Below are 121,370 nucleotides of genomic sequence, written 5' to 3' on the forward strand. Positions count from 1 at the left end.
GGGATCCAGGACAGGTGGCAGGCTGACCTCGCCTCGGGAAGAGGTGTGCTGAAGTTCGGGAGCGGGACAAGTGGAGTTCAGCGTGGCAGTCAGCCACCACAGGACCTGCCTGCCCAACTGGCCACGTGAGACCCATCAAGCTCAGGGACGCCTTCCTGGTTGGGCCACAAGCCAAGCTCACACTTCCAGCCTGGAGTGTGGGGAACCCAGTTCCCTTTCTGCCCCGACTTGTCCGGAAGCGAGGAAAGAGCCCTTTGGAGCATTGCCTCTTCCGCACTTTCCCCAGTTCCTCTCTCCGTTCTGGCCCCTGGAGCAGCCAGCAACGTGGAGGTCCAGCAGCCAGCTCCTTCCCGGCTCTGACTGTCATGAGCGTCCCCACAAGGACGTGTCTGATGACTTGGGGACTCCCTTACCCCCACCCTGGGCTGCCAGGTGCACAGAGAGGCCATGACTAGACAGAGACTGTGATGGATATATTTACGTAGTTGCTGCTGGTGCTAAAGGTTAACGTCTTCAGTGACCAACCGGGAGGTTGGAGGTTCAAGACCACCCAGAGGTGCCTTGGGGAAAGAGGCCTAGGGCTTTGCTTCTGAGAGAGCAGCCTCTGCGAGCCGTGTGGCTGCCATGCCTCCGAGCCAGCTCATCAGTGGCTGGCTGGGCTGCTGGGGCTTTGCTTTGGTTTTCGGTGGCCCTCTCTGAGCCTGCCAGTTGAATGGATGACTAAGTCAAAGGAGGCCCAGGTGTGATATCGGAATGGAGAGCCCCACGCCGCCAGGCAGCAGAGCTGACTCTCTGGCCACAGGCTGGGGTGATGGCCGTGTGGCTGGGGGCAGAAGTATTGATTCAAGCAGGATGGGTGAGGGGAGGGGACAAAATCCAAAAACACACCTTTACCCAGGGCTTCCCCCCTCCTCTCTGCTGGCTTTCTTCTGCGGGGCTGAGGGCAGCGCCCTGAGGCTTAGCAGGTAGGGGCCTTCTGAGACTTTCGAAGCTACAGAAGTGGGAGCTAATGACCACAGTCACGAGGACCAGTCTGGGGCACCAGGGACTCTGCAAAGGCACCCACCCCAATCTATGCCCTAAGCGGGAGGGGGCTTTGGGTGGCCCCGGAGCAGGGCGTCTGGACCTCTCCAGATGGGAGGAGACCTCTTGGACAGCTACCTAATATGCCATGGAGAGACCGGAATGGGGAGACTCCTGACATCAAGAGGATGAGGTTATATATGTTCTGTTGTAAAAAAAAAATCAATGGGGTGCCCCACCGGGCCCCATCACCTGCTGCGAGATCTGGGGCGGGGGGCTGGCAATCCAACTGTGGCCCCACGCAGCCCTGCGTGTGCTCTGAGGAGGCCAAGAAAAGTCGCTTCTCTGCTCTGTCCTTTTGTGGGGGTCCCAGGTCTTCCTTCCAAGCTTTCGAAGGGAGCCCCGGCGCGCTCAGCACTGCTCGGCCTCCACGAAGCCCTCCCTCTCGTGGCCCGAGGGCTCCACTTCCGTGTAGGTGGAGTGGCCAGGGTGCTTGCGGAACTTCATGGCTGGCCAGTGGTGAGGTCTCCGCTGTGGGGGGCACAGGCACCAGGTCAGCAGTGTGACCCCGCCCACCAGAGACCCTCGCCCCCTGGAGGAAAGCATCCAGCACTGTCCCCCCACCCCCCTAGACTCATTGTCACCAGGCCCTTGGAGCACTGGGAACCTACTGGGAGCCCCGGGAAGGTCAGGGCCCCTCTCCCCACAGGCCACCTGTGATCCCTCCACCACCAAGACAGCTGCTGGGAGGCGGATGGGGACAGAGAGGGCCGGGCGGCTTGAAGGAGGACATCTCTAGCCCTCACACAGCAGTAGCATGCTGAGTAGAGCCCCAAGACCGTGGCCAGTGTGTGTGTGTGGGGGGGGGGCGGCGAATGACTGGGGAGGGCATGGTTATGCCAAGACAATGCTCCAGACAGTATAGGGCAGCGTTTCTCAACCTGTGGGTCATGACCCCTTTGGGGGGGTCCAACAACCCTTTCACAGGGGTCGCCCGATGCATGAGAGTAGCTAAGCGACAATGATGAAGTAGCAACGAAAATCATGTTCTGGTTGGGGGTCCCCACCACATGAGGAACTGTATGAAAGGGTCGTGGCGTGAGGAAGGCTGGAACCACTGGTCTAGGGCCTGCATCAGAGTCAGCTGGGGGACTTATTATAATGCAGATTCCTGGGCCTCCCTCTGACTCCACGTCAGAATCTGTGTAACCCGGGACTGTGCACCTCCTCGGGTGATTTCCAGGCCAGCTAAAACTGAAGAATGATCGGCTCAGACTCACAATAAATGGGGTCACTGCACAGTGGTGGGGGGCATGTTTAATCATTGTTTTACATGCTACTTCGGCGGTAGTGATTGGGGTTTTAAAGACCTGTGAGTGGCTAACTAAGGTACAGCTATTGTTGAAGGAAGCAAGTAGTCCCATGGGCTAATGGACCATGTGAACGTCAGGCTCCAAGTGCCCGAGACCAGGAGAATCCAAGCATGCCTGACTACCAACTGCTCTGGAAAGGATCCTACTAGAAGGCCCTGGATAGAGTAGAATAAAAATGTGGAACAAAATTCAAAATCATAAAATAGCCCAGATGTACTGGCCAGAAAGAGACTGGCGGTACCCCCCAAGAGTATGGCTCTTCAGGTCTAGAAACGAACTCACCCCCGTGACTCAGTTGTCAGCCAAATAATAGATAGGTCTATGAGGGGAACCAGTAAGCCTGGGGAGGTACTACGCACACCTGAGACAAACGGGCAGGATTTACCCAAGAACGCAATTCAGAAGGCAGAACGGAAACAGGCAACACAGGGAGGGCGTGGGGTATGTGATGCTACTCTGGGGGGCTGATCATCAAGGAGATGAAGCACAATGGGTTTGAATCGTTGAAAACGGACCTGTGCTTTAGCCCTTTACAACTCACCATAAACCAGGTAAAGAAAAGAAAAGGGGGACCACTTCAGCAAAGCAGAAGAAAAGGCCTAAGCTTCTGAGTGACAAGGTCACGGGGGCTCTGGACCTGCACCCTGGAGGGGGTTTGTGGTGGGGGTGGGGGGCCACGGCTGTGCATGTGGAGAGTTGGGTTGGGGGCTGTTGAGCACGGTGGCCAGAGGGAGGGAGGTGGCACCCCTTCCCATGCTGCACCTCGGGCTGTTTCTTGGGAGACATTCAAAACCCGTATTCGCCACGTAAGCTTCCTGAGAGCCCACCTCTCACCACAACGGCAGCTGGTTGAGGCTACTCTCGAAGAGGCACGCAGCCACCCAGCAGGCGGGAAGGCCGAGGCCGAGATTCCATCATGGCTTTGAGTGAGCCCTGAGCCTGGGAGGTGGGCACAGGAGGCTAGAAATGGCTAGGACCAAATAGGGGCACTGGGTGGCACTTCTGGTCCTCTTTCCTCCCTCAGTGGGCTTTTCTGCCTGCACAAAGGTGGGAGAAAGCAGCTGGACTGTTCAGGAGTTCCCATGAGAAAAACCTTGAGGTTCAGCTGAATAACCTGAGGTTCAGCTGACTGGCTTGAGGTGAGCCTGTCTAAAAGGGCACTCGCTGGTCAGTGCGAGCTGTGCCAGGGGAAGCAGGTACAGGTTTCTCAGGTAGGAAGATGGGGGGGGTACTAGGGGAAGAAGCCCGCAGTGGCCCTGGGCATGCTGATGCCAAAGCAGAGGGCAGAGCTGTGGCCAAGTTCCCAACTGACCTCGATGAAGAAGAGCGCAGCGTTGGAGGTGGGGTGGCCCTTGATATAAATCCCAGCCAGGATCACGGCCGCTACGAGGAGGACTGCCAGCACAGTGCCCACGATGGTGCCCAGGTGCACTGGGGGGCCCTTGGTCTTGGGGGCCAGGTTGTTCTGCAGACCTGCAAAGAGACCGTTAGAGCAGGGAGGGAATACAGGGGCCAAGGGTGCTTGGGACATGCCTGGGCGAGGGTTCCCCGTTCTGATCAAGTCCCAGAGATGAAAGCCGACCGGATCTTCGGGCCGAGTTTTCCAGGACATGAAAAGGGGAGGCAGGGAGCTGGTGGCATCCCTGAGCCTTGACGCCACGTTGCAGTTGGCACTACTCGGGTGGTCTTCTATAATAAGAGTGTACTGAGGGTTGTGAGACCCATGCCACCTAGTGCTTTCAAGGAACTCACAAAGGGACCGTAGCATGGTGGTTAAGAGCTCTGGCTCTGGAGTCTGGCTGCTTGCATTCAAATCCAGGCTTGGCCAGTTTGCAGCTGCGTGGCCTCTCTGTTCTGTTATCACTCTGTCAAGCTAGGTAACTAAGAGTAACTACTACCTCCAAGGGGTCAAGATGGGATCACTCATGTCAAGGACAGGGCTTGGTATCGAGGAAGACCTTCAGAAGTGTCAGCCTGATATCAAAATGATCTCTAAATGATTGTATGTATATACTTGTCACTAGCTGTCCATCACCGGATCATGACAGTGTCCCATCCACCTCTGTATTCCTGGCCCTCAGGAAAGTCCATGTAATGAAAACGTTTCAAAAAGCAAGTCCATGGAATGAACTCGGTTCTCTGGACATGAAGAATCCAGAGGGGACTCTCTGAGAACACCACTCACAGTCTGAAACCCACCCCAAAGGGGAGGCCTGGATAGAAACCTGGAAGCTCAGGGTCGAGGTGATGGAAAAGCAGAGAGGCGAAGCGACTTGCCCAAGGGCACACGGATAGAGTGCCCACTTGGTTCCTGACCACCTGGGGGGGTTGTTACTGTCCTCTTCACTAGGGGGGCATCGAGAGGGAGACTCCAGAGTAGAACGCATGCCACAGAAACGCTGAATCCGTTTCCGGGGGAGGTGGAAGCGAACAGCGGGAAGGGGGGTTAACAGGAGGTCACATGCGTGTCCTCGCACCCCTTCATGCTGCTCCGCACTCTAAGCAGAGCAAACCGAGGAAAGGATCCAGCCCCAGGCACTGGGCCGTATCCTCTGAGCCTCCATCGGCCAACAAGGGGGAGGGTGGGGGTGGCCCAGCCAAGCTAGCCTTCTCTAACCCAGGTGTCAGGCAGGCAGCAGCCTACACTGACCTCGATGACTTGATGGCCAGCGCTGCCTCCGAGGTGACTGACTCAGCTCCTCTCCTCCCCCGCATACGTTCTGTCCACCACCAGCCACGGCTCTGTCTCGGTCAGGAGACCCAACCCAAGTGCCCTACTGGACCCTGGTAGGACAGTTCCCAGTGTGCGGAAATGAAAGGTATTTCCACGTCCATTCTAGGCCCCCTGTAGGCCAGTGTTGCCCAACGTGGACAATACCACCCCCTGGCGGCCCTGCATCGGTCCAGGAAGGACCTGCACTTTATCTTGGATTATAGTACAAATGGTCTTCATTGCCAGGGGTTGCGGAATCACTTTTTCCTGAAGAGGGGCCGGTGGGCGAAGGAAGTTTGGGAATCTGTGCCCTCATCCACCTCAAGCTCTACTCCATGTCCTCAGCTCAGCTCAGCTCAGTGGTGGCAGCCAGGGCCTGGCAGGAGAGGTGGGCTGCCTCAGGTCAGCAGCACGGAGATCATGCTCCCAGGTTATTCTGGGCTGGGTATGTGTGTGTGTGTGTGGGGGGGGATCCCACCGGGGGGGGATCCCACCGGGGGGGATCCCACCCCTGGGTGCCCTGCAAACCCTGTGGTGGACACCTTTTGTCGGCCAAGCCGGGTAAGAAATCAAAGCAAGGTGAGCAGGAGAGACGCTGTCCTTCCCGCTCGTTGACCGTCAGGTCCAGGGTGAGATGTGGCAGCCACGTGCCCCAGCTGCTCGGCCCTCCCTCCTCCCCCCGCTTATTGCAGGTGGTGAATGCTCAAGGACAGGTGGGAGAAGCAGCACAGGCTCTTGGCTGAGAGGGGAAATAATCTAGGTGTAAAATGTTCCTTCCGTCTAGGGACCGGAAACCTGCCCGCCCTCCCATGCAGCCCGAGGTCTGGGACACACGGGCTGGTGCTGCTCCCTTCCCCCTCCGCTCTGGGGCGGCAGGCGGTGGGTACTCACCATCATCTCCTCCTCCGTTGGGGTTCACCTTGGTGTCATCTCAGAGAGAGAGGAGAGAAGATTAGGGGAGACCTTGGCCTTTGGCACTTTCGGTCTGGATGGGACTGTGGGGAGGTTTAGTGGAACCTTTCATTTCAAAGGCAAGGAAACGGAAGCACAGAGAAGGGACGTGATTTGCTCCAAGGCCTAACAGGGGAGTGGAGCTGGCCATTGAGAAACCACCTTTCCTCCGTCTCGGGTTTAGCCCCTTCACAGGTGTAGGAAGCATTTATGATGGGCTGGGTGCTGGGGTGGGTCCTGGGCATACAGTCCGTAACAGACAGACATCACCTGGGGCCTCAGGAAGCTAACAGGTGTGGGGTGGGTTTTTTTGGTTGGGTAGGGTGCAATTAAAACCCAGCATTGATGAGGTTCTGCCTGGGATGCCTTGCCCAGACACAGGAGGTCCAGGCTTCTCTGGGGGTGGAGGGTGGGGATCGGGGGGAGGTCCAGGCTTCCCAGGGGAGGCGATAGGAGGGAGCCAATCTTAAACTAAGGAGGAGGAGGAAGCAGGGTCTGGGCAAAGGCTTGAGCCAGAGGGGAGAGTCTGGACCAAGTCCTGAAGTCAAGACAGAATATGATCTAGTCTGTGGATCTGGAGGGCGGAGTCTGTGAGTGAGAGCCGGGGAGGTTGGCAGGGAAGCAGAGCGGCGGACGCCTGGCAATCCCAGCTGAGGCCCTTGCCCGTTCTCCTGAGGGCAGCAGCAGTTCAGGAAAGGTTTGAGGAGGGCTGTGTGAGGGACCAGGCCACATTTGCAGGACAGGCTGCCGTGTGGAGGACAGACTTCTACGTCACTAGGCGCTCTGTCTCTCAATCCGGCAGCTTGCTTGCTTTCATTTTTCAAGGTCACACGCTAATATCTATTTATCGATGTATTTTAATACACCATTTTATTGAGGGGCTCTTGTGAATCTTATAACACACCAGCATTCAACGGTATTAGGCACACTTGTACATAGGTTCCCATCCACATTTCCAAAACAGCGTCTTTCTCCTCGAGGAGCCTTTGGTATCTGCTCCTCTTCCCTCCCCCCACCTGACCCCCTGCAGCTTTCTAAGTAAGGTCCCATGGCTGACCCTGTCAGGAGAATGCTCTAAATGACTGAAGGTCATTGCTTCAAGCACCGAAAGTTGAAAGGCGTCTAGCTACCCCACCATCTGTGGTCTGCCACGTGCATCTTGTTCCGCTTCCCCGCCTGGTGGCCCCAGCGTCGTGTGCTTGACAAGACTTTCCCACGTTCATGAACTTCACAGGTATCTGGGGCCCTGCACAACTCCCCTCCCATCCTCTGTCCTCTGTCCCCTGCCACCACCTCACTGGCTCTGAGTGACAACAGACCGTTTGGAGGCTCTGTGGACCCGCTGAGCCATGGCATAGGCTGTCCCTCCTGCAGGGTCGCCCTCCTCCCTGTCACCATCCCTCTTTCCAAAGCTCCACGGCATCAAAGTCCCTGAAGGGCTGAGGTGAGGGTGAGTGTATGTGTGGGGAGGGTGGGGTGGACATGCAAGGCTGGGTCCCATTTCGTTATAAAATTCTGACATTTTGTTCACTATGTTTTGAGACATTTGTTTTGATTGTTTTAAGCTGCATGGAAAGCATAAAGGAGAAGGTGGAGGGACAGAGAGCCTAAATCAGCGGTTCTCCACCTTCCTCATGCCGCCACCCTTTCACGCAGCTCCTCATGTGGTGGTGATTCCCCCAACCATAACATGATTTTCATTGCTACTTCATCACTGTCATTTTGCTACTGTGATGAATCGTCATGTAAATATCTGATAGGCAGGATGTATTTTCATGGTTACAAATGGAACCTCATGAAAACATAGTGATCAATCACAAAAACAATATGTCATTATAGATTGTGACATATTTATTTCTAATGACATATAAATGAAATTTTGCCTTGAAGCATGGTGTCGCATGGGTAACAGTCTTCATGCTGGGTACTCATAGGTGGGCATATCTGCATGAGTGGACCCGCCTGGAGACCATAGAGGCGTGCTGTCTCAGTTCCTAAGACCATGGGAAATTTGTTTTCAAATGGTCTTAGGCGAGCCCTGTGAAAGGGTTGTTCGACCCCAAAAGGGTCTGGACCCACAGGTTGAGAACCGCTGTTCTGAATGGATGATAAGGAGGCAGGATGGGTGGAGTAGAACGGTGACAGAGGCGCCATATTGAACTGTTATTGAACTGCTCGTGTCGAAACTGGAGTGGGTGGATCATTGGTTGGGTATATTTACCACCAAAAAATAAATTTAAAAGAATTTTTTTAAAGGAAAAAATTTCCCTCTGTCTGTCTCTCTGCCATTGAGCCAATACTGCCTCATAGCGACCCTATTTGACAGGGAAGAACTGCCCCTGTGAGTTTCTAAGACTGTAACTCTTTATGGGAACAGAGAGGCCCGTCTCTCCCGTGGAGTGGCTGGTGGTTTCAAACTGCTAACCTTGCAGTTAGCCGTCCAACACCACCAGGGCTCCCTGGAAGAAAAGAGGTTTTGTACGGAAGTGGTGCTCATCTGGATTGTCGTGTGCTGGGCTCTTCGAGGGGCAGGTCCTTACAGTCTGTGCCCGAGGGGGTGCCTTGCTCACCTCACCCCAGCCCTGGCGGTGGCCTTGTCAATTCCAGGAGGAGATGTAGCTGCGTCCCCTTCTGTGCCCCTTTGCAACTGGTACCTGTGACTTCTGCAGCGTCTGGGCTGCGTGGTTTCCCTAGAAACCGTGAGCTCCTCCATGCCCACCCTCTCGGCGCTCAGGGGGCTTGCCCTGCTGTGTTTCTCCAGTCAGTGCAATAGCTGTTTTCAAACGCACATGAGATCATGGAAATGTAACGCATACCTTCTGTTTAAATGACTCCTATGAGGAAGGAGACAACGGAATGGAGGAAAGAACTAGAAACGAATGAAACTTCTCTAAATACAATTGATTTTGTAGATCTACCTTTAGAACCATGTAAGCAAATTGAGAATGGATATATATATTCTATATATACAATTGAAAGTAATTCCCCAAATTGAACATAAAACAAAACAAATAGAGGTGTGTCGACTTATCACAGAAAGGTTCATTTCTGTCAGGAATGTCAATAAACTACATATTTACTTACGCAGAACTCAGTCTATTTTGTTACTGCAAGTTGAAAATAACTGACTTGAGAAATAAGAACTGACCCAAGTCATTCTTAATCTCATGGGCAAGTCAGCGTGATTTGAATCCCCTTATCTAGACTCTAAGCCACTGAAATCTGTGGCAGCCTCGTCTTCACCTGCCAGTGGCCAACAAAGGACTGGGACCACGCCGGAGGCAGTCCCTTCCACAGAGCCAGAGAGGCGACCTCGGTGTCCTCCACAGCTTTTCTCCTACTCACCGGGGACCAGTCCCCCGCTGCTGTTCTATTAGGGGGACCCATGGACTGCAGACGGGCTCTTGCATCACGGGATTGTGACCTGGCTGCATGGAAACTTGTACCCGGTGCAAGAAACGTGTGCAAGGCTTATTCAATGAGCGATGGTTTCCCTGTTGTCGGCTGTCACATTTTGCTGTTATCAGCATGTTCTGTGCTGCTGATAAGGAGGCGCACAGTTATTCTGTGTGAGCACCTGGCTCTCCCTGTCATAAAATGTGCAGGCTTTGTGACAGCTCTTGCCACTCAGAGGTCATTCTGGCTCACTTCAGGGAGCAGCGGTTGATTAGAAGGAAACAAATCTTAAAAGCCAACAAGGGAACAAGTCTTAAAAGCCAGCTGCGTGCTTCCAGCGCCCTGAACGTCTGTTCTATGTAGCACACGCTGCTGTAACAGACATGCCACCAAGGATGCCTTTGACCAAGAGAAATGTAGCCTCACAGGAGGCTAGAAGTCTGAGCTCAGGGTGCCAGGTCTAGGGAGAGGCTTTCTAGCTCTACCTTCCTGGGGGGTGAGGGTGGGGGTCCTTGTCTGCTTTCAACACCTGTGGGCCTGACATTCTTTGGAGAGCTCCATGTGTCTTGGCGTCCATCTTCCACGGGAACCTGGGTCCAGAGGACGAGCGCCCGTCCTGGCTCTTCTTCCTTGGTAATCGTCATGTCCCTCTTCTCCGCTCACTTCCCGCTCCGTTTATCTCCCGCACCGTAAAACATGATGTGGGCCACATCCGCTTACACTGGATCAGGGCTGTGGCCCGAATGAAGGTTCGCCTCCTACCTGGTCCCCTTGTAACTGACTGGCCGCTCATATCATGGGCGTGATTGCATCGTTACATAACTGCCAAATGACACTGTATCACAGCCAAATCACCGAGAACCCTAACTCAGTCGATCGGACACACATTTTGGGGGACACCACTCATGACAGTCTCTGACAAACCTCTCTGCTTCTCTGCCCGGCTGGTGCCAGAAGGGGTCTGAGCACCCTCTAGGAACCTGTTGCTGGGGCCTGATGCCTTCTGCCGCTGCCCTCCTCTGGCCGGGGTGGCTGCATCCCCTTCGTCCCCAACACCCCCCTGCGGTGTGGACTGTGCTCCCTGGCTGCCGCTATGGGATGGGCGGGTGGCTGCAACCTGCCCTGCCAACCAACGTGATTTGCCAGTTGGACGTCTGTGTGGAAAACCACAACGGGATGGTCCTTGCCGCCTCCTCCGGGCCTGGCAGGCTACGCCGCCGCAGCTGTCCTCGCTGACTCGGGTGGATGTTCTCACTGGGAACTATTACACAGCAAAACGAGCCAGGCCCAGCGCCGCTCGGCAGGAGGTGGCACTGCGAGCGAAGCAGACAGGCGGGACATGCGCCTCTGTGGAAGGACACACCACCCAGCAGGGACACGAGAGAGACATGGAGTCCTGAGCAGGTTGAGACACTGGCCACGGTCACACTGCCTCCAGGAAACACGTCAGGATTAGCACCCGGTCCCTAGATGCTACACCCTGAGCTCTGCACCCCCACTGCGGCTGCCCTCTGCCCTCTGGTCACGGAGGATTCCTTCGTTTCACAGGGACTCTCTCCCCCTGGAAGGCCCTGCTGGACTCTGCTGCGGTCTCCCAGCTTCTTCCCCCGGCCTCCCCGCAGCCCCCGCACAGTCCTCAGACCTTCACCTTAGCCTGCAGTGTCCCCGTCAGCCTGTGCCGCAGCCCCTCTCTGTTTTCCTGCTCCAGAACCCACCTGCACCCTGTTCCCTTCCTTTCAGAAAGGCAGCGGGTTAAGGAGAAAGGTCCAGAAGGTCTTTAGGACCAGATGAGACTGGGCTGGCTGTGTGACCCTGGACTAGTTGTCTACCTCTCTGAGCCTTGGTGTCTCCGCTGTAACAGGGCGATGAAGCAGGCCGTGGGGAGCATTACCCCAAGCTCAGCATCAGCACCCACGTGGCCCGGAGCTTCTCTGGCACTGGTTCGCCTCCTTTACGGCCGTTCCCGCTCCCGTTCCTTTGGAAAGCAGGAGGTGCCGTGGGAAGACCAGGAAGAACATTCCACCGCACATCCCTCCCGTGAGCCCGAGTCACGTGGCCTTTGGTAAGGCTGCTGCTTGGGCATCCGAGGGGACCGGGGCTGAATCGGGTTTTAAATACCCCCCCACCCCCCGTTACTTCTATCCGGCCCTCTGCCATTTGCCCCTTCCACTCAAGCTTCGCGCTCATGGCCTCACGAGACCGTCAGACTCTCAGTCTCGGCAGAAAGAACAGCAAGCCCCCGGGCACTGCCCGTGGGCTATGACACGTGCCACGTGTGCCACGTGGGGTTTCCAAGACCACGAGCCTTCAGGGGAGCAGACAGCCTCCACTTTCTCCCACAGAAGGGGACTCGGCTTTAAATCTATTAGAAAAGTGTAAGAAAGAGGAATCTGCCAGAGAGTCCAAGGATCCTGGGGTGAGGGGAAGGAAGAGCGGGGGGCTCTGAGGCTCCCAGGACTGCAGGGGCTCCCCCAGTCAGGAGGGGGCACGGAGACACCTGGGGCTATCCAGGCCGCAGATGGAGGACAGCACCAAATTAGGATGGGAGGACCGAGTGGTCCCGTGCTGGCCTTCTGTCCATGCGAGGCCACAAGACCGGGGGCAGTCCCAGAGGAATGGCTGAGGTGGAATCTCCCACCATTGAAGCTGAGGAGGGGCCGAGAGACAGGCCGCAGTGAGGTTAAGTTCGAGAAGAAACGGGCAACCCTCCTCTCTCGTGTCTGAGTGGGCGGGGTGAATTCAAACGTGCTGGAGGATGGCCAGCGCTCACAGGGGTCTGGGAAGCAGACGGCTAAAGTGAACCACAGTCAAGGCCGTTCAGTACTGGGCACTGAGCGGAGACATCACTTATTCCATTCACTCACTCACTCACTCGCTGCCATCAAGTTCAACTCACAGCAACCCTATAGAACTGCCCCCATAGAGCTGCCCCTATAGAACTGCCCCTGTGGGGTTTGGAGGCTGCAAACCTTTACAGAAACAGAAAGCCCCATCTTTCCGCCTCGGAGCAACTCATGGTCTCAAACTGCTGACTTGGTGGGCTAGTCGTCCAGCTGGTCACCTTCCAGGCCCCTAAGGGTTCTTGTGCCCCCACGGAAATTCTGTCCCAGGGCCCTGATGAAAGCCACACAGTCAGGGCCAGGGCGCAGTGTCCACCTGCTCTACACCTGCCGCTGCTGCTTGGTGGACTAGGTCCAGTGGCCTACGCTCGCTGAGCAGCAAGCCCCTTGTCTGTACAAGGATGGGGCAGTGCCTGGCTCACGAGCGAATTCCTCCGCTTCCCCCAGCCCCCGGGGCTGGCCTTACCTTCTGTGGTGAGGCTGTCGATGGGGAGGGAGGAGGTGGCGGTGGCGGTGGTGGTGGTAGTGGCAGCGGTGGGGGGGAGGTCTCCATCCGAGGGGGTGACTGAGCTGGCGGGGGGCGAGGAGGATGCATAGAGGTCCTCATCCTGGAAGCCCTCACATGTCCTGCCCTCTGCCTGCAAGAGAGACCCTCAAAGCTGGAGATTCCAGTGCCTGGACCACGCATGGTAATCCAAACACGGCAGGGACTGAGTCACCCGGAAACTGCCTTCTCTTAGAGGGCAGTTTATCTGTCCGGCTGGGTGTTGTTCCTCTAAGAAGGCCCTGAGACGCTCATCGGACATACAGGGGGAAAATCACCCCATCCCCCACCCCGACAGCCAGCAGCAGACGATGGCCGGGGAAAGCCAGCTCTGACCACAGACGGGGTGAGGCGCAGGCGTGGGCCCAGAGGTTTATATCCAAAGGCTGGGCCCAGCACCCAGTCACTAAACCTCTCTGAGCCTCAGTTGTCCCCTGGGGCCAGCTTTGGGGGCTGTGGGCAAAGGGAGAGCAGCACACAGGGCAGAGGTTGGCACATGCCGTGTGCTTGATAAATAAATATGCAAGCAAGACGAGAAGGGACGGAGAGAGGGGGGGGGGGAGAAAGACCGCGTGCAAGGGGGGTGGGGGGACGGATCTGCCTGTGTTAGGAGGAGGAGGCTCTCTGCCCAGAATCAAAGTGGTGGAAACTTCTGGAGCATTCCAGCCGTGAGAAGGAACCTATGGGATTCCTGGATCAACCCGGCACACTGGCAGAGGGCTGGGGCTGCAGCCAGCACTTCATTAAGTCATTGGGTGCGTCCTCTCCCCCAGGGGACCCAGCTGTGCCCAGGCCACATTTTGTGTCCTCGCCACAGCTGTAAAGAGTTCCTGGAGCACTGCCCACTTAAGGCGAAGTCACCAGGAGACGGGGTGGCCCCTGGCAGGGGGTTCACCCAAAAGAAAAAGGAACAAAATCAGCCTAGTTGCAATGAGTTGGTGGGTGCTGACTCCCGGTGACCCCGGGTGTTGGAGTAAAACCATGCCCCACGCGACTTTGGTGACTATAACCTTTTGGAAAGAAGCAGGCCTCTGGGGGTGGGTTTGAACCAGCAACCTTGGGGTCAGCAAGTGAATGCTGAACCATTTCTACTATCAGGCACACCTCTGGGACCCACCAAACCCACACCCTCTGTTGCCTCTCACTGCCGTGGAGTCAGTGCCAACTCAGAGTGACCCGATGGACAGGTAGGACTGCCCCTGTGAGTTTCCGAGACCGTAACTGCTTACGGGAGTAAAAAGCCCCATCTTTCTCCCTCGGAGCTGGCCGGTGGGCTCAAACTGCGGACCTTGCCGATTGCGTCCCAAAGCGCCACCACTACGCCACTGGGCTCTGCCACCTCATCAATCCCAACCCACTGCCACCCCACAGGACAGAGTAAAACTGCCCCAGATGGTTCCCAAGGCTGTCTCGTCAGGGAAGTGGACGGCCAAGCTTTTCTCCCACAGAGCAGCTGGTGGGCTCAAACCGCTGACCTCTGATTAGCAGCTAAACCCTTAACCACCTCGTCCCAGCGCTCCTTTCAGAGACCCAGAGTCCCCTCGTCCCCCTCCCCACCCAAAGGGGCCTAACTGGGTTTGAAATGATTTGGAAAACAAGTCCCAGGGACAGGGGCGGGTGTCTCTGAAGAGCCAGATGGCTTGAGCTCTCTGGGGCGGGGCCTGATGGGGCCACTGTGCCCCACAGCTGGACACAGGGGCCATGGAAGATGACCACTGCCTCTCACCTCCTGGGCACATCCGTAGGCCAGCCACTCCTGGCGGTAGCGGTCAAAGCCACTGGAACATCTGCAGGGGGACCAAAAGGTCAGAGAGGTGATGGAGCATGACAGAGATGCACCCTCTTCATTTCACCGGGCTCAGACTCACATCCAGATTACAACTTCCGGATGCTGGAGACCGTTAACCTCCCAGCCAAGCTCCCCAAAGTCACGAGACATGTGCCCCGGGTGCACCCCAACTCCTTCTGTTCACCCCCCACCCCAGAGGAGATGTTTTTGTTTTCACATGTCCACCTTCCCTTGGCCCCAGCTCCCCAGGGTGGGAGAGGGGACAGTAGGTGGACACCATGACCTCCAAGTCCCCTTTGACTCGGCGATGCCGTGACGGTGTGGAGAGCCCGAGGAATTGATACAAGTTTTCATTAGGATAGAACGTGCCCCTTCACTCCAGCAGCCCACCCCTCAAGGGTCCAAGTGCGGGGGGCGGGGGGAGGTGGGATTGGCCAGCCTCGCGAGGTCATTTGAAGATGTGGCCAGTGTGCTCCTGGGCTCACTCAACACCAACCCCCCTGCCACTGAGTGGGTTCCTCACAGGGACCCGCCTGCCCCTGTGGGTTTCTAAGACAGTACATCTTTCCCGGAGCCGAGCGTCTCTTCGTTCTCCCTGGGAGAGGCTGGTGGATTTGAACTCTTAACCCTAGTTACCAGTCCAGTGCATAGCCCACTGCACCACTGGGGCTCTTAGGCCAGAAATAAGGTTCCGGCCAGAGGCTAGAGGGGTTACACATGGACCGACCTGGGACCCTGGGAGGAGACTGGCTGAGCTGGGCTGGGGACAGCAGGCACTTCCCAGGGAGGGGGGGGGCAGGGTGTGAGCATGAACCAGCGTTTTCTCCATGGTCTCATGCTCAAATGTCCACTTGTTGGTGCCAGGGGAGTCCACTGAGTCCTAGGTCAGTGATATCTAGTGCTGAGCCTCCAGTGCTGGGAAAAACCACGTGACAAGTCAGCTCCCTGCGCTAGCAGCTGCCCGCCTGTCTGTGGAGATCAGGAAGTGTCAACGACCGAGGCTTCCCAAGAACCACCAACCTCTCCTTCCAAAGAGGGCTGTGCCTCTCACTCATGCCCTCGGGCCTAAGAGAACTAAAGGGTCTTAAAGGCTTGCCTTAAAACAAGCAGCCATCTCAGCGAGAGGTCAGCTAAGCCCTTATGGAAGAAGCACACCAGCCTGTGTGAGCCCAGGATTGTAAATGATAAAATTCAGATCCCAAGGAGGGGCTGGCATCAGAGCTTAAATTGTGAACACCTGATTTGTAGAAGGCTATGGAGGACAGTGGAAGCCCAAAGTCCATTTGCAGGCTCCCCACACTGGTGAAGCCTCGATGAATCGCCTTGCTATCCGGCTGAGAGCACTTTAAAGTCGCTTATGGCGGATGCAATTCCGCGAACGTGTCACACCATATCCTTTGATCTCCCTTTTGACCATTTTTTTTTTGAGTTTAAATGCATTTTATTTTAGACAACCTACACATTTTTTTTTCCTTAAAAAAAAAAAAACCCTCCGCTCCAAATAAATCAGGGTCAAAAGTAAATGAAGAGCTCACGATGATATCAGTTCCGTTTGTCTAAGTCCTGGTGTCGTGTGGATGAACAGCAGCCAGTCGGGATGAGGCATCGGTCGTGAGTTGCCCACGGTGTTAACATTTCTCCATCTCTAAGCCATCCTTAAAGAAGATCATATATGGGGTGACACCATCTTCACGGTAGTCCAGCAGAGCAACCATGCCATCTGGATTCATGTTCTCACCAATAAAGAACTGGTAGTTTTTGAAATTTGCAAGGATGTTCTTGATTTGTTCTGCAGCACCTGTCATAAAAGGCTTTACTCTTTCTGGTTTCTGTTCTTCAAGTTTGCCTTTGATTGATTTCATGTAGTCTTTGATGTACTTCTTGTAGGCTTCTTTTGTGAAGCTGTTTTCCTGCAAGTGATGGTTCATGACAATATCAACACCAGTGACCACGGTGCTTTCTGCTGCATCACCATCGGGGCCTTCAGCTGAGGCATTACCCCCAATGAGGGCGTCATCGATGGCACCTTCGGTCCTACTGACCATCTTCCCCTCCACTTCCAGACACAGCCCGTCTGCGATCTCCCGGATCTTGTAGATGTCGGAGAACATCTCATCATGGCTGATGAGGTCCCGGTAGATGATCATGATGGCGGCTGAAGGGAGACAGCAGCGGCGCTAGCTTAGCAGGAGCCCGGAGCTCTGAGCGAGTGCGGTGCGGCCGGAGCGGCGCTCTGGGGGAGGGGGGAGCGGGCGGAAAGGGCTTGACCATTTTAAAGTTGTCTGAGGTTTTAATATTTTCTGCTCTCTTTTTGATGGAGGTTTCTCCGTGTTTTGTTTAGCGATTGTTGTTGGGTTTGTGGATCTCTTTGCTTCCTGTTGGTGTTCTGTATGATTTTCTGTCTATGAAATCCAGGAGAGATAGATCCATAGAGACAGTTGATTGGGTGGATGATTGCCTAGGGGCCTGGCAGGGAGGAGGGCAGGCTGTGGGGAGCGAGACTGCCCAAATCCTCATATGACTGGACGCTTAAGGTGTGATATGTGAGGTGGGTGCCAATACAGTGATTAACAAAGAAAAACCCAAACCAAAAGAAAGTGTCTTTTAGAAAAAGCTGACTTCACTGTAGGTCTCAGCCCTGCACTGATTCCAAGGGGGAAGGGCGTGGAAATGACCCTCCACTGAGCCCCTCCTGAGAGCCAGTGCTCTGGCTCCATCTCACGGGGGCCTCCTGGTGAGGCTGGACTGTGAGAATCATGAATCTCACTTTCTGAGCCAAATCCCAGGACGAAGCCTGCCCTTAGACTCAAGGTGGGCCACTGGGGAAAACTGAGACGAGAAGGAAGGCACCTTCCATGGGAAGGGAAATTGTTTGAATCCAGCGTGGTCCTAGAGCAGGGCTGGGCAGCCTGGGAGGCTGCGGGCGTGGGTAGAGAGAATGGGGAGCTCATCCAGCCTGCGGTCCAAAAGCGGCCTCTAGTGAGACTTACCGTGTTGTGGGGCCCCAAAGCCCTGCCCTTGGGGCTTTTTGGGGACCTGCTCTCAGTGGCACCTAAGGCTCTAGAGAGCTAGCAGGGAGGGACCGCTGGCTGGAGTGAGGCCAGGCGCGTGGGGGCGGGATGGCTCCAGCAGCCCCCCTCAGATGGGAGAGCCTCTGACCTGTGCTGACAAGCTGAGCCAAGGGCACCCCACAGCAGAGCCCTGCCCTTCTCGCAGCCTCTTCGAGTTGAGTTAGACCCAAGGCGGCTGCCCCCCTTTCCCTTTGGTTCCTCCTGACATTGGGTGGAAATCTTAAGTGGGGGTTATGCCAGTTCGAGGGTTTGTTCTCATCTGACCCATTTGAGGTTCTTGTGGCCCGGCACTGTGTGGGTGCTGAGTCACGGGGTGGCAGCCAGCCCCAGAGTCCCAGCACTGGCTCGTCAGAGGTCTCCTGGCAGAGGCATGCATCCTCGAGCTTGGACAGGCATGCGGGACCACTTTATAAAGAAGCCAGGGCTTCATATACAGGGGGGCTGAGGTGGGGCCCAGGGATCCCAGGATGCTGGCACCTCCGTGGGCATGCTAGAACAATCCTGCTCCAGGTATAGCCCCGATGCCCCACGTATTTCTTCCGAAGCTGGAAGCTTTGTCGCTTTCACGCAAAGGGTCCCGAGGGCTTTGCCCAAACGCTGCTCCGTGTGGTGAGGGAGGAGCTTCACTGGGGACAGATCTAACAGGGAACAGCCTCACCCACCTTTCCCAGGACCCCAGGACCTCCACCTACTTCACCCCTTAGAGAGGTTGTGGATAAAAGCGCAGCTGGGGGTGGTGGGGAAGAACTTGACTTGGGCCCCTCCCTCCAGCCCAGTGCTGTGCCCGGGGGCTGGGCAGGCAGCTGGGAGAAGCAGGGTTTCCTTGGATCTCTGCACCAGGAGCTTGGGAAGGAGCGGAGGCACCGTTGACAGCATACAGGCTGCAGGAGGCTGCAGGAGAGCGCAGAGACGCTGTCACGTGGCAGTTTGCAAGGCTGTCTGCAAAGCTCCTGGCGGTCAGCAGGCTCCCCACTCTCACGAGGACCCTGGTCCCCAAATGAAACCTTTTCCTTTTTCCCCTCCTGCCATTTATTTGTCTTGGCCGAGAGAACAGAGCAGGAAATCTGCATCGCATCTGTGAGGACTGAGGACGTGCTTGCAGACAAGGCGGGGCAGATGGGTCGGATTTCAGAAAGTTATCCCTGAACTTGAATCTCACCCAGGGTTGTCTCTGCCCCACACCCAGCGAGGGAGTTTCCCACAACTTTCCATGGATGCCTGCAATTTCCACGGTCTTGGCTTTCAGGAAACCCGGATGGAAGCCTGGGAACGGTGGGGTTTGGTAGCCTGGGACTCTCGCCCGTGGCATGGCAGGGGGTCTTTGAGTCACATGCTGTCGCTAAGACCAGGTTCTCGTGCTTCCGTGCCCATGAGGCGCCATGGTCAAGGCGGAGAGCTAGGGCAAAGCTCCCAACGAGGTTTTGATGCACAGGGTTTGGAGGGGGACCCAGGAGCCCACAGCTCTGAGAAGCAATGCTCTGTGGAGGGACATTCCTCCCTCTTCCAGGATGCGAGCATTTTCCAGAAGCCTGGCACTGGCACACACGCTGCTGGGTTCATGCCTCAGGGAGAAGTGCAGTTCTGTGGCAGTCTGGTCTTGAGGGTCAGGGTGGCACTGACCAGAAATGCCCTCACATGGGCAAACTGCTGGCTCTGGGCCCAGCCAAGAGGCTGAGGCAGGGAGCAGGACTGTGGGAAGCAGAGGGAAAGCCAGGCACTAACCTCTGGAGGACATGGCACCAGCTGCAGTTGAAGGTCAAGTCCGAGGACATACAGGCGCCACAGCTCTGGTGCTGCAGGCAGGCTGCGAGAGAGAGAGAGCAGACCCTCACTGCCAGGACCCGGGCACCGCTCTCCCAACGCTGCGTGCACAGTCTCTCTGACAGTGGGGAATCTCAGAGGGCATTAAGGGCCACCTATGTGCGAGTCCAGCCCGACCCAGCCCTCTCTCCCTCCCATCCATCCACCCACTCAACTTTCCTCGGCCACCAGAGGGTCAGGCCCTGCGCTGATCCTGGGAATCCAGCAATCAGACCTAGTCCCTGCCTTCTTGGGTCTTGTCAGCATGTGGGGAGAGAAAGCACCCACCCGAATGATCAAATAAAGATCACTCGTTATCACAGTATCAATGAGGTCTGTCCCGGGATGGCCCTATCTGCCTCCCTGCCCACAATCCCAGGTGGAAAGGGATTTTTCAGCTGTTTGGTCAGACCCCCTCTGCTAACTGGGCACATGCTCCCAATGAGTCCGAAGGGAGACCCGTTGCGGGGGGGGGGTCGCCATCAGAAGGCCACTCCTGGTCTCACAGCCCTCCTTCCAGGTGTCGGTGCCCACCTGTCTGTGCGGAGCTCACCCAGCCCCATGCCTTCCTCTTCCCTGTTCTGGGGAGTGAGTAACTCACTGGGGGGCATGTGTCCTGATCCCTGCCCTAGGGGAACTGCCTGCTCTCTGTGCCTCTGTCTGTCCTGCCTAATCTTCTGTGAGGATGAAATAAAGGCCAGAGGGGATACCGGCACCAGATGCACACGGAGTACTCAGTGATGTCATGTGCTATCATGGATGCTCCTCTTCCTCATCCTCTCAATAAAGCCTAGGGGTCTCCTTCCCTTCACCGTTCGTTCGTTCGTTCATTCATTCATTCATTCATTCAGCACACACTCGCCCAGCACAGACGGCCAGTCAGGCACCTTGCAGGCTGCGGGGCTTCCTTGCTGAGCAGAAAAGATAGAAGCCCTGGCCAGGTGGAGCTGCAGTCTCATGGGGAAAGCCGTCCCCACGGACACAGAGAAAGCCACACAAGGGGGGACTCTGAGAAAAGCAGAGCCCCACAGGGAGTCTGAATGGCAAGGAGGGCTGCAGGGATGCAGGCAGATAAGGGTCTCTGGCCTCTTGGGGGAGGTGACTTTTGGGTGGGGTGGGGACGTGAAGCAAGCCAGCACTCTCCTCAGGGGGGAGAAGTCCAGACTGAAGGGACCCTTGTGCACAGGTTGGGGGAGGTGCGGGTCGGGGGTGTGTGTGTGGTTCAACCTGCAGAGTGGAGGCAGGGGGAGGGAGGGCATGGTAGGAAGGAAGAGGGAGTCCTCTGGGGCCCAGCCTGGGCAGCACCAGGTGGAAGGGCACCAGGGAGGGGGAGCAGGTTATCTGAGGGGGCATGAACCTCTGCTGCCCGCAGCCTGACAAGGGAAGAACAGAGAGGTTCGAAGGAGCAGGGAGTGGTGGGGGTGGGGAGCAGATGCTAAGAGCTGTTGACTTGTCATCAAATGCCGCTCATGGAGGTGAACCAGGAGGACCTCTGAATGGCCAGGGCTGTCCCACAGCCCATGCACGTTCCTGCAAGAGGAGCCAGGCGCTCGCCCAGGACGAACCGCAGGAAAGCGGTCACTCATTCAGGAAGCTTCACGCACATGGCTTCTACTGGGAGTGAATGTCCTTCCATGCAGCCAGGCCACAGTCCCTTAATTAGGGAGCCCAGCTCGCATGCCAGGGACCCCAGTGAGGGGGCAGTCCCTGGCTGTTGGTGGTGCTGCGTCCATTGGCTTGAGACCCTGGAAGGGTGGACAGGGAGCCGTGGGCAGCAAAGACACACAGGGCCTGTCTTGAATAGGAGCACCCTGACTGTGCCTGGTGGATCCTGGGACCTAGACTGGTGCCCAGTACATGGCAGGCAGTTGGCAAATGTTTACAGGAAGGGTGGACAGCTGTTCTTATTGGCCGCATTTTGCAGAGGAGGAAGCTGAGGCTGGGAGAGAGGAATGGAGCAAGAGGGCCTGGTCTCTTAAGAATGCAGGTTTCTCTGATCTCTTAGCCTGAAGGTCTTTCTGTAGGTTCTCCTCTGGGCCATATCCCACCCTCGGCCCAGGCCACCTTCTCACTGTACAGGAGGGGCCAAGAGGTGTGACGGCTTGGGGTCACACATCCGCACTGGAGGAGAAGCCACTGCAATATCCTGACTAACTCCTCCCTTCCGGACCCCAACCCTCTAGCCCCCAGGGGTAGAGCCTGGGGAACAGACAGAGGATTCCTCTAGACAAAACCAGCTGGCCTCCAGGGGTTCAGATTACCACCTTCACCACCAGCCAGCTGCACCCACAACCCATCTTTCCTGGTGACCCTGGGGCCCCCAGCTAAATTAGGCTTTAGAAAAAGCCCCCCGGGGCTAGCTTAAAGCCCATGACCTCTATTTCTCATCCGCATTTCAATGACTTTGATGCTTTCAAAATCCATAGCAAGGGCAGCAAGTGCCGAGTGGCCCGGGCAGAGCGACCCAGAAACACAGTCCCAGGATGTTTCAAATCCTTCCCGGGACGCCAGCCCAGCAGTTAGCCCTGCCCTTGGGTGCCCTTGCTCCTCAATTCGGTTGGAGCACTTCCTAAGACTCGAGCTTTGCTCTCGTCTGTCCTTGAAGAACCCCAGATTCTCAGGCCTCTTGTCTAATAGGAGGGGGGACTAGGTGGGTGGGGGAACTCTGACCTGCACAGCCGTCCCAGCCCTTCGACCCCATGGTATCTGCGATCATTTTCTTTCCCAGGGAAGAGACCAAGGACACGTCCACAGCCTGGGGGTCCTTGGCTGAGACGCGGTCTAACATTACAGAACGTCTTCTGCCTCGCTATCTACCCCCCAGAACCACCACCCCCCAGAGGCAGGGAGAAGGCCAAGGCTTCAAGGGAGGGGTGCCCATGGGCACATGGGGCCGGAGGTGAAATGAAAGTCTTCTTGAAAAGACCAGAATGGGGGTTCATCCTTCCTTCCTTCTCTCCCCAGCTTGTCCAACCACATCCCAAAGAGCCCCCACCTGGATGCTACAGGGTCCACACCAGCCAGAGGGAGGAAACAACCCAGGGACCGTGAATCTTCGAAGGCTGCTGGCAGCTAGCTCCTCTCACCTCCTCCTGCCTAAGGATTCCAGGGGCCCTCCCCTCCCCCACTTCCTAAAACCAAAACACCAAACCCACCGACATCAGGTCCATTCTGGCTCAGTGGGCAGAGTAGACCTGCTCTCTAGGGAATCTGAGACTGTAAATCTTTACGGCAGCAAATGCTGCCTCTTTCTCTGTCCTTAAGGAGAAAGGTCGGCCGTTCAAACCCACCAGCCATTCTGGGGGAGAAAGATGAGGCTTTTACACCCATCAAGATTGACAGCCGTGGAAACCTGGACGGGCCCTGCTTTCCAACCCCGGAGGGTCACGGTGAGTCAGAATCAACCTGACCCGGGGCTTGACAGCAGCGGGTTTGCAGAGATTTTCCGACCTCGCCGTGAGTTGCCCGGTGCTTAACCCACTGCACCACCAGACACGTCCCTTAGGCAACGGCAAGCTGAAGGAAAGGTTCGGTTCCTGGAGTACTGTTCTAGGGGGCCCAGAGCAATACCGAGCCTGGGCTTCAATGAAGTATCAATGAAAGAACGATATTCACTGCCACCGAGTGAATTCCGACTCTTCCCAGGAGCGGACGCCTCCTCTCTCTCTGGCAAAATAGCGGGCGGGTTCAAGCTGCCATTCCTGAGCATCCTAACTCTTCACCACTCGGCCCCAGGGCTCCAGCCACGGACCACGCACACCCCACCCCACCCCACCCCACCCCCAGGCCGGGGATGAGTCACAAAGCCGCTGCTGCCTCCCATAATGCTAACCTTTTCTTCCTCTGGGGGGCGGTGTTGGGGACCCATTGCACCGCCCAGAGCTGGCCGCCCAGAGACCCAGAGGCTGCGCCCACATGAGGAGGTGCAGGGGCAGGTCTGATGTCCCGGCTCCTCCCAGGACAGCAGAAGGCCCCTTCGGTGGAACAACTGTTACTCACTTGGCAACGGGGTGAACTCCACGGCCGATGTGCTGGTGACTTTGCGGGGGTCCAGCTCCACGCGGTGGTATTCGAAGATGGTCCTTCGCCGAGATTCTGAAACAGAGGCAAGGCCTGATACCAAGGCACCTCGTGCCCCGGGGGCTTTGAGGCTTGTCCCCGGAGCCTGACAGATGGGCCAAGAGATGATAGCAGCCACTGAGGACCAGAAGTGAAGCCATCACCCTGGGTCAATGGTGCTGAAGCTGCAGAGAAGCAGGAGGGCAGGCCAGCGGGGTAGAAGGGCACTGCTTGACGCAGGTTAGACTGTCCAACGCGGAGGCCTGGCTGCTCCTGGGTCGGGACACACGAGGCCCCAGCTCCCAAGTGTCTTCTCCCTCTTCTTCCCTTAGTCCATACTGTTCGAGCACCCCTCCCCCTTTGTCTAATGCCATCATTTCAGATTCAGCTCATGGTCAGCTCCTTTGGCCACCTCTCTCGTCCTGCCCACTGAGGCGAGAGGCCCTCACCCACCGTTCTCACCATGGAGTGCAGGCATTAGGGCCAGTCTGGAGGGTGGGCGATGCTGGACAAGGAGCGCCTAGACCAGCCCAAACCTGGTGCACAGTAAGCTCTCTGTGGATGGCCCCACTGACCCCAGAACACCTTGACCCTCCTGGGCAGAAGCCCAAGCAAGGTTCAGGACCTGGGTGAAGTCCTGCTTTGGTCCCTGTACCAGGAGCCCTGGTGGCATGGTGGGTGCACACTACAAGGTCAGCAGTTAGAAACCACCAGCCACTCCTCGGGAGAAAGACAGGGCTTTCTACTCCCACAGAAGCAGTTCCACCCTGTCCCGAAGGGCCGCTAGGAGTCGGCACCGACTCCATGGCAGGGAGTTTGGGGCTTTGGTGTTGGTTCGTACACGGACTTCCTACAGGACCGCCGAGTTAGGAGGCCCAAGGTCAGATTCCAGTTCTGCTCCCGACTTTCTGCATACCTGTAGGCAAGTTACTGGGCCTGGGTTTCTGGGAAACTCAGCCTGTGAGGTGGAGAGACAGGAGCACCTGTCGTGACATCCCGGGGAGGGAGAGCTGGCCTTGACGAAAGGCCTCTGTTTCAACAGCAATCCATGGACCCAGCACCGCTGCTGTCAGACCACCTGTGAGACCTTAGATGAGAGGCTTAAATTCTGTGCCCTTCATCCCCAAATGGTCGGATTCTACTCCATGACGTGTGTGTGTGTGTGTGTGTGTGTTGGTACAGGCTCAGGCGCCAATGCTCAGTGCGGCTCTGGAAAGCCAGTCCCTGAAGACTGCAGCCAGTGGTCTGCAGATGAATGTTTCACAGCGGGCTCAGGAGGGGAGACGGAGCGTCCCGATCTGCAGCATCTGCCGATTTCTGTGGGGTGAGCCGGGGAGAGTTACTGCACAGCAGCGGGGAGAGACGCGCTCCCTCGGCATGGCGTTGTGCTGTAGTTGTGCTTCAGACAAGGGTCCAAAGTCAACATTTGCATCTTTTCCCTTTAAAAGTAAGTCACTGCACCCACATCCCTGGGACGCAACAATGGCGCTTCTTATTCTCCCAGGCCCTACATCTGAGGGAGACGGTCACTGTCAGATGGCCAGGGAGAGGATCCTCAGTCACAGGCTGAGGCAGCGAGGCACACGGAGGACACACAACTCAGTGATTGGAGAGAAGCCCCCAGCAAAGGGGGCGTGGCAGGGGGAGGGGCTGACAGATTACAGTGAAGGAGGGCAAATGTTCACGGCTCGCCTGCCCGGAAAGGGCGCTGATGTCACAAGGCAGAAAGGCCGGCGTGTGCGGCCAGAGGCCTCCTTGTGGGACAGACACACCAAGGGTCTGAGGAGGTGGCCTGGGCCCTTAAGGAGCTGGTCAGCGTGGGAGGTCTGGGGGGGGGGCTGTCCCCCCTTCCCATTTCCCCTTCTAGAAAAAAAAATCAGCCCTTTTAGCAGCAAAACCGAATAAACCGAGAACCACACTCACTGGCATTGAGTCTGTCCGACTCCCACTGACCGTCCAGGATGGGGCAGACCTGCCCCTGCGGGGTTCCAAGACTGTAACTTTGGGGGGCCTCTTCTTTCTCCCTCAGAGCAGCTGGTGGTTTCAAAGTGCTAACCTAGCGGTCAGCCCAAAGCTAGCCCACTACACCGCCAAGGCAGAACAGGAGGAAAAGTAAGCGTGACACCCCAGGCCCCCCATTTCATGCTTTCCAAGGTGCCGGAGGTTATGGAGTCTAGACTCGAATGTAAATCCTTCTTCTTCCATCGGCTCAGCCTTGAAGGAAGTTTCTCAGCCAAATATCCGTAGATGTCTCCTTGAAGTCGTCTCGCACCCATCCACCCTTGGGAGCGTGGGCCCTGCCCCAGCACCCTGTGCAAGGCCTACAGCCCACTCTCCCTCTGCCATGCTGGTCACCCAGCGGTGAGTGCCCCAAGGGCAGAGTCTGCCCCTGGCGAGAACAGCTTCTCAGGAAATGACTGCAGGAACGGGCTACAAAAACTCCTGGAAACCTCAGCGACCTGTAACTTCCGTCCACCTGGCAATGGAAAAACGCCCTTCCCGTCCAGCCTACCACAGATGGGGGCCTTCTGCAAACAGGCAGTCCACAAACAGCCACAGAGAGCCAGGCTGGCCTGTCCTTCGTGAGCTAGAGGGAGCCCACCACAGCAGAACCGGTCTCCCTGCCAGAAGGCTTGGGGGAGATCGGGGATGGGACACCCACAGAGACAAAGACTTGTCAAGAGACCCCAGAAGCCTCACTCCAAAATGCTGGCCTTGGGGATGGGCCCCAAGTATGGGTGTAGCCAGAGATGACCAACCGTCCTTCAGAGCCAGAGTGCCACCAGCAGGCAGGAAGGCACGGAGGTGGGGGATATGGAAAGATGGGGCTAGTTGAAACCATGTGCTCACTGGAACTGACAACTGGCATTCGCTTTGTTGTGTGGCTTTTGCTATATTCTTGTTCTTTTATCCACAGAGTCCCTCGTGTTGGCTTTTGGGTTAATTCATCAATAACTAAGGAGTCCCTTCCCGCAGCCCCCCTCCCACCAAGAACCAAGACCTGGCCTCCCCGAAGCCACATTTCTGGAGGTGCGGGGTGTTTTGTCCTAGCTCTGCATCCAGTCCTCAGAAATACTGAGGTCCAGATCCAGAATATTCTGCCGCCCAACCAAGACAGGGGGCCGCCAGTTCCCAGAGGAGGACTACCCGTCTGCTTGTGCCTCAGTAGCAGATGTCAGGGGGAGGGGCAGGGGAGTTGGGCTGGTCAGAAAAAAGGAATCAGGAGTCTGGCAGGGCCCACCAAGGGCCTCCGAGAGAAGGGGTGGTGTGGAACTTGGAGTGGTGGTTTGGGGGACAGTTTTCATTCACTCACCCGTCCCTTTGCTCATGGACTTGACTATTCATTCACCAATACAGGGTGGGGTCCCAGCAGGGGGCCCAGAGGGAAACACAGGGAGAGTTCTGTTACTCAAAGAGCTTTCTGCCCGGGAGCATTTTCCACCCCCTACATGGAGACAAAATAGGGGAAAAAGGAAGGACAGGCCAAAAAAAAAAAAAAAGTAAGGAGCCAAGAACAAAACAAAACGTAATAAAATAACTCCTGGCCGACTCACAGTGACCCTACAGGACAGGGCAGGACTGCCCCCGGCGGTTTCTGAGACTGGAGCTCTTTACGGGATTAGAGAACCCCATCCTTCTCCCAAGGAGTGCCTGGTGGTTTAGAACTGCTGACCTTGAGGTTAGCAGCCCAACAGGTTCCCCACTACACCCCCAGAGCTCCTAGAAAGGAGTCAAGGTGAAAGAACAAGGGAAGAGGAAGGGGAAAGGAAGGGTCCCCAGATGGACAAAAAGCTCAAATGAAGAGCATTTGAAGGATGATGCTAGACCACGAGAGGCAGGAAGACCAAGTCAGCCACTTGGGGACTGTATGACCAGATCAATGCCAGGCCGGCTTCTAGCAGCAAGTGACCTTGAATCTTCCCCACCCTTGCGGAGCTGACCAGAGCTGGCTGACACAACTAGCAGCAAGTGGCCTTGAGTCTCCCACACACACCTGCGGAGCTGACCAGAGCTGGCGATGTAACCTGTCAGCAGCTCTGCAAGATTTTTTTCTTTCTTTCACTCATGGCCCGATTTGTTCATGGCCCGTTTGGCTCAGTGCCCGCTTTGTTCTTGGCCTGCCGCTCTGCACCCGGCACGAATACACCCGGGACCAGGAAGACACCTTACATTCCAGAAACCCAGACATACCTGTATCTCCCAATCTTTGACTACTTTACCTTATATGGACTCAAAACAGCCCAGTCACATGTTCTCTGGCCATATAAGCACCACCCCTGTAGCCTGGGGTGTGACTCCCCCGGCCCAGACACTGGACTGTGGGACTTCTCCCAGGCTGGGTTTTTCTCCCCAATAAAGCCTATTTGCTCTAATTCGACTGATTTGGTCTCTGGCGCCTCTCGACTACCTTACAGGGACCACATCTTGTCTGCTCCCTCAGCTGGTCCTCACATGTGGGCAGCCCATCTCACACACATACACACACACACACACACACCATGTAGGCTTTGTATACATAGCTCAGACTCCTTCCTAGAAAGGAAAGTTCTGGTAAGGAAGAAAGGTCAGAGTACTGGGGCCATCAGAGACCATTCTCAAGCCATCCAAGGGACAGGCTACAGTTTGCAGCTTCTTATCCGATAAATCCTTGTTGACAGATTCTACTAATTCAGCCTCTATTGGTTTTGCCCTTGGCTATGCAAAAGCTCCCCCTAGGCTGTCTGTGAAATAAAGGGTTTCTTCAACAAATGAGCAGGGAAATTTATAGTTGGCTTCTGGGGGGGACCCTGCAGCCCAATAAAGAAGCCCTGTAAAAAGAGGCCGCTGTTGTTGGCCCATGGATTCTTTCTCTCCATCAGAGCGCTGCTCAAAAGCACGCTCATCGGCTATCAGTAAGTGCAGTGAGGGGCCCCGCGTGGTGCAGATGGTCACAGCATGTGGCTGCTAACCAGAGGTTGAAGGTTGCTGTCCACCAAGGTAGGTTCCTCAGAAGAAAGGCCTGGAGATCACCTCTCCCAAGATCAGCTCTGGGGAATCCTGTGGGGCACAGTCCGATTCAGGTGCACACAGGTCGCCATGAGGTGGAGTCAAATCAGTGACCGCTGGTTTATTTAGTGTTTGCTGTGAATCGGGGAGTTCCGGGGTGTCGTAGGCTAAGCGTTGGGCTGCTAACCAGAAGTCTGTGGTTCAAACCCATCAGCTGCTCCGTGGGAGAAAGGTGAGCTGTTCCACGCTGTCCTATAGGGTCACTCGGAGTCAGAGATGGCTGCACGATGCGGACGGTTGGGTCAGTTATGTGCAGCAGGACCCTGATGGTGCAGTGTTCAAGCCTCAGCCTCAAGGGAGAATGGAGAGGCAGTTTGCTTTGGGAAAGGCTACCAGACTGGGTGGGGCTGGCCTCCTCTACCCTGAGGGGCCTTAGGCATCGGCAGCAGGTGTGGGTGGGGCCCATTTGGTGATTTACAGCTCACCGTAATCTAAGCAAATCCTCTACTTCCTAGGCTGATAGCAAGGAGAGCCACAAGAACCTGGCCTCTTAGCCACACCAGCGCTACCGCTCCCTAAAGGGGTCCTGGCCCAGTTTAGAGCCTAACGAGAACTGTCCATCACCCCGTCTCGGCTAAATGCAGGACCATGGCCCCACTCTGTCCGACTCTACAATTCTGCACAGATGATTTGAGAGCACACAGCTCCCTAATGTCGATGCCCGAGCCTCCAGGTTAAAAGGGGCACTTGCCACAGTGCAGGTGGAGGGAAGCTCCTGTTGTCCGGGTCACCTGGCAGGGTCTGCTCGGTGGCACCCTCACCCCAGCAAATGCCTCCATGGCGCCACCTCTGTCTGTCCTCAGACTCCAGGCCCGGGCTCTGTGCCCCAGCAGGCTGCTTGTGGCTCGTGAGCAGAGGCTCAGAGCAGCGTGCAGAGCTGCACAGGCGGAGCCCACACGGAGCTGATGGATGGAGGACACCAGCAGCCCAGCTGGACAGGGGAAGGGGTAGGATGCTAAAGGGTGGAGGTAGGGCCATTTTATACAAGGGAGCAGTCACAGGAACCCAGGAAGCCCTCGGCACACTGGGGAACAGAGATGCATAGATTAGAGAGCGGTGGATAAAGGGGTGGGTGAGGAGCCAAGCTGGGCAGGGCCATGAATGCTACCCTATAGAATTAGACTTATTCTCGGAGGCAACGCAGGGTCTCAGAATGCTGTAATTGGACCCGGCTTAGAAAGAACAGCCCAGAGGGATGACCAGAAGGGTTGGGCGGCTGAAGGTAGGGCAAGGAGAGGCAGGAGCCCCTGGACAACCTCTGGAGTTGGGCCCCTGCTCTCACCCGCGGCGGTTGGGCCTAACCCTTCAGCCCCCAGCATGAGAGTCTGAGCATCCAGCTACTCCCAGGATAGAGACCGAGTACGTGTCCCTTTCCCTAGCCTCACTGAGCAGGCACAGCTGCCTGGGTGTTGTTTCAGGTGGATGTGCTTCCACCCTGACCCCTCTCTACCCAGCCTTGCTCTAAAGTAGTCTTTCATTCCAGAATCACGGAGGCGCTTCGGCTACAGACACTCCCCAGGGAGCTGACTTCCTCCCACTCACCCTCATCCTATGGCTCCATCCAACCCACAGGCCTGGGAGAGGGACACAAGACGCAGGATCCTGGGAGGAGCCTCCTGGGGTGGGGGAGGGTGGAATGAAGCCACCAAGGAGTCGCCTGACATCTCTGACATCCAACTGACAAGAGCAGCTTCAAAGGTTAGAGGTGAGTAGGGTTGTGAGTTTCTGATGATGGGGAGGAGCAACTTGAGGAGGAGGGAGAGGAAGATGGGACAGTGCTGAGGCTGTCACCCTGTCACTGGGTCGCACACACGGAATTGGTGCAGCAGGGTATGATCTGCAGTGTGTATTCTAAAGAGCGATCTGAAATCAACATCCAACAGGACTGTCCTACACAGCACATGGGGCCAGGCAGGTTGGAGCAGGGTATATACAAAGGGCTGTCGGGTTGAGGGCGCTGGAGAGGAGAGGAGTCTTCCCTTGGCAGGGTGAGATGAAGCCCAGTGGGACAGGGGGCCCTGGGAACCAAACTGAGGCCATCTGGGTTTGAGTCCTCCCCATTGTAGCTGTGTGACTGACCGCAGGCACACTAACCCACTGCTCGGAAGTCTTGCTTCTTGACTCACAACATTGGGAAAGTGAAAAACCAAACGCACTGCCATTGAGTTGCTTCCGACTCACAGTGACCCTGTAGGACAGGGTAGACCTGCCACGGTGATTTTTTATGGAAGTAGAGAGCTTCGTCTCTCTCTCCACGAGTCGCTGGAGGTCTCGAACTGCTGACCTCGAGGTGAGAAACTCAACCTGTAACCACCACACCACCAGGGCTCCCCTCGTGGTTGGGAAAAAGATCCAATAAAATCCCAACTCTCTTCTATCCATCCATCCATCCTCTCCCTCCACCACCATTCTCCCTCAGCTCTGGGCTCCACCGGGCACCCACCTGGCATGTCCGGGGAAGGGTTGAGGATCAGGAAGGCATCTGACAGGCCGGCTTTGACTGGGTGCTCGGAGCCGCTCATCTCCAGGACAGACATGGGGATCTGCAGGGAGAGACCGCTGCATCTAACCCCCAAAACGCCCCAGGCCAGCCCAGGTCTTCCCTCTGTAACCCAGACCACCTGCCTACTTGCATCTCTCAGGGGACTCAACAAACCCACTGCCCCAGCGTGAATCCCACGTTTCCCCAGACCACCGCCCAGCGCATTTCCCTCCCCTTTTCCCATCTCAGTGGCAGCCGCTTCCACCCTGGGGTCACCCCAGCCCTCCCCCACTCAATGCATCTCCAAACTGGGTGCCTGAGCTAAAGTGACTTCCAAATCTGAGGTTCCCGCTGCCCAGCCCCACTGGCCCCACACCCTTTCCAAGCTCCCATGACCTCTCTCCTGACCTCAGCCAGGGCCTCAGCATCTCCCAGCTCTCTGAGCCCCCCCATTCTGAAGCCAGAGTGACCCTTGTCAAAGATGCATCTGTGTCCCTGTGATGCCCCCCCCCCCTGTTTAGCCAGAACCAATGAGTGACTTCCTACTGCTCTCAGGGGCCGCCCTGCCAGGGAGCTGCCCTCAATACCTGCCTTTGAACTTTTAGCTCCCATCAGCTCCGACTTGTCTCTCTCTCTCTCACTGGCTCCCCAGTCAGTGCCTCAGGCCAGTCAAGTTCTGCCCTGCCTCAGGACCTTTGCTTATCCTAGTCCAGCTTCCTGGAACACAGTAGTCCCCCCTCCAGACTGCATAGTCTGGGGAGAGGCCCTCCTGGCACCAGGCATTTCAGCTTCAGAGCAATTGAACCCTGGCCGGTGTACAAGGGCAAGTAAAAAAAAAAAACCTGCAACCCAATCACAGAAACCTGAACGAAAACATCAAAATGTGAAGCTATTGTTTCTGGACACGTCCTTCCTCCAGATCTGTGCACTTCTGAAGGTAGAGGCTCTGTTTCTCTGGGCCTTCCCCGCACAGATCTGTGCTCTAAGATGCAACCGGGGCCTCCTCGGGGCCTCCACCTGTGTTCCTTTGAAATGGTCTTAGAGTTTGGGGAACAACACACGGAGAAGCCTGACGGGTGGCAAGGTCAGTATTGTAGCGGTGCTGGGGAAGCGTCCCAACCCTGTTCTTGTGGGACAGCCCCTGCTACCATAGATGAATGGACAGGTGCGACATCCCGATGGGCAAAAACTCCCTGCCACAACTTCCCCGACCTTCTCATCACCACTTCCAGAGCCCCACCTCGGGCCCCTTTCCTCCAAATCCCTGCTGGATGGAAGGAAGGCTCCGCAGGGCCCCTCACCTCTTTGTAGCCAAAGACGATGCGGCCATCCCGGTGCAGAGCTGCCTGGAAGGTGAAGGTACCCCTGTCCTCCCAGCCTTGGAGGTAGACGTGGTCCCACTGGGCGATGAAGACAGTCCCTGGGGAGAAGGGTAGAGACCTGGCTGCAAAGGGAGGTGGTGTGGGGAGCAGGGCCCATGTGAACATGCTCCAGGCGGGCTCCCTGCAGGGGACAGGGCCAGCCTGCAGTGTGACCAGAGGCAGGGGCTGGGCAGCATGAGCCTGGCTCCCAAGTGGGAACAGAAGCAGGTCTTGTTTCACACCCCAGGCACTGTGCCTGCCTGCTTCTTACCTTCTGTCCTCGCCGGACCCCTAGCCAGGAAAAGGAGGAGAAATGAGGAGGGTCGGGAGGAGGTGTCTAGTCTCCTTTGGCTGGGGAAGTGAGGGGATAAAAGGCCTTTGTGTCTGTTTCCCCTCCACCAAGAGCCTCCTCGGAGCCTGCTTGCCCCCTCTCACAAATGAGGCGACTAAGCAGCAAAACGTGGGGACCTGCCTGGATGCCGCGTGGCCGCGAGCAAACCTCTTGCCCTCTCTGTTCCTTGGGCTCCTTCCAAGAGGCTACGTCAAGGGAACCCTGGGGCTGAGGGCCTCCGCTCTGGTCTCACCGTTGTCAAAGTACGCAACTGTGGAGTTGTCTGAGTAGCCAGGGTTGAAGTTGGCCATCAGCGGGGCCACGTACTGAGTGGCTGTGAGCATCCGGTGGATGACGTCGCCCATGAAGATGAAACCTGGGCAGGGACAGGGAAGAGGAGTCACCAGAGATGGCCCAGGAGGGCTGCTCTCTCAGATATTTCCCATCTGGGTTGATAAAGAGCCCCAAGTGCAGAATGGAGCCATGGTGGGGGGAGGCTGAACTGAGCTTCAGACCTCTGCCTGACCCCCCACCATCTCTAGCCCGAGGTGGGGGAAGTAGGACTCCGGGCCTGCAGTATACAGCGCAGAGAAGGGCGCACACTCTCGGGTGAAGGAAAGGGACAGAAGGAAGAAGTGAGCCCCTCTCCTCCCCATCGCAGCCCCAGGGGAGGGTCTGTACAGGAACCAGCCCCACGGGCAGGGAGCTCCTATTCAGAGCTTCCTAGTTAGCTATCCCGGGGTGCCCAGGACAGGGGGCTCTCAGGGCTGGCTCCCCTTCTCTCCTGCTCCGACTCAGAAACACAGAAACCACAGGAGTGCCCACACTGGCCCAGGGGGAGACATCAAAAACACAAACCAGCAAACTCACTACCATCGAGTGGATGCCGACTCGTAGCAACACGGCGGCATAGGGTTGAACTGCCCCTGTGGGTTTCTGAGCCGCTAATTGTTTATGGGGATAGAATGCCCCATCTTTCACTGGTGGCACAGGCTGGTTTCAAACTGCAGACCTTGTAGATTGCAGCCCAATCGTAACCACTCGGCAACGAGGGCTCCCAGAGAGATACACACGCCCCTAACATGTCTACATCAGTTCGTTGTTGGGTGCTATCGAATCAGGGTCAGCTCCTGGTGAGCCTCTGGGACAGAGCAGATCCCAGGGGAGCTGGTGGCCACATCCTCCCCCCTGTGGAGAGGTGGGTGGGTTTGAACCACCAAACTTGTGGTTAGCAGCCAAGCATTTCACCATCAGGCCAGCAGGGTTCCTCACTAGATAGCTCTAATCTTTCTCCCAGAAGAGCAAGCCAGCTGATAGAAGGGGGTGGCCTGAGGCATTCACTGGCCCCTGCCCCAGAATGTAAGGTTCCCAAGAGAGTCACACATGGTCTCTCCCCAAGTCTGTCCATGCAGCCCCACCCGAGGAGGCTCCAGGTTCTGGCTGAGATTGCCAGACTCACAGGGCCCTGTTAACACAGCCTTACCTCCAGTTGCTATGGTGACCTGGCGCAGAGGGTGTCCGTAGAAAGGGAAGTCGAAGGACAAGACCACTCTCTGCAGGGGACAGGAGAGAGTCAGCATGGGTTGAGTCACAGGCCAAGGGGCTGGGGACCCACACAGCCTCATGCTTGTCCAGACAGGGCGAGGGACAGCCTCCCTCCTCCCAGGAACACAGGTGGACAAGCCAGCTCTAAGCCAGACACCTCCCTGTGGGTGTGCCCACTGAGCAGGGCCGGGCCCCACCTTCCAGATCAGGGTGGCGCTGCCGCGACCGGGCACTCACCGAAGCCTGCCGGTGGGTGCTGGAGAGGATTCTATGCACCGTCACTTGGCTCTGGTTGGCGGTGACCACGTCCACCCACAGCTCCCGGCTGCGGGGCTCACCAGGGCCGTACAGGCGGGATACGTAGTAGCTGTGATTGTCCTCCTGTCAGCATCAGCCAAGACAGAGCCAGCCCACGGGAGGCATGAGAAGCTGGAAGCACCCTGCTGCCCACCTCACGCAGACTGCCGGGTGCCAGCCACCCCTCCTGGAGGGGCTGGGCTGTGCCCAAAGGGCTAGCTTAGGCCTGTGAGTCTCCAGGCCCTTTTGGCCTCAGACAGCTCACTACCTGGTCTCTGGCTGTCCCCATGGAGTCCATTCCAACATACAGCGATCCTGCAGGCCAGAGCAGACCTGTCCCTGTGGGGGTCTGAGGCTGTGGCTACGTATGGGAGTAGGACACCTCTGCTTTCTCCCGGGTTCCTTCTGGAAAGGCTCCTGGTGCAGGAGAATCTGGGGCCAGGATTTCAGGGCCCAGGGAATGGTTGGCAAAGGGTGGGAAAACTGGGGTGGGGAGTTGGGTGTCCACATTGCCTGGCAGGTTGGAGCTGAGGCCCCCCAGCAGGGCCGGCCGCTGGAGGGCAGGGGGCAGGGCCAGCAGGTTCCTTGCCAGCGGATGCAGGGATGGGGCTGCTGACCGGTGAGGCGTCCTGGGCTTCGTGGGTCATTAATCAACCTGCCCAGCGGCGGCAACTGCAGACACAGCAGAGCAGACAAGGTTCTCCCTGCCAAGCTGCCAGCTGCCCAACCAGTCCATGCCCGGTCCCCAGCAGGAGCCGGAACAGGGGCAGGGGTTCGGCCTGCCCCACCAGTCAGGAGCCAGGCTCTGTACTTCTGGCAAGTGACATGCTCTGGGGACTGGGGTCAGGACAGGGCTGGAGGGACATGAACATAGAAAGCAGGGAGGGGCCTTGCCCACTGCTTTCGCCTGCAGACCGCCTACCCTCTAGTGCACCCTCTGAGCCACCCTCCCCATACAGAGCCCTGGCCTAGGCCTCTGAAATGCAAGTGTGTCCACATCACTTGGCTTAAAAGCCACTGGCGCCTCCCCTGCTCCCGAGATGAAGCCCAGACCCCTGAGGCTGGCATGGAAGGTCCAAGCAGGAGCCACCTGCCAATCCCTCTTGTCGTGATTTCTCTGCTTCTCATCCTGGGCACCACCCACCAGGGCAGATGGCCCTGCCAGGCCCAGCACACACCGGGGACCACGCATGCCTTTGCAGGGCCGTTCCTCCTGCAAGGAGCCTGGTGGTGCAGGGGTTAAGCACTCGGGCGCAAACCAACAGGTAGGTGGCTGGAATCCCCCTCCCCCCAGCTGCTCCGTGGTGGTCTGCTTCCTGAAAGATCTACAGCCTGGAAGCCCGGTGGGCGGTTCTCCTCCATCCATGGGCGTTGCTGTGAATCTGATTCGGAAGGGGCTTGCTGGGCCTCTGGCCTGGAATGATCTTCCTTGCCTCCTCGCCCTGCCCTTTCCAGGCTCCGCGGAAACACCACCATCTAGCTGACCTCCCGCCTCTCCTTGTCTAAGGAGGACCGCTCTCCCTCGCGGATGGTCACTCCCGTTGTGCGCATGCGCCCACGCGCACACTGCTCCTGCGTGCCAAGTGGGCCCACCCGCGTCGGATTTCTGGTTCTCCTTAGGAAGGGAGACGCCCTGAAGCCACTGTCCCTGAAGGGAAAACAATTCCTTATGCCAACGCTTGTTGCCAACCGTTGCTGCCACAGCCCCCAGCTCTCCGAGTGGATGCCCTTTCCCCCAGCTGTCCCAAGCCCTGGGCTTGTCCCAGAGCTGGGAGCCTCAAGAAAACAGCTCCATCCGCTCTGCCTCTCATCCCCTCGCCTAGGATCACACTCCAGGAACGACATCTCTTCCTCGGGCGTCCCGCTCTCTCTCCACCCGTCAACTGCCGGGGGGTCTCGACCACCAGAAACAAAATAAATGCAACACACAGAAAACACCTCCACCTGCCTAGAAGCAGAGCTCTGGACAGGCCAGTTACGCAAAGAGAGCACAGAGGCCCCCCAGAGTCTGCTGCCCCCACCCCAGCCTGCTTCCTGGGATTCCTGTGGATCTGGCTTGAAGCTACACACATTCGGCACACCTGAACAATACGGTACACCTGCCATTCTTCAGAAGCCCAGTCTGAAGCCAGCTATTGCCCGCCACAGCCTCAGCTACCCAAACAAAACACCAACCTCACTGCCATCGAGTCGATGCCAACTCACAGCAGCCCCATAGGAGGGGGGAGAACTGCCCTGGTGAGTTTCTGAGGCTGTAACTTGACAGGAGTAGAAAGCCCGGTCTTCTCCCCCAAGGAGCGGCTGGTGGTTTTGAACCGCTGGCCTTGCAGTCAGCAGCCCAACTGGTAATCACTGCCACAGGGCCCCTTGCCTTCACTACAGAGCCACTTTTCCCTTTGTGGCTTCAGACACTGAGCCTTCTGAAAGGTTACAGTGATGGCATTGTTAGGCAGCTAGCTCAGGAACAGGGGGGTTTGCTTCAAAGGCCCCTATAGAGGAGGGTGGAAAGAAATCGGGCAATCATTAGATGCCTATGAAGACCCCACACTGAGCATGCTCCTACTCAAGCCCCTGAGCCAGGTGGGAGGTACACCTGGGCGAGCCAAACTAGGCCCAGGCTCATGACATCACCCAGGTGGGCTTAACCTAACCAATAGGGTCAACCAACACCATCAACCACGCCTCCCCTGCAAGAGGCTTGACATATTGCGGCTGTGGGAAGGCCGCTCTTTTTACCCTGCTCCTGGTCAAAGGCAGGTGGAGGGGAGGGTCTCCCTCCCCTGTGTGGTGCACACACACCTGCTCCAGGCCTATTCAGGGCCCACATGCTCTCAGCCTCTAGGGTTGTCGGGCTTCTGGTCTCCCGGGGTCCCCCAAGATCCGCATGCGTGGTTGCTCTTTTCCAAGTGGCTTTTCATGCCCAGTTGTGAACTCCAGAGTGGCTTACACGCAGCGTGGCATGCTCCCCAGAGATGGTGGGTACCCTTGTGAGACTGCAACACCTGAAACTTGTCCCGTCCTTCCCGAAAACCCACTTGGACTACAGAACAGGCTTCAGTGTGATTTCTTTCATCGTGTGAAGCCAAGAACCCAGGTACAACCCACTGGAGAAACCTCACCGTTTCTTACACTGATGTCTGTCACAGGACTGCGTCAGGCGGACAGCGTTAACAAACGGAAATTTATTTGGTGACAGTGTAGGAGGCTGGATGTCTGGGGCCTGACACCAGCTCCCAGGACAGACACTCTCGACGTGGGGTCAATGTCTGTCTTCCTGAGTGGGCTCCCGCACGGCCTGCATCTTCCCCTCTGCGCATGCTACCTGCTTCACTCTTTTTATAGCTAACAAAGCCTTACACGGATCCTGGTGTGGTCTCATTGACGTAACCAAGAGACCCCTGAGTCCTAAATAGGATGGCACCCATAGGCATTGGGCTAGATACCAACACATCATGGGGGGAGGGGCACAACTGAATCCACGACAATCACTCACTGGCCTGAGGCAGCGTAGAACTACCCTGGGCTTCTGTAAACGGTGTCACTGTCCTGGTGGTTTCAAACTACCGACCTCAGGCCTGGGAACCCTGGTGAGGCCGGGGCAGGACCGGGCTGCCGTTCCTTCGGTCACTATGGCTCAGAACCCGACTCGACGACGTCTATAGACCACCAATAACGATAGTGTGCGACCTCAGGGCGTAGCTGGTTGGCAGCCTGCTCCCCTGTCAGCCTGTTTGATTGCTTTTCAGCACACGCGCAGGTGACCGGGGGGGGGGGGGGGGGGTTGGATTAGCAAACTAAGCAGGCCAGCAGCGGGCAGTGCATAGCGCCCCCAGGTACATGGGGGTCCTGGGAGGCAGCTCCCACACCGGAACTGGAACAAGCCTGAGTCCAAAGTAGGACACCACCTTTCCAGTGTGCCATTCAAGCGGGTGCTGACAGGCCTCTTTCTGGTCCTGCCTCTCCTAAGAAGCCTTCGAGCTGGCCATGGGCCTCAGCCCTGATGTGGGGGGAGGGGTGGTCCTGGGAGGGACTCACCTCATGCTGGACACCCTCCCCTGCCTCCTCCACAAAGGACCCTCCGATGGTGTCTCTTAACTGCCGCAGAGTTTTCTGGCTGAAGGAGAGGCCGAACTTCAAGGAGTCTCTGCCTCTATTTCTCAAGGAGAATCTCCCCAACGAGTCTGAAGACACCAAAGGAGAGAGAGGACCCCATTTCTTGAGACCCCTGTGCACACCAGGAGGAGCAGGGCTGAGTCTCGCTTTAAGGCCACCCTGCCTGGCATGGTGTGGCCTTGGTAGTGTCCAGGACAGGGCAGCTAGGAGCTGCATCCATTCAGAGCGCTGCCCAGAGAGGGTGCATGCGATGGGTGCGACTAAGAGAGCTGCGGGCACTGGGTGGGGTGGGGTCAGGTCCACGCAGAGCTTCGAACCAACCCGCTAAGGGAGTACCCACAAGACTGGGAGGAGGGCGGTGAGAAGCAGGCATTTGCAGAGTTCCGACTGTCATGGCGCAGGGCACTCCCCCATTCACCACTGCAGGACAACCCTGAGGCTCCGTAAAAAGATCGGCCCCATTTTATACGTGGGGAAACTGAGGCCCACGAACACAGGACTATAGTAGAGACACTGTGACTGGAACCAGATTAGTCACACAGAGACAGTGACCTCCTCACGGAGAGGATGGGGGTCGCTTGGCAGTCACTGGCTCAGATCCCTCAGGTCTTCACGTTGGAAGGCTTGTTGCGTCTTCCTCAAGGAGGAGGGGGCTCAGGGACTGTGTCCGGCCCATCTTTTCAGACCTGGTGCCCGCCAAGCGCAGGACTCAGACCCTGGCATACTGCGAGTGTTGGAGGTCACAGTGATGGGAGGCTGGGCTGAAACTAGGCAGTGTGGCGGTGTCCAGTAGAGCATCCTTCTCTGTCACAGACAGCAGGTGACACTGAAGTCACTAGCTCCTCTGGGAATCACCCTGCTGCTCTCCACAGCCACAGAAAGTGTCGGCATAAGTGGAGCCCTCTGGACACAGGGAAGTGTCTGCAGATTCCCCCACGCCCTTCTCTGCGAAGTGAAGCTGACAACGGGGAGACTGTCAGAAGCCAGTAAGAAAAGCCACAGCTCAATTCAGTGTAAACACCACACAGCCAACCCCACTGCTGGTTCCAACTCAGGTTGCTGTTGGGTGCTGTGGTAGTTGCAGAATCTGGTGTCAAATGGAGGATTCAGAGGGGAGGGGTGGAGTCTAGCCTGCTAATCAGGTCGTAGCTTGATGACCTCACTTGGAGGCACCTTGGAGATAAATAGCTCGCTGGAGGGGGGACCCATGATCACTCCCTGTGGAGAAGACACATGGAGATAGGCTGATGGAGCCAGATTTCTGGAGCTGGAGAAGCCACATGGAGACTCCTGCCAGCACTGGGATGTTTACAATGCCACTGGACCCACAAGACTTCCCACCCACTAGCTTGTGATCTTCTTGCATTCAGCATTATTACACGTGTTTCGGGAGTCTGAAGAGGACTTTATAGATTGCTATCGAACCTATGGGATAATATTGGACTTATGGACTTGATCTGGACTGGGCTGGGCTGTTTTCTCAATATTCCACTGCTCTTATAAATCTCTTTCTTATACACATATGAGTGTCTATGGATTTGTTTCTCTAGTCGACCCAGATGAACACAGGTGCTGTGGAGCCACTTTGGACTCTGAGAGCCCCCCCCCCCCCGTACGAATGACAGAATAAAACACCGCCCAGTCCTGCATGCTCCTCACAATGGCTCTTATATTTGAGCCCAGGATCGCAGCCACTGTGTCCATCCACTCTGTCGAGGGACTCCCTCTTTTTCGCCGTCCCTCTACTTCACATTCTGACTCAGAGTGACCCAATGGAGGATCTCCTAGGCTATACGTGTTTACAGAGCAGAAACCCTCATCTTTCTCTGGAAGAGCAGCTGGTGGGTTTGAACACCTGACCTTGAGGTTAGCAGCTAGGAGTGAAGACTGGTACAGTTGTGAAAGTGGATGCTAGGGAAGGCCATCCACAAGGAGGGGAGGAATAGGGGGAAAATGATGAAGACAAGGAGAGACGTTGAGAGGTTTACAGAGTTACAGGCCAAAGAGGCCAATCCGGTTCTCCACCCAAGCCTGCCAGCGTGGGGATCTCTGAGCCGAGGCTTGTGCAGACACGCAGGTGACGCGCAGGTGAGAACGGGGGAGTGGGACTATATTCACCGATCGATAGCAGGTTTGACAGAGGATATTTGTGTATGTGCGTTTACTTTTGTTGCAAATATGCCCATGAATATAGTGGAGCATGCAGGGGACAGAGTTAGGAAAACTGCCTAGACAGAGCCAAACACCTTGAGGTAACGAGTCGCTGAACCTGGGAAATACGATCAATGGGGATCTTCTAAGTTCATGAGCAGTCGTGGAAAGTTCCACTCCCGTTCAGAGAGAGACACATGGAAACAGTGAGCCCCTCTGGTGCCCAGCGGCCCCTGCCAGCTGCTCAGAGGATCTCAGTACAAGGTGCTAGAGAGAATGACAGGAAAATGGGGAACTGAACTCAAAATCATAAGAGTGACCAGGCTCACTGGTCAGTTAGAGACTAAATGGACCCCTACCCCAAGATCGTGGCCCTTACCTTTCGAGTCTGGAACTGGATTGGTTTCCGCTTTTTAAAAAGTCAACCCTGGAAGTGCAAAAGGGCACCATGGTCCCAAGGACCGAGTTCAGAGACTGAGGAATGGGCACAAATCCCAGGGAGGAAGCCGGAGAAATGAAGGGATCACAGCGAATGAGCTGAATCCCTTGTGCAGGAATTGATGGGGTAAAACTCGGCTCTGCTCCACAGTCCTTCCCCTAATTCGCACAATCAGAAGTCGGAAAGAGAGGAGGGGAGGAAGCGCTTTCGGCTTTCCTCTCTGCTCTCAGCACGGGCTGTTTCATTCTTCATTCTGCCGGGAACCATTGCTGCACTTGCCTCTTACGTCATAGTGGGGGGGGGGGATGTAGGAAAGAGACCAATGTAAAGCTCATAGGCCAGCGCCAGGCCCCCAGGGGTGTTTGATAAGCGGGCGCGATTACGGTGATTCTGTCGGACCTTTCCAGGGAAGGGCTTGACTGGGTGGCTGCCTCCACCCCAGCCCCGTCCTAAACGTCCACGGTTACGGTCCTTCTTCCACCTCAATTATTCATGCCCGGAGGCCCGCCAGACACTTCATTCCTGACAGCAGGACACTGGACGGCGTTTACCTTGGCGGAGCTCAAGACGTTTCTGGGCAGGAACTCCGGCTAAGCTGTCACCATTGGCCCATCACCTGCCAGCCAACTGGCAGGTGGAAATGCTGGGGCAAGCAACCAAGGGCGCCCCGCAGGGCCTGCTGGCGAGGCCGGGCTGGCGAGGCTTGTCAGGATGGCGCTCCAAGCACCTGGGTCCCACCCGGGAGGCAAGGATGGCATTCCTGGAGGAAGGCAGCTTCCCAAGCCCTGCCTCCACCGCTTGGTAAGGCCTCACAGGACATGCAGACCTGCAGCAGCAGCACCCCCTGAATGCCCTTAGAAATGCAGAATCCTGGGCCCACCCTGCTGAAGGAAGACCTGTACCTAAACGAGCTTCCCAAGGATTCTCAGGAACATGCATGTTTACACAGCACTGCTCCGTCCAGAAGCTAGACTCGAGAGTCTAAGCCAGCATGTCACTCATGCCGAGCCTGGACTCCAAGGCAGTGAGACCTTGGTTCCTCCCTCACTGGCTATGTGACCTTGGGCCATCAGGGTCACCTCTCTGGTCCCTTACAATTAAAGAGGCCATGGAGCCATGGGAGCGCCGCGGTGACTGCGGCTGGCTGCTCATCACAGGGGAGCGGTCTGAAACCTGCAGTCACTGCGGGGGGGAAAGAAGACTCTACAGATCCCATGAAGTGTCAGTCTCGGAAACACACAGGGGCAGTTCTACCCTGCCCTACGGGGTCACTGTGAGTCGGAATCTGCTTGATGGCAGTGAGTTTGGATGTGTTGTTTGAAATGTTTAGAAGCGCCTCCCTCACGGGACAGTTTGCTGTAAAGCCACAGACTAGGGCCAGTGCCCCGGATGGACTCCTGGTCCATCACCCCCCGTATCTGCCTAATAATCTCCCTCAGCTTCTGGAAAGGAGCCCGGTGCCCAGGGGGGTAGGCGGTGGACTGCTGACGGCAGGTGTCCTTGGGAAAAGAGGAAGCTGTCTGTTCCTATCGAGAGTCGGTCTTGGAAGCCCCAAGGAGTAGCCCTACTCTATCCTGTAGGGTCTCTATGAATGGACATGAGCAACAGCGGGGTATTGGGGACCTCCTGGAGGCGCTGGCACCTCTGGTCAAAATAAGCCTCCATAAGACATTTGCCGTCATAATGTGCTCGTGTGGAATGTCATGAAGCCGTGGCAACTGGTGGTTAGAACGGATCATGTTTTCCTAGAGAAAGAGGGCTAGTCTGGACACCAGAGTCCAACACTGATGGGGGGAGGGATGGGGGGAAGAGTGTCAGAGAGGGTGACCTAAGAGGGCCCTGGATACAGGAAGAGGGGAGGGTTGGACCAAGCCCAGAGAAGAGGGTGGACTGGCTTTCCAACATTTCGCGGAGACAAGAGAACCATCTTACCCTAGGGATGTTGTAACACGTGGCCTTTCTGAAAGCCGACAGCCACCCAGAGACTGTGACAGCCAACTCCATCCCACACAGTCACCAAGTCCTGGGGCAACGAGAGACCACGGCGATAGGCCACCCCCATCTGGTCCTCTGTTGGCGTATTTCCCTCCGGTCTTTTTCCGGCACAAACCTTTGCAGTTATAATCCTGCTGATCAAGCAGTTGAGTGAGCAGTTTCTGTCACTTTTCACGACACCTGCAGGGATTCGATTGTGCTGGCTGTCACCTGAAAGGCTTCAAGCCAAGCCACTGGAAAGAAAAATCACCAGTTTCTTCACGGTCCCCCTGTTGTTGGGCAGGGTTCGTTCTCTTGTCAACACACCTGGGATGACTGTACAGAGGCCGCCTCCAGTCATTTCCTCTGCTTGGAAGCATTTGCTAGAAGGCTGGGCCGCTCAAACTCCATCAGTCACCAGAGAACCAGGTCCTGCCCGAGGGGCCCGAGACTCTGTGCCTTGAACAAGCCCCTTTGGCCACCACCCAGCCCGGCCTTGCCGACGTGCTGCTGTTCCCGGCCTGCCACGCTCTGCAGAGTCAGGAGGGTATGAAACGGGGTCCCCTGAAGCTTCCAGACCAGGAGCTCCTCTTGTGCGACTATGACGTCATCTTTGTACTCCCAGGTGAGGCCTGAAGATAAAAGCATGTCCTTTTTTTTTCCCTTTTCACCTCAACCTAACTTCCTCAACCAATAGGCTCATCCATCACACTCTCCGGGAGAACCGGAGGCTCCGCATGATGACTGGGCAGGACCCCTCTCTCACTGCAGCGGGCAGACACCAACTCCGAATGACGGTCTAGGACAGGACAGAACCGCCCCCAGGGTCCGGAGGCTGTTAACTCTTGAAGGGAGTTAAAAGTCCCCTTTTTGAAATAGAGGAAAGAACTAGGAGGTGAAGGGCATTTATAGAGGTCTAAATACAGCTATGTACATATATAAATATAGTTATTTATGACGATGGGGATCTACATGTGACCTCCTCTCTTGGGGGAGGGACAACAGAAAAGTGGGTGAAGGGAGACATTGGGCAGTGTAAGACATGACAAAATAATAATTTATAAATTATCAGGGGTTCATGAGGGAGAGGGGGAGTGAGGAGGGAGGAGAAAAAATGAGGAGCTGATGCCAGGGGCTTAAGTGGAAAGCAAATGTTTTGAGAATGATGATGGCGACAAATGTACAAATATGCTTGACACACTGGATGGATGTATGGATTGTGAGAAGCATTGTACGAGCCCCCAGTAAAACGACTTTTTTAAAAGCAGGAAATGCAGGGAGAATGTGGAATAAGTGATCTTGAACTGAGAGGATTGCAATCAATGATATGAAGCACAGGCTGTGTGAACTGTGGAATAGAAGCCTGTCTCTAATACACAGTAAAAAAGATCGAATGAAAAAAAAAAAGAGTGACTAGACCACAGATTATTTGTGCGTTAGTCTGGGTACTTTAGAGAAACAAATCCACAGAAACTCATGTATAAGAGAGAGTTTTATATCAAGGGTAACTGGGCATCAAGAAAACATCCCAACCCAGTGCTGCCCAAGCCCACAAGTCCAACATTAACCCATATGTCCGACACCAATCCACAGTCTTCCTCCACCTCACAAAGCACATGCAATGATGCCGCCTGCAGGAGGAAAGCCGAATCAGTGAACGTGTAAACATCTCAGCGCTGGCAGGGGTCTCCACACGGCTGCTCCAGCACCCAGGGCTGCATCGGGGTAGGTCCATGTGGCTTCTCCTTGGGGATGTCCTGCAGGAAGTGAACCTTGCCAGCTGAAGCAGGGAAGTGGCCAAAGTAACTGCACCCTGGTTCGATCATTACAAGGCAAGAGACCCAAGAACTCAAAAGGCGAGGCTCACTGAGCCATTTATCCCTCCGCCCTTCAATTAACCCCACATGTGTTTATCGGCCAGGTTGACACAATAAACTACCTCAATGTGGTAGAGCTAAGGATAATTTTTAAAAAGTAAAAAAATGAGAGCGAAAAAACAGAAAAACAATAACAATTCCTCCAGATTCCTTATCCCTCAAACCTAAACTGTGGTCTGAGTAGCTAATTAAAAGAAGGAAAGGTACACCAGAAGTGAACTTGGAGTCTTTAGTGATAAGCAAGTTCATTTCAAACAAATAAAAAAATGTTGAGGATTTTGGGGGCGGGGGAGTCTCTTTTTTTTCTCTCAGAGCCACCGCTGGTTTCAAACTGCTGACCTTGGGGTCAGCAGCCCCAAACAGAACCTTCTGTGCCACCAGGGCTCCTTGTACCTGTCTGGAACCAGCGCTTGGGGAGTGGAGGACTTCCAGGACTTGGGACCTTCAGCACTAAGACCAAGACCTCATGAGAAAACCCGGGAAGGAGCCGGAACAGAAGACAAACCTCCTGGGGGTGGTCAGTCTGGAGGGGTGCTGCGGCACCCTCTCGGCAGAACGGGGCGACCAGTGTGGCCTGAGACCCCAACAGGTGTCCTGAATTTTTCTCTGGAATGTCCACCCTGTGAGAGCAATATCGACCACCCTATTTGGGGAAACTGAGGCTAGCAGGGCCTCCCAACATGGGGCTCCTGAACTGAGGGATTAAGTATCCAGCTCTGGGCCACACAGCTGACCCACATCAGAGCCAAGACAGGCGGGGTGAGGGGGGACCAGGACAGCAGGACACTCTCCAGGACAGCTGGCAGCTGGCTGTCTGAATCCCACCTTCTACCTCCCAGGACACCATACCTCTCACAAGCTCATGGACCTGCCTGTCTTTACCACATCCGCCTCCTCCAGCCACCCCCTTCCCTTCCCAGAAGTCTCCTTCCCCCAGCCCTTCTACTGAACATGCAGCGGTGGGGACTCTTTAAGCTTCTCTGCTCCTCTTCTTGTGTCTGCACGCACAGAGTTTGTCTGCCTGTCTTTCCCCAACTCCTACCACCTTCCAAAGGTGGCAGTACCATAATTCTTGCAAAGACACCTCCAGAGGCCTGGAGGCCAGGGACTGCGGGGCCCAGGGAGGTCTCCTTTTGCAGGAGCCCAGGAATGCCACATTCTCCCTTGTCCCTCTCCCTGCCTCAGGTGACAAGGTGCCTGCCCAGATGCAGGGCCCCAACACACTCCTAGGCTCTGCCATGGGCAACTTGGCTGAGCTGGGCAGCTTTGTCCTGGGCCAGAGGGGAGATTGGGATTGGGGAAGTTGGGCCAAGATGGAAAACTGGGGTGGGGGCGTCTTTTCCCTGAGGAAGTCAAGGAAGGGCTTTCCAAAACCCCAAGCCCTTACACTCACAAACTCCAGCTCCAGCCCTGAACCAAGAAACCAAGAAAACCTTGGACTAGGATTTGGAACTCTCTAGGCTGGGAAAACTTACAAACAACCTTACCCAAAACCAGAGCTCTCTAACCAAATCCCAGTGACTCCAGGGCCTCTGGGCTGCCAGAGCAGGGTGGGGGTGCGGACCTGGCAGCTCCTAGGACCCCGGAACCAGAGATGCTGAGCTAGAAAAGAGCACACACTATACAGAGGGGGGCTGGCCCAGAGAAGGCCCGGGTACTGAGCAGAAGGAACCCCACAAGAGGCTGAGCTGAGAGGCTGGGCCCCAGACCTGGGCTGGAAGGGAAGCTGAGCACACAGCCAGGTGGGGGGTGAGGGGCCGCTGGTGAGGGTGTGTAGGTGACTCAAAGAGAACAGCAACCACTCATGGGTCCCACAGAGCCTTCAGGTGGCCCCAGAGCCAAGGGACCCCGAGCTGGGTCCTATGGGCCTGCAGTAGGCTGGGAGACAATGCAAAACGCAAGTCTTCCTGTTGAGACTCTAGAACGCTCTCTGAAACAGACCGAATGAAGCCCACCGAGCTCACTTTCTTCTCCAATTGCCCACCTCCCTGCCACAGAGGCACTGTCCACACCAGATTGCCTTGGCACAGAGGTTTGCCCCGCTCAGGTGATAGCGATCAGAGACCCTTTGCAGGCGCTCTGAGAAGCAGGTGTCCCTGGGTGTTTCTGGGTTCCTGCCAAGTCCGTGGCTTCCCGTGACCTAGTTTGGAGGTGGGGGGGGACATGGGGCCCTCCCTGGGTGGTGTCCACAGTTAATATCCTCGGCTGCTAACCAGGAGGTGTGGCCGTGTGAGTCCACCCAGAGGTGCCTCGGCAGCATGACCTGGCGACTGACTTTTAACCATCAGCCTTTGAAAACATTACAGAATGCTCTCAGGTGAGAGGCTGGGAGCCGGCCTGCAGACTAAGGGGGCGGGCCTGAGGTCGACTGGGGAAAAACCTTACAGAAACGCCGATCCACTGTCGGTGGGAATGCAAGACGGCATCGTCGCGGTGCCAAGCACAGTGGCAGTTCCTCAAGCCGCACGACCCAGCAACTACACTCCTCATAGATAGCCGGCAGACAGCGCAGACTCGAAAACTCAAAAACAACACTTCAAGGGGTAAGAAGGGAGTCTTTTAGAGACCAGTGCTCATCTGCAGCACGAGTCACAATAGCCCAAAGGTAGAGCCACCTAAATGCCCATCAGCAGATAAGTGGATGGCCCAGTGTGGTACACACATCTACACAGAGGACAGTCCTCTGTCTGCAGGAGAAGAAACATGATCATGATGCACGTGGCAGTATGGGTGGAGCTGGAAGACATTATGCTGAGAAAAAGAAGCAATCCTTCTGTGTTGCTCACCTTCCCGACACGATTGCTGAAGACAAAATGGGTGCATAAGCAAATGTGGTGAAGAAAGCTGATGGCGCCCGGCCATCAATAGATAAAGCATCTGGGGTCTTAAAGGCTTGAAGGAGAACAAGCGGCCATCTAGCTCAGAAGCAATAAAGCCCACATGGAGGAAGCACACCAGCCTGTGTGATCATGAAGTGTCGATGGGATCAGGTATCAGGCATCTAAGACCCAGAACAAAATCATACCCAATGTGAACGGAGGGGGGAGGGGGACCAGAGTAGAGACCCAAAACCCATTGAACATCCCTTTACAGAAGGGTCACAAGGAAGAGACGAGCCAGTCAGGGTACAGTATAGCACCTGTGAAACATACAACTTTCCTCTAGTTCAGTGATTCTCAACCTTCCTAATGCTGTGACCCTTTAATACAGTTTCTCCTGTTATGGTGACCCCCCCAACCATAAAATTATTTTTACTGATATGTCATCACTGTAATTTTGCTACTGTTATGAATCAGGTGACCCCTGTGAAAGGGTTGTTTGGCCCCCCCAAAGGGGTCATGACCCACAGGTTGAGAACCACTGCTCTAGTTCTTTAATGCTTCCTCCCTGCCACTATCATGACTTCAACTCTACCTTACAAATCAGACCAGAACAGGTACACTGCTACAGATAAGAGTCCCCAGCACAGTGAATCCAGGAGGGATAAACCCTCGGGACCAACAATGAGAATAGAGATACCAGGAGGATAAGAGGGAGGTAGGGGGAAAAGGGGGAATTGATCACAGGATCAACATATAACCCCTCCCAGGGGGACGAACAACAGAAAAGTGGGTGAAGAGTGACAGAGGATGATGTAGGATATGGAAAATAATAATCTATAACTTATCAAGTGCTCATAAGGGAGAGAGGATGGGGGAGGGAGAGGGGAAATGAGGAGATGATATCAGGGGCTCAAGTAGAAAGAAAATGCTTTGAGAATGATGATGGCAACATAGGTACAAATGTGCTTGACACATGGATGAATGTATGGGTTGTGATAGAGGTAACAGCCCACAATAAAAGTATCTAATTAAAAAATCATTTAAAAGAAAAAGAAGCCAATCACAAAAGGACAAGTATTTTATGACCTCGTGTATAAAATGACAAGAAAAAGCAAATGATGAGAAGCCAACGTTGATTAGTAGGTATCAGGGGCAGGAGGAGGCGGGGATTAAGGGTGATGGAAAGATTGCAATGATAAAGAATCGGGTTACATCGCTGATAACAGTCATTGGTTTTCATAAGTTGTGTGTGCACCTGTATAAAGCCGGGCTGGCAAACAACGTGTCGTTAAAAACAACAGCAACCAAAGATGTCTAATAGAAACAATGACAGGAGAAAAATCAGGGGACCTGCTGAGATCGCTAGCATACAGCGCAACATGTCACCGAGTTTGGGTCCTAGGCTGAAGGTCTGGGGTCATGGTTTCATGGGAATCCCAGGTTAATGGGCTTAAAGAGACCATTAATGCATCTCTAGTACCTGGGGCCTCACGAGCCGAGCCGGCAAGCAGCCATCCAGGCACGGGAATTGGGCTTGATTTGTGGGAAACTAACAACTGTCATTCCCCAAACAGCTGTGCTGCCTTAAAGTGAGCACATGGTTGATTCCGTCTCCCTGTAGATCTCCTCCCTGCGAGGCGCCCGTCGCCCTCATGTCTTCCCCCAAGGGGTCCTCACCTGTGAGTTCAGAGACTTTACTGTGATTACCACCACCTTGTGACGGATGTGACTCTTGAATATGCATACCACATGGCTACCTACAAATAGCCCCAAAACAATAAAGACGCTCTCCTCCGGTCCCTGGCCCCCTCTCCTCCGGTCCTCCATCCCTCTGCCTCTCCCTCCTGCCTCTCCCTCCTGCCTCTCCCTCCTGCCTCTCCCACCTGCCTCTCCCACCTGCCTCTCCCACCTGCCTCTCCCTCCTGCCTCTCCCACCTTCCTATCCCCACGTGGGCCACCAAGCGGGGCTGAGGTGAGCATGCTACCATGAATTGTGTCTGAGCCCTTTATTTTACCTTCTCTTCTGTCTCTCTTATTCTCTATGACTTTACTATAATCTTTATATATCATAACCGTACAATTGCGCCTACTGGACCCGTGGCGAGGGGCTGGCTTCCCCCACATGGACTCACCAGGAGCGACGGAGGACAAAGGAGAGCCGGAGCTCCAGGAAGGCATGCAATGGGAGGCTGAGTGCCTCCTCTGTCGCGGGCTCAGGAAACTGGACGGTGCCCGGCTGCCCGTAATGGACATTTAGATCAAAGTTTCCACGGAAGAATCCTGATCAAGGTGGGGAGGGGGAGTAGGCAGAACAGAACTTCAATTCTCACAGACTAGACTTTCTGGGGCCGTGGAGGGTGGATGAACCCCTGAAACTGCTGCCATGAGAGAATCTGTAAACCTTAAACCCAAAATATCCCCTTAAGTCTTCTTAAAACCGAACGAGAGTCTGGCTTACCGTATATCCTCGAGTATAAGCCGAGTTTTTCAGCACATTTTTATGCAGTTTTTGTGGTAGAATTAGGTGCCACGGCTGATATCGGGTTGGCTTAACTCGAGTAGGTACGGTAACTTTAATTCGTTCGCTCTTACTAGTTAAGTAAAAATGGTCTTCCTGGAGCAGCTGATCCACATCGGAGCCACAACAAGGGCCGGGATAGCAGGATGCTCTCTCCCCACGACAGCTGGCAGCTGGCTGTTGAAAGCGCTTGTAAGAAATGTCCACGCGGAAGACGAGACAGGAACATTAAGGAGGAACAACTCAGAACAGAAGGTTGACACAGCTCTAAAAATGTGATGGTGCTTCGTGTTTAATCCGCGTATGTTTTACTGTGTGTATAAATCTCAACAGCAACAAAATCCATAACATTTAGAGCAAGGTGACCACACGTCCTGCTTTTGGCGGGACAGTCCCGAGTTTTAACAATTTTTCCCGTGTCCCGCAGTGTTTTAAAAAGTCTCGATTTTGGGAAAGTTAGGGTAGACGGTTTTCGGCTGCCATGTGGCTATTTCGCCAGGACATGAGTTTTATCAATGGTGTCCCGCTGGTGTCCCGCTTTCCCAATGTTAAAATCGGGTCACCTTAAGAGGGGGAAACAGGACGCCTTTTAGAGAACAGTTGTACCCTGACACGCGTGGGGACACCAGGCGCTGGAGTGGCCGCTACAGCAACGCCTGTGTTTGGGGCTGGTTTGGGTTTGAGACAGCTGTGGGGGCTGGCAGGGTGGTCAGGTCTGGCTGTGCTGGGGGTGGGGAGGGTGACCAGCGTGCTTGCTCGAGGTCTAGTGGTAGAGTCCTATAGCAGCACAGGTCCCTCTGAGGATTCAGGCACAGGCACCCACATCACAGGTGTGGGCGCACACCTGCACGTGTAAGCACATGTTAGCCCCAACTTTCTCTCACCTGTGTGTGACTCCAAGAGCCAGGGAGTAGGGGCCCCTGGAGGAGACAGTCCCACAGCCCCCCAATGCATAACCTCTTCGCATCAACAGCCTTGCTCTTGGAAGTCTCTGGTTGGCCGGGGTGGGGGCAGCAGGGGTGAGGGCGGGGGGCAGCAACCCCTATTTCTTCCATTCAGTCCAACCATGGGCCAAACACTGGTGACACAGGGAGACAGAAACCCATGCCTACGTTCCTGAGGGAAGCCAGACCATACAAACAATAATGAGATCCTTCCACGTAGGGGTGGAGATCCCTATGGAGAAAGAAGGTCTAGGCCCTTGACCGAGTCTTTGAAAACAAGACCTTTCTAGAGACTTCTCTGCGCCAGGCTCAACACTCCCAAACTCTGTCGACTGCTCTTTCTGGGCTCAGGGGTCAAGTCTATTTACCACCCTGGATGTCCACACCCGGGCTCCTCTGGTTTCTGGGCCACCTTCTGCAGGTTTGGGACCGGGGAAGGGGGGGGGCACAGACTGCCAGTGGTGGTCGTGGCGCTGATTCCGCCACAAGACCCCCACAGGCCCAGCCCTTGTCTCCAGTTCCATGGCTTTCCATGAGCACAGCGGGGTTTCCCACATCCACTCCTGACTCACACATAGCCGTGGCCGGGAAGACCAGGCCTTTTCCTCGGGCCCTGCTGCTAAGCCACATCTCGCCCATCTTGTTGCCAGAACGCATCTGTATCCTGGTAGCTTCATGGGACAGGAAGCAGCTGATCATTCCAGCCTGTGAATGAGGTCTTCCCGGGAGTGGGGTGGGGTGGGGGTGTCTTGGCTTCCTCCTGCGACAGCTGGCTAACCTCAGAGAGCCCCAGCCTCCTCTCTCCTTGGTAAACAAACGTGTGAAGGGCAAGATGGCCCCGGAGGCAGTCAGGAGGGCTTCCTCCCGGGAGGGGGTGGCTATGGAGGGGCTCCTGAAACCCTCTGAGCGCAGTTCTCTCTCTGGTCCAGGAGCGATCACCCCCAAACCAGCTTGAAACTCTACAGAGCAGACGTTCCCCGGCCGTCCATCGGAATGAATGGTGTGGGGACTGTCAAGGAGACACATTGCAGGCTCCGTCTCCAGTGGGTCTGAACCAGGTGGTCCAGGGTGGGGCTGGAGGCTCTGGGCTGCCCCGGGGTGATTGCCTCCATACTGAGGCCCAGTGAATGGTTCCCCCACTTCCCTTTCTGAACGCCTACAGGCAATTGCTTCCAGAAGGCTCCTCCAAGGCTCTCGCTGTAGTCTGGGTCAGAGTCCGTCTGGTACCGGTGTCTTGCCCGGAGCAGGTGCTCAGGTGGTTGACCAGTGGAAGATGCTGGGTGTTCCTGACCCAGAGCCCTTCTCCTACCTCGGCCTTCCACTCCTCCCCCACCCTCCCCACACCACGGCTGTCCCACTCTGGGGGATAGAGTGGGAGGCAGCGAGGCCGTGTGCTGAGATTACACCTTCGGGTAAAAGAGCGGTGGAACCCTGTCCAAGTGAGGTCCTCACCTCAGGGCCACCCTGGTGTGGGCCCCAAAGCACTCAACCATGGAGATCAATAACAATTGTAGGTGATAATTTAGCAAAATTAAAGTTAGGGCCAAAACGTCTCTGAGGAACAAAATATCAAATTTTTCAACGACCCAGTTTAAATGGTGGGATTCCCCAGAGAGCAGCGGAGAAGCAACAAGAGCAGAGAAGCAGCAGCAGGCCCCAGAGCACGAGACGGAGCGGTGGGCTTCCAGCCCACAGAATGCATACAGCTGAGGGACTTCAGGCAGGGGGCCTGCAGGTGGAGTGGTCCTCCAGGTACTGAGTCTGGCAGTCTAGCATCTTCAGATGGAGACTGAGCAGAATAGAGAGTCCCGTGGACAGTTGTGAGAGTTACATAATTTCATGTCAACTTGATAGAAAGGTTACAGGGGTGGAGCCTCGCCTGTCAATCAGTTCACAGCCTGATTAATGCCTCCCTGTGGGTGTGGCCTTCTCATGAGGATTCTGGGAGGTTTCCTCTCTTTCACCATGGAGGTGGGACGCACGCACACTGTCTCTGCTACACCTTCCTGTGGACAAGCCACGCGGAGCCCTGGAGAAGCTTTTACTGCCACTGGATCCATAAGACTTTCCACCCACTGGCCTGTGATCTTCCTGCATTCTGCATCAATTGCATGTGTCTCATGAGTCTGAAGAGGAACGCGTAGACTGGTATTGGACATATGGGTTAAAATTGGATTTATGGACTTGATCTGGACCAGGCTGGGATGTCTTATTGATGCATAATTACTTCTCTCTTACACATATATGAGTGTCAATGAATTTGTTTCTCTGGCCTGCCTGGACTAACACAACATTGAAGCACTAAAGGAACTTTCTATAGCTCAAGCCAAGCCAAGCCCAAGGGGGGGAGGGCAGGAAAGTGGCTGAGGGGCCCAGGACCAGAGAGAGGTATGTCTGTGGGCATGGCTGAGAAGAGACTCTCCCAATTAGGAGAACTATAACCTGCGTATTGGTGATCCTGAATTGTCATCTGCTTGCTTCCCTAATAAACCCTGTAACTGTGAGCAAATAAAAAGTGAAATAACTCTGGCAGCGGGGGGTCCCAGAAGCCACCAGGACTGAGGCCTTCACCCCTCTCCATCCTCTCCCTCCTCCTTCTTGTAGCTGTCACTCACAGTCCTCCCCATGTCTCAGAGTTCTCCGGCGTTGGGGGTAAGCACTTTGGACTGTCTGCATGTGTTTCTGATGTGCTGTTGAACCAGAAAATAAAGAAATATAAGCCGAGACGCAGACCCCCTTGTTGCTTGTGGTTTCTGGCTTTTCCTGTGTCTTGAGTGTCCACCCTCCCCGAGCCCAGCCCACGCATGGCCATATGCACCTGCACACTCGGTCGGCGGGTCAGGTTCGGCCTGTGCCGTGGAGCAGAGCCGCTCCAGTGCTGGCTGTTTGTGCCAGAAGCAGCTCTCCAGGCCTTTCTCCCGTGCCCTCGGCCGGCTGGGCTGGCACCACTAACCTCCAGTTCAGTGGGCGATCAGCCCCACCGGGGGACTGCACGCTCATCACAGCCTCCCCGCAGCCACGGTGACAGACACACACAGGCAGGGGGATACACAAAACCCTCCCATGCGCACACAGCCAGAGACCCACGATGTTAGAGCCAGACACCCAGAGGCCTCTGGAGGCCTTCCAAGGGCAGGCCGCAGCAAGGACAGGCACTCCTCCCAGCTCCCAGTCCCCGGGCCCTCTCCTTGCACAGGCGTTCTTCCCTCCAGCTTCAACTTTGCTGCTTTCTCTTCTTGCCCCAGCCTGCCCTCTCCTTGGGCTGAACAGCCTCTGGGCGCCTCTGGCCATGGACTCTCTGGGACCATGAGTGGGACAGAAATGGGAGGAAGAGGGGTCCAGGCTGGCAGCTGCACATGTGACCAATAGTGTCATCTCCAGCTTTATTTGGAGCCCCAGGAAGTAGGAGAGTGCAGTGTTAGGAACCCGGGTCTCTGCTGTCAACCCTGTCGTGGTGGCGCTGTGCCCCCTTGGGCGGGCTACTTCACTTCTCTGGGTCAGGAGGCTGAGCTGCTTTGATGTAAGACTCAGGCCAGGTTCTGCTTCAAGCCCCTCCCCTGGAATCCCTCTCTGCACTCCGATCGATCGATCGATCGCCAGGGCCAACCCCGGGTCTGACCAGCACACGTGCCCTGAGGGAGAGCACCCACACTCCTCCAAGACTCACCACCACCCTGGTACCATTGTCCGGCAGTGTGTCGATGGCCAGGGTGCCCCCAACCAGGTCCTTGCTCAGCTGGGTCCTGTCTGGCTCTGGCTCCAGCCCAGAGCTCTCCCGGACTCTCCGCCTCCAGCCCTGCACGGTCTCCTGGGTGGCCCATCCAGAGCTCCAGCCTGCATCCTGACCTGGTGGGAGGGAATGGATAACTGAGTCACGGTGGTCCAGGAGGAAGCCCCCCCCCCCAGAGAAACCAGTCCATTTCCTCTGCAGATGTCCCAACAGCATGCCACTCCTGATGTGGGGCGACGAGAGCACAGGCCGGGGGGTGCCCGGCAAGCACACACTCAGCGCCTTTCATCCCCCCAGCAGCCTCCTCTCCAGAGTGCAGCCGAGGAAACAGACGCTCCGGAATGTTTTGAGAACAGCACATTCAGGGGTGAAGGATGGCCTCAGACTCATCTCAAGGCCAGGCTGCTCTGCTCTGAAAGGGGGGTGGGGGGTTAAATCTCAGCAGCAGCAGCCCAACCGATGCGCTGGGCAGCGGTACACAATCCTGAGGGCTGTGTCCGCCCTAGGGACCCCATGTATTCTGATGTAATTAGCCTGCGGGGTGACTGGGACATTGGGAGTTTTTAAAGCTCCCCAGGGGGTCGGGTGGGGGTATTTTGAGAAACCCTGAAGTTCAATAGCACTGCCAACACGGGTGAGAACCGCTGGCCCAGACCTTTCCAAAAGAGTTCCATATTTCTCTGCCAGAAATAGCACATCATCCCGTTTTCCGGGGCTCTCAGGAGACTAGCCGCCAGAGAACACGTTCTTCCAGGCCAGGATTTCTCAACCTCCGTGCAGGGGAGATTGGGGCCGGGTGATTTGTGGCGAGGAGCTCTGGTGGCCTGTGGGTCATGCCTTGGGCTGCTAACCACAAGTTTGGCAGTTCAAACCCACCAGCTGCTCCTCTGGAAAAAGATGAGGCTTTCTGTTCTCGTGAAGCTCGAAAGCCTACAGAGACCACAGCCATACTATGCTGTGTTGGGTCCCACTTGATGGCAATGAGTAGGTTTAGTTTGCTGCGGGGGTGGGAGGTGGGGAAGGGCTTGTTCTGAGTACATTTTAGCAGTCCTGGTCTCTGGTCCCTGAGAGGCCACCTCTCATATCTTGGGCTCTCCCCAGTGGTTTAAATCTTTGTTAACTGGGAGGGTTCTAGCCCACATCTGAGGGCTAATACTAATGAGATAACTTGCTGGATGGGGGGCTGGCCAAGGACCCCCACCAGCCCATGTGGGGGCTAGTGCATAAATTCAACCAGTTGATCAAAGATTCAATTAACTATGCCTACAATATTGTTGGTAAACTCAAAACCCAAATCCATTGAGCCACTGCTAACTCATGGCGCCTCATAGCGACTGTAACTCTTTTTTTTATTTTCCATTGTAACTGGCATTTATTGGCTGCTTTGAGATCAGTACAGAGACATGATGAACAATTTGTACGCAATTCTTTTTTTTTGTCTATGTACACAATTCTTAACGCAGTAACCAAAATCCTAAAATGGCATGTAGATAAAATTTGTTTCTAAATTCCAGTGGCTTTCCAGCTTTAAATTTAGAGGCACATTTTTAAAAAGAGATGATCAAGTACGATTATCTTCAAATGCTAGTAAACTGTTACATCTTAAGTCCCACTAATCCACAATTCAATGTCACACACACTACACCCTCAAATGTTCAAGCCTTCACGGCACGTAACAAAGCAGCCGGGAACACTGGACGGCCACAACCCAAGCTGTGACAGAATGCACACAGTCCCGACAAGAAAGCCATGGTGACAGAATGGTTTCCAGACACAATTCTATTAAGAAAACACACATGGAAACAAAACTCTAATGTTCAAGTCGTACAAATGCTTGACAGTGACTCCAAATTGCCATTAAGTATGTTTTGTATTAGGGATACAAAAACTTCCCCCCACCCCATGGAATGTTATGTTGACACCCAAGACAGTCAAATCTTCCCACCATTCCACATCCCACTATTTTCTGGTTGTCCTAAAAAATAAACAACCAGTAAATGATTTCACATCTTTAAAAAAAAAAGATTTATACTTTAAAAGCATGGGATGAATTGGGATTTCCTTTTAAAAAATGTTTCTAGAGCTACTAAAAAAACTTGCATTTACAAAACAGTTGATAAAACTATTCCTCTGGATTGTACAAGAAGGGAGATAGCAGGGCCCAGTGATAAGACATGATAAACATGAATCAGACTTGGCTTCTTTCTCTCCTGCTTCATCAGAGGCTCGTGTTTCGCTTCTCCGCCTTCGGCAGGTGTATCTTCTTTTGTTTCTTGGTCAGCTCCTTCAGCCTGGTTTCCCGTTGCTCCTCTTTCCCCTTTTGTTTGCATTTATTGTTGTCCGAAGATTTATCCTTTCCTGCTGCCTTTTTTTTTTTTTTTGGCTTTGTCTCCACTTCTGCAATTACATGTTTTGCCCATCTCCTCCTCTTGGGCTCCTCCTTAGCGGATCTTCCTTTGGGGCATCTTGGCCGCCTGCAGTATGCCTTCGCCCCACGGGGCACCGAGAGCTTTCTCGAAGCTGGAGTGCCTGGTGCTGCCACTCTGCCCGCCAATAGGCCCCGCGGTGGGGGCGGTGGGAGAACCGGATGGAACCAGATCCGCGACTGTAACTCTTGATGGGGGATGAAAGCTCCATCATGCTCCCTTGGAGCAGCTGGTGGTTTCAAACTGCTGACCTTGCAGTTAGCAGCCCAACAAGTAACCACGACACTGCCAGGGCCCCTGATGTGGATAGGTTGTCAAGTCGATTTCAACTCATGCCACCGCCGGTCATGAGCTAACTGCTGGTTCTGGTGCAGGGCTCTGTGTGTGGGTCTGTTTTGCCAAGATAGGCTGCAATCCTGTGTATGTGTGTCACTCTGGATGCTCAGTCCTACCCCGCTGCCATCGAGGAGACTGTGACTCACAGCGACTCTGTAGGACAGAGCAGGACTGCTCCTAGGCCCCCGGGGTTGTTCATCTCCACCGGCGCAGCAGCCAGTGTGGCAGGTGGCCTTGAACCGCTGAACTTGTGCAGTGGGGAGCTGCCCACCCCTAACGGACGCACAGCTCCTAGGGGTGGTGATGGCGCCCCCACTGCTAACAGAAGGCAGGCCCTATGAGCCCACCCCGCGACACCCTGGGGGAAAAGATCCGCGAGCTGCTTCCGTAAAGCTGATCCAAAAACCAAACCCCCTGCCCTCGAGTGGATCCCAGAGGCAGACTAGAACGGTTCTGTGGGGCTTCTGCCAGTCACGGGCAGAGTGGCAGCCTCACCGATTTCTCTCTCGGAACTGGTGGGTGGGCTGGCGGCGCCCGCCTTGGGTTATAGCCCCTGCTTCGCCCACGGCCCCTGGGGGGGGGCTCTCAGTAAAGATTACAAACCAGGGGAGCCGAGGAGGGGTTGCTACATGGTCTCACAGGGTCTAAATGGACTTGATGGTGGGCCGGGGGCAGGGTTATTGAAAATCCCGCCTCTGTGTCCAGCGGCTCACAAGTGCAGGTGTGTGGGGCCCGCTTGTGCCTGGAATCTGAGGTCGTGGGTCCCTTTGGCGGGTGGGGAGAGCTGACCTCACCGACCTCGGGCCCTTGGGGTGAGAGGAGGAAGTGCATCTGCAGCAGCAGGTGTTGGGGATTTAGACGCAGAGCTGGAGTTGGCTGTCCTGAAGGCAGAGGGAGAAGCAGACGCCCTCACCACCGTTGTCACCAACTCCAGCTAGTGGCCAGCGATGGGTGGCCACACTCTGGAGAACAGCGCTGGGGTGTGCTGGGCAGGAAGGTTCGTGCAGAGTTCACCGAATTGGAGAGTGGCCACACGGGGGCCGCCCCGCAGAGATGCTGGGGCTTCAATCTTGTTCCAGAGAGTTACGTCCACAAAGCCGTACCTTCTGTGGTCACTCCAGTTGACATCTAATCTCCTCTACCTATGGGAGCAGGGACACCGACCACCAGGGAGGCGGTCTCCTGTGCCCCACCTGTGGCCTTGCTCCATCTCAGGTCTATCCTGGGGTTCCTGGAAGTGGTGAGCTCTCTCCCAGAGCTGGTGGTCTGGCCAGCCTGGCCAGTTGCCTCAGCCTACTGGAGTTTCCAGAAAGGTCCCCCTGGCCCCAGGCCCTTCCTGGGCTCCACGACCGCCTGCCTGAGGGCATGACCCTGCCTGTGGGGACTCAGCAAGCCCTGAGGCTGGAGCAAGGCTGGGCCAGGACCAGGCCTGGGGTTGGGGCCAGGACGCTTTGCTGTAGAGCCCTGGTTTGTCATTAGACATTTTATCCAATTAAGTCATTCTTGGCTGCTGCCGCCTGCTGAGCCCTGGCTGGCCCCCTCTCCCGTCTCTGCTTCTGATCACAAGCAGATGCTCCTGGAAGAACGCAGGGAGAGGGGTGGTCCCTAGGCCCCTCCCCAAGATGCCCACTGGCTGCCTACAGATAGGCTTGAGCCAGAGATGGGAAGGCAGTCTGCCCACTTACTGCCCAGACCCACACCCACCAAACTGTGCACCCCTCTCGGGTGGGGCCCACAGCTTTCTCTGGAGACAGAATTGTTTGTGCCCGGGCTGGCCGGCCTGGCTCCCCTCGTCCTTCTGTGAGCAGCCCTGGGGCCTGGGAGGGAGCCAGGGCCAGGAGGAAGCCCACGCAGAACAAGTGGAGCAGCTCGGCCAGCTCAGAGGGGTTCCTGGGGGGTCTACAGCCATCATCAAAGCTGGACTAGAGACGGGGTACCTGGATGGTGGAGGACTGGGGCCTGCCAGAGCTGCGCCAGGGAGGAGACACCTGGACTGACTACTCAGTTGAGCTACCCATAAGCTGTGCCACCTTAAACCCCTTGATGTCCGGAAGAGCCTCAGTCTCTTCGTGACTAAAATGGGTGACCTTCAGGCCTATGGCAACAGACTGCCAAGGGAGCACAAGAATTTTGTTTTCTAAAGAGAAGAGGGGTTGGGGATCATGAAAGGACAGGGCAAAGTGAGGGGAGGGGTGGGAAGCAGGGAATTGACCAGGCACCCTGCGGGGGGCCCAGCCCAGCCCTGACTCTTACCCTCCCGACCCATGCCACCTCAGTCCCCAGCCACCTTTTCCTCCCCATTTGTCTGGGATGGGGCCTCACCCCCCCCAACTTGAGAAAAGGGCCAACACAGCTGGCTGCTCACGTGTGTGTGTATGTGCGCACGCCCCAGGCCCACGAGCCAGTCCACACACCCACAGAGACTTGTGCAAGGCCTTGGCCCTGCTCCCTGGGGGTTTCCACGCCTCCCTGCCCCTCACCCCCACCCCACAGCCACCCTTGACTGCTCCCAGCTCCACCGCCAGCCTCAGAGTGCAAGTGAAAATACAGCCAGCTCTGTGGGAAACGTCCAGAACACAAGCTGTTCGTTCATTCATTCATCCACTCGTGGTCTCAAGCAGAATACAGACTAGCTAGCGGCAGATGTCCCAGAAGGTGAGACTAAAATGATGGGCTAACTTGCAAAGACCGGCAGGCACCATTCCAAGCATTTTAAGGACATTATTGCCCTGAGTACCCATGGGCCTCCCAGGAGGTAGGACGGACTTTGGTGTTGGCAGGTGTCTGTGAGTCAATTCCAACTTAGTTGGGCCCCTATGTGCAGGGTAGAAAGACTCCCCAGCAATTCTCAGGCCTTTCTGAAACAGATGAGCAGATCTGTCACCACTCACTCAGCGCCACCAACTCCATTCAGACTCTGACTCATATGGGACCCTGTGACCTGGAGCACTTTCCTCCTATGCAGAGGCTGGTGGGTCTGAACTGCCCACCTTGTGGTTAACATTCACGTGCACAACCCACCACTCCACCAGAGTGAGGTTCCCTTCAGCTAGCAGTCAAGCATTTAATCTTTTGCACTGCTCGGGGACTCCTATGAGATAAACCAAACAAGCCACCGAACTTCGGGCCATCTAGTCGAAGGCAACGCATCGCAACTCTTCGGGACATGGCAGAACTGCCCCCTAGGAGTCTCCAAAAAGCAACTCCTGACGGGTGTAGAAAGTCCCCGCTTTCTCCCGAGGAGCAGCTAGTAGCTTCAACTACGAACCTTGTGGATTGCAGCACCAAGTGTGACCACTGTGCCATCGGGTCCCCTACACCCCCTGCCGCCGTCCAGGGGATTCTGATTCAGGGCAACCCTTCCCTGGGCCTGGAGGTTAAAGTCGTTAAGGAAGCCATCTCATCTCTTTCCCCTGGAGTAGCTGGTGGCTTTAAACTCCTGACTTTGAGGTGAGCTTACCCAACAGTGCCATGAGACCTTAGTCATTTGACAGTGGACAGACGGAGGTATCTCAGAGTCTCCGCAGTATTTCAGAGCAGAATTTGAACTTGGGCAGACTTGCTCCAGCATTCACTGCTGATCACAGCAAGTGGCATGAAGAAGGGACCGGCAAGCCCAGGCTGGGTCCTAAAGTACAGCAACAGCAGGAGGCGGGCCAGCAGAAGGGCTGGGTGCCCTGAATAGGCCCCGGGCTGACCCTGGGGACTGTGCCCCTTGGCTCACAGGGGGCGGCCCAGCAGCAGTGTACCAGCCTCTGTGGTATAGCAACAGTCTGCCCTGGAGCAGGGGGAGCTGAGACTGAGGCTCCGAGGCCAGAGGGTGTCACCCCAGAGCCTGGATGGAGCTGTCTTCACCCCACCCATCACCCATGCCTGTCATTCACCATTGCTCCTCCAGCTGCCAACTGGTCTCCCAGCTCCCACCGCAACACCCACACCCCTACCCGCTCCCCAGTCGCCTCTCTCCAGAAGCCCTCACCATGACCCAGCCGCGCTCCCTCCAGCGGTGGGCTTTCACACAGGTAGTTTTCTCAACCAGACCCTCTCTGCTCCCTAAACCGTTCTCAGAAAAGCTCTGACTCGTCCTTCAGGTCTCTAGAGATGTCAGTACTTTCCAGAGCCTCCCAGAGACCTCAGCCCAGATGTCAGCTGCTCAGCGTGGCCCGGCCTGGGCACCAGGTACCCCAAGTCCTCACTCGCTGTGACCCGAGGGCTCAAGGAGTGTGGCGCTCCAGTGTCTGACCTGCATCCAGCCCAGTGTGCAGTGAAGGACACACAAATGACAACAGACAGACTGCAGGAACACTTACATGCCTTTAGTATAGTACCTGAGAGGCACTGGGCGGAAAAAGACCCTCCCCTGGGGCGAATGGGGCGCCCCACCAGAAATTCTCCCTGTAACGTCGCAGCGACATCAGAGACCAGGTTTGTTCAAGATCAGCAAGCTCACGCTTGAACCAGGAACCTGCCAGACTGAGACCCTGCACAGCTGCAGTCATCTCACCAAGCCTCGTTTCCTCGAAGGCACCACTGGACTGGTAAAGCCCCACTGGCTGCCTCACCTGGAGTCTTCAACAAAACAACAGATGCCCACCACCCCCACCAAGTCCTCCTGCCCCCTCCCACCCCATTTCACACAAAGGCTTCCTGGAGATACTCACCTGGGCAAGGAGGGGACGTGGGTAGCAGGTATGACAGAGGGGCAGGGAAGGACAGAGGGCAGTTCAGGAGACAAGGGTTTGTGCTTGACACAATGGTTGGATGAGTTGGAAGAGCCCCCAGTAAAATGATGTTGAGAGAGAGAGAGAGAGAGAGAGAGAGCAGGGCTGTGTACTCTGGGGTTGCCTTCAGGAAGAGCCCTGAGACTGCACACACCCCTGATCCATTCCCTTGCTTCCTCCATAGGTACAGAAGTGTTGGGACCCCACTTTTACCAGGTGCTGTGCTGGGTGCTGGGACTCAACAGGAAACAAGACAGAACCAATCTCAGAAAGACGCCAGTGGGGCAAGGCATGCCTGATGTGACCAAGAAGACCACCTGAGATGGTGGGGGGTAGGGGGTGCGGCAAAGGGCTGAGGGTGCTAAGACTCCAGACAGAGCCAGCAGGGTGGGAGCCGAACCCCCCATAAAGAGAGGAGGAGCCACAGCCTGGGGTGTGCTGAGGGATGGCGAAGGCAGGTCACTGGGTTACTGTGAGTGAATGAGTGAGTGAGTTTCCGGAAAAGCAGAGTGGGGAGAGGCTGGAGATCACCACAAGAAGGGGAGAAGTCCCCGGTAGGCAATGAGGGGGCTGAAAACCAAGTCATGGATGGATAGGGCACTAAAGACGATCCCCACTTTAAGAAACCAGGGCTCAGAGAAAGAATCAATTGGCCAGGTCACCAGGTCAGGATGACACCCCTAGTTGCCCCCTCATCCCATATTTATTTTAGTTGCTTTTGGTTCCACAAGGGCAAGACCTCAGTGCCGCCACCCCACTGGGCATCTCAGAACGACTTTCTTGCCTACTCTCCTGTCTGACTTTGCGGGTCTCCCAGGCCAGCTGACTCTCCCTCTAAGTCACTTGCCTTCTTCCTCCTGCTCTTGCTTTAGTGGTGATTGAAGTTCAAGGCTCCACCCAACAAGCCCATCCAACAAGGAGGTGCGATCTCAGCTTCCCCTGGACATGCCCTACCCACTGGGCCAGGGGGCACAGTCTTGAACTGGATGCCAGCACCCCTTCAGTGTGTTCACTGCTCACAGGGCTTCACTGTCAGTCCCGCTTCCTAAGCTTATCCCCCCTCCCAATGTGCCCACAGGCCCTCCTTCACACCCAGCCTGGCCTTGAGCAAAGAGCACTGGACAAGGAGTCCAGAGATTTGGTGTCTCGCCTCAGCTCAGCCTCCTCCTCCCTCTGTGACCTCAGATTTCTCATCTGGAGCTCCATGCTGGGGTCCTTTCCAACCCTGACATTCTGAAAGCCTTTCTGTTGGTCATCAGCCTCCACTCCCCCCACTCCCCACCCCCCTGCCTAAGAAGGTTTCTGTTGCCTCTTTGACTTCCTTCGGTCTAACCTCAATCCCTCCTGCTGCAAAGAAACTCCCTTTCCCCAGGCTGAGTTTCTGTCAAGGCTGAGAGCAGAGGCCCTCCTCTCCCGAGGGACATCCTTCAAGTCTTGACCTTCCTGGCTTCCCAAGACCCTCCTGCCTCGGCCTGGCTGAAGAAGCAGCCCTTCACCCCTCCTGTTACCTCTCACTCCCTCTTCCTGGACCCCTTCTATGGTTCACGCGACCCCAGGCAGGAGTTCAGATCCCTCCCTCACCAACCCAGCCACGCCCCAAGTTCAAAATTCTGCCAAGTCAGGGCTGCAAAGCATGAACTCCACCCACTCCTGCTAACGTTGACGAGTTCTTCTACATGATCGGTCACTCATGCCCATTACGACAAGCCTGGAAAAGGAGGGCTGGACGGCAAAGAGAGAGAAAAGACAGAGAGCAAAGCCTACTGCCATCCCGTTTATTCCAACTCAGAGTCACTCTACAGGACAGAGTAGAACTGCCCCTTTGGTGGTAAACCTCTCCAGGGACAGAAGCCTTCAGCTTCCTCCGGAGGGGTGGCTAGTGGAGTTGAACTGCTGACCTAGCCGTTGGCAGCCCAACACTCATGGGGCCACTGGGCTTCCAAAAGAGGACAGCCTCAGAAAGATCTCCTGTCATCTCACCCACAAGCATCACCGACTATGCCAACAGCCTCACTCTGCAAGTGAAGAAACCGGTTCAGAGAGGGACAAAAACTTGCTCAGGGTCACACAGCAAGTGAGGAGGTGAGACTAGAAGCCAAGGGATCTGCCGGCCAAGTGGGGGTTCTGCACCAGCAGCCTCTGCACCACAGCAGCTTCCAGCGCTCCCGGTGCCCACACTTCCACCATCACTGCCCTTCCCCACCTCCACTTCCCTCTCAACACCCGAGTCCAGGATGCAGCCTGTCCCAGTTAGTAGGGACCATTCAAATGAAGGACGCTGTGGCAGACTCAGACTCATTCTGTCACTTAAACAGCAGCCCCTCCCCCTTGCCAGCCTCTCCCCGCACTGTCGCATCCCATCCAAGGGCGCCTGTAGCCCAGAAGCAGAGTCTCTAGCTAATTCTCTGTCAGGGGCTCCAGGCAAATTCCCACCCTCCAGACCCTGGAAAAAGTCTAGGTGCAAGAGGAGAAAATGAAACCCGATGTGGGGGGAACAGTCCTCCTGTCTAAGATGAGGGGGTTCAGGTGGACCCCACGTGGGAAAGGAGATGTTGGAGAACTGGGATGGGGGAAAGCCCTGTGTGCAGGATGGTAAGAACCAGGAGGGCACAGCTAGGCTGCCATGGGGACTGGGCAGGCTTGATGCAGGGGGCCAGCAAGTTGTGCCTTCAAGAGTGCACAGGCCTGTCTGTCTGTCTGTCTCTCTGCTGGTATCAACCAGGGGAAAGAGGAGAGTGAGGCTGTCTGTCCCAGAGGACATTCCCACTGTCCCATCAGATCCCATTCAAAAGGGGGCTGGATCCACATGGCTTGGCTGGCAGGGAACAGAAACAGGCAGAATCGCAGGGGCACGAGCGGTGGCCAGTTCCCCATCCCTGCTCATCAGAAGCCAGCCTTGCTTGGGATGGCCAGGAAGTCCCCACGGCTGGCCCTCTGTTCTCTTCTGAGCCGGAGCCCAATGCCTCTGAGAGCCCCCTTTCCTGGGGTTTTCCCAGTGTCCTTCCAGGAGGGAAAGGGGACTGGGCTGTCTGTGGCTGAAGCTTCCACCCTCACTCCTGCATTCTAAGTATTTGGGGCAGTGGGTCCCTGCCCACTGTCCGCAGCCCACGGAGCTCCTGGCTCCCGCGGGCAGCCCCCCACCCGAGGACATCGCCACCCTGTTTGCCCCGGCTCCGGACCCCAGACCCTACAGACCTACCGGCTCCGGGTTGGGGTCTCAGCGCCCGGGCAGCCTCCCTGAGCACCAGCGCCAGGAGCCAGAGCTCGCCCCGCATGGTGGTGGCCGGACCCGCCCGGACTGGGACCCGACCGGCCCTCGGCGCTCGCTGCCCGGGCCCTGCGAGGAGGGGGCGCGGGCGGAGGCGCAGAGCCGGGCTGGCTGGCTGCGGGGCGCGGGTTGGCGAGCGGTGGCGGCGGGGACGGCGGCGTCCTGAGCGCCCGAGCGCGGCAGGGGCGGGACGCGGCGCCGGAGCCTCCCCAGCCCGCCCCGCGCCCCGCGCCCGCCGCGCCCCGGGGAGGACCCCGGGAGCCCAGCCCCCCGCGCGCGCCGGGAGGCCGCCCGCCCTTGGCTCCGCCGCTCCGGCGGGGAAAGCCGCAGGCGCCCAGCTCGGGACCAGACGACGCCCCCTCCTCCGGCCCCGGGCTCCTGGGGTCCCCCTAACGGGCTTCCTGACTTGTCACCCAGCAGAATCCCCCCGCTGACAGAGACCCCAGCCTCGCTCCCCTGAATGCCGCCTCCCTGCCACGACCCCTTCCCATTCATCCCTCCAGGCTGCTTTACAACACGGCTGGCGAGTGGCCCCTCTTAGGCCAGCGGGTCAGAGTGGAGGGGCCTGTCCATCCCGGGCCAGAACTAGTCTGGACCCCGAAGAAGGCAGCCCCTCTCTGGAGCTCCAGGGCTGCCCAGGGCCTCACCCTGCCCCGCAGCACCTTGTAGCCGGCTCTGGGGAGGGATCCTCGTTATGATTGTTTTTATTATTATTCTTACAGGACGGGATAAAAATACGGGCAATTTAGGAGATGGAATAGACAGCAGGGAATGAGGTCAGGACTCGAGGGTGCTGCTTCCCTGCACTGGCCTACTTCGCGTGCCCAGAGAAGGAAGTGCTGGGCGGCAGGGTGGGAGAGTGGGGGTGAGAGGGCACCCTGGCTTCCTCCAGGCAGGGTCTGTGTGTGTGTGTGTGTGTGTGTGTGCGCGCGCGCGCGCGCGCGCTCGCGAGGGGGGGGCGGCGGGGAGGTACCCAGGGGAGGCCCAAGGGCTGGGAGAAGAGGGATCCCTGGTCCTAAGGCCAAAAGAAGCGCTTGGGCAGGTCATAGGAATAATCGACGCATTTGAATTAGGGTGCAGGCGAAGACTATTGAGAGCCCCACGGATGCCAGAAGAAAAAAAACAGATCTGTCTTGGAAGAAGAAGTACAGCCAGGAAGTCCCTTAGAAATGGGGGTGGCGAGACTTCGTATCAGTGACTTTGGACAGATTCTCAGGAGAGACCCTGGCAGGGGACACCGTGCTTGGTGAAGTGGGGGGGGCAGCGAAAAAGAGGAGGACTCGCAGCTGCTGCGACCATGGGCTCAGACGGTCAGGGCCTCTTCTTTCTGTTGTATTTCGGGGTCCGCTATGAGTGGAGTCGACTGGAGGGCGCGCACTTTCTCAGAATCCCTATCTCGGACCCGCAGTCTCAGCGAAGGCCTCCTCCGACTCTGAGCTCGCTCTCCCCTGCTGCGTGAAGGGGCAAAACCCTCCTGAAGGTCTCATTCCAATGGCTGGGTGGGCGACTTCCAGTCGTGCGCCGAGGCTACGGCTCCCACCGTGGCTCCGCGATGCCCTCTAGGGGCCACGGGAAGCAACGCCCGTGTTTGGGGGTTGGCCCCACTTTTCGGGATTCGACGGCCGTGGGGTTTGAGGGGGTTGGATGCGGTTCACTTTTGGGGACCTCCCCGCTGTCCCCCAATCCCGACCCCGACCCGTGGGCTCATCATGTCTGGTTCCTTCTTGGAGGTCCAAAGAAAGGGTTCAGGCTGAGATGGCAGCTGGTGCCCATTGTCTAAGGACATGCAACTTCTTTAAAATGTAACTATTTGGAATGTGAGCGTGCATCAGAATCACAAGGAGTAAATACTAAAGCCCAGCTTTCCAGACCCCGCCCCCCAAGTTTCTCACGGAAACCCTCTGGGGTGAGTCCCAGAGCGGCCATTTCGGACACCTCTTGCTTGAGGCTGCAAACTTAAAATTCCCCTGGTTCTTCCCTTCCTGCCTGAGATGGGCGACATAGGTGTCAACATGGAGTTGTGAAACACAAAAGGAAAGAAGGGGGAGGGGAGGAAATACCAGCGTTTAAAAAAGCAACTTGATATTAATTTTTTTAAAAGCAACTTGTTGCTCGAAACAACGAAAAAAATCTTAAGCCTCATAAAAAGACTTCAAAGGGGGCACCCGGATTTGAACCGGGGACCTCTTGATCTGCAGTCAAATGCTCTACCACTGAGCTATACCCCCTCTGCTGGCGGCCGGGCGCAGAGAGCCTCTCAAGACTACTCCTGCGCAGGCGCCGTGGCAAGGTGTTTAAAAGGAAGTGGGGGAAGGCCGGGTTTTTACAAGAAATGTAAAGCGTGGGGCAAGAATATTCGCCGAGGACACCTGAAAGCGTTAAGCTAAAAACTCCTGCTGGCGATCTAAGAAAAATGCCCTTTGGGGACGGTGGAGAAGCAGTCCGTGGAGCTCCTTCAAGAGTCCTCGCTTCGGGAATGTTCCCTGGGGCCGGAGTCCCCTCACCTATCTGCGGGAGGCCGCCTGCTTTTGCGGCGTCTCCCTCGCACTGCAGCGGCCTTCTCCGGCCTTCCTTCCCCAGCCGAAGTCCGTCCTTGGACACCCTGCCATCCTCCGGAGGACGAGCCGTCGGGTCCCTGCCCAGGCCGCCACGGGGGTCAGCTGGCTTCTCTAGCCCTGTGTTATTTGTCCCCTGTCCCTGCATCGTCTGTCCTGTCCGCGACACCAATGCTCCCTGCACTCCCCCGACAGACAGAAAAACAGATGCACGTGGACGGGCCAAGGCCTCCTTGCTCACTACCCACCCTTGCAAAATGTAACCATCACCAGGGCTAGGCTCTCCGTCTCCTCCTGCAAGAGTATCACAAAAACGTGAGCGAAGTTCAGAGAACAACAAGGGGGCACCCGGATTTGAACCGGGGACCTCTTGATCTGCAGTCAAATGCTCTACCACTGAGCTATACCCCCAACGCGACTGCAAGCTTCTGTTAGATTGAATTTCTGTAAAATTGGGGTTTAAGTTGGCAACAAATGTATATATGTTCTTGACATGGATGGATGGATGGATGGATGGATGGATGGATGGATGGATGGATGGATGGATGGATGGATGGATGGATGGATGGATGGATGGATGGATGGATGGATTGTGATAAGAATTGTATGAGCCCCCAATAAAAATGATTAATTAAAAAATTTTTAGGGTAAAAGTGTTAGTATCTATATGAAGGTAGTTGGTTTCTTGTTATTGTTAATTTTCCTTTGTTTTGTTCCCATTGTGTGTCCAGATAACTTGGTTCAAAAAAACACAGACCGAGGTGAGGTTACTTTCAGAGTTCTTGCTCCATAGGGACACCTCAGGACACATAAGTACATCACAGTTAAGGCGCCCATATCTTGCTGGGGAAGGAGAGGTCCTAGATCTTTTGAGGTGATGGCATTACTCCTAGTAAGTAAGAAAACATGCCATTTATTTAAAGAACAACAAGGTGGCACCCAGATTTGAACCGGGGACCTCTTGAACTGCTGTCAAACATCTACCACAGAGATCTACCCCCATCCAGAGGCAAACCTCGTACTCTCCCAGCCATAACATTCATTGGTTTTGCCAACACTCAGACTCTGCCAGGAGTCAGTAATGAAACCACTCCCTCTCCTAGGCCCAGACAGACCTCAGACTCCTCAGCCTCCCGTGCTGGCACACTGCATGCCAGCCAGCCCTACCCAACCTGATCCACCTTACCCAGATGGACCCCTGAGGCAGGTCCCTCCCATTTCCTAGGGGGTTTGTGTGCGCATGGGGGTAAAGGTGAGGGTTGTTTATTTCCTGACACAGCATCTTGCACACACATCAAAAGGCAGGATGAGGACTGGGGAAAGGAGGATAGGCCAAGGTAAGAGGTGAGCAGCTTCCAACGGCATATATTGCACTTTTTAATAAAAATCCGAATACAATGTTGCAGAAAATTGAGATCATTTGGCGCAGGCAGGCCTCTTCTGCCCCTCATCTTTGTACCTCCAACCAAATGGCTAGGTAGGAGCATGCAAATAAGGCGTAGAGGACTCTAGCTCCGGGATTGGTCAGTTGGGATCAAGTGAACCATCGCAGAAGCAGGCACAGAGACTCTCACACACCTCAAGAAAGAAGAGTCACCCGAAGAGCGTGCGGGGGATCCCTGAGTGAAGCAGTGGGGACACAGAGGCCACAGCACTGAGGCCATGTGATGGAGCAGAGGACTTCCTGGCCCACGGGCAAAAGACGAATGCTGAGTGTCATCGGGCAGGAGGCTGGCTTGCAGAATGCAGTGATAGGTGACTCTCCTGTGCCCAGGGGGAATGGGACAGATGGCAGAGGGGCCACCACGCTGGGGGACAGAATTCTAGGAATTCTTACCCTGCCTTCCAACATGTCCTGCACATTCTTCCTACAGAGAAGTACAGGGCTGAGGGGTAGGGGCTCCTCCACTCCCTAACCCCCACATCTCCAACAGCTTCCCTGGGATCTACAGAAAGGACTCATGCTCTGCTGTCCCGATGCAGCACTTAAGGAGCAGGCCACCTGCTCCTCGGTGGGGGTTGAAGGAGAGTGGCCATCTCAGTGGTCACCCCAGAGAATCATAGAAAAATAAGAAATAGTCCCTTGGGTTTTCCACCCCCACTGTGCATGCAAACCCCGCTCCATCTCTCGCTGGACATGGTCTGGGGCATCAGTTGGCAGTGGCCTGAGACTGCATCCACTGGAGCCCAGCGGGCAACCTGCAGGGAGGGAGAAACAGGACATCAGGGCGCTCCATGGGGCGATAGCTTGGGTGCCTCTAGTCCCTGCTCAGAGCTGACTGACGGGGCCACCAAATTCCATCCTGTCACCCCAGCCACAAACAGAGTCCTTGCTGCATGTCAGATATCACTGTGTGAGGGCCTGGGATTACTGAAGGCAGGAAATAGCATGCCTGTGCTTTACAGTCCCACAGGAGAAATGAATATTAAACCAACGGTCTGGCAAATGGTCCTTTGACTACATACTGTGAGAGGAGAGGCCTTAGGCCATCAGGAGAGGCTTCTCTGACGAATGGGCTGGAGGACCAACCTCCTGGGTCCCTTAGCAATGAGTGTTAGCAGAACCTCGATGCCTCTCCTACCACCTGCTCCTTCATGGAGGGCACTGCTCCTAGGCACACTGCCCCACGAGACCGTGGGCAACCCCAAAGCCAGGATGGAGTCTTGGTCATCTCTGGGTCAGCCCAGCCCTCACCAGGTCCAGTGCTTGGGACACGGGGGCACGTGTGGAATGACAATTGAATTGAACTGACTGTGGGTTGGGGTTTCCTCCTGACCCTGGGGCAGGGACACTCTCAAACTGTGTGATCCCTTGGGCTGACTGTACTTATGACTGTACTTAAAGGCTCTCCCTCGTTCATAAGCACCTCCCCCGAGCCCCCTCTCTGACGTCATCTCCAAATTCACCACATCCCTGTTGCACACTTCCAGTGTCCTGTCCCAGTCTGATTTCCCATTTGTCCTGTGAATTATCTTGCCCACTAGGAAGTCGGCTTCGTGGGGGCAGGGATTTGGATCTGTGCTGTTCTTTGCTATATTTCCAGCATCTAGAACCATGCCCGGCCCACGCACAAAAGGCCCAGTAAACATTGACGGAAGGAGCTGGATCACTGAATCTCTGAGAAACTCTGAGAGGAAGGGACCATCTCCTGGTTAGAGATGAGGAAAAGAGGGGTCAGAAAGAGCCAGGGGTTCCAGACGGGAGATCTGTCTAGCTGCAGGTCTGTCTCCTCTTCATTCAGGGCTTAGCTCGAAAGTCAACTCCAAAGACAGATGGGTCTCCCCTCCGCAGCCCTGCCCCTCTCTGGCCCTGCTGTCCAGTTTCACTTTCTTCAAAGCACTTGGCAGCACCCAGGTGTTATGGGAGTTAGGAGGGGTGTGTTGTCTCTCTCCACCCTGATCCACCCCCCGCCCCTAGCACCTCAACATTGAGTAGGTGCTCTGCTGGCTCCGCCCAGGAGCCATGTCAGAGCCAGAATCTGGCAGGAGAGAGTCAGGAGAAGGTGCTGGCGGCCCGGTGTCCAGGGGTTGGGCCCGGTCCTGGGGGTCCGGGCAGGGCAGTCACTGACCCTTCCCCAGTGAGGGCGCAGCAGCCCTGTATGTGCCACGGGCGGTCTCTGAGGGAGTCGAGGGTGAGGAATTGCGAGATCTCAGTGGTGCCCATGGAATCCTTCACATCTTGCTTATTGGCAAAGATCAGGACGGAGGCATCTCGCAGAGCCTGTGGGCAGAGGAGCTGAACCTCTGTCAGCCTGTCGGGCCCACCCTTCCCTCCTTCTGCCTTCTTCTGTCCTCCCTGGCTCCCAGCAGTCCTGGCAGAGACACCCTGCCCAGGGGGCAGGGCTTCCATGAGCATCAACTACACCAAGACAACTGGTGAGACGGAGTTAGATGTTCACAGGTTCTTTATGACCGAGCGTGGAAGTAAGGACTGAGGACAAGAGACATCAAATGACTTGCCCAGGGTCCCACAATGAGTTAGAAGTGGGGTCGGGCCTTGAACCAGCAACTCGGGCTTCCATGATCAATTGTGAGAGCATTGCAGCCCTGCCCTGGGACCAACTAGCCTGACTCAGGCTGCTGAGATGAGACTCCCAGAGGCCAGGGCAGCGAGAACGAAGCCCAGAGAGACCGAATAGACACCCTAGGGCACACAACTAGTCTCCTGGGCCTTTCAACCTTACCTCGTGCGCCAGCATGTGATACAGCTCCTCCCTGGCGGTCAGCAGCCGGGCCCGGTCTGTGCTGTCAACCACAAGGACGATGAACTAGGCAGCGGAGAGAGCACCGAGGCGTGAGCTTGTGTCCCTCCCACAATGCCCCCCACTGCCCTCTGCCCAGCAGACACTGTCCAGTCCCAGGATCTCATTCCATTACCATTCCCAGCTCCATCCAGACATGGAGGGTCCATGGCCCAAGCCCTGACTGGGCCGCAGGCTGACCTCAGCCCTGGGTCCACATCCCCTTTCACCCCGGCCTCATCCCCACCCTGCAGACCTGGCACTACTGGAGAGAGGGAGCTTGAGGCTCAGCCAAGTTAAGCAGCGTGCCCTCCACCACACAACTGGGGAGAGGACTTTGAACTCAGGTCTGGCTTAGTCCAGGGATTAAACCACTGCACCGTCCTGCTGCCGGAATAAGAGAAAGGATTTTCAAGACCCCGGGGCCATCCCCTCCCCAGCATGCCCAGGGAGTTTTGGACATTGAGTGGGCAGGCATTGTGAGGCAAGAGTCCATCCTCCCCCTCACGCCCTAAGTCTCACAGCCACCCCAGGCCATGCTGATGGGCCCTGACTGAGCCCAGGGCGGTGAGTGCTCACACAGCGGCCTTGGGGACGCTGACAGCCTGGCGCCTGGCTCACCTCCGTGTTTGAGTAGTACGTGCTCCAGGTGGGGCGCAGAGCCTCCTGTCCCCCTATGTCCCACACGAGAAAGTGGGTCTTTCGCAGAACGACCTCTTCTACATTGCTGCCGATGGTGGGACACGTGTGGACGGCCTCATTCGTCAGGCTGGGGAGGTGGCAGTGGGTACCCCGAGGTCAGCTCGGCTACTCCTCACCCTGGCCTCCCCCCCTCTACTCCCAGCTTGGGCCATCTCTATCTCAGCCCAACTCCACCTGGCAGGAGCTGGTGCTTGCTGGGAGGTGGGAGATGAGGGCAGGGATGCCACGGAGTGCTGGTGGCCTAGTGCCCACTCATCTCATCTCATCTCATCTCATTGGGCTGCTAACAGTAGCAAGGTCACCGGTTTGAAATCAACAGTGGCTCTGAGGGAGACTGGACTAGGCTTTCCACCTCTTTTTTTTTTTTTTTTTTTTTTGGCGTTCCACTTCTGTAAAGACTTTTAAAAATCCAAACTCACTGCTATGGAATCAATGCTGACTCACAGCGACCCTACAGGACAGGGTGGAACTGCCCTGGGAGATTCTGACACTGTCACTCTCTTTTAATTTTAAAGTAATTTGCATAGCATACACGTCGCTCGGTCAATCATATCAAGGAGAATCGTACAATTATTCCCATATCAATTTTAGACCCTTCCCCCCACCTCCATGGTTAAATCGTCTCTAAAATGATGAAACTCTTTACCAGAGTAGAAAGCCCCATCTTTGTCCTAGGAGAGACTGGTGCTCAAACTGTTGCCCGTGCGATAGATCCAAGACTGTGAAGACTTGCAGTCTAGGAAACCAGCAGGGCCATGCCCCGCGGTCCTGTGGGGTCCTGGTTCTATGACTTGGAAGCTACTGGAAGGCACCGAGTTTGCGTGGTGGGGGGACAGTGGCTCAGAGGAAAGGTGAAAGTGCCCTTGAGTCCGCAGCCAGTCTGCTAAAGTGCAGACTCCGAGTCCTGGGGCCTGGCTGGGGCCCCCGACTCTGCATTTATAAGAAGCTTCCGATGATGGGTGCTGGTGTGGGGACCACGAGAGATTAGAAAAGGGCGACCGGCCGGGCGGGACTGTCCTTGGAATCGCGCGGACCGCTTGCCTGGGACTGACTTCTCTGGAAGGTTGGAAAGCGGGAAGCCCGGCAGGGACACTGGAAGTCCGGCTAAGAACGAAACTTCCATTTCATGACAGTCTTGTGGGTGGTTGTTTGTTTGTTCAAACATTGACATAGATTCCTTTTTCAGGGGAAACGCTCTCGAAAAGAAACCCCTTCGGAGGAGGCTCTCCAGGATGGGCAGGAGATGCCTCCGAGGGCCGGCCGAGCGGGCAGCTGCAGCCGCACCGACTCCTCGTCCGCCCGGCGCCCGGGGAGGGAGGACGCTGCAGGCAGGTCTTCGGAAAGCGGGGAGCGGCCAGGGGCGGGGGTGGGGTGCAGGCACGAGAGACGCGGGTGGGACCGGCCCCGCGGGTGGTAGACGCCTGGGGGGTGGCGGGGGCAGTGCAATACCAGGTGAGGGGCCACTAACTTGGAAGGTCACCCCAGCACGACCCTGGTCAAGCCTCCCAGCTTCCAGAGGAACCGAGGGACGCCCCCCAAATGAGCGAGGCCCCGTGATTGGTGCAAATTCCCGTCAGTCTGGCGGGAAGGCCCCACCCCCGGGAATCACTTACAACTGGTAGAGGATGGTAGTCTTCCCGGCGTTGTCCAGCCCCACGAGGATGACCTTGTGCTCTGGGGTTGGGGGGTGAGGGGTGAGGGGCAGGGGCAGGGTCAACCCCCCGCGCCCCTACCAGGGCTCCCAGGAGAGAGCCCGTCCCAACAGGACCCAAGGAATGACTCCTGCACACACACACACACACACACACACACACACACACACACACACACACCACAAGCGCCCTCCGCAACGGGGCCCCAGACACAAGCCCCGGGGAGTGATGGTTGGAAGGGTCCAGGATCCGTGAAGTGACCTGCCAAACGCAGACTCGAGCCGCGGCCCCCACCGAGGGAGGCGGGGAGCCTGCGGAGCCCAGGTGCCCTTCTCTCCTACGACCCAGGCGGGGAAGCCCCGGAAGGAGGGAAAATATGAGAAGTCACTGGACCCGGAGGCTCACGTACCCTGGTTCCCGAAGATGCTCATCAACTTGGCAATCAGCTGTCCCATGGCGCGTGTGGAACCAGCCGGCAGTGGGGGGGGCAGAGCTCCTGGCCTCAGAGGGCACAGGTTAGAGCCAGGAGCACGGAACCCGCCTCCTACCACCTCCACCTCCAGCCCCGGGGCAGCGGGCGGGGCTTACCCAGCTCCCTGCTACTCTAAGTGACCCTATAGGGCAGGGTAGAGCTGGCCCCGTGGGTTTCCCAGACTGTAACTCTTTTTTATTTTTTCAGACTGTAACTCTTTAATACAAAGCCCCATCTTTTTCCCCGAAGAGGGACAGGTCGTTTCAAACCGCTGACCTTGAGGTTAGCAGCCCACTATGCCAGCCTGGGAATCCCCATGGGGTACTGGGCCCTCCAGGAGCTATTCACATCATGGTGACCTGGAGCCACCTGTCCAGTGGTCCCCTGAGACATAAGGCAAACGGGCTCCCTGCCTGCTCTTTCCTCCTCCTCCCCCTGAGAAAACTCCTAAGCGTTCATAAGAGACAGTGCTCCCCACCCCAAACCAAGGGAACGCCTAGTGTCATGGACTAAATTGTGTCCACCTGGCTCATGGTCTGCTGGCAGGTATGTCATGATGGGATTTGGCAGCTATGTCACCAAGAAATCATGCCCTTGATGGGAGCTGCCCTGATCAGCCAATCAGTTCAGGGGTTAGAGGGGGCCTCCATGTTGGGTCAGGTGGCAATCCTATCCCAGGTAAAGTGCGTTTCCTCCAGTGTGGCCCGCAAGAGACAAAGGGGCTGGACCACCACCAAGAAAGAAGAGCCAGATGCAGAAAGAACCTCCTAGACCAGCGGTTCTCCACCTGTGGGTCAAGACCCCTTTGGGGGTCGAACGACCCTTCCACAAGGGTCGCCTGATTCATAATAGTAGCAAAATGACAGTGATGAAGTAGCAAGGAAAATAATTTTATGGGTGTGGGGGGGTCACCACCACATGAGGAACTGTATGAAAGGGTCGCGGCATGAGGAGGGTGGAGAGCCGCTGTCCTAGACCCACAGGAAGACGGATGCTCTCAAAGGGACCCCAGGGTCCACAGTCATGGAATGGAGTCAAGGGCAGAAAGAGAACTCACTGCCCAGGAGCTGGCCACCTCCCGCAGATGGCTGGCCTCTCTGACATCAAGAAGATCCCTTTCTGTCTGTTAAAACCATCCGTGTGTTTCTGTAGCACCAACACTAGCTGAGGACCACAGGCCACAACCAGACCCCACTCCCCCCTCAAAATGCCACCTCAGGGGGCCCCAAGTGTACCGTCTTCTACACCCGAGCCTGTCTGGGCTGGCCGACTATGGCAAATCTCTGGGTGGGTCTGAGGGCTGACTCAGTGTGCCCCTCCGTTCGTTCACAGGGCCCAGGGTGCCAGGCAACGACTGAGACACCCCAGTGCTGCCTCGCTGACTCATGGATGTGGCCCCTGATCCCTGAGGGTGGGCATCTGAAAGGCAAAAGGGAGTGTCTGCTGGCAGCGCCCTGCAGAAGCTCCGCTGATGCTGAGAGCCAGCAGAGGGCACGTGGTTGGCAGGAGGAGCCAGTGAGCCGGCCAGCAGGAGGAAGGAGATGCTGTTGTTTGTGGAAGGTCCTCCTTTGCTTAAACTGGGGAACCCCAGAAAACAAAAGAGAAGTGGGGGAGATGAAGCAACCTCCGATGAGGTATGAGGGGTGGTTAGACCACCAGCCACCACACAAGAGCTAATCCTCCACCATTGCCCCCAACTCCTGATAGCCCCGCCTTGAAGGTACCCACCATGCAACTGGCCTCCCTCCCTCCACCTCCCCTCAGCCAGGGCATGTCTCCTCATGGCCCCATCAATGTCTTCAAGCACAGCTCAGCGTATGCTAGTCCCCAGCTCATAAACCTTCCATGGTTCCCCACCGCCCACTGCATTCAGCACCGGCTCCTAACCTGACTCCCACAGCCTACATGAACTGCCCCCACCTGCCTTTGCAGGTTTCTCTCCCAGCTTACCACCCTCTGGGTCCGCTGACTGGCTCTGACCCATGCATGCCCAGCCCTTTCTGACTGGGTCTTTGCCTGGTCACCCCTCCAACCTTCTTTTCCAGAAGGAAGCCGAGCCCCTTTGGCACCTGCCACCAAAGCCACCCACTTCCTCAATCCTGGGTTGGTTCTCTGGCCAAAGGGGACCTCTCTGTAGACTGGGACTGAGGACAGGGCTATCGGTTTTCCTCAGTCAGTTGTGAGATCTAGAGGGTGGGGTTCATGTCTCGTTCATCGGTTTCTTCCCCACCCGTGCCTAGTCGGCCACACAAATGGGATTTTCTGCCGTCTGACTAAAGGACAAGTAGTTCAACTGGAGTATTGAAACCAGGAGCTGAGGACAGGTTTCAGAGAGGTGAGGAAGGCTGAGGAGTGTTGGAGAGAGGGGGTGGGGGTACACTCATAGACTTTTCATCACCCCCAGCTTGGGGCCCAGATTTAGGAAGATGGAGCATTAACACCTTCCACCATGCCCACCCCATCCCTCAGTCCCCTGACCCTGGCTGCTGACTTTAGCTTAGCACAGACGGATCTGAGACCTCTCCCAGCTTAGCTCACTGCAAAGTCGGATGGAATATGCAGCCGCTGGTGAAGGTTGCCTGGGCAAGAGTGCCCGTGGGAACGGTGGGAGCAGCCTCTGTGAGCTTGGCCTCAGCTCACTTCGTTGAAATCACTTGTTGACAACCACCAAAGTGCTGACAGGGCAGGGAGAGTCAGCTGAGGACCTGTGGTTACCAAGAAACAAGCAGCTCTCTGTCCGCAGCTCTTGCTACCTCTGAGCCGGGAAACGGGCTTGCCTGCAAGCTCCAGGAAGGAACATTCCAGGCAGAAGGCACATGGGGAGGAGACCCAAACCAATTCAGACACTTGCCTCTTTCTCCCCACCACCACCCCAGACTCCAGAGCGCCGGGGCTCTCCTGGGGAGCTGACACTGGACTTGGGGGTTGCAGCTAAGACAATACTGAAAACCCAAAGACCCGAACTCAAGTTCTTGCTCTGCAGCTGTGTAACTGGGGACAGCAGCATGGCCTCTCTGGGTCTTATCTGTAAACTGGAGTTCATGATCCCTACCCTTGATTCAGAATGTCAGATTCATGGCCAGCCCTCTCTACAGAGCTCCAGCTCATGACCCATCTGTCTTCGCTCACCTCTTCGATGCCCCACCTTCAACTCTCCCTGTCCAGAGCTGGACTTATGACTGCCCTAATCTGTTTTGCCTCATGTTTCTTTTGTGTCGGGGAAGACTAGCATGCACAGTCACCCCAGACTCTTCCCTCTCTCCTTGCACCCCTCCAAAGGTTCTCCAAGATGTCTTGATTCTAATGGTCTCTGATGGTCCTTGCTTCCTTTCCTAGGCCCCTGCTGGAGTCCAGTGCAAAGCCTCCTCGCAGCTCACCTGATGGATCGCAACTATTTCTGGACTAGGGCCTCCAACCCACGCTCCAAACTGCAAGCAGGGCACATTCTTCCCCTTGCTGTTTCAAAGCCTTCTGTGTCAGCACACCAGCTTCAGGACCAAGTCCAAATGCCTCCACATGGCCCAAGGACCACTGCAGCCTGCTCCTGCCAAGCCCACGAGCCTCCTCTGGCCACTGCCTGAGAGCGCATTTGCTAGTGAAGTGGCCGTGTATGACATGCCACCTGCCTCCTCTGCTCCAAGTACACATTCTCTTCTCTGCGAAGGTAACTCCTAGCATCCCCCTGCTGTGGTTAGGTGCTCCCAAGACAGTGCTGACTCCTGGTGACCTCTGGACAACAGAACAAAATACTGCCCAGTCCTGCACCCTCGGCCCAAGTATTGTCATGTCTGAATGCCCTTCCAGCAGCTACTGTGCCCATTCATCTTCTCAAGGTTCTTTCTCTTTCTCACTGACCCTGTTTTCCCAAGCATGAGGTACTTCTGCAGGGGCTGGTCCTTCCTGATGACTGGTCCAATGCACCTGAGAGGAAGCCTCTCCATCCGGCTTCCCGGCAGCATTCTGACTGCTGCTTCTTCATAGAAGGCTTTGTCAGTTCTCCTCTGGGAGACCATGGTATATTCAATGTTGTCCACCAACACCGTAATTCAAAGGTATTGTCTTTAGTCTGCTTTATTCTTTGTCCAGCACAAGAGGCCTATTGCAAATGCCACGGCTTGGCTCATGTGTACGTTAGCCTTCAAATGACATCTTTGCTTGCCAACACTTGGAAGAGAAGTTGGGCGGCAGATCTGCCATCCTTCTAGACTCCACCACACCTCACCTGCTCCTGGAAGCCTCCTGTAGCCTCCCAGGTTACCACAGTACCTAGAGCTTCCCGCAGTAGAGAGCCAGCACAGTCTGAACTTGGACTTTGTCAATGTGCCTGGTACAGAGTAAGTGCTCAGTAAACAGAATTTTTTGCCAGGGAGGGAGTGACTGGTTCTATTGAAAAGCAGAGGCAGAACCCCTCAGTGGAAGGCAGGGACTGAGGAACAGCACCCTAACCCCAGCAGTGCCGGCTTGGCCACCAGGCTCCAGCCCCCGGACCACTGGTCCACCCAGTTCATCTCTCTCTGTGCTCCTCCCTCCTCTGACGGGCTTCAGGATGTCTACACACACACACCCCAAAATGGAGAAGTGATTGGTGGGTGCTGTGTGAGGCAGGACATAGGCGAGTGCAGTTAACAGTTGACAGAAATCCACATCCTGCCAGCTGGGGGGTTGGAGTGGGTTGGCAGTAACTGCCAGCCACCTGCGGACTTTCTTCTCATAGAACTTTTCTCAGAATAGGGCTGGGGGCAGGGTGTCCCTCATCTTACCGTACTGCCAACCCCCAGTATGCCTTCTCCCCTCCCCTGTGTGGGTTCTCAGGGGGGTGGGACCGTCTGTGAGCACAAGTCTAGTGAGGTGGGAGCCAAACGGGCTCCGGCCACCTCCCTGGAGCGTGTGTGTGTGTGTGTGTGTGTGTGTGTGTGTGTGTGTGTGTGTGTGTGTAGGGAGGTGGTGGGGGCAGCAAAGGCCACAGGAGCAAGTGAACAGCCTGTGCCTTGAAGACTGTGCCAGGGGCCTGGCTCACTTCTCCGGGAGTGACCACCAGGCCCTCCCGCATGGAGTCCTGAAGACAGGACTGGAAGGCGATTCATCAGAGGCCTCAAAACCTACCACGTCTCCTTTTGAGCTTGTTCTCAGCAGCCGCCCTGCATGCGTGTGCCCCACCCCCACTCCAGGGTGTCCGAGACGCCACTTGCCTGGAATGGTAGCCATGTGGCCGTACAAGGAAGCAGGCTTGGGACGCAGCCACAAAGGACAGGACAAGCAGTTTTATGTGTGGCAAAATACTTGTCCTGGGAGAGTACAGACAGACAGACAGACAGGAGCACAGGACACAAGACAGGGAGGGTTGGGCAGTGGTGTCTCCTAACCAGTGAGTACAAGCTGCACCCCACCACCCGGGAGGTGGACGGGACAACATTGGCACAGGAGGTGGCGAGACAGGCATGAGTGCCCATCCCTGAGGTGGGCAGCCGGACACAGCCCAGTCCTCGTTGGCACAATCGGCTCTCTCAGGCCCAGCGGGGCTGCTGGGGAGGGTCAGGGCTGCTGGGCTGTGGAGACACTGAGGCAGAGGGCGTACCTCAGGGGAGAGGGGGCGCCAAGGCCTCTCCTGGGGCAAGGGGTAGACACAGGGGAAGGATGGGGCCACAGGAGGCAAATGTAGAGTAGCAACAGCAGCAGCCAAGCCCCCCAGGGGAGAGCCGAGGTCCCGAGCCCCCACACACACACCAGCAGTCTCCTCTGGGGCCTTAGGGTGAGGGTGGAAGAAAATGTTTTTGGTTTCAAAGAGGCAGACCAGCGTGTCCCATGGGCTCCAGTCTCAGCTGGCACGGGGATGGGGGCCCAGGCAAGAGGGCTCTTGTTGGATGGCAGCAGGCAGGGGTGGCAGGCGAAGCTCATTCCTGGGGCGGGTGAAGGCAGAGGCAATGGGAGTGGTGGGGTGGGTAGCAGAGTGTCCAGTTACCCACTCCTCAGAGTTCTAGGCACTGGGCATCGCCAGGCCGGTGGGAAGGCTGGGGCACCTCGGCGGATGCCTGCCAGTGTGCAGGCAGACGCTCCCTAAGCAGGAGCACCCAAGCTGCGCCTTCCACCTACCACACCAGACAACGCTGTCAGGAAGCTGGGGAGCAGGGTGAGGGGCCCTGGGTCAGGGGTTGGCGAGAGAGGCTTCATGGGCATGGGGAGCGGTGACCTCTGACCCCAGGAAGAGAAGGAGCCATCTCATCCAGGACCCCCACTGAGAATCTGGCTGTAGAAAGTTAAAGGAAGTGCACCTTTTCTGGGGGGGTGGGAGGGGAGAGCCCCCTGAGATGGGGGAGAGAGGACACAGCAGAAAAGTGGGTATCCCTCCATTCAGCTTCAGCAGGCAGGTCTTAGGGGCCTCCCAGAAGCTGGGGCGACCACCAAAGAACTTCCCAACATTGGACCAAGGTATCTGAAAGGAGGGAGACAGCACCCCCTGGAGGCAAGCCCGAGTGCCGACGGCAACCCCGGGGGGTCAGGCCTGTGCCCTCAGCGGATGTAGACGCCGCGCCCCCAGCCCTCCAGCTCGTTCTTGTTGCGCCCCAGCACAGGACCCCCGCCCTCGGCGCAGTAGCGGGCCTTATTCCGGGCCCGGTTCCGGTTGTCGGTCAGCTCTTCCTCATAGTCTTCCTCCTCCTCCTCCCAAGAGGCCTGCCGGGCGGGCGGGGTGCTCCCCCCCACAGGGTCTCCAAGCCCGGGCCCCTCGGAGGGGTCGGTCTCCATGTCCACACACGAGTCTCCCAGCTCCGTGTAGGCAGAGTTTCGGCTGCCGGGGGTGTCAGCGTCAAAGGTGTCTTGGCGGGAGAGCGCCCGCAGGGTGCCTGCCCGGCCGGGTGGGTGGCTGCTGGAGTAAAGCCCCGGGGGCTGGCCCAGCTCCCCCGGGTACTCGTGCATGCTGACGTGCTCCCCGGCGGCCCGTTCCGGCGGCTGGTCCCCGGAAGCAAGGTAGGGTCCCTGGTTAGCGGGCGATGGCACACACCATGCAGATCAGGCCGGGCGAGAGAAACACAAAGCAAGACAGGTTAGTGAGGCGGCCAGCGGAGGGGCTGGCCTAGGGGCTGGGCGCTGGGCGAGTGGCCCTACCAGGAGGCTGGACCCTCCACAGGGCCAGGGGTGGCCAACCTTGACAAGGCAGGGGGAAGCGTGAGCTGGCACGGTCAGCACAGGGCAAAGCCTGTGAAAGTTTAGTCTGGGCCTCGGGGTGAAGCACCTTTAACAACTAGCTCGTTAGTATAGCCGCTGTTAGATGGGTTAGTCCCTGCCCAGTTTCCCAGTACATTAATGAAGGGGGGGATTTCAGTCCAAATGCACACTCCGGCCTACACCAGATTCCAGCCACGGACTTGCAGAACCACGGGCTTCTCCCTGCCTCCCCTGGTCAGGTGGCAGCCTCTGAGCACCAACCCTCCCTCACCCAAGCAGCAGCTGGTAAGGCCAGGATGACGAGTCGTCCCCCCCACGGCTGGGTGGTCCCATGTCATCACCAAAGGGCCTGCCCAGGTGAGCTAGTGATCCCTGCCACTGTGGCGCTGTGGAGGCACGGGTGGCCATTCGAGCCCTGTCTCTGTCACTTATGAGCGGTGTCACCCGGAGCAAATGACAACCCCCCACCCATCCCCCCGCCTCCATTTCTCAGTTGCGGTGTGGATGGAGGCTAGGCGAGGGCCAGTAGCTTCCAAGACATTCCCTGGAGATCTGGGACCAGGAAGTGGGGCACAAAAGTGCTTCAGTGGCACCCATGAAGGGGAGCAGAGCCCAAGGCCCAGGCCCTGGAGCAAAGCAGGGAGGCCTGATTTCCACCGTGGGCTTCCACTGAATTGCATGAACAGAAGGGGCTCTCTGGCTGGAACTAATGTAACAAGCAATGGTCCCCTGGGTGCTTCTGGCACGAAACTGGGGCCACACCTAACACTGTGGTCTCTGAGATGGGCCCAGGCGCCCATGGGAGGAGGAAGCAGGCAGGGTGGAGCACCCATAAGAAAGCTCTCCCCAGAATCTGTTTAATCGAGAGAAGGGTTGCCTCAATTTGCAGATGCTACATTTGGGGTCCCCATCTGGGTTTCAGGACTCTGGGGCTCTAACAGCCCCGGCTCTGAGGGGCTCCCTGGTTCTGAGGTCCCTGCTCTGTGGGCCCCGTTTGAATCTGAGGCCTCCGTATTGGGTTTAAAGTGGGTGTGGAGCCAGCACCTGACGAGATCAGTCTTCCTCATGGTTTCTGCCCCGGCCCTCTTCCTGAGGTCCCCCAACCAAGCTTCAGAGCCCAGGGTCCTCGGACAGCTGACGGACAGCTGATGGGCCCTACTGAGCCGGGCCCAGGGAGGCACCACCACCAGCCCCACTCCCATCAAAAACCACAGACACCAGAGGCTGCTGCTCACCACGTTTTTTTTACAAAAACACAAAAACAGAGAGTTCTTCCCTCCTTTTCCCCAGGGGCCCCGCTACATGGCGTGCTCCTGCGGCGGCGGGGGCACCACGCCGGCGCCCTGCCGCGAAGCCTCCAGCCCGCCCCAGAAGCTGAGGTTTCTCCTGAGGGAAGTGAGCACCTGTACCTGGAGGTTGGAGACGGGGGCGGGGCTGGCCGCCAGCGCGGCGGTGGCCATGGTGCGATTCAGCAGCGGATTGGGGGGCGTGCTGCTGGGAGGGTGGGTGGCCTTCCAATAGGCTTCCAAGTACTCGGCCAGGTGCTCGCAAGCGTCTTCCAATTGGTTCTCGTCCAGGATGATGTCAAACATTTCCTGTGGAGGTGGGGTTAGGGGCGGGGCTGGGATGAGCCAGGGTGTGGCCAGGGGGACGGGGAGTGGCCTGGGTGCAGTGGGTAGAGCCAAGGGGTTGAAGGACAAGGTTATAAAGAAGGTACTGGACGTGCTGGAAGGGGAAGGAGAGAGATGGCTCCCGGTTCTGCAGGAGCGCCCTCAATCCAGAAATAAGGCAGTCAAGGCTTGGAGAGGGGGGTCGACATCTCTACCGAGAGGGGCGCTCTGGGCCGTAAAGTCAGTCTCTGACGCCCTGTCCAGTCTGCACCTATGGGGCTGGCCCAGGTGCTCCCCAACACTGTCTCTCACATGCGGGTCAGAGGAAACCAGGAGAACCCAAACGTCACCTCGCCCCACCCCCACCCAGCCCCACCCCCGCCCCAGGCCCCCACCCCAGGTCTGAGAACTCACAGGGGGGCACTGGGCCAGCTTCTCCGAGGCCGCTATTTGGACATTGAGGTGTCTGGACTGAGACTTCCCTCGGGACTTGATGAGCCTCTGGAGGACCTGGTTTTGGGGGGAAGGAGAGCTAGATATGACTAGGTTGGAGTTAGGGCAGGCAGCCATCATCTGAGCCAGGTGACACTGGACTCTCAGCTGGAGCCCCCTCTGCAGCGGTGACCACAGCAGCCCCGTGTCCACCCTCCACACTGTGCACTCTGTCAGAGGTCCCACAGCAGCCTCGGGTGCCTGGGGAGTTCTCCTTTGGATCCAGCCATGTCCAGATGTAGGGCAAGGATTCTCCTTCTTGGCTTTTCCAACCTTGTTCTGTCTGTGGGTTTCCTCCGGGAGGCCACCCCCCTCCCCCGGCAGGCCGCACGGCCGACAAGAACAACAGCCATCAGAAAAATCCCGGCACTGCGCCATGAGCAAGTCATTCAAGTCTGCCGAGAGTCTATCAGGTAGGACTATTGTGATCACCCTCTGGTGACACCCACAACGACAGTGAGACGCATGACGCCACCACCTTAACCAAGTGCCGCCCGCAATGGACCTCGCGAGCCGCCGATGCCACCCAGTGAGCACACACATCGCGTCAGCGATATTCCTACCCAAAGGCAAAGCTTATGTCCAGCTACAAGTGAACACCAGACGTATCCAAACTGAAGAGCAGTCTACAAAGAACTGACCTACACCCTCCAAAAATGGAAGTGCCACGAGAACCCAAGAAACACCACAGAGGCAGGGCTGCCCCGGAATGCCCACATGAAACCCCGGGTGGAAATGCCACGAAGGACATTATGGGGACCATGGGTGAACAGATGCCATGCCCAAGGTACACGACACAGTTCTCAGCCTCCTTTCTTTAAACTGAAAATATGTTTAAATAAATGCATGTGCAATCATATGAAAAAAAAACACGCTAAAGAACTTAGAGCTAAAACCCCAAAATATCTACAACTTACTCTCAAATGGTTCAGGGGGGAAGTACACAAATGCAAAACGATAGAAAAGGTACAATAAATATTCAAGGCTACGATGAGTCAGAATTGGCTTAATGGCAGGGAGTTTGAGTGAACTGAATTGTATACCAAATTATATGATATATAAATTTTATCTTAATCAAACTAAAAAGTTAGTCATCTAATACAATTAAAAACAGAGAGGGGGGAAATAAAGAGCTGATATTGAGGGCTCAAGTAGAAAGCAAATGTTTGAGAATGATGATGGCAACAAATGTACAAATGTGCTCGACACAATGGATGGATGGATAGATTGTGATAAGATTTGTACGAGCCTCCAATAAAATGATTTTTAAAAAAGAAACCAGAAAAACAATAGAATCCATGAAAATCAGAGTCAGTTCTTCAAAAGATCAACAACATCGAAAAACCTTTAACTAGACCAGTGGTTCTCAACTTTCCTAATGTTGCGAGCCTTTAATACGGTTCCTCTAGTTGCGGTGGCCCCGCAGCCATAAAATCATTTCCGTTGCTACTTCATCACTGTCATTTGCTACTGTTTTGAATTGGGTGACCCCTGTGAAAGGGTCGTTCGACCCCCAAAGGGGTCACGACCCACAGGTTGAGAACTGCTGAACTAGACAGACAAAAAAAAGCGGGAAGATACAAATAACCAATATGAAGGAGGGGCTATTACAACCCACCCCAGAGAAATGGAGAGAACGGAGACCAGTGTGTTATTATTAACAGCTGTATGGCAACACATGAGATCAGCTGATGGTACGGCCAACTTACTCAAACTCTCTCAAGAGTAACTATCGTCTCAACAGACCCACAAGGAAGAGATCAAATCAGTGATCAAAAACCCACCAATACAATACTGCTTGGGGTGATGGAACTATGGAAAACTCTATCCGTAAGAGCCCCCAATAAAATGATTAAGAAAGAAAGAAAATGAATCAGTAGAACAAAGGACAGGACAAGACCACACGATCCTACCTACGGATGCGGAAAAACATTTGATAAAATCCAACCAACAGCATCCTGATGAAACCCTGAGGATGGGACGAGGATGTGATTCGGGCATCTGTGACAAGCCAACAGCCTACTACAGTTAACAGAGAAAGACAGCATTCCACTTACAAATGAGGATGCCACTCTCACCGCTTCTACTTAGTGCTGCATTAGGAAGTCCCAGCCCGAGCACCGAGGCAAGATAAAGAGGAAACAAGGTATTCAGATGAGAAGAGACATAAAATGCCCTCGCCTTGTGGATTAGGTGATCCTCTGAGTGAGTACCTACTCAGTGGCAGTGAGTTTATTTGGTTGTGGACATTGAGGAAAATCTCAGCATCCATAAGCAGGCTTCTGCAGCTGGTAGAGTCCTTCAGCAAAGTTGCAGGGTGCCCGATCGACCAAAGAACTCAGCTGGGTTTCTGGGAAATTAGGGAAGGAACTCCACTTAGGTCAGTGTCTAAAATAATATAAATACCTTGACAGAAACCTAGCTAGGGACATGCAAGATTTACACAATGAAAACTATAAAGCACTGCCACAAAGATTCAAGATTTAAATAAATGGGAAGTTGGTCCCTGATTCATGGAGTCGAACACTTCATATTGTTAAGACGTCAATAAGACTCAAAGCAATCTATAGAGTCAATGCAATACCAAAAAAAATTTCCACAGCCTTTACAGAAAAATCGATCCTCACCCTGATATGAAATGGCAAAAACAATGTTGAGAGAGAAAAAAACCACATGAAGAGGACTCCCAATTCCAGCTACCAAGGATCCCTGGTAGTGCAGTTGTTTAAACAATGGGCTTAAGGGTCCAGGGTTCAATCCCATCCACCCCTTGGTGGAAAATCTGCTCTTTCCTTTAGAGTCTTAGAAACTATTTTATTCTGCTCGATACAATTGCCATGAGTGGGGATCAACTCAATGGCAGTGAGTTTTGTTTGTTTTACAGCTGCAGTAAACAAAACAGCCTGGTACAGGTATAACAACAGACACATAGGGGTAGAATTGAGAGTCCAGAAATCAACTGACAGGTTTCTGGCAAACTGATTTTTTACAGGGGTGCCAAGACCATTCCATGGGAAGAGAAGAGTCTCTTCAATCACGGTGCAGTGATGATGAGAATTTCATGTGCAGAAACACGAAACAGGACCTGTGCCTCACTACATATGCCAAAATCATAATAATGGACTGAGCACCTAATTGTGCCAACTCCCGAAAAATGTATTGCCATTGAGTCGATTCCAGCTCACTAGACAGGGCAGAGGGGGACTGCCCGGTGAGGTTCCCAGAGTGGAGCTCTGCCTTATAGGAGAGGGAAGCTTCCTCTCTCCCAAGGTCAGCAGTTCAACTCCGAACCCACAAAGCAAACTGACACCCAAAGATTCGTAGAAGAGCAACGAGGGGCAACAATGCGGGAACAAGTTTCAACCAGGGGCCACCTGATACAACAACAATTCAACCAAGGGTCACCTGATACAACAACAATTCAACCAGGGGTCACCTGATACAACAACAATTCAACCAGGGGTCACCTGATACAAAAATTCAACCAGGGGTCACCTGATACAACAATTCAACCAGGGGTCACCTGATACAAAAATTCAACCAGGGGTCACCTGATACAACAATTCAACCAGGGGTCACCTGATAGAACAACAATTCAACCAGGGGTCACCTGATCGAACAACAATTCAACCAGGGGTCACCTGATCGAACAACAATTCAACCAGGGGTCACCTGATCGAACAACAATTCAACCAGGGGTCACCTGATCGAACAACAATTCAACCAGGGGTCACCTGATCGAACAACAATTCAACCAGGGGTCACCTGATAGAACAAGATCACACACAGTAAAGGACAACATAAACAAATGGGCCCTCATAAAATTTTAAACATTTTGTTCATAAAAGTCTTTTTCTCCCCCCCAAAAAAGGACAAAGTACCAACTGGGAGCCACCCTTCAAAAACCACACAGCTAGAAACAATCCAATAACCAAAACGTATCTAAAACATCAACAACTTAACAACAAATAATCCAATCATAAAATAGTCAAAGGATTTGCATAGACTTTTCACCAAAAAAGTCATTCAAATGGCCACCAGACCCATGAAGAGATGCTCAGCATCGTCAGCCATCAGAGAGCTGCAGGTAAAAACCACAAATGAGATACCATTATAGGAACACGAGGATGGCTTCCACCCCCACCCCACCCTCGACTATCATGACCCCAGTCCTGCCTTTCACCGTGGGCTAGACCGAAGCACATGCACAGGTACAGATAAGACATAAGAGCTCACAACACACAGAATCCAGGAACAGGAATGGAAGCAGCGATACCAGGAGAGCAGGGGAAAGGTGAAGAGCGGAGGGGAGGAGGGGGAACCGACACATAACCGCACTCTCCCCTCCCCCCAGGGGAACAAACAGAAACCTTGGGGGGAGACAGCAATCAGTGTAAGATATGAAAATAATAATTTTTAATTTATCAAGGAGCAAGGTATGTGGGGGGGAGAGCTGGTATCAAGGGCTCAATAGAAAATAAATGTCGGGGCAGGGAATGTATGGATGTGCTTTATACAATTGATGTATGTATATGTATGGATTGTGGTAAGAGTTGTTTGAGTCCCTAATAAAATGTAAAAGAAGTAAAGATAAAAAAATGATTAGGGCAAAGACTGTACAGATGTGCTTTACACAATTGATGTATGTATATGTATGAACTGTGAAAAGAATTGTATCAGCCCCAATAAATTGTTAAAAAAAAACAACAAAAAATAAATAAAATTAAAAAAAAGAAAATAAATGTCTAGAAAATGGGTGCATAAGCAAATGTGGCGAAGAAAGCTGATGGTGCCCGGCTATCAAAAGATATAGCATCTGGGGTCTTAAAGGCATGAAGGTAAACAAGCGGCCATCTAGCTCAGAGGCAACAAAGTTCACATGGAAGAAGCACACCAGTCTGTGTAATCAAGGGGCGGCATCAAAGTGATCAGGTATCAGGCATCATCAGAACAAAAAAATTATATCATAGTGAATGAGGTGGGGAGTGCAGAGTGGAGACCCAAAGCCCATTTGTAGGTCACTGGACATCCCCTTACAGTAGGGTCTTGGGGAGGAGATGAGCCAGTCAGGGTGCAGTGTAGCAATGATGAAACATGCAACTTTCCTCTACTTCCTAAATGCTTCTTCTTCCCCCACTATCATGATCCCAATTCTACCTTAAAAATCTGGCTAAAAAATCTGGCTAGACCAGAGGATGTACACTGGTACAGATAGGAACTGGAGACACGGGGAATCCAGGGCGGATGATCTCTTCAGGACCAGTGGGGTGAGGGGCGATACTGGGAGGGTGGAGGGAGAGTGGGTTGGAAAGGGGGAACCGATTACAAGGATCTACATGTGACCTTCTCCCTGCTGTATGGACAACAGAAAAGTTGGTGAAGGGAGACACCGGACAGGGCAAGATATGACAAAATAATACTTTATAAATTATCAAGAGTTCATGAGGGAGGGGGGAGCAGGGAGGGAGGGAAAAATGAGGACCTGATGCCAGGGGCTTAGGTGGAGAGCAAATGTTTTGAGAATGATGAGGGCAATGAGTGTACAAATGTGCTTTACACAATGGATGTATGTGTGGATTGTGATAAGAGTTGTATGAGCCCCTAATCAAACGATTAAAAAGAAAGAAAGAAAGATCCATGGGGGAAAGAAAAGAAAATAAATGTCTAGAAAAGAATGATGGCAACATATGTACAAATGTGCTCGATACAATTGATGTGTGGATTGTTACAAGAGCTGTCAGAGCCCCCAATAAAATGTTTTTGTTTTCTTAAAAACAAACAAACAAACAAACAGAAAATGACATATGTTGGCAAGGGTGGGGGGTGGGATTGCCCTCATCCACTGCTGGTGGAAATGCAAAATGGTCCAGCTGTCGTGAAAAACAGTATGGCCGTTCCTAAAACACTAAAACCAGAACCGCCACATGGCCCAGCAATTCTCCTAGGTACATAACCCAAGACCGGAGAGCAGGCGCAAAATGAGACGCACACACCAAAGTTAATCCAGCACTATTCCAAGTAGCTAAAAACTGGAAATCACCTAAATGCTCATCATCTGAGTAGATGAATGGATAAATAAAATGTGGATAACAATAGATTAAACAAACCCATATAGATACACAATGAAATTCATCCAGTAAGAAAGAAATCTATAGTGTGCTTGGAATGTCAACACACGCTGAATGAAATAAGCCATCTGAGGCACGATTGGTCTTTGTTTACCTAGAGCCACCAAGGAAGAAACAGAGCCCCGGAGAGGAGAGGACAGGGACTCCATGGCCACTTTTCTCATGAGCAACTGCCTCCCCTTTCCCCTGAGCCTGGCTGCCATTTTTGAACATTTTGATAAAAGATTCCTAGAAGAAACGGGGAGCGGACATCCGGGGCTCAAGTGGGAAGAGAATGCTTTGAAAATGATGATGGCGGCATATGTGCAAAGGTGCTTGACACATTGGAGGAATGTATGGATTCTGATAAGAGATGGAAGAGCCCCCAATAAAAGTATTTTTTTTAAAAAAGATTCCTTAGAAGAATCTTGATCATCAGGGAGAATATGCTGAACAGAATCTTAAATCCTCATAGACTCCAGACTTCTTGGAACCAGGAAGGTTGGATGAGCCACAGAAACGACAGATGACTAAAGTCATCTTTAGACCGCAAACAAAATAGATCCCCTGGGGCAGTGGTCCTCAACCTTCCTCATGCAGCCACCCTTTCAGACGGTTCCTCATGTGGTGGTGACCCCCCCAACCATAAAAGTATTTTCGTTCCTACTTCATCACTGTCATTTTGCTACCGTGATGAATCGGGTGACCGCTGTGAAAGGGTCACTTGACCCCCAACGGGGTCACGACCCACAGGTGGAGAACCACTGTCTTAGAGCAATTTAGCTTAGCTAGTCAAAAAGGGCTGCCTTGAGCATCCCGCTCTTCCCAGAACGATCTAGGAGATCAAATCAACAACAGCAACTTGAAGAGGTTAACGAGGAGCCTTTGGGGGCAGAGTTCATGCGGGGGTGGGGGGGCCACCACAGAAGAGGAGGGTCGGCAGTGCTGCGGAACTCAAAGCATGTCATCCATGACACGCGTAGAAACGGCTGCGTTGGGGTGTGTCTTGCTGTGTAGATGTATGCCCAGAAATAGGAACAAAGTTAGAAGGAAAAGAAATAGTAAAAAAAACACATTTCACGGAATCGAATTGAACAGGGATTCTCAAACTATTCTTATGCTCTCCTGGAAATTTTAAATTATTTCAAATTTTAAAACTTAACAAATAAAAAGAAGAAGAAGAAGCTTAATTGGATCCAAGAAGTTGTCACAGCTAATTCCTTTACTTAATCTTCACACCCTTCAAGACTGATTGCCCTCTTTGGCAGACTGGGACACGGAGGCAGAGAGAAGCTAGCTGCCATGACAAAGCGCTAGGGAGAGGCGGGCCTGGGTGGCTGAACCCGGGGGTCTGGCTCCAGAGTCCACCCCTGCTCCTCAGAAGTCGAAGCTTCTGTTGCTTTTTTATTCTAGTTCGCAAAGAGTTTCCAGATCCACGGTCTCATTTGGTCCTTTCACTCATCTCAGGAAGTCCTTAAATTTGATCAGCCCCTTTTATATTCATCCAAAACTTAGGAGCCGGAAAGGTTGATCAGCTGGTCCCGGGTGCTCAGCTCAAAGCAAGCAGTCAGGGGATGACGAGACTAGCACTTCTGGTTGCCATCCTGGGCCAGACCATCCGCTTACTGGACTCTCCACCAACCTCCTCCAATCCTCTCAACAATAACACAAGGGAGGGCACTGCAATCCACCCCCTTCTTTTGGTTTGTTTTCCGTGAATGACGATGTTTCATGCTTCGATGAGCATCCTGCCATAACAACATCCGGTACACGTGTACAGTTACACAGCATTATGCTGCCCTGTAACTTGCTTTATTTATCCACAGCATGCCATGGGAGGCCATTTGAGTCTTCCATTGGCTATTGACATCATCCACGAAATAAAACAGGAAATCAAATCATGTCGCTGTCACGAAAGACAATGGGTTGGCTCATGGCCACAGCGGCCGCAAAGGGGCTCAAACAATTGTGAGGCTGGCTCAGGGCTGGGCAGTGTTTCCCTCTGTGGGTCACAGGGTCCCTGTGAGTCAGCACCCACCGGGCAATGCCTAAGGACAATCATAGTTCTTTGCAGCTAAAACCCATCACCCTTCTCGAGCCCATGTAACGTGAAGCTGGAAGGAGACCTCTGGGAGCCCATTTCTCTACTATTTCATACAATCGTCACCATTTTCAAGTTGGAGAAACAAGCTCCAAGGACCCGAGGTAAGACACCCTGGGACTTGACCCCGGGCTGCCTCTGTCTCCCCCTCTACTTCTCAAATCCCCGCAAACACCGAGCCAGGAAAGTTAGCAGAACTGCAATCGGACAGAGAAGAAAATCCGCCTTCCGCCTGGCTTCTTCTCTGTCAAGGTCCACATGAGGACAACGCAGCAAAAAGAGCTGAGATCAGAACGGCTCTCAGCTGCGGAGGGGCTGGATGACGCCGGGACCCAAACCCCAGACTTCTCTCCGTTTTCTAGACAAGGACGCAGAAGTCAACAGGAATGGAGGCCGCAAACCGGCTGGCACGCTCCTAATGAGAATAACTCAAACGCAGCGGGCTTCCACTGCACCAGGCCCCTCTGCTGACCGCACTCCACTGACATTAACGTTGAGTCTTCCAGACGTCACATGACGGAGTGTTACAGAGAAGGGAACAGGGCCCAGGGAGATGAAGCCACTCAGTCAGTAAGCAGTAGAGCTGGGCTTTCACCCCTGGCAGCCCAGCTCCAGAGCAGGCCTTTACCACGCCGTCCCCTGCACGTGAGTGGACTCACCTTGGGAGAGGTGATCTTGATGTAAACAATGATGGGAGCCAGCGAGGTTTTGGAGAGCTGGGCCGGGTGGTTGATGGTGTCCGCATCCAGAGCCACTAACTGAAGGGTCCGGGCCAGCTCAAAGATCCGCTCAATCTCACTCTGCACCTCGGCTGGGGGGGAGGGGGGAGGGGAAGGTGAGACGTGGATCTTCCCCAGGGAGGCAGAGCACGTCTAGAACACCCCCACCTAGTCCAGAGGTTGGGGGGTTGAGGGCATGAGGGGTGGCCTCCTCACCCAGGCTGGAGCGCGTGTTAGAGCGCTCGATGATGATGTGTTTGCTGGGGTTGTTGAGGACTGAGCGTTTGGCCAGGGAAATGTCCGCTGTCACACGCGTGATGGAGATCCTGGGGGGGGGGGTGCAGGAGAGGGGAGCCAGGGATCAGGGTGGCTCCAGGCCTCCCTCTTATTCCTCAGCTCGAGTCCCAACGCTCCCGAACCTCATGCCCAGCAGAGCACAGGGGGGAGAAGGAAGCCAGCTCCCGAGGAGGGTCTCACCTGCCATCAAACCGGTGCTTCAGAAAGTCAAATAAAGCCTTTTGCATCATGTCTGTAACCTGGGGGAGGGGGACAACGTGGGGAGAAGTCAGGCACTTACAGCCACTCAGCTAGGGCAAGGGTGGGCGCTGGTCTCTGTTCCCCCACGTTTCACTTTCTTTCTGAATTCCTGGGCTGGATGGGCCTGGAGAGGCAGTGGGGTGCCCTATGGGTCCAAGGAGCCTCCAAGCAGTTCTCAGATTCCCAAGGTCCATCTGGGTGCTATCTGTGGGAGTCTGGAAGTTCCTTCAGGGGGAACTGGGCCTCTCTGGGTGGGTTTCCTAGTAGGTTTGGGCCCCTCTTAGTGGGTTTAGCGGTTTCTCGGAAGATCTGTAGCTTTCTGGGGAGGATTCCTTGGCAGCCTTTCTGGGGCTCTCTCTGGGGTCTGCAGACCTTTCAGTGGAGGTTTTCTGGGGTCTGGCCCCTCTGGGACCACTCCCCTCCAAGGGCTCCTACCTCATAGCCCTTGAGCGATGGTCCCACCAGGATGATGGGCCTCATGGAAGGCACCACGTCATAGGGGGGCACGTGCTCTGTCTGGGGGGGAAGCAGGAAGGGGAAACCCCACAGTGGAGGTGCCATTCGCCCTTCTCTCCCAGCCTCCAGGCTGCCTCATGCATCCTTTCCCACCCTGGTCCCAGAACCCAGATGTGAGGGTTGGGGTGGGGAGGGATGGCCACGGAGAACCAGGAAAGTTGGGGTGGGGTGGGGTGGGAGGCAGGGGGGGATGGAAGGCAGATACAGGAATGGGTGTTAGAAGCCCACCCCATCCCCAGCTCATTCCCAGGGGACCAGGAGGGGGACACAGAAAGCTGTAATACTCACCGACTTCTGCTTCTGTTTGGCTGGGTCCAGAGATTGCCCAGAGGGAAAGGGGGGCAGGGCAAGGGGGGCACCCAGGCGGGGACAGAGGGCAAGGCAAGGAGCCACGGAAAGAGGGAAGAGTGGGCAGGCGAGGAGAGATAACAGAGCATGCGTGTTAGTGACAGACAGCGCCAGGAGGAGACGGGACCCCATGCTAAGGGGAGCCAGAGGTGGCCCCCCGCCCCCGACCAGGGCTGGGAGCAGGACTGACTCTCAGTCCAGGGGACACAGGAAAATTTGGAATGCACCCTACCCAGCTTCTGGGTCTTAGAAAAGAGCTGAGAGGGTGATGACCTCTAATTTGGAGCCCACCTCCTGCTCCCAGGGCATGAAAGCCTGCCCCCTTTATGGACACCAGCAATTGTCTTTCTCTGCAGCCAGGAGACCCCCCTCCATGTTCCCACCCAGGCCCACTGGACTCCAAAGAGGGCAAGGAAGGAGCACCCTTTCCATGGCTGGGGATGAGGGACAAACAGTGGGACAGCTGACTGGTAGGGAGGATGCAAAGTACGTTCCATTATCACCAGGCCCTGCTTCCTCGGGGTGGGGCAGCCCCCCAAGAGAGAGGAGACTGTGATGGATGGCCAGAGCCATCCTTCCCTAGGGAGTGAGCCCGGGAGGGGCTGGGTATGGAAAGGGCATGCCCATTCTCTTTGGCATTCTCCCCTTCCCCCCAGCCTTCAGCAGGAAGCCCTCATCCCCACCGAATCAGGGGAATGAGCGCCGGGTCCCAGCCCTCCCTCCACCAAAGACTTGGGCCCTGCCTCCCTCCCTCTCTCCAGAGCCCAGTGGAATTACCTTCTTAAAGAAGGCGATGCGCTTGCCATGGGGCGGCGGGGTGGTGACACTGCTAACACTAGTCTGGGCGGAGCCACTCTGCTCACCAAGCTCCTCCTCCTCTAACTCTAGGGGGTCTAGTTCAAATGCTAAGTTAGTCATTTCATTACCTGCACCGCCGCGGACAGATCAGGAAGGAGGGGAGGAGGCAAGGTGGGGAGAAGGAGTGAGATGGACGTGGAGACACAAGGACAGAACGCAGGAAGGGGGGTGGGGAGAAAAGAGAGAAGAAGAGGTGAATGGAACGGGGCTGGGGAAATGAATGGGGGTGGGGAGTCAGGCAGAGAGATGGAGCTACCAAAGAAAGGGAGAGGAGAGACATGAGGGGGCTTCCTGGCTTTCGTGGGGGGTGGGGGGTGTACCACTGGACGTGTTTGGGGACTAAGGATGGGGGGAAGGGGGAAGCCTCTACTGCAGGGAAAGGAAGGGGCTCCTAATGGGGGGGCCATCCACCCAGGAGCTCCCCCTAGTCCCCTGGGGATGCAGCAGCTCTTACCACTGGCAGGGGGCGTGGGGCGGCGGGTGCCAGTCACCACATCTCCCAGACTGGAGCTAGAGTTGTCGCCTGATTTGCTGTGTGGGCAGAGAGACAGAGAGCTGTGAGCAGTGGGGTGGGGGGTGGAGGTGGGCACGTGGTTCTCTCCCGTGGCACCCTCTGTGCCGGTGCCTGCCCTGAGGGAGTGGTGGGTCAGCCTGGGCCCGCCCTGCCCCCAGCCAGACACCTGGAGCTGAGGCGGTTCTGCCGCAGCTTCTGCTCCTGCAGCAGGCGCAGGCTGTCCAGCTTGACGGGGCTGGGGATGAAGCCGATCTCACAACCCTCCTTCACCAGCCGCCCGATCCACCAGTCGTTGTTGTATTTCTGCAACCCACGGGGGCAGGCGGGAGGGTGAGGAAGAGCAGGGGGAGCCGCTGCCCATGTGCTTGTCCACCCTGCTTCAGGGGGTGACACCATTAACACATCCTCCCACGACACCGGGGTGTGTGTGGGGGGCGACAGCGCAATTCTCGGAACCAGTATCCTCTGGGTTGTGGCGCCACTATGCCCAGCACAGCCCTGTTCCCAGAGCCTTTCCTCCCAAGCCTCACCCCAGGGTGCTCGCCCTGTCACTCCCAGGACAGGGCTCAGGATAAGTCTTCCCAATGACCTTGTGACAGGGCCCACCCACTGCCATCAGGTCCACTGAGGCAGAGTCCCCTGGGGGACCGGGTGGAACCGTCCCTGTGGGTTTCTAGGGCTGTCATCTTGACACAGGGAGTGTACCGCATCTTTCTCCCCAGGAACGGCTGGTGGGTTCAAACCACCAACCTGTGGGTTGGCAGCTGAGCGCTTAAATCCCGGTGCCACCAGGGCTCGCTCCTCTGTGAGCAGCGGGGTATTCCCACTGATTTGACGGATGAGAAGGTGAGAGGCTCAGAGAGGTGGAGAGATTTGTCCAAGCTCACACAGCAGACTCAGCCCAGCCTCAGCTCAGGACCCTTTCTACCTCACCCCACCCCCCTGCTCACTGGCTGCCCCTCTCCTCCTCCCGGTGCCCATCCCCCTGCCTTCCCTCGGGCTGCCAAGGGCTCTGCCAACCTCCTTGATGTGCAAGAAGTCCTTGGGCTCGAAGGTGATGGCCATTCCGTGCACAGGCACTTCATCGCCTGGAGATGGGTTGTAGCCGACATTGGTGCGGACAGCAAAGGCCACTGGCTTGGTCTGGAGGAGGGCATGGGGAGGGTAAGCCAGAGGGTCCCCCTTCTGGCCTGGGCTGTGAGGAGGCCGGCCAAGGTTGGCTTTGGAAAAGATTCTTTACAGTGTACCCTTGAGTGGCTTGTGCAGGTTCCCACATGGATGGGTTAAAATCGCACAGTTCACATGGGGAGTCAAGAATGGAATCCTCTGGGGGTGGGGGGGTGGCTGGAGTAGTGGGAATACTGATGTGGGAGGAGCCCATGGACAGCAGGGAGAGGTGGTCATAGAAGCAGGTGTCAGGCCTTGTTCCAGCTCCTGCGTGCATGCTCCTACAGAAGCCTCCTTCTTGCTGTGCTGACGAAGGGGACGGAAGCCCAGAAAGGTCAAGGGACTTGGCTGAGCTAGCACAACCAAGAGGCAGGGGCTGGGATTCCAGGCCAGGAAGTCCCACTCCGGGAAGAAGTGCCTACTTTATGCTGAAAGTCGCCTTAGACATGGAGCAGGCGGCATAAGGGGGCAGGTTCAGAAGGAATGGAGTCTGAGAACAGCGGTGACCGTTGGCACAGCCGCCACCCTACCCACCTCACCCCCCGGCTAGTCCTTCCCCACCTTGGCTTTCTCGAGCTGGGCTAACGCCTGGCGCTCGGCTTCCTTCCTTAAGGCTTCTCTGTCCTCCTCCAGAGACACATCAGAGTCTGAGGGCCGGCTGGTGTAGGACTCCGCGGAGCCCTGAAGGCAGAGAGGGACAGGAAGGGACACCGCTGTATCTCCAAAGGTCGGAGAACATGGGATTAGATGGAAAGGGAGCAGGAGCCGAGGTTTGTAGGCCCCTGGGAGCAGGGTGGCCCTGGGAAGGGTGACAGCAGCAAGCAGGGGGTTAAGGCAGGTCCAAGGACAGCTGTCTGGGGCCTAGGGAGGGGTGGGAACTTGATAGGGGCACCCAGCAGGGAGGAGTGCCAGGGGACGAGTCTGCATTCCCTGCCCCTCCTCGCCTCCCCTAACCCCGGCACTGGCTAAATAGCCTTAGCAGAGGCCCAGGGACTGTAGCCACCGGCTTAGCCTGAGCTCTCTGCACCGCTGGGCACAGAATCCTACCTCCCCTGGGCAGGCCACCCCAGTCAGAAGTCCAACCCTCAGAGCCTCATAAAGCAACGAGTATGGAGGAAGATCCCCCAGGTGGTGCAGGGACAAGAGACAGGGTAGGAGCAGACAGGGCAGGCCTCTCTCCGAGACAGGGGTGCTGGGTACCAGGCGGCTGGTTCTGGTAACACTGACCGACCTAGAACCCAGGGAACTGCCTCCAGGATGCACACATACATGTACGTGTAAGACACAGGTAGCCCATACGGACCTCTGGTGCACATCAACATGCTGAGTCACGTGTACCTGAGTGTGTTTAGGAGGGTGTGTTCTACAGAACAGGCAGCGCGTGTGGAGGTACGCACAAGAGGGGCGCGCTCGGTGGCCGTGTCCCTGTGGATGTGGGGCATGTGAGGGCATGAGCCCAGCGAGCGGGCGGGGGATTGGGGTGCGTCGGGGTGGGTGGAGGTTGGGGGGATGCACAAGGCAGGAGGAAGTGAAGAAAGAGCCGGACAATAAAGAGAGCGGCGTGGGCTTGACACTGCGGGCACAAAGGACTCGCTTGGCCAGGAAGGTTCATTAGCAGAGGGTAGCGGGGATCTAGGCAAGAGGGCATAGTCTCTCCTTCCCTCAGAGGCCTCTGGCCATTAGCTAGAGCAGCTGGCCCTCCCCTGCTCAGTCCAGCCCGAGGTGGGCGAGTGCTGGCGAGGAAGGTTCTCAGGCAGGAAGGGTGAGCTAAGAGAAGCTGGAACAAAAGACAAGGATCCAAGGATGGCATCTACCACTTCCCACCTCCTGACCGGAGCTGGCAGAGCCAGGGTGAGGGAGTAGCAGAGGCTGAGAGAGACTGACCCCAAACACACACACACACACACACACACACACACACACACAGAGAGAGAGAGAGAGAGAGAGAGAGAGAGAGAGAGAGAGAGAGAGAGAGACTGGATAGGGAAAGGGTTAGAAAGCAAAGAGACAGGCTGGGCTAAAGGCCCCCTGACTTTTTCTGAGAGGCTACTCCCCCCTCCCTATGCCCCCCTTCCAGCTCACCACCACCAGGGTCCGGCTGGGCGCCTCCATCCCAGCGCCCGCAGTGCCTGGTCCTGCTGGTATAGGGGGTGGCCCAAAGTGCCCGTCCCCCCAGGGGGCTCAGATTACAAGCAGAGTTGCTACATGTGCAAACTGCTAGGATATATTTAGCTCTGAGATGTGGCAAGGACTGTCTCCCCCCCAATACACACACACACACACACACGTGCCTGCTGCCATCTCCCGGGGTTAGCCCTGGAGAGCCGAGGAAAGGGTTGGAGACTGGGGTAGGGCAACACAGCAGACTCCCGGGACTGAGGGACCCTGAAGGAACCAACGTCCTCTTCTCCTAAGAGCAGCGACCTGAAGCACAGCCTTGCTGCGGAGCCCTGGCCCTGCCCTGCAACAGGAGGGCAGAGGGAGCGACTGAAGAGAGGACTTCCGGTTTGTTCCCATACTTGGAACTGCTGGGAGGAAGCTCCTTCCTGACCCTCAGAGGAGCGGGAGGGGGCCACCAAGGGACCCCTCCTGTCCCCTGCCTGCATTTGCCCTGCCCAGCAGCTCCTCTGCAACTCAGTCCTTCTTGGCTGATCCCAAGCCCTTCTCTCCTTTTTTAGGTACCAGGTTTCCTGGAGATGTTCGGTAGTCATAGCAACCACATGTCTCTTTCCCTCCCTCCCTCTCTCTCTCTCTCTCTCTCTCTCTCTCTCTCTCTCTCTCTCTCTCTCTCTCTCTCTCTCTCTCTCTCACACACACACACACACACACACACTGCCTCTCCCCAAACCTAAGGTGGCCGGGCTTGAGAGGGTAGAGGCGAGGGCAACGGCTCCCTGGCTGCAAAGAGAGGACCCTAGGTTGCTGGTCTCAGCCAGCCCCCTCGACAGGGCCTCTGAACACAAGTCTGCAGCCCCTGTGCCCTGCAAACAACTTAAGACCAGCTGTCTCTGGGGGTAAGGAGCGCGATTCCCCGACCCACACCTAACCAGGGCTTCAGGGACCCAAATGTCCTAGGACCTGCCTCTGCCCCACCCTGTCACAGATTCTGGGGGAGGACGTGGAAGCAGACAGCCGGCAGGGAGAGTGGGTGACAGCCCGAAGCAGGCTAGAAGGAGGCAAGCCAGGCTGTCCCTGAATGAGATGACGCAGGCAGGCAGGCAGGCAGGGGCTGGCGCCGGGTGCTGGGGGAAGGGCAGGGCGGAGGTGGGGACTGAAGGAGTGGGTGCAGCTGACAGCACGTAGAGGAGAGGTCATGGGTTGCCGGGTGGTGGGATGGCTCAGGGCAGGTAGTACCTGACCTGAGGGACCTAGGAGAGGTTTGCTGGAGGAAGCTGCAGCCCCGGCTCCCGCTGCTAAGGCCTCCCCCAGCCCGGCTCCCCCTTACCTGGCGAACAAAGCTGTTGGATGTTGTGTCTGAGGAGGTGCTCCCATCAGACCTTTTGAAGCGTCCTTTCCTCTTGCTGTATTTCCCCTAGAGCAGCCAGGAAGGGACAAGAGTGGAATCAGGAGGAACCTGCCCCAACCTTTTTGTGCACTGAGCCCCTGGTCTGAACAGCGCCCAGCACCCCCATCTTCTTCCTGCAGTGGTATAGTCCAAAAGGAAAGAGGGTCTCCCATTTCCCCCTAGAGAACCCAGACCCTAGCCATGGGGTGGGAGACAGGGCAAGAGAGGCTTAGGGAGCCACACACAGGAACCCCCCAAACAAGTCAGGAGGAGAGGTAAGGAGAGGCACTGAGATGCTGGCGGCTCATTAGGCAGCAAAGCTAATTAAGATGCAGGGCCCGGCTGCAGAGGCCTGGGGGAAGGGAAAGACTGCCCGCAGTGCTAGTGGAGTGAGGGGGTGGAGAAAGCTAGGGAAAGCCCCCATGGTCACAGCTGGAGTAGGAGCCCGGCAGTAGGTGCCACGGGCACAGCGGGAGACAGAGCCAACCCTGGGCCCCTGCTTGGCTAGTCCCTGGGCCCGACTCTTTCCTTCATTTTTCTGCAGAGTGAGGAAGGGAGTGACAGCTGTCAGCCCTTGAGACCCAGAGTCAGGTTTCAGAGCTGGATGAGGGAAGAAAAATCAACATCCAGGCCCAACTCCTCAGGCATAGATGGATTCCCGTTGGGGGGGGGGGGGGAAGACGCTCTGCAGGACTTCTTTCCACCCATCTCACAATCACATCAACACACCTCTCCCCAACAGGGGAGGAGTGAGTGACCAAACTCCATCCCAGCTGCCACTGCCCACATCCTGTCCCCATAGTACCCACCCCACTACGTCAGTCTGAGTGCCTCCCAGCCCCATCTGAAGCAGAGTCTCCAGCACACTGGCCAGGGCTCCTGGCTCAAGTGCAGTGGACACCATGCTGAACACCCCTCAGGCCGCGACTAATGGAAGTTTAAGGCTTCTTCAGGTATTTCTGAGTAACCTGGAAAGGGGCTTCTTCTTTGCCCTCCCCAAGTCACATTTACACATTGGACCCCCTTGGTCAGTCTGGAAGGCCTAGGGGCTGTGGTTCAGAGCCTCCTGGTCCCTTTCCATATGAACCAGGATCAGACTGGGGCTTCTGGACAGGAGAGGGCACCTGGAGACTCTGCAAGAGTCCTTGTCTCTACTCGTCTTTCAAACCAGATGAACACCTGAGGTTTAGGTTTGAAGAGCCCTGCGTGGAGGCTGATTCTCATTCACAACACCACAATCCCTCTCCCGCAGGGGACAAGGGAGTGGCACTGGAGGGGCAGAGGACAGCTGAAGGGAAGGCCCCTGTCAGCTGCTTCCCAGGCTCCATGGGCCTGGGGGGGAAGAGGGTGGTATTTTTAGGTCTGACGCGACCCCTCCCTACATACCCATCAACCACATTTCAGTATCATGAGGCTGACAGTTGTTCCAGGCTGGCCACAGCTAGAGAAGGGTTAACTCTACCTTAGTCTTGGGGTCTTGCTGGATTGGAGATGAATAAGCCTCAGAGACATCTCCTGGCAGGACCACCCAGGCCTTTGTGGCCACCCTTCAGGCCCCTACCACACCAGGAATGTCCTACCCTGGGAGTTACCCAGAATTGGGGGAAAATTCATGAGTGGGTTAGGATGACCGAGACTGACCCCCAGCCCCTCAGGTAACACAGCTTCTTCCGCTCCAGGATAGTGAGTTGGCACGCTTCCAACTTTCCAAACTTTGGGAGGCCAACGTGGGCGTGGGGGGCGGGGAGCTGGTGAGAACTACTAAGGGGGGGCCCAGAGGAGTTCCTGTGGGGTCTGTCGGGCCTGGCCCCTTCCTCCACCCTAGAGGGCTAGTGTCCATGGCACCGCCCTAAGACCAACGTCTCGGCCATCGCCATCGCCCAGTTCCACCCCCGCCCCACCCACCCCCGCCCAAAGGCACCCCCACCCCCGCCCGCGTGCTCTGCGTCGCCCCCCTTTTGCCTAAGCTCGCTCTCCAGCCTCCCTCAACCTCCCCTTCCCCTGGCCCGGATCCCCCGTCGCCCCTCCCCGTCCACTGCCCCTCTTAGCTCACTGGAACCGGTCCCCGAGCAGCAGGGACCCTGAGCGGCGGGGGAGGGGGGGAGGGGGGCCGAGGGTGACAGGCGGCCGACCGCCCCCTCTCCGCTCCGCAGCACCGCAGCCCAACTCCGGGCCAACTGCCCATCAATCATTAACCCGCAGGCGTGGGGGGCGCGCAGGTGCCCCTCTCTTCTCCTGTCCAGCGCCCCTGGAGCTGACCACGTCAAGGTCCGTCCACGGGGACGGCCTCCCGGCCCCGGGCGGGGCCCCCGCGCCTCACCTGTGGACTGGGGTCGAAGACTTCCATGGGGATCTCCTGGGAGGGTGGGTAAGGGCTCCGGGACATGCTGGCCTTCTGGACCATGGAGAGGAGCCTCCCCTCCGGCCGCCGGCCCGGCCCAGCCGGGCGCCTTCAGCGCATGGAGAGGCCGTGGGAGCCCAGGCAGCGCCGCGCAGCCAGCACCGGCTCCAGCCACCCAGCCGGGCCTTCGCCAGCCCCCTTCCTGCCGGCGCTCCCTCCTCCCTCGCCCTGCTCAGCCGCCTCCGCCCCTGAAGGCTCAGCATCTCCCCCCGCCCCCTCGGCCCCCGCCGCCCCTCCCTCGCTCGCTCGCTCCCTCCCTCCCTCCGCGCGCCCGGCCCCGCCCCTCGCAGCCCCTCCGCCAGCCGGGCACAGACAATAGGAGGGCGGCGGGGGGCGGGCGCGGGCCGGGCGCTGGCCTCCAGCTGGCCGGGGTGGAAGGCTGCCCGCTCTGGAGGGTGGGGAGGAAGGCGCTTGGGGGCTCGATGTTACCAGGGGATGCCACGCGCTGATGGGGAGAATGCGCGGATTGGCATTGCTGGCACCGTCGTCCCAGCCCCCGGGTTCCAGCCTCTCTTCCGCTGGGTCTCCCCACCCTAGTCCTGCCTGGGCCACCGGAACTTCCAAGTCCCTGTCATCCTGGGACCTACCTTTAACTCCTTTCTCCCCAGTGTGGGGTCCGTGCCTCCTGGAAAGGAGCAGAAAGTTCTCCCCACCACTTGACTCTGGGGCTGCCAGCGGGGTGCCTAGGCTGGAGAGGCAAGGGGCGGCCAGAGGGGAGCTCAACCCTAGAGCAGCAAGAGGCAGTGCCCCTGGAGGCCCAGATGCCTTCCGTCCTGACCTGGTCAGTCCAGTCGCTGGGATCCCGCAGGCCCTGGGAAAGTCCAGGAGAGGAGGAGAAGGCGGGGCTAGGTCCTCAGAAGAGAAAGAAATGTGGAGGAAGAAATGTGAAGCTGAGAGAGGAAAGTCCGGGTCATATCAGATCTTAGGACATCTGACCAAAAATTGCCCCTCTTTACCTTTCAATCCAGGGAGCCCCGGTGCTAAGGATGATGAGGTCCGCAGTTCAAAACCACCAGGAGCTCTCTGGGACAAACATGAGGCTTTCTACTCCCATAAGACTTATAGTCTCAGAAACCCAGAGAGGCATTTCTACTCTATTAATAAGGTCAGTAGGAGTCAGAAACGACTGGCTGGCAATGAATTTTATCTTTGGTTTGGGAACACATACCAAGGGCCTGTACCCTGCTCATCTTGATTGGTTCAAAGAAAGGGTTTCTCACAGGGAATCCAGGACAGATAAACCCCTCAGGAACAAATAATGAGAGTAGCATACCAGGAGGGGAAGGGGAAGGTGGGACGAGAAAGAGGGAACCAATCATAATGATCTACATATTACCCCCTCCCAGGGGAAGGGACAACAGAAAAGTGGGTGAATAGAGACATTGGTCAGTGTAAGACATGACAAAATAATAATAATAATAATATAAATTATCAAAGGTTCATGAGGGAGGGAGAACAGGGGAGGGAGAGGGGAAAAATGAGCTGATACCAAGGGCTCAAGTAGAAAAAAAATGTATTGAAAATGATGATGGCAACACATGTACAAATGTGCTTGACACAATGGATGGATGGATGGATGGATTAGGATAAGAGCTGTACAAGCCCCCAATAAAATGATTTTAAAAGAAAAAAACACATGCATAGACACACACACAACACACAAAGAAAGGGTTTCTGGCAAGAGACAGTGTCAGGTTGGCCCAGATTTTCAGGATATGTGGCCCAGGGTACCTCACCCTCACCTGTAACCTGGGGTGCTGATATTGTGGAGTCTGTCTCCTGGGGTGTTGGGAGTATGATATGAAATGACGTGTTGCCTGTTGCCGGGGCGTGGAGGTGTTTTAGGAGCTGTACAAGGGTCAGTCATGACAATTCATCCCTTTCTCTACTCCACACGGCTGAGAGATGAGCAGTCCAGTCCCAATTCCAAAAAGTCCTCACTGCCATTGAGTCATTTGGGCTCATCCACCTACGAGACAGAGAACTGACCCCTGTGGCTTTTTTTTTAATTTTTAAAAAAGAACTCATTACCATGGAATTGATGTCAACTCATAGTGACCCGATAGAACAGGGTATAACTGTCCCTGTAAGTTTCTGAGAGTATGAGACTGTTTATGGGAGTAGAAATCCCCATATTTCTCTTTGGAGTGGCTGGTGATTTTGAACTACTGATGTTGCAGTTAGCACTCCAATTTGTAAACACTATGCCTATAAACCTTTACTGGAGCAGAAAGTCTCATCGTTCTCTTTTGGAATGGCAGGTAGGTTGGATGGCTGATTTTTCTGTTAGCTGCCCAGTGTGTAAGCTACTCTATCACCAGTCCCAGTGACCCGAAAATAAGGTCAGGCCTTTGTGTTCTGTTGGAGGGGACAATGTAGGGTATACAGACTCATCCTCTTTATCCTGAATGCTGGTAACTAGTGAACGATCAGCCTCAATAGGAGTGAGGATAAAGGACGGAACTGAATCAAAAGTCTGAAGATGCACAGCTCCAATCCTGAGCAGGGTTCTGGGGCACAGAGAGCCTGCCATGACATAACTTTGAGGTCAGAAACACCTGGAGTCTCAATCTTGTCTTGTTGCTGGGCTGTGAAAGGATGATGATGCTAATCACGTTGAAGAAATGGTAAATGTTGCTTCCTTTCCTCCTTTTTTGACATTCAGCTCCATTTAGCAGTCAGGAAAGTTTGAGATGGGACAGTGAACTAGAGCCAAGCAAGGGATTAGAGTCAGAACTTAAATCTGGTTTCTTGGTTTTGCATTGGGTGCTCTTGAGCAAGAGAAAAGAAATACAGACATTAGAATTGGCACTGCTGTGTCCATTTTAGGAGCATTCGTCCCTGAGTCCCTACATGTGGAAAGCATTGTGCATTCCTGGAGCTTGTTGTATTTACTCCTTTGCAAACTGCGAATGTTGATGTGATCTTCCTAAGTGGATGGCAGTAATATTAGGATTAGGTCCACTTTACAGAGGATGAAATTGAGGCACTTGAAGATAAAAAGGCTGACGGTGGCCCAGAGCAGGTAGAAGACCCAATAAACATGTAGTGAAACCCATGTTCAATCGTTACTATGGTTGAGGAAGTGCACGCAAGTAACCCTAAGCTTAGCCCTGCTTGCTGGTTACTCTGCCAGGTGAGGCCTGTAAAATTGAAGAGACTTTGATTCTGTAGGGCTGGGAGGGTCTGTGAGCATATCCACTACAGATTATTAAGTAAGCACAAGTAAACCCGAACCCACGTATTAGAGTAATCCAACACGGGTTAAAAACACAAGCTAAAGCCTTCCAGTTATCAAGGAGCTCCAATCCACTATGTAAATCGAGGTTAGTTTTGCCTGATATTTGCCATTAATTTTTTCCCTCGCTTCATTCACTTTGCAGAGGACCCTGGCCGCCGCAAAAAAAAGAGGCAACAAATTAAAATTCAATAAAAAGAAGCGAGGCTGCCTGCGCACGCAGAAGCCCCCTTACGGCGCATGCGCAACCTGACAACGTCCGGCTTTCGGTAGCCACGTGATCGGATGGCCTTGGGCGCATGCGTACTGGGAGACTGGGCTATACCACTTTGCTCTTCGGAGGGGTTTATTTTCCATGTTTTAAAGTACAAAACGTCTTTCCGACCCCGGGAGCGTACTGGCTCAGGCTTGAACTAAGAATGTAAGTGTGTGTCGTATAAAGCAAGGCTTACAGGCGGGAGGAGGAGGCCGGAAACGCAAGGCGGAAGGTGGGCTCTCCCCTGAACAGATAATGGGAGGAGCCTGGCCCAGGCGGATTCTTTCCTTTCGGCGCTGCGGCCGCAGCCATGAGGTGAGGGTTCGCGGGTCTCTGGTGGGGGCTTAGCCGGGCGGGCGGCGACGGCGGGGCCTGGTGCGCGGCCCCCGAGAAGGGAGATGAGGGGGCGGCAGGCCTGAAGCGGCCGGTCCCAGAGCTCGAGAGAGGTCGGAGCACACTGGGCCGCGGCCTAGGGGGATGCGGGCAGCGCCCCGGGAGCAGGGCGGCCCCGCGCGTGCCCCCCACCACCACGTGTCGGAGGCGACCCGCGTGGGCTGAGCCAAGGCAGCGACGAGGACTAGGTCGCGGTTCCCCAAACTCGGCAGGGCGCCCCCATCTGCCTCCCCGTGACGTAGGGAAAATTTCGCACGGGCCTCAGGTGTCCGACTGCCGACAGGGCCGTCCAGCGACTCCCTGCTTGTAAAGGTAGTTAAAGCGCGAGGCTTCTAAGACCCACGCGCCGCGGCAGACGGCGTCATTTGTCAGCCACAGAGCAGCTGGTGGGTTTGAACTGCCATCCTTGTGGTTGGTCGCCACCCCTAACCCCCAGCACTGCACTCCCAGCATGACGGCCCGCCTTTAACACCATCACAGCCCCTGGGTGCCGCGGATTCGTGCTCTTGCTAAGGCAAGGAGGTCAGAGAGCAGTGGAACTACAGACATTTTCAACTTAAAATCACGAAGGGTAGAAACCTTATCCCTAATGCAGGAAAACTTAACCTTGGAATTATGCTAAAAGTGGTCTTTTGGGCCCAACGGGAGCACACTGCTAAAGGTCTTAAAGATTAAATTCAGAAAAGTACTTATGGGGGAGGGGGCACGTATAGCCAGGCCAGTAATGCTACGCTGCCCTGTTTTGAATCCCCCTCTGTGTGGCGTGTGCCATAAACTTAGCGAGCCCCCTTTGGATGGTGGGGCCTGAGTCTCTGCTCTGCCCCACAGTATGCTCAGGCTCCAGAAGAGGCTCGCCTCCAGCGTCCTCCGCTGCGGCAAGAAGAAAGTCTGGTTGGACCCCAACGAGACCAATGAGATTGCCAATGCCAACTCCCGTGAGTACCTGGACTCTGCCGCCCTGGGGAAGCCTGTGGTTTGGGATGCCTGCGGAATGGCAGGAACATGGACACAGGGAACTATCGCAGAGATTCTCTTTGCTTGCCCTTTCCTTAAAGGGAGGAATCGAAATGGATGGACAGATGATGATTCTGAACTGGCTGTTTTGTAGCTGTGAAGGGTCTGCGTGTAGTAGGAGACTTTACTCTTAGTCTGGTGGAGGAACATGGGAGAACTGGAGCCTCGCTCAGACCTTTGGTGGTTGAATATTCAGGAGCGGAAAGTAGGCTCTTTGCCACATGACAGGCAATCCGTGTTGACCATACTCTAAGGCACTCAGAGGGACCCGGGTGGCAGTGGCTTTGGATAAAATACAAATTTGGGGACCTTCCCATTGCTTTTGAGGCCACTGGGTCAAAGATGTAAATGGTGTCTCTTGCCCTGTCCCATCTGGTCCCTGGGTTATCGATTGTCTGCTTTCTCATCAGGTCAGCAAATCCGGAAACTGATCAAAGATGGCCTTATCATCCGCAAGCCTGTGACCGTCCATTCTCGGGCCCGATGCCGCAAAAACACCCTAGCCCGCCGAAAGGGCAGGCATATGGGCATAGGTAAGAATGGTCTTCCCTTGTTCTGGGATTCGAGTGCTAAATGCTTGATTGGGGGGCTGGGCATACAGTTCAATGTCAGGGATTTTTTCTTCCCACTCATCAAGCCCTTCAATGAGCTGTCTGTGTACAAACGAGTGTTGGCGCTGCTGTTGTAATTAAGATACTCTTAGTGGGGGTGGGAAAGATCCTATTGTGCCCTTCCTCTACCAAGGGATTAACTGGGATCTTGGGGGTTAGGGGGGGCAAAGCTCCTATGGAAAACCATACTGCCTTGGTACATGCTCTAGCATAGCCACATTCTACACTGAGTAATGATCATTTGTGCCAAAAATTGTGTGAGTGAAAGGAATTACATATTAGTCTTCCTCAAATATCTGTACTGTATTTGCTTGTTAACCACCTCTAGTAACTGACAAAGCTTGGGCAGTGGGGTGCCTGGGCAACACTGATAACTGACCCATCTTACCCACAGGTAAGCGAAAGGGTACTGCCAATGCCCGCATGCCCGAGAAGGTCACGTGGATGAGGAGGATGAGGATTCTGCGCCGGCTGCTCAGGAGATACCGGGAGTCAAAGAAGATTGACCGCCATATGTGAGCATACCCTTCTCTTGGGGACACCATGATACTTCACTGCTTTGCTAACTTAACTCTGCCTAGTTAGTAGCCCTGGCTCCCTGGCCTTGGGGAGAGGCCCGTGTGCCTTAGGTAATCCTGGCCTGTTTTGTTTTCCCACCCACCTGAATACCATCAGGATAGCGCTTTTTTTTTTCCTGCTTTGCATGCATGCTCTTGGTCTGGGGGAAAGTCCTCCCTGTGGTGAGGGGAAGCCAGTAAGCTGCATAGGGGAGCCACTCCCTGGGGCCCTGCCTCTGAGCCAGCACCTCCCACACCTCTGCTCCTTCTCCCCATAGGTATCACAGCCTGTACCTGAAGGTGAAGGGGAACGTGTTTAAGAACAAGCGGATTCTCATGGAACACATCCACAAGCTGAAGGCAGACAAGGCTCGCAAGAAGCTCCTGGCGTAAGTTTCTTCAGAAGTTGACCTCAAGTGCCATTTGGGGGTGGGGGGGACTGCTTGGACTCTTAACTTCAGGGTGAGGGGTATTTGAGGCAGTGGCTTTGGACTCTTGGGCATCCATTTAGATCCAAAGTCCAATGGGACCTGTGGAGATGAGAGGAGCCTGCCTCAGTGTTAGGGAGGCTTGTTGCGACCTTCGCATGGGCCCGACTGGAGGCTGGCGTGCACTCTTGTCTGGAGTATCATTGTTTTGTGAGTGGCGCATATGTCTGTTCGAGACACCAGTGTTTCTCTGCCCCCCACACACCCACATGCCACCTGCCTGTTGCTTTCGGGGACTAGGTTCGTTGAGGGAGTGGGTGGCCCTGGCAACATTGCCTTCCTCGAACTGACTCCGCTCCAGGGGAGAGGTCCCGGTGGTGCTTCCCTCTCAGCAGCTTACCTTTTCCCCCTCTACCAGTGACCAGGCTGAGGCGCGCAGGTCTAAGACCAAGGAAGCACGCAAGCGCCGTGAGGAGCGACTCCAGGCCAAGAAAGAGGAGATCATCAAGACTCTGTCCAAGGAGGAAGAGACCAAGAAATAAACTCCCCCTCTCTTCTCTGTACATAGCGGCCTTGGCAGTTCTATTGATCAGTCACTCAATAAAAGCAAGCCTTACTGGCCTGCCCCTGAGCTGCTTCTGTTTCTGACTCCTTTGTGGGTGTGGTGTTTGCTGTTGGGCGGCCAGAGCTGGCCTCACTGTGGGGTCAGGACAAGCCCTAGTCAAGGTGCCCGTTGTACACCTTCCACTAATGCTAGGCAACAGCCATAGGTGTCTGGTTTCTACCCCTTCTCTGGGAAAGGCTCTGGCTTCAGTGGAGGATAAGAATGGCTTACTCCCCAGGCTCCTAAGTCAGGTGCTGCCGATTGCAGCCCAGCCATGTGGCCTCTGCGCAGACTTAAGGGTGCTATGAGGGAACCGTGACAGCAGTTGAGGTCACATTCATCTGAGACCACAGTGTATTCCCAACTGTGGCCTGGAGTTTCCTAGAATCCAGGAGACCTGAACTTTGAAATTAGCATTACTGAGATGTAACTATCAAACGGGAGCAAACTCATTGCTATTTAGTCAACACCGACTCGGTCAGGCATTTGGACAGGGTGGGGAGGTTCCTATGAGTTTCCAAGACTAAAGAGAATAGAAAACATTTCTCTGAAGAAGTAACTGGAGCCCTCTTATTTTGAGCAGTCTAATTTTTTTAAAACTTCCCTCAGAAAATTGTGGTTTATACCTCATCTAGGCCCCAGGAGAAAGGTCTCCTGTGGCAGAAATGACAGGCACGCTAAGAACTAGGGCAGCCTCCAGTCACTGAGCTGGTGGGAGAATATGTGTCCCCTTTAGCAAAGTTAGTTGGCTTTTTTCACATGTGCTAACTGCCATAAATGGTTCACTAAAGCACCTCTTGAGCCAGGTCCTATTAGGAAGACAAGATTGGTGGTGTGAAGGAGGGGTTAAAACTGTCTCCCTTTTTGCACGTGGGAAAACGAGTGATGTGTCAAATTCAGACTTGAATTAGCAGTGGGTGGAAAGATGTTTCAGGAACAAGGTAGAGCTAGGCCTTAGCACGTAGGGCAGAGATCTTTGCTGGTGACGGGTTTTCTGGGCTGACGATGGCTTGGGTGATGTTGAGTGGGTCTACCGGCATTATGAAGCAGTCAGGTCGTCCAGGTGGAAAGGTAATAGACAAAGGGGGTGAGGTGAAGTTGGGCCGAAAAGTTGGTAGAGGATGCCTCTGCCTGAGCACCCTGGGCTGGCATGCCCTCTCCTTGCTACCTTTCTGCACCTCACCTCCCTCAAGGAGCTCCAGGTTTCCTACGGTGACCCATTAGTAGGCCTTAGAGCTGTGCTGGTCAGATGAGAAAGTGGTACTTGGAGCAGGAAAGGCCGGCTTCAGGCTCGGCCCTCCTTGAGCCCCGCTTCTGCTCTCCTCTTTGTCCTGGGGAGTGGGAGGATTGGACAGCTGAGTGGGATCTGCACGGGGCTCTGCTGTGCCTCTGCCGCAGAGCCCCGAGGAGAGCGGTCATTCATTTCTGGATTCCCCAGCTGCCTCTACAGCAGCTCTTGTTCTGAGACATAATTCAAAATGGGGATCTGAGACCCAGGCAGGGGAAGGCCGTGACCACACGTCCAGCTTGGTGCATGGGGCACCTCCTTTCCAGGTTTGGCTTGGAGGATGAAAGGTGTTGGAAGACGACATCCATCCCCTTCACCCCCTCCCTGGGTTCCAGAGCCGATGTATGGAAAGCATCTTCGAACCGAGACCAGGAGATGGCGCAGTTCCCTCACCCCACTCACCAGGTGTAAGGCTGCTGACCCGGGTATACAGGCTTTGGGGAGGAGGAGGGGAGAGATGAGAGTGTGGGTGCAAGTTCACGGCTTCTTTCGAGCCTCTCCCCCTGCCCCAGGGTGGTTCACCTCTTCCCCCTTAAGGGCCGGCAATCCCTTCCCAGGGCAGCGAGGGCGGGCCCTTTCCTCTCAGTTCCTCCGTCTCTTCCAGGTCCTGAAGCCGTGGGCAAAGCCGATTTCTTCTCCCAGCTCCGTGCAACTGCATCCTACGAAGTTTCTGTGCCCTTTCAGGCTCGGTGGTGCCCCGAGCGAGCGAGCACAACTCTTCATTTTTAGATGAGGAAACCGAGGGCGAGGGGCGAGGACTCCTCCATTCTCGGCATTGGCCGTACCCTGCAGCCATCTCGGCTGCCTGCTCCGCAGTCGCCAGCCGTGGGAGGGTGTGATTCAGAGTCCGTGCAGCGAAGGGGCTGAGCACAGCTGCTGCTGGGGGTGGGGAGCAGAGCATAGGCATCCTCTGCCTCCTTCCAGGTGGCCAGCTCTCCCCAAAGCAAGACTGCCTTCGGTGCACCTCAGCAGTGCACCCCTACCCACCCACCTAATGAGCTCTCTCCGCCCCCCCCCACGTGGGACCTCATCAAAAAGGCCAGAGGGGCTGGCTCTGAATGGTATCCATCTCTACACCCCCACGTCCACCCCTCTCCGATTCACTCCTATTTTTGCATCGTGCCCAAGGCCAGGTGGTTGACCTTTAGCCAATGCAGCTGGCAGTCCATGCCAGGTGGGAGCATGGGCTGGGGTCCCTGTGTGGTCAGTGACAGCGGAGCCAAATGGTGGGCTGGCCCCCCCAGCATGGCATTCTCTGCTCCAGGGCCCTGGTGTTGCTGGTCCAGCCACCCCTCCTCCCCCAGCCCCCCCCCCCCCACACACACACACGCCCGGCCCTGGGCCCAGGCAGCAGTGCCTACAATGGGGGCACCAGCTGGTGCCAGCCCCAGGCTGTGAGCATGCTGTCGGCGCTTCAGCCACACCCCGAAGCTGCTGTGCTCGTCAGCGCGGCAAATGGGCTTGGGGGGAGGCGGGGTCCGGCCAGCTGCCGTCCCACACAAATGGGAATGTACTGGGGGCTTGCCTGCGAGGCTCGCGCTGTCTCCAGTGGGGTGAGGGTCTGGATGGTCAGGGCCCCAGGCCCAGAATCTCAGCGTGTCTGTCTCCATCTTTCTAGCGTGAGACGCTGCGAAAGCCCGGGGCAGGGCGGGGAACGACCTGAGCAAGAGGCGGGGCTTCTAGGGCAGGTGTAGCCACTGATCTGCTGGGTGACCTTGGGCAAGTCCTTAGTCCTTTCTAAAGGCCTCCGCGTGCTCCTCTATCCAACGGACATAATCAAGCTGACCTTGGAGAAACCAGCTACGTCTCATGCCCTACTTCTCCTGAGTGGACAGGCGACGTCACCACGTTCCTCGCGGATCACGGAGAGAATTTAATAAAATGAACTTTCCTGGCACTGGAGGTGTCCGCTTACATGCCTTCCCCGCAGACACTCCCTCCTCCTCCTCCTCCCTCGCCAGGGCCTTCGGGGTGAAGGGGCCCAGGCGCTTGTCCCAGCGGGTCTACCTCGTGTGGGGATGGGGGAAACCAGAGTTGACTTAGCCCCAGGTAGCCCCCCAGGAGGGGTCGGCGCGCACCCCGCTGCAGGCTGCCAGCTCTGCAGCCAGCCCGCCCGCCCCTCCCCTGCCCTATAAATAGCGCAGGCGGCGAGCGGCAAGGATGACGCAGCGGGGAGGGAGGGCGGAGGGCAGAGGCAGCTGGGCCCAGCCCCGGTGGGCCGCGGGCATGGCGGCGAGGGGGGATCCTGATGACGGGCAGGAGTGAGTCATCTCAGGGCCCCGCTGTCCGCCACTGTTCGCCCCACTCACCCCCCACCCCCAACCTATCTTGGGCTGTGGGGGCGAGGCTGGTGGCAGCAGCCCTGGGCGCCAGGGGCGGTCATGCAGCGAAGGGACCTGTGCGCCTGGTCTGTGCCGCCCCCTCAAGCCTCAGGCCCTCTTCCCAGGACGGAGGGCTGGCAGCCCCCCATACTCTCCTCCCCCTCCTTGGGTCCATAGGCGTCCTCCCGATTGCTTTCTCCTGCCCCGGGGATGCTTAAGAACTCCTGTCCTGTCTGCAGCAGCCCAAGACCCCTTTTTTTCTGAGAAACACACAGATTCACCACCCCCAGGCTTGCAGGCAGGTAGGAACCCAGCCCCAGGCCCTTCCTTCCTCCACCCCAAAGCACCTGTGCATGCGGGCGCGCATTGCATCGCGGGACCAACACGCAGACAGACACAAGGTGAACCAGAAACATTTACTTAGGGGCCTCGGGCGTAGCAGTGCCCCAGCAGACCCATCATGCAGCCTCATGTACAGTGGGCATCGTACCCTCCCCGAGGGTATTGCTGGGGGAGGGGGGCTCATGGCAGCAAACAGGGCAGTGTGGCTTGAGCCCCCTCATAGGGGAGAAGTGGGCCAGGGACCTTTGAAGGAAGATCAGTGTCCCTCTCTCTCAGAATGGAGAGGTGACTGTGCCCAGGGTGGGGGTGGTATCGGCTGGCACAATCAATGGGTTTCGGGGCGGGAGGTGGCACCAGAGAAAAGCAGCTACAAGGGAGGGGTCATTGTTGTGTGTGCCCACCCCCTTCTTTTCCTTGTGGCCAAACAGACGTTCCACTTTCCCTCAGGCATCTGGCATCTGTCTCCCAGGACTCTGTGTCCAGAACCAGGGAGGCCACACAACCAGCAAAGGGACTCTGGACACAGTAGTCTTGTCCCCTACAGGGCCCCGGGAAAGAGAAGATGGGGAAGGGCCCCCTGGAGGTCAGCCCTGGGGGTGGGAACCTGGGCCTGGCCTGGCCTGGTCAGGAAGGTTTGCCTCCCCACACCCACGGAGATGGGGTTCTGTCAACCAATCATGGGCCAGATATTTGTTCTCCATTTGGTTTGCACTCAGGCTGCTTTGGGGTGACCTTTTCCAGGGGACAAGGGCAGGGTGGAGCTGCTGTATTTGTTCTACTGGAAGGGATCATCTTTAAGTTGGTGTGGCTCCCCTCCTCCCCACTCCAAACCCCCAACCTGCCCCTCTTTCGGCCCAGGTTTCAAGTAATGGGACGTATTCCCACAGAACTTTCCTGAGAATTGACTTAGTAACAGAAGTGGTGAGACTAGGAGGTGGATTCAGGACCCTCCCTCACCCTGGACCCCCTACAGTCCTGCCCCAAAGTGGCCCATCTCCACATCCAAAGGAGCAGACACAGGGTCACATGTCCAGCAGAGATTCTGTGGGGAGGCGGTGGCAGGCATGCAAAGGCAGTTGGGGCTCGGAAGACTCTGGAAGAAGCAGCTAGAAGCTCACCAGGCTGGAGGGTACCTGGAGCTTCCCCAGTCCTTCCCGGTTTCTCCTCCTCTCGCCAGTTTCAGTGGAGTGACCCACTCGGGGCACCCCCACCCAAGAACTAAAACCTTCCTCTGGATAGGTGGCCCCTAAGCGGTGGCGAGTGGTCCCTAGGAGAGAGGCAGAGAGGGAGGCTGTGGACAAGCATGCCTGCTTCCCTCCCAGGGCCGGAAGCAAGGGCCAGGCGTGGGCAGGGGTGGCATCTGCGTTTTCTGGGCTCCTCTCAGATCTCGGTCAGGGTGTCGGCTGGCACCAGGCCCCGCTTCTTGCCACTGCTGACGCGGATGAAGCCGTCAGCATCCTTGCTTCTGCCCACGCCCACACAGACCTGAGCAGAGAAGAGCGTGACAGGCAGCAGAGGGCCAGCCTTGCCTGCAGCCCTGGCCCCAAGTCTGGCTGATGGCACCGCTTGAAGCACCCCAGGGAATGACAGCACAGGGCAGCGTCAGAGATGGATGAAGCCTGCAAGTCTGGGGCTCAGCATGAGGGCTGACACCTGACATCACCCAGTCCACCTTCTCCCCCCATTACACAGAGGGAAAAATGCTTGCCTAAGGCCTCACACCGGCCAGAGGAGGAGCTAGGATCCGAACCCAAGCTTCTAACTTCCTAATCCAGTGTCCCTTCCCCCTCCCAACACTGCCTCTAATGTCATTTAAGTCCCTGTGAGCCCCCAGCCTCATCTCCCAACAGAGGATGCCATCTCTCCATCTCTTTCTCATCTGCCATTTGGCAGCAGGCATCCTTGGCTGGGCATCCTCCAGTGGCCCCTCGGTGCTGCCGCATGTCCACTCTCTGGCCCCCAGACACTCACCTGGCTCTCCCGGAGGCTCATGTACCCTTGTTCCTTGTTCCCAGAGAAAGCTCGACAGCAACGCCAGACATTCTCTCCCGGTCTCACTCGCTGCACAAAATTGGCAGGGAAGAAGCCCACTCGGTCGCCAATCTTGCCCTGGGGATGAGGTCGGCACTGAACACCAGAACCAGCCACCTCCCCGCTGACCCAAGCTCCCACCCGGGGGCATGGCCACCAATCTCCTGATCCCTGGGCCCTCTGGTCAAGGTCCCCTCTGGGTGCTTACTGGGCAGGGAAGAGCGGGGCATAGGCCGAGGTCAACACTGAGAGCCAGGCCCAAGGGTTGGTTCGAGCTTGTCCAGCAGGGAAGGTCATAGGGACTTGGTTGAGATAGGGCCCTGAAGCCTCCCTCTGCTCCCCACCCCACTAAGGTCTGCTAGTCACCTTCCACCAATCCTCGTTGGAGTCGTCCACCAGCAGGATCCGGTCACCAGGCCTGGTGGAGGAGAGAGCAGGGGGAGTGTGTCAATAGCCCCTGGGGACCCAGACACCCTGCATGTGCTCCGCAGCTAGGGGAGGATGCTCGATTCCTCAGCTGTTGGGTGCCCACAGATGTAACAGGCCCTCTAAGACAGAGCCCTGGATGAGGGCAGCAAGTGGGGGCTTGGCTCTGGGGGCATCTCAGGCACCTGCCTGGGCACAGCAGCCTCAGGCTGGCAGAGAGTGGGCTCCTCAAGGTCGTTCTCACCCTGGCGTGTCCCTGAGGTTGGAGGCCTGTCGGCCACAGAGGACTTACTGCAGGGCCAGGTCATTGCTCTCCTGGGGCAGAAACTTGTACAGTGCGACGTAGGAGTACATGGTCCCCACATCCTTCCGCAGGAGGGGCTTGGGGGGCTGTGGGGAGAACTCTGGGTCACCGATGTGGCACAAGGACGCCTCACTCCACCCGCTGTCCCTTTGTCCTGACCGCACCTGCCCGGGAGCTAGGAAGCAGACACAGTTTATTCAGAGTTTACAACAGGAAGCAGGGACCAGGGACAAGCCCATCTACTAGGCTCACTCGCTCATGGGTGGGGGTGGGGAGGGGAGGTCTTACTGCACCTGCAGCTCCCCCCCAAAGGAGGAGGAATAGGTACAGATAGTGAGTCTGTATTAGGGGGGGTACCCATGCCCCTGCCTCCCATCACCCCATGATCCAGTTCAGAGTCAGTGACAAAGAGAAGCGACATCCCGCAGCTCCCACCCCAGCCTGATCAACCCAGAGGCAATCGGGTCCACACAGGGAAACCTCACCTGCTGCCCAGGGCTCTTCTCCTCGGATCCTGACCCTTCGCTCTCGGCGGGGGCTGTGAATACTGGAGACGATGGGGGCAGAGGGGGGGGCCAGGGTGTGAGGCAGCCGAGTGAGATCACCCCGTTGTTGTGCCCCACACCGGTCCCTGAAGCCCATCACTCACCACTTTCTCCAGGGCCCTCTTCTGAGCTGCGAATACTGCCTTCTCCATCCTCAGTCAGCTCATCCCGCTCGCTCTGAGGCAGAGAGAGGGGAGGGCTCAACCCCACAGCCCTCATCCTCGGGGGCTCCTCTCCCCAAGATTCCCCTCTGGTGCCCACCCTACCAGGCTCCGGGTCGGGGACTCGGAGGTGCTGCTGAAGCTGGACCGGTTCATCAATGCCAAGGAGGTGCCGTAGCGCAGCGTCTCGTAGACCGGATCCACCTTCCCGCCGGCTCCTGCTGAAGAACCACCCTCAAGACCTGGCCCGTTGCAAGGTCTGCTCTGTCCGCAGACCCTGGATCTCCATCCCCGGGGCCTGGGCCTGGGATGTCCCAGAGGGCTCTGCTGTCCAGCTGGCCCTAGGGTGGCCTTGCCATCGTCCTCCTCACTGGCACATCCTCCTTTCAGTGGCGGCTCCTCCTCTAGAGGTCTAGGCAGCCTCGATTTTCCTGCCCCTCCCACTCAGACCCCCTTTCGTGTCAGCCTACCCCAGAGGAGCAATCGGCTCTTGAGTCTGCTCACTTCTCTCTCTCCACCACCACCAGCCTAGACCAAACTCTTCCTGGCAAAGCCTCCTGCCAGTGACCTGTCTGCCAGTGGGGCTCCCTGCTTCCTGCAGCCCTTCACCCAGTCCACCTGGCAGCCAGGCCGCTCTGGCAAAGATGCACAAATCACCCTTACAGCAAAGTCTAAAAAGTAACCCTAGAAAGGACCCCAAGGGTTTGCACCCAGCATCCTTTGCCCCCTCTCCCCTGCCTTCCACCCTGTTCCAGTCACGGGGTTCTCCTCTTTGACTTCCTACCCTTTCTTCCCATGCCGGGCTCTGCCAGGCCCTCAACAGACGAGCTCCTCATCCTTCACGTCTGAGAGGCTTCGCCAGTGCTGCAGACAAGAGCAGGGCCCTTTCCACACTCTCTCTTCATCCCGCCTCGCTCATTTGTGGCAATCTCTAACACTAGTTAGTTCCTGATCACTTGAATGACTATACTTCACACCAGTCTCCTTTCTGAAGCCAACAGCTTTGCCTTCTTCAAAGCTGTGGCCCCGGGTCTAGCACAGTGCCTGGCACTTGGTGAAAGCTCAGTTAAGAGTTGGTTGAAGAATGAGTGAAAGACTCTTTGACATTCAGGACGGGGACACCCAAAGAAGAGAAATGATGGCAGTGCCATGTACTAGCGGTGTCAGTGGGGCTCGGGTGTCCCTTGAGAAATACATGGGTTTCTCATGGCACCCGAGTGGGAGCAGGGGCCCGAGGAGGGCACTCACCCCCGGGTGGTGACTCCTTGCTGGCAGCACAGGCTGGCAGTGGCTCATGCACCAGGAGGGGGGAGCTGAAGTTTCGGCGGAAGGAGGTGGACTGTGGAAGGAGGCAGACAGAGCGAGGGTGACCCCACAGGCGGTGGGCAGGGGGAATCAGATTTTAGGGGCACTCAGTCCCCCATAGTGGCAATTTCAGGATGTGTCATGGCCAGCTGCTTCCCCAGGGTTGGGCCCCTCACCGTCTTGCCCGGGCATTGCTGGTGGGAGATCTCCTCGGAGCACCAGAGGTGGACGCTGGCTTTACATGTCTTACATCGCAAGCCCTGCTTGGAGTTTCCTGGAAGAGTTTGAGTTTTGTAAGCAGGGTGGGCCTTTGAGAGAGGGCAAGGGCAGGATGGTGCAGGGGCAAATGCACAGGGTTGGGCATCCTCATGTCAGCCTGGGGGTCTGGTACTTAGCCCTCCAGGAGCTGAGTGGTAACTGCCAGATGGCAGAGTCATTGGCAAACACAGAGGCAGCAAGACTGGGTAACCCCGCCTATCCCCCAGAGTGAGAGGAACAGCTAGGTCTGGAGGTGCCAGTAGCAAAGGCTCACTATCAGGCATGGTCCTGCCCCCCAACACCCACTACAGGCCCTCCTCTCGGCCACCACAGCCCCTGGGCACCTACCCACAATGAGCTGGTGGCACATTTCACAAGGGCTGGCTCGCTTGAAGACGTATTCCTGGAAACTGTGCAGTCTCACTGGTTTGAGAGGGGCCAAGGGTCGTGGGACTGGGCAAGGGGAGGGGGTTGGGGTGGGCAGGCCCTTGTTGGTGGATGCCGGCGGTGGGGAAGGAGGGGGCAGTGGGGTGGGGGGCGTCAGCAGCACCTCCGTCGGGCACTTAAGCTCAGAGCCTGAACGAAGGAAGAAGTTCTCCACACTCTTACTTCGAAGGATGGTCTTGAGGGAGAGCGAGCGCTTGAACCGCTGGAGCTGGGAGGAGAGGAGCGGTGAGCTGAGTCCAAGGAGCTCGCCCAGAGGGGGCGGGTTCAAAACCAGCACCAGCCCCACCCCCAGGAGGTCCCCAGCCCAATGTGGCCAGGTCTTTCTCTTTTTATTTGAAAAACAAACAAAAAATCTAGCCAGGTGGAAACAAATCCAAGAGGTTTTGATTCCTTCCCCTTTGCATAACGGCAGTCGAGTATTTTACCTGGGCCTGGTTTTGTTTGTCACTTAGCAATAAATCTTGGGAATCGGTCCCTCTCACAACATAAAGAGCTGTAGCTTCCTTGTTTATGGCTCCACAGTAGCTCACTGTGTGTGTATCCCAGTGACTCGAGTTGTGAAGTAACAAACTCCTAGCAAACAAAGCCGTGTCCCACCTGAGGTCTGGGGCGGAGGCAAGAGGGGTGGCCATCCTGGACCCCCTCCGGGAGTGCTGCTGGTTCCGGATCCCCCTGATGATCACCTCTCCCCGCTCCCAGCCTGGCTTCCCTTCAGGCCCCAATACCCAGTCTGTTTGCGGGCTGCAGGACTCCCGCCCCCACCTTCACCTATCACAGCCCCACCCTTCCCTCCACACAGTTCGCTGGACTGGGCCCACGGGAAGCCTGTCATGGCTCTGCGGGACACAATGCCAGCTCCTCATTCCGGCCAGGAGCCTCCCAGGCAGCTGAGCCAAATTGACCCGTACTGGTTCCAAAGAGTACTTTTATCTTGTAAGAGGCACAGCGGGTTAAGTGTTGCGCTGCTAACAGACAGGTGGGCAGTGGTTCGGTTCGGCTGGAGCTCAACAGCCCATCTGAACGGGAAAGATGGGGCAGCCAGGCTTCCACAGAGGCTGACAGCCTCAGAACCCCCACACCCCACACTCCCCAGGGGGAGTTCTCCTCTGCCTGGGGTGTCACTATCAGTCCAAATCAACGAGACAGAGGTAGACTAGCCCTCAGCTTTCCAAGAGCCCCTTGCCAGCTTTCCATTTCATGGGAGCACTCCCTCCACTCCCCCACCCCTCCCCTAGCACCGACT

General features: G+C 56.1%; 6 protein-coding genes and 2 non-coding genes across 10 annotated transcripts in view; 1 reads left to right on the plus strand and 7 right to left on the minus strand.

Annotated features, from left to right (window-relative positions):
* Positions 1 to 205: 205 nt before the first annotated feature.
* PLXDC1 (plexin domain containing 1) lies at positions 206 to 66,045 on the minus strand. Its single transcript, XM_075559320.1, has 14 exons — positions 65,872 to 66,045; positions 55,127 to 55,305; positions 34,562 to 34,705; positions 34,263 to 34,332; positions 33,033 to 33,155; positions 32,389 to 32,507; positions 31,049 to 31,148; positions 23,500 to 23,595; positions 19,423 to 19,504; positions 14,567 to 14,627; positions 12,763 to 12,934; positions 6,001 to 6,039; positions 3,709 to 3,869; positions 206 to 1,554 (listed from the first exon to the last, which is right to left on the minus strand). The coding sequence occupies exons 1-14, from the start codon at positions 65,945 to 65,947 to the stop codon at positions 1,435 to 1,437; spliced, it is 1,542 nt and encodes a 513-aa protein (XP_075415435.1). The 5' UTR covers positions 65,948 to 66,045; the 3' UTR covers positions 206 to 1,434.
* On the minus strand, positions 16,078 to 16,816 carry LOC142459814 (translationally-controlled tumor protein-like). The gene has a single exon (XM_075561749.1). It carries the CDS (start codon positions 16,774 to 16,776, stop codon positions 16,258 to 16,260), a length of 519 nt encoding a protein of 172 aa, XP_075417864.1. The 5' UTR covers positions 16,777 to 16,816; the 3' UTR covers positions 16,078 to 16,257.
* Positions 66,046 to 68,096: 2,051 nt separating the features above from the next.
* Positions 68,097 to 68,168, minus strand: TRNAC-GCA (transfer RNA cysteine (anticodon GCA)). The gene has a single exon. It is a non-coding gene; the product is annotated as a tRNA-Cys (tRNA).
* Positions 68,169 to 68,834: 666 nt separating this feature from the next.
* On the minus strand, positions 68,835 to 68,906 carry TRNAC-GCA (transfer RNA cysteine (anticodon GCA)). The gene has a single exon. It is a non-coding gene; the product is annotated as a tRNA-Cys (tRNA).
* Positions 68,907 to 70,645: 1,739 nt separating this feature from the next.
* ARL5C (ARF like GTPase 5C) lies at positions 70,646 to 75,545 on the minus strand. Its single transcript, XM_075559322.1, has 6 exons — positions 75,500 to 75,545; positions 75,052 to 75,112; positions 73,358 to 73,505; positions 72,680 to 72,763; positions 72,065 to 72,216; positions 70,646 to 70,694 (listed from the first exon to the last, which is right to left on the minus strand). Exons 1-6 carry the CDS (start codon positions 75,543 to 75,545, stop codon positions 70,646 to 70,648), a joined length of 540 nt encoding a protein of 179 aa, XP_075415437.1.
* Positions 75,546 to 79,617: 4,072 nt separating this feature from the next.
* Positions 79,618 to 103,773, minus strand: CACNB1 (calcium voltage-gated channel auxiliary subunit beta 1). Of its 3 annotated transcripts, none has more exons than XM_075561751.1 (14): positions 103,518 to 103,773; positions 101,138 to 101,224; positions 98,254 to 98,373; positions 97,546 to 97,668; positions 96,692 to 96,828; positions 96,466 to 96,542; positions 95,094 to 95,113; positions 94,725 to 94,805; positions 94,230 to 94,288; positions 93,969 to 94,078; positions 93,693 to 93,844; positions 84,748 to 84,843; positions 84,133 to 84,318; positions 79,618 to 82,534 (listed from the first exon to the last, which is right to left on the minus strand). In XM_075561751.1, exons 1-14 carry the CDS (start codon positions 103,599 to 103,601, stop codon positions 82,070 to 82,072), a joined length of 1,797 nt encoding a protein of 598 aa, XP_075417866.1. In that variant the 5' UTR covers positions 103,602 to 103,773; the 3' UTR covers positions 79,618 to 82,069. The 3 variants fall into 3 exon arrangements, with proteins under 3 accessions (XP_075417866.1, XP_075417865.1, XP_075417867.1); XM_075561750.1 differs by lacking the exon at positions 95,094 to 95,113 and adding an exon at positions 95,931 to 96,079; XM_075561752.1 differs by lacking the exons at positions 79,618 to 82,534; positions 95,094 to 95,113 and adding an exon at positions 95,931 to 96,079 and having other exon boundaries at positions 82,581 to 84,318.
* A 4,540-nt stretch (positions 103,774 to 108,313) lies between these two features.
* On the plus strand, positions 108,314 to 110,743 carry RPL19 (ribosomal protein L19). Its single transcript, XM_075561753.1, has 5 exons — positions 108,314 to 108,420; positions 108,910 to 109,032; positions 109,505 to 109,625; positions 109,946 to 110,056; positions 110,514 to 110,743. Exons 1-5 carry the CDS (start codon positions 108,315 to 108,317, stop codon positions 110,635 to 110,637), a joined length of 585 nt encoding a protein of 194 aa, XP_075417868.1. The 5' UTR covers position 108,314; the 3' UTR covers positions 110,638 to 110,743.
* A 4,766-nt stretch (positions 110,744 to 115,509) lies between these two features.
* The window catches only part of STAC2 (SH3 and cysteine rich domain 2), a 10,781-nt gene continuing 4,920 nt past the window's right edge, over positions 115,510 to 121,370 (minus strand). Inside the window, exons 2-11 of the mRNA XM_075559323.1 lie at positions 120,029 to 120,335; positions 119,599 to 119,696; positions 119,366 to 119,456; positions 118,223 to 118,335; positions 118,061 to 118,133; positions 117,897 to 117,967; positions 117,400 to 117,497; positions 117,048 to 117,099; positions 116,622 to 116,759; positions 115,510 to 116,135 (exon numbers count right to left, since the gene is read on the minus strand). Coding sequence (XP_075415438.1) covers positions 116,031 to 116,135; positions 116,622 to 116,759; positions 117,048 to 117,099; positions 117,400 to 117,497; positions 117,897 to 117,967; positions 118,061 to 118,133; positions 118,223 to 118,335; positions 119,366 to 119,456; positions 119,599 to 119,696; positions 120,029 to 120,335 — 1,146 coding nt within the window. The 3' untranslated portion in view covers positions 115,510 to 116,030. The remainder of the gene's footprint in view (positions 116,136 to 116,621; positions 116,760 to 117,047; positions 117,100 to 117,399; positions 117,498 to 117,896; positions 117,968 to 118,060; positions 118,134 to 118,222; positions 118,336 to 119,365; positions 119,457 to 119,598; positions 119,697 to 120,028; positions 120,336 to 121,370) is intronic.

The sequence above is a fragment of the Tenrec ecaudatus genome, chromosome 10 (genome assembly GCF_050624435.1).
Source record: "Tenrec ecaudatus isolate mTenEca1 chromosome 10, mTenEca1.hap1, whole genome shotgun sequence".
Classification (NCBI taxonomy): Eukaryota; Metazoa; Chordata; class Mammalia; order Afrosoricida; family Tenrecidae; genus Tenrec; species Tenrec ecaudatus.

Bases quoted from the DNA above. Each gene is read 5' to 3' on its own strand.
- PLXDC1 (XM_075559320.1), bottom strand. From the start codon at position 65,947: ATGCGGGGCGAGCTCTGGCTCCTGGCGCTGGTGCTCAGGGAGGCTGCC. The intron at 6,040-12,762 runs GTAAGGCCAGCC...TCTCTCTCTGAG, and splicing joins CGACAGCCTCACCACAGAAG to ATGACACCAAGGTGAACCCC. The intron at 3,870-6,000 runs GTGAGTACCCAC...GTCTCTTTGCAG, and splicing joins CAACGGAGGAGGAGATGATG to GTCTGCAGAACAACCTGGCC.
- LOC142459814 (XM_075561749.1), bottom strand. From the start codon at position 16,776: ATGATCATCTACCGGGACCTCATCAGCCATGATGAGATGTTCTCCGAC.
- RPL19 (XM_075561753.1), top strand. From the start codon at position 108,315: ATGCTCAGGCTCCAGAAGAGGCTCGCCTCCAGCGTCCTCCGCTGCGGC. The intron at 108,421-108,909 runs GTGAGTACCTGG...CTTTCTCATCAG, and splicing joins GATTGCCAATGCCAACTCCC to GTCAGCAAATCCGGAAACTG. The intron at 109,033-109,504 runs GTAAGAATGGTC...TCTTACCCACAG, and splicing joins GGGCAGGCATATGGGCATAG to GTAAGCGAAAGGGTACTGCC.
- CACNB1 (XM_075561750.1), bottom strand. From the start codon at position 103,601: ATGGTCCAGAAGGCCAGCATGTCCCGGAGCCCTTACCCACCCTCCCAG. The intron at 98,374-101,137 runs GTAAGGGGGAGC...CTCTGCCTTCAG, and splicing joins CCAACAGCTTTGTTCGCCAG to GGCTCCGCGGAGTCCTACAC. The intron at 84,844-93,692 runs GTGAGTCCACTC...CCCCAAAACCAG, and splicing joins TCAAGATCACCTCTCCCAAG to GTCCTCCAGAGGCTCATCAA.
- ARL5C (XM_075559322.1), bottom strand. From the start codon at position 75,545: ATGGGACAGCTGATTGCCAAGTTGATGAGCATCTTCGGGAACCAGG. The intron at 73,506-75,051 runs GTAAGTGATTCC...CCACCTCCCCAG, and splicing joins ACTACCATCCTCTACCAGTT to CCTGACGAATGAGGCCGTCC. The intron at 72,764-73,357 runs GTGAGCCAGGCG...TCCGCTGCCTAG, and splicing joins CGTACTACTCAAACACGGAG to TTCATCGTCCTTGTGGTTGA.